The sequence below is a fragment of the Muscardinus avellanarius genome, assembly GCF_963383645.1.
Source record: "Muscardinus avellanarius genome assembly, chromosome: 20".
NCBI classification, from domain to species: Eukaryota; Metazoa; Chordata; class Mammalia; order Rodentia; family Gliridae; genus Muscardinus; species Muscardinus avellanarius.
Window position 1 is genome coordinate 4,201,755 of NC_137806.1, and position 144,179 is coordinate 4,345,933.

Below are 144,179 nucleotides of genomic sequence, written 5' to 3' on the forward strand. Positions count from 1 at the left end.
TTGCACCTCTTTCTTTTATTTTCTTTTATTTACTTTTTGTCTTTTTGCGGTACTGGGGTTTGAACCAGGAACATTCCGCCTCCAAGCTACACTCCCAGTCCTTTGTTTTTTTTATTGAGAATCAGGGTCTTGCTAAATTGTAAATTGCTAAGGCTGGCCTCAAACCTGTGATCCTCCTGTGTCAGCCTTCCAAGTTCTGGAATTGCAGGTGCCCCCTGCGCGTGGCTTTTTGCAAGTGCTATTCTTTCACCCCTGGAGGGGGTGCTCTAGAGTCGCTGCCCCTCCCCCGTGTCTGCAGTATTCTTCCTTTACTGTTTCTGGTCTTCATTGGCACTGAAGCTCGGCTCCTCCCCAGACGGTTACTTCTTCCACTTGAGCTTTTTATGGCCCAGCTAGATTGTGAGCAGCTGTGGACAGGAACCTGCATGTCCCACAGATGGAAAGCTGACCTGTTCTGGACCTGCTCCCATTCTGCTCTCCTGGAGTGTCTCCTGGCTTCTATGAGACGCCCAGCCCCTAGAGGGCAGGGCGGCCTCTGTCTCTGAAGACCTCACACTTGAAAACCCAAGCTGAAATGAGCAAGAATGGGGTGCAGTCAGCATGGACGGACTGTGCTGCTGGTTAAGAAGCTGCTAAGTCAAGCCAGGTGTGGTGGCTCAGGCTTGTAATCCAGTACTAGGAGGCTGAGACAGAAAGATCGCAGGTTCACGGCCAGCCTCAGCTATTTAGTGAGGCCCTCCCCTGTTATGGTTTAAATGGTGCTGTGTTAGGCCGGGCCTGGCGGCGCACACTTGTAATCCCCACGCTTGGGAGGCAGAGACAGGAGGATTGCACTGGTTCAAAGTCAGCCTTGCTGGCTTAAAAGACCCTATTTCCAAATAAAAAATATAAAATAGGTGTGGGAGTGTAGCCCAGAGGTAGAAGGGTTTCCAGGAACCCCAGTACCATAAATAAATAAATAAATAAATAAATAAATAAATAAATAAATAAATAAAAATACATGGTGCTGTGGCTTTTTTCCTTATTCAACTAAAGCTTGTTGAATAGAAAAATTAAAACTAATAGGCAGCTCAGTGCAAGTTTAACAAGTCTTTATTACAAAATCAGTAGGAAATAGAGAAGAAAAAAGGAGTGTGCTGGTACGTACCCAAAAATGGAATTCTGACCCTTTTTGGGACCCCAGCCTTTATATAGATTTTATATTGGTATCTTTTTTTTATCACCGTTACCAAGGCAATGGGCTAGTAACTTATTTCTTAGCTAGGTGGCGCCTCTTTGTCTCCGGACAGCACACTTGCCAAGTGCGGGGTCAATAATCTACCTGCCTTTGCTACTATTGGATTGGGCAGTGTTGGTTGCTCATCAACTAGGGTGCTTTGAAGCCACACACAAAGTTTACCTTTCCTATGCCCAGGCCGGGTCACAGAGGAGAGGAGGTAAACAGAGGCACTGATTCCTCTCTATATTTTTAGGACTAAAGGCTTCAATTGTCTCTAAGGCTTTGACTCTAGGTTAATCATTAGAATGAAGGGCTAAGAGAGAGAGGGGAGCTCTGCATTGTAACAGCCGCCGCCCCTCCCTGCCTGAGTGCCTGCACAGCACCCAGGCCCTGACTACTTTTTACATTTTGGAAATTAATGCCAAAGCGATTTTCCAATACCAGCACATCCTCATCTTAGTGAGACCCTGCTTCAAAATAAACAATTAAAAAAATAAGGCTGGGGATATAGCTCAGAGGTAGAATGCCCCTGGGTTCAATCCCCTGTATGTACCAAGAAAAAGAAGAAGAAGAAGAAGAAGAAGAAGAAGAAGAAGAAGAAGAAGAAGAAGAAGAAGAAGAGGAGGAGGAGGAGGAGGAGGAGGAGGAGGAGGAGGAGGAGGAGGAGGAGGAGGGGAGGAGGAGGAGGAGGAGGAGGAGGGGAGGAGGAGGAGGAGGAGGAAGGAGGAAGGAGGAGGGGGGGAAGAGAAGGGGGGAGGGGGGGGAAGAGGAGGAGCAGCAGCAGCTGGTGAGCCCGACGCAGTGGTCATACTTGTAATCCCAGTACTTGGAGGCTGAGACAGGAGGATCTCAGGTTCACGGCCACCCTCAGCAGTTTAGTGAAACACTGTTTAAAAATTAAAAGGGTTGGGGTATTAGGTCGGAGGTAGAAGGTCCCTGGGTTCCATTCCCAGTATCAATTAAAAAATAAATAAATAAAATCCTATGAGAAGCGCACGGAAGCATCAGAAGGGATGTGAGGCCAGGCTCCATCCTTGGAGAGCTTTCACAGTACCATCTTGCTTAATACTCACTAGGAATTACTGTTTCCTTTGTTATAGATGAAGAAACTGAGCGCGGTGAGCTCACGTAACCTGCCTAAGAACCCACATCGTCAAGGGGGGATTCTGAATTAAACCTCAGTCTTTCAGATTAAGAAGCCCAGACTCTTTTCCTGCCCTTTGTATCTAATATCTGCCCCAGCCCAGATAGTGGGGCTAGCAGTGTAGATGAAAAGGAATCAACTGACGAACCTGAAGGTATTGTGTTAGTCAGTTTTTCATTACTATTGCAAATTATCTGAGACAAGAAACTTAAAAAGAGGAAAGGTTCACTTGGGCTCACGGTTTCAGGGGTTTCCGTCTGTGGTCAGTGAGTGGCCCCACTGATTGGGCCTATGGCAAAACAGCCTGTCACAGCAGGGAGCGCATGTTAGAACAAAGCTGTTACCTTGTGATGGCCAGGAAGTTAGAGACAGGAAGTGGAAGGGGCCAGGGCGCCATCAGGCCCTGTAAGGCATGACCACACTACTCACACGTGCTGATTCAAAGGCAATTTGAGAACCAAGCAGCCTCCATACCCCTAAGGAAAGGACTCTGACATCAAACGGCCTGGGGCTGTAGCCAGCCTCTGCCCCAAAGAGCAGCGTCTCCTGCACAAGGCTCTCTAGGACTTCCTCCTGTGTGTGATGGAAATAACGATGGTACCCATGCATGGAGCTATTGCTACACTAATGACAAGTCGCCTCGAGGCCCCGCCCGGCCTCTGGCAAGTGGCAAATGTTCAGCAAGCCTCCGACTGCGAGAGGCAGGACGGCACGCAGGTGCCCGCACAAGGGAAGATTCTGGCTAACTGGGCCAGAGCTGTGGCCTCGGCTTATGGGACCACCGCCAGGCTCTCCAAGAAGCAGGCTCCCATCTAGCCTGTGGGTGTGGCGGCTGGCAGGGAGGAGAACCCAGCCTGCAGAATCCTTAACTTTTAGGGTTGGGAGGAGCTTGGGCCTTTCTTCTGTGCAGCTCTTGTGGACCACTGAGTGTCTGGGGCAGGCTTCCAGCAGACACTCCCCTCTCAGCTGTTCAATGACTTAGGGACCTGTGTGAGAAGGGATTTGAGTGAAGGTTCTGCTAATGAGGAGCCAGGAGCCCAGCATGGTTGCAAGGGCCTGTTATCCCAGTAGTCAGGAGGCTGAGACAAGAGGACTGCAGGCCTTTTTCTTCTTCTTTTTTTGTACTGAGGATTGAACCCAAGGGCATTCTACCTCTGAGCTATACCCCTAGCCAATTTTATCTTTTATTTTGAAACAGCGTTTTGCTAAGTTGCTGAGGCTGCCCATGAACCTGCAGTCCTCCAGTCTTGGCCCCCCAAGTACCAGATTACAGGCATGTGCCACCATGCCTGGCTGAGGGTCGCAGGTTCGAAGCCAGCCCCAACAATTTAGCAAGACTGTCATCAACATAGAGAGACCTTGTCTCAAAATAACAAATAAAAAAGGCTGGGTGTAGTTTGGAAGAACAATGCTCCTGAGTTCAACCCAAGAAGTAGAAGAAAAGGCAAAGGGAGAAGAAAGGGGAAGGAGGAGGAAGATTCAAAGAAAGAGGGAGTTTTAGAAGGACTGAGAATATGACCCTCTCTTTTTTTCTTTCTTTTTTTTTTTTTTCCAGTACTGGGGATGGAACCCAGGGGCATTCTACTTCTGAGCAACACCCCCAGCCCTATTTTTTATTCTTTGTTTTGAAACAGGGTCTCACTGAGTTTCAAAGGGCCTCACTAAGTAGCTGAAGCTGGTCGCAAACCATGATCCTCCTGTCTCAGCCTCCCAAATGCTGGGATTGCAGGCGTGCATCACCATGCCCGGCCTAACCCTTTCCTTTTACACATGTGAAGTTAGAGCTTCTCAGCCCTAAGAGTCAGGGACTTTTAGCAGGTCCATTATCAGGAAAGGGCACCATGAGTTAATCCATGTACGTGTATAAATGTACCAGAACATCACACTATACCCCATACAGATGGCTCATTGTCATCTGTCAATTTTTTAAAAAATGAAATCAGAATCCTCATTTTCAGCAGGAGCCTTTTCACCACACTGATGGCCTCAAATCTAAGGCCTCCTCTAGGGGGCACTATATCCACTGTATTCTAAGAGAATGGCACCCCCCCCCCCCAGTTGGTCTTGGGGCTCCCAGGCTCAGGCAACTAGGTAACTCAAAATCCCTGTTCTACTGAGAAAGATCACAGCAGGGACAAGAAGGCCTTTGATGTGCACTGAGCCTTGCACTGTGTATCAGAAATGGGCACACTCTCTGTCACGGGCTGGAGAGTTAATATTTAGACGTTACAAGTTGTAGTCTCTGTTACCTTCTCAACTATGCCAGCCATGATAGCACAGAAGGAGCCATTGGTAAGAAGTTAATGGGTCAGCATGACTGTGTTTCAATAAAACTTTATTTATGAGCTGGATGTGGTGTTGCATGCCTGTAATTGGTACTTAGAAGGATGAGACAGGAGGCTTGCAAGTTTGAGGACAGCTTCAGCAGTTAACCAAGGCCCTCTGCAACTTAGCAAGACTCTGTTTTAAATATATATTATATATATAAATATATATGTATATATAAACATATATTCACATATATTTATATACATTATAATATATATACATATATATATATATATATATATATATATATATATATATATATAGTAAGCTGGCACATGCTTGTAATTCCAGTACATGGGAGACTGAGACAGGAGGATCACAGTTCCAAAGCTAGCCTCAGCAACTTAGTGAGACCTGTTTAAAACTAAAAAATAAAATAGGACTAGGTGTAGCTCACATGTAGAATAACCCTGGGTTCAATCCCCAATTACACACACACACACACACACACACACACACACACACACACACACTCCACATCCTGTGAACATAAATGGACTGAAACTCAGAGATATTAATTTTATACTTTATTGCCCAAACTCAGAAACTCCTTTGCCTTTCTAGAAAAGCCACAAAGTCCCCTACAGACTCCACGTAGAGACAGTTTGGGGATCATCTGATTGACGCTGCCTGGAAGTCCTGCCTATCTTGCAGATCAGAGTGAAAGGAAACTTTCCAGGTGTGTTCCAGTCCGAAAGTAAATCCCTGGATGTTCCTTCAGCGCCTAGACCGACCCTGGGCCCCAGGACACACGGATGGAAGTCACATGACTGTTTCTTCCAGATATGCAGCCCTCGATTCTATGTGTAAAACTGTCACACACACATACACACTCATAAACACCAAACCAGTAAGGTCACAGATTAGATGTTAAGAATACAACACTAGCCGGGTGTGGTGGCGCATCCCTGCACTTGGGAGCTGAGACAGGAGGACCGCGCAGGTTCGAAGCCAGCCGTGCTGGCTTTAAGAGACCCTGTTTCCAAATAAAAAGCATAAAATAGGTCTGGGAGTGTAGCCCGGAGGTAGAAGGACTTCCAGGAACCCCAGTACCACACACACAAAAAAAGAATACAGCACTAGCCAGACACGGTGGCCCACACCTGTAATCCCAGCACTTGGGAGCTGAGACAGGAGGATGGCAGGTTCAAGGCCAGCCAGCGCCATTTAGCAAGACACTCAGCAACTTAGCAAGACCCTGTTGCAAAATAAAGCATAAAGAAAAATAATGCCGGGGTGTAACTTGGAGGTAGAATGCCCCTGGGTTCCATCCCTAGTACCGCAAAAGTAAAATAAATGGCTGGGAGTGTGGCTTGGAAGTAGACTATCCCTGGGTTCAAGGAAAGGAGGAAGGAAAGGGGGGCTGCCCCAGCACTAGGACAGCAAAATCATTATAATGCCTGCAGGAGTTGGGGTGGAGAGCCATGAATATGGAGGAAGGATCTAGGCATTCCAGCCTGGAGAGATATTCAAGGCAGAAAGGAGAGTGGAGCGGATGGGACGGGTGAGAAAGACAGCCTAAGCGCTTTGCAGAGCTGAGGAGCTGGCCTCCGGCTTTGTGCGAGGGGCACTGCAGGCTTTCTGAGGACACCGGGGATGGAACCCAGGGGCATTCTACCTCTGAGCTATACCCCCCAGCCCAATTTTCTAATCTTTATTTTGAAACAGGATCTTACTGACTTGCAAGGACCTCACTAAGTAGCTGAGGATCTGCGAACCGCGATCCTCCTGTCTCAGCCTCCCGAGATTGCAAGCGTGCGTCACCATGCCTGGCTATAAGGCGAGCTTTTTAATCTGCAATACTGCATAGAAGAGTAGAGAAAAAAGGCAGAAATGGCCCCCTGTTCCGGAGACAGCGCACTCCACAACCAGCTGAGGAAGACCTGACCCCAGCTGCGTCTCAGCAGGAGACCACACACAAATACTCTGATGGAGGACCACAGGGAGGCCTGGAACAACCTCTGCCGCTTTCCTTTCTTTCCTGCTCTATTCTTTGTTAATAATAGGAGCCAGTGGCAATCTACCTCAGAGCTACACCCCCAGCCCTATTTATTTTTTATTTTGAAACACGTTCTTGCTAAGTAGCTGAGAGCCTCACTAAAATTGTCAAGGCTGGTCTCCGACCTGTAATCCTCCTGTCTAGGTACTAAGTACTGGGATTACAGTCTGTGTCACCACACCCCGCTGCTTCCTTTCCGTATTCTCATATTCATTTCTCTCTCTCTCTCTCTCTCTCTCTCTCTCTCTCTCTCTCTCTCCTAATTCTTCCTTCTAATTAAGAGAATTTATTTTGACTTTTTGGGGAGAGTACTAGAGATTGAACCCAGGGCCACTCTACCTCCCACTCACACCCCCAGCCCTATTTTATTTTTTATTTTGAAGCAGGGTCTCACTAAATTGTTGAGACTGGCCTGTGATCCTCCTGTCTCAGCCTCACAAATACTGGGATTACAGGTATGTGCTAACATGCTCAGCAAACGACTTTATTTTTTAGAGTAGTTTTAAGTTCATACAAAACAGAGTGAAATGTGCATTGAGTCCCCACATACCCTCTAGTGCACACACACACACACACACACACACACCCTCCCCACCCTCGTAAACCACATCAGTGTGGGATTGCTATTAAGCAATGAACCTATAAGACACATCGTCGTCACTCAAGTCCACGTTTCACATTACAGTTCACTCCACGTTATACATTCTTTTTTTTTTTTTTTTCCATACTGGGGATTGAACCCAGGGGTATTCTACCTCCAAGCTATACCCCCAGCTCTATGTTTTTATTGTTTATTTTGAAACAGCATCTCACTAAGTTGCAGAGGGCCTCACTAACTTGTTATGCAGTCTATGGGTTTTGATTAGGTTAGTACATGTCCCCCTTTACAGGATAGTTTCACTGCCCTAAAAAAGCTCTCAGGGTCCCACCTATTGATCTGTGCCTCCTTCCAAACTTGTGGAAACCATCAGTCTTTTCAGTGTCTCCATAGTTTAGCCTTTTCCAGAAAGCCAAATAAACTTTTTTTTGTGTGTGTGTGTGGTACTGGGTTGGAACCCAGGGGCTTTCTACGCTCCCAGACCTATTTTATATTTTATTTGGAAACAGGGTCTCACTGAGTTGCTGAGAGCCTCATTCAGTAGCTGAGGCTGGCTTCAGACCTGTGCGATCCTCCTGTCTCAGCCTCCTAAGTGCTGGGATTACAAGTGTGCACCATCACACTCAGCTCCAAAACAACTTTTTAAAAAAATCTAACTTTTCCAAGCTGGATGTGGTGGTGCACACTTGTAATCCTAGCACTTGGGAGGCTGAGACATGAGGATCACAGATTCAAGTCCAGCTTCAGTAATTTAAGGAGGCCCTCCACAACTTAGTGAGACCCTATTTCAAAATAAAAGATAAAATAAGGCTGGGGGTGAGGCCCAGAGGAAGAATGCCCCTGGGTTCAATCCCTAGTATCACACACACAAAAATCTACACATATATATACATATATATGTATATATATAATTATAAATTTATTTATAAATTAGAATTTAATTATAATTTATTTAATAAATTTAATTATATATTTAACTATAAATTATATAATTATAATATAAATTCTATATAGTTATAAGTTATATAACTATATATATTTATTATATAAATGAAACTATAGCCAGGTATGGTGGCACACGCTTGTAATCCCAGTACTTGGGAGGCTGAGACAGGAGGATCGCACAGGTTCGAAGCCAGCCTCAGCTACTTAGTGAGGCTCTCAGCAATTTAGTGAGACCGTTTCCAAATAAAATATAAAATATATATGCCTGGGAGTGTAGCCCAGAGGTAGAAAGCTCCTGGGTTCCATCCCTAGTACCATTAAATAAATAAATAAATAAATAAATAAATAAATAAATAAATAAATCTGTCACTCTTCTTTCTAAATAATACATGTAGAGGTTAAACAAAAGATACTGTTAAAACCTGATCCCTCTTCAGCCACAAACCCAGCCTGGGACTTTTGAAGGGACAGGCAGAAAATGAGGTGCCTGGCAGGATGCTCGGGGTGACCAGTGAACAGCTGCCTCAGCAGGGGACCCTGGGGGCCAGGTCAGGCCTGCAGTGTAGACAGAGGGAGGAGGGATGCTCTCTCCAGGGGGTGCCCAGCAGGGGGGAGATGAGAACCAAACCTAGAGGAATTCCCGCCCCCGCAGGTATTTATTGGTGCCCACGTGACCATGGGGAGACAGAAACACAACAAAGGCTTGAGCAAGGGGGGAGGAACTGCTGGACCCTAGCGGAGCTGAGGAGAGGGGCCAGGGAGGGGAGAAGAAGTCTACGCAGAAAAGACCTGCCAGCAACTCAGCAGCTGCACAGCGACACCAGGGGCTGACAAGACAGAGAGAGGACACAGATATGGAGAAGACATTTATGACAAGCCAAACCCTTCATCCAAAACCCTTGAAGTCTGACGTATTCCTGAATTCAGAGCCCTGTAGGGTTCACATGTAATGACACTGGAGGTTCACGCCAGCGCGAGAGGACCGTCACCAATCAGGATTGCTGCAGCAGCTGGCGGTGGCCCACCCTGTAACCCCAGTAGCTTCCACAATTTAGCAGGACCCTGTCTCAAAATGAAAAAATAAAATAATCCAGGCATGGGGACACATGTCTTACAGACTTCCCAAGATTTGGAGAAAAATAATTGCAGGTTTGAGGACAGCCTCAGCAATATAGCAAGACTCTGAGCAACTTAGTGAGACCCTGCTTCAAAATAAAAAATAAAAATAGGGCTGGGGTGTCGCTCAGAGGTAGAATGCCTCTGGCTCCAATCCCCAATACCACAAAAGTAAAAGTAAAATTAACTTAAATAGTCCTGGGGGTGTAGCACAAAGGTAGAATGCCCCTGGATTCAATACCCAATACAAAAGTAAATCTGATTAACTTTGAACCCTCAGCACAGGGCCTAGTAGCTGGCATACGCCACATGTCCAATAGCCTTGCTGCACCGAGTTCAGCCAATAACTGCGCTGCGCAGGCCTGGCCAGCGTCTCCACGTGGCTCCTTCTGCGGCCCAACCTCCTCCAAGCTCCAGAATGACCTCTCTATTGATATGCAATCGGCGCGTCCCATTTCTCCCCCTAAATCCGAACTCAACGGCCATCTGTTTGTTCTGGTATTCTAGCACTAATTGCCATTCCTGATTTTGTTTGCTATGTTTGACCTGGTATTTTAGAACTAACTCTTAATTGTGTTTGTATTTAATATGGATAGCACCTACGGCAAGAGCATCAGGAGTGCTATATATAAATGTAGATTTTGTTGGACTTCACTCCAGACCTCAGAAACTTGTCCAACCTGGTTCTACTGGGAGGAGGTTTTCCATCGGGGATTAGGAGGGCTTCCATAGCTTCCTAAAGCTGGACTAGTAAGGAGATTGACCCACACACCAAGCTACAAGTCTACGGAACAGGGGCTTCAAAACACCACTGCAAATAGGAGCAGACCCCACACTATTCTGTAACTTTTTTTCTTTTGGGGGGTTCTGGAGGCTGAACCCCAGAGGCATTCTACCTCCGAGACTCAGAGCCCTATTTTTTTTTTCTTGGAAATAAGATCTCAATAATTTCTGAGGCTACCCTTGAACCTGGGATCCTTCTGTCTCAGCCTCCCAAGTACTGGCATTACAGGTGTATGCCACCACACCCAGCTATAATATTTTTTAATTTGGCTTTTATGAACTGAATGAACATTTTGCATCAAAAAGTGCCACCTTAACTAGGTCTCTCTTTCACACACACATATACATATTATACTATATATTATCATGTATATACATATATGTGTGTGTATATGTATATATATATATATATATATATATATATATATATATATATATATATATATGCTGGTTATTGAATCCAGGGGCATTCTACTCCTGAGCTACACCCCCCAGGCCTTTTTGGGGGCTTGTTTGTTTGTTTTTGGCAGTATTGAGGATTGAGCCCAGGGGCATTCTACCTCTGAGCTATACCCTCAGCCCTATTTTTTTATTCTTTTTTTTTGAAACAAGGTCTCACTAAGTAGCTGAAGCTGGCCACAAACCTGTGATCCTCCTGTCTCAGCTTCCCAAGTACTGGGAATATAAGTGTGCACCACCATGCTTGGCCCTTTTTGTTATTTGCTTGTTTGTATTTATCTACTTATTTATTTATGATACTGGAAGTTGAACCCAGAGGCATTCTACCTCTGAGCTCTGCTCCCAGCATATTTTTATGTTGAAACAGGGCCTTGCTAAATCACTGATGTTGGTCTGGAACCTGGGATTCTCCTCTCTCATCCTCCCAAGTATTGGGATTATAGGTGTGTGCCATCACTCCCTGCAACTATGACTATTTAAAGTTTAAATTTTCAAGGACTATCTGTGTGTGTGGGGGGGGGGGTGGTACTGGGGGTTGAACCCAGGGGCATTCTACCTCCAGGCAACAACCCCAGCTCTTGTGGTACTGGCGTTCCTGGAAACCCTTCTACCTCCAGGCTTTACTCCCAGACCTATTTTATATTTTTATTTAGAAACAGGGTCTCTTAAGCCAGCGAGGCTGGCTTCGAACCAGCGTGATCCTCCTGTCTCTGCCCCCAAGCCACCACGCCCGGCCCCAGCCCTATTTTTATTCTTTTATTTGAAACAGGGTCTCACTAAGTTACCGAAGGCCTCACTGAGTAGCAGAAGCTGCCCACAAACCCCGATCTTCCTGTCTCAGCCCCCAAGTACTGGAATTACAAGGGTGCTCCACCACGCCCAGCTTCGAGGACTATCTTAATCTGCCTTTTCAAGAATGATTCAGCGTGAGCCGGGCGTGGTGGTGCACGTTTGTAATCCCCGCGCTTGGGAGGCAGAGACAGGAGGATCGCGCAGGTTCGAAGCCAGCCCCGCGCGCTGGCTTAGGAGACCCTGTTTCCAAATCAAAATGCAAAAATAGGTCTGGGAGTGTAGCCCGGAGGTAGAAGGGCTTCCAGGAACCCCAGTACCACAAAAAAAAAAAAAAAAAGAATGATTCAGCGTGGAAACATTCTGCCATTAACCCGTACATAACTGGTACAACTTTTTCCAAATAAGCTATCCCACTTCCAAGAAGTGTCTAAATCGATTAGTACAATAAGATTTCAGATCCTGTCAGAATCCAAGAAAGCACCGTTAGCACAGAGAGGACCTGGGCGACGCCCCGCGCAGGGCCACCGAGCGACCCAGCCAAACCCCCCGCCGTGCGGCTTTCAGCCCCTCTGGGTCCAGGCCGCAGTTTTGAACTTCTCACCCCGACCCATTCCTTGGGCCACATTCTTTGCAGATCTCTCGCCCTCTGGCTTTTTCCAACATTGCCCACTTCTCCATTTCTTCTTTCCCCTTCTCTGGAGTTGGCCATGGGATCACCTTCCTCGCTTAGACCTTTAGGACCGTGGCCCCCCTCCGCCATCTGTGACTGGATGAACGAATGGGCTTGGTTCTCTACCCCCTCTTAGGCCCTGATTTCACCCGATTGTGTTTCTGGAACAGTCCCATAGGTTATGTATGTGTGCAGTGTGAGGGGCATATTTGGTTCTCATCACTGGGGACAGAAAATACTTGTCATTTCAGGGATTCTCATATCTTTGATGACTTATTTAATAACATTCTTTGTAGCACAGAGCTGGTCATGAGAAATTACTAACAGTCTCCATTGGTGGGCATGGCTAGGCCAGAGAAATACTACCCAATTTTTTATATTTTATTTTTTTGGTCATACTGGGGGTGGAACCCAGAGGCTTTCTACCTCCGGGCTATAATCCCAGACCTATTTTATGTTTTTTATTTGGAAGCAGGGTCTCACTAAGTTGCTGAGAGCCTCACTAAGTAGCTGAGGCTGGCATTGAACCTGCGCAATCCACCTGTCTCAGCCTCCCAAGCACAAGGATGACAAGCGTGCGCCACCACGCCCAGCAATACTACCCATTTTATTATGAAGCCCCCATCAATGGTATAGGTGAAGAGAATTGCCATGTTAAGAAAGATATTATTACATATGTTATCTCGCATGTATTACCATGAGATTGAACAGAACTTTTATTTGTTTACTTATTTTGGTGGTGGTACTAGAGATTGAACCCAGGGGCATTCTACCTCTTAGCTACAATCCCAGTCCTATTTTATTTTTAATTTTGAAACGGGTTCTCACTAAGTTGCAGAGGGCCTCACTAAATTGCTGAGGCTGGCGTCAAACCTGCGATACTCCTGTCTCGGCCTCCCAAGTACTTGGATTCCAAGCATGCCCTACCCCACCCAACTTGAACAGGACTTTTGTTGGGGGTGCTCTGAGAGTAGAAACCAGGGGCTTCCTACCTCTGGGCTATACCTCCAGCCCTATTTTATTTTTTATTTGGAAACAAGGTCTCACTAAATTGCTAAGAGCCTCACTAATTAGCTGAGGCTGACTTTGAACCTGCAATCCTCCTGTCTCAGCCTCCCAGTACTGGCATTACCGGCGTGTGCCACCACACCTGGCTTGAACAGGATTTTTCTAACTCTGGCTTTTAACAAACCAGATGTAGAGATTGTAGAGACTGTGAACTAAAACTCCAGTCTCTGTTCACACTGGGTGTAGGTAGCGTCATGACAAATGTGACCAAGAAAAGTTGGTAGGAGGCAGAGAATGGGGACCAGAAGCCTGTTCAAGGGCCCAAGATCAAAGTAAGAGGGGAACCAAGGCTACGGGGGCTTAACTCCCAAAGCCACAGCCAGCAGGAAGCAGTAACGAAGGAAACCAGGAGGAACCGCGAAGTCAGCAGGACGAGCCAGGAGGCAGAGGCTGGCCCGGGCAGTTTAGGGAGACCCTGTGTCAAAATAAAATATGAATCAGGCTTGGGGGTGCACACCTATAATGCCAGTACTTGGGAGGCTGAGAAAGGAGAATCCCAGGCTTGACCAGCCTCAGCAACTAGGGAGTCCCTCATCACTTAGCAAGACTCAAAACAAAAAAGTGACAAGGGCTGGGGACGTAGCTTGGAGGTAGAACGCCCCTCGGTTCAATCCCCCGTACCACAATAATAAAATAAAATAGAATAGAAAAAGGGAGCACCCCTGGTCCAATCCCCAGTACCACTGACACTCCCTCACACAATGTGAGATCTGCCTGTGAGACCCGCTGGAGGAGGAGTCCAGGAAGGCAGGAAGACACCTCCAACTGTCTCTGCCCCCAGCCCCATAAGTTTGCCTGCTCCGGCCCAGCCGCAAGCCCACCAAAGGCAAAATACACGGCTGCTTTGCTCTCCCTCCCTCCAAACACCCCATAAAATGCCCCAAGTCTGCAAGGAAGTGGCTCCTCACCCTTGCGGGCTTCTCAGTCAGTTGCCTCCTTCCAGGTTTTGTGTTTTTTTGTTTTGGTTTGTGACAGGTTGGGTCCCTCCCCGCGGGGGCGGGACCTTAGAAAAATAGGAGAGTGTGCTGAGTGATATCGAGGCAGGCGATGTCGCAAGAGGGGCGTTCTATGCGTAGCCCCACCCACAAGACATAAACCTTAAAAGGAAGGGCATTTCCCTTCCAGCGGCAGAGGATCTCAGAGGTCTCTAGGAGCGGTCCAGCCCCTATCCTCGAGAGAAGACTACATTAAAATTCTTTTCGGTGCACCCGGTCTCTCTTGACTTTTTACTGCGCCAAAAACCTACCATCTGGTGCAAAAACCCAGGACTACTACTTTATTTTAATTTAATTTTTAATTTTTTTTTTAATTTTCTGCCACTGCTGCTGCGGCTTGCTCTGGACAAGCTTGGTGGAAACCTCTGCCTGGATCCACCAGGGTGCTAGATCCGCTGGGACCGCTCCCACCCCGCCTGGCGCTCCAGGACCACGCTGCCGCTGCCGCACCCTGCCTGCCCAGACCGGAGACCATAGGCCACCCTCCCCAGCCCCGCGCTCCCCATCTTCCCAGCCCCGCGCTCTCCGGGAGAACCCATGGCCATCTTCCCCTGCCCCTGCGCTCTCTTCCAGAGAGCCGAAGGCCATCTTCCCAGCCCCGGGATCTGCCTGAGAGCCAGCTGCCAGGTTCCCCCGACATACCCGACATACACTTAGAGCCGACGGCCATCTCACCACCCAGCCAAGCCCCAGCAGCCATCTTAGACCTCATCCAGCCCTGATTCCACCCAACAGCTCCACAGCGTGCCCTCCCGGCTCAGCACTTAGGTTTCAGTGAGCACTGGCTGATAACACCTTGGACAAGCGGGTTCCAGCTTTTAGCCTCTTCCAGACTTGGGCTCACAGCTGTTAAAAAAAACAAATATTTGGTTCCCAAGTTCTCCAAAGGTACCAGGCTGCCCTATGGTTGTGTAAAGGGAACGGAGACGGCCTTCTCTAACACAACCACACGGTTTCTGGACGTTAGGCAGGATCTTGGGACGCCAAATTCCTGTTTTCATCCTCACCCACTGACCAGTCATGGGGGGAAGCCAGTCATCTAAAATAGACTCCCAATCCTCACTAGGCCGTGTTCTGGTTAATCTCCAGACTCTAGGTTTATCCGGGGAACTGTGCCCCGAGCGGCTCATATTTTTCTGCACAAAAGTCTGGCCCACTTATGAGTTGGGTAATGGTTCTCGGTGGCCTGAGATGGGTATGTTAGATCTTAAAATGTTGACTGATCTCAGTAACTTTTGCAAACAGGCAGGTAAATGGTTGGAGATTCTGTGCAAATAGGCTTTTCTGTGTATGTGTTCCCGGCTTTCCCTTTCCACCCCTCCTGACTCTACTGTTTGAGTCATGCTGACTGGGGATTCCTGTCAGCCGCAGCTGCCATCTTGGTCACCATATGGCAACTCACAGGCATGAAGTGGTGGCCTTTCTGGGTCACAGGCCTGCTATTTTGCTAACTCAAGGTCCCCATTCTGTGATGACATGTGGATGCCAGAGTCTGACCTGGCCAAGTTGCAGGCCCCATTTCTTGACCCTGACCCACAAAACCTCAACTTACCACCGCGGTCATCATCTTATTCCAGGGCAGCCTCCCTTTCTAACCCACTCCTTTCTCCCCTACCTTTCTCCCTTAAGGGACCAACCCTTACCTCCCCCTCCCCTACCCCTACAGGTCACCCTACCCATCCCAAAGACACCCCCCCACCTTCTCTTTCAGCCCCTCTTCGTGAGGTGGCTGGTGCAGAAGGTGTGGTCCAGGTCCATGTTCCTTTTTCCCTTCCGGACCTTGCTGAACTTCAAAAGAGACTGGGTTCTTCTTCTGCCAATCCCTCTGGTTTTATTAAAGAATTCCAACATATTGTACAAGCATATGATTTAACTTGGCGGGATCTTCATGTCATTTTAACCTCCTCTTTAACTGCAGACGAACAAGATCATATTCTTAAGGCTGCCAGGGAACAGGCTGATCAGGCTCACCTAACCAACCCACAGCTCCCTACCGGAACAGCTGCAGTTCCTTCTGAGGATCCCCACTGGGATTATAATGACAGGGGTCAGGGAATAATAAAGAGAAATCACATAATACTATGCCTTCAAGCTGAGCCCAGGGTAACTCCAGGTAGTGGGTAAGCCAATCTCCTTCTTGATTGATACAGCAGCTACCTACTCTGCTCTCCCTTCCTTCTCAGGACCTAGTTTTCCTTCCCAAATTGAGATTCATAGGATTGACGGCATGCTCTCAAACTTCCCCTTCCAATAGATTTGGTTGACCCTATAGTATGGGATACCAGCACCCCAGTTGTGGCAGCCCACCACACCCCATTCCAGATTGTCCTACGTGACCCCACTATTTTCCCTGCCTGGTCCCAGTTTCCCATATCCCTCCTTCACAGACGTGGGCTTAAACCCATTATTTCTCATCTCTGGGCCCAGGAACTGCTTATCCCTACTAATCCCCTTTATAATATCCTCATTCTCTCAGTTAAAAAGCCTAATGGGACCTATAATGATGCAGTGGTCCCAATCCACCCAGGTGTCCCTAATCCCTATACCCTCTTATCTCAGATTCCCCCCAATACCACCCACTTTTCAGTGCTCGACTTAAATGGAGTGTTTTATACAATATCTCTGCATCCTGAGTCGTACCCCCTTTTTGCCTTCACTTGGGAGGACCCCGATACCCAGGTTGCTCACAACTAACCTGGAACGTCCTCCCCCAGGGTTTTCGAGATAGCCCACAGCTCTTTGGACAGGCTCTAGTACAGGACCTCCTCCAGTGCCCCTTGGAGCCCAGTTCTCTGTTACAATATGTGGATGACCTTTTATTTTTTAGTTCCCCCCAGAAGTGTCCAAACGGCACACTGCCCTTCTCCTTAATTTTCTTGGAAGCAGGTTTATAGGGTGGCCCCACATAAAGCCCAGTTATCAGTGCCTGAGGTGTGGTATTTAGGCCTACATCTCATCCCAAACACCCGAGGACTAACTGTTGACTGGGTCAAGGCTTTACAAGACTTGCAGCCGCCCACCTCAGCTGACCACATCCAAGAGCTGCGAGCATCATGGCCTGAACTCCTGCCACTAGCTCTGGCCTGTGTGAGGGCCACCCCTTGAAGCCCCACCTTTATGAGCCCCTTTGAATTGCTATACAGTTGCCCTTTCCTGCTTAATCACGCTCTCCCTTCAGATCCCCTCCTTTGTCTTCCTATCTTCCTTACTTGTCTTTTCTCAGGCACCTTCTTAGGGAACATGCTGACCAGTATCTTCCCCAACCCGGGACTGAAAAAGCAGCTCCACACCCTGAAGTCAAGGCCCTTAAGCCAGGGGATCAAGTCCTCCTCAAGTCACTTCAACCAAAACATCTCCAACCATACCATGGTGGCCTGGGCCCTTCACAGTGATCCTCACCACACCTACCGCAGACAAACTGCTGGGGGACCCCAACTGGCATCATCTTACCTAGCTAAAAAGGGCTCCGTTACCACAGTCCCATGACAAATTCTCTTGCACAGTGTTGGGGCCTACTAAGCTTCGTTTTTCTTGGCATAATTCTCTTTGATGTTTTACTTTAGCAGATCCACTTGTTCACATACTACGGTGCTCTCCCTCTTCAGATGCCATACTGTCATAACTCCTCGTCTGCTAAAGTCTCCTCGAGCACACATCACCAAGCTGTCCAGGGTAACCTCTGACTCACGCCACAGCCATACTCCCACCTGCCCACTTCTGGAGAACCAAACCTCTCCCGGCCGAGGGGCCCCCTTACGACGCCCCTTGACAGCAGGAAGTAGTTTAAGATTCAAATCCCCGCCAATTATCACCAAAAGGCCGGGATGACAGGTTGGGTCCCTCTCCGCAGGGGCGGGACCTTAGAAATGGAGGAGACTGCTGGGCGATATCGGGAGAAGGCAATGTTGCAATAGGGGCGGCGTTCCTATGCATAGCCCCACCCACAAGACATAAACTTTAAAAGGAAGGGCATTTCCTTTCCAGCGACGGAGGAGCTCGGAGGTCTCCAGGAACAGTCCAGCCCCTATCCCCGAGAGAAGACCACATTAAAATTCTTTTTGGTGCACCTGATCTCTCTTGCCTTTTTACTGCACCAAAACCTAACAATATGATGTTAGCTTGGCATGGTCGTTCATACCTATAATCCCAGTCACTTGGGAGGCTGAGGCAGGAGGCTCACAGGTTTGAGTCCAGCCTTCACAATGTAAGAAGATTCTCGGCAACCTAGCAAGATCCTGTTTCAAAACAAGGAATTTTTTTATTTTTTATTTTTGCAGTACTGGGGATGGAACCCAGGGGCATTCTACCTCTGAGCTACACCCCCAGACCTATTTTTTAGTATTTATTTGGAAACAGGGTTTCACTGAGTTAGAGGGCCTCACTAAGTAGCTCAGGCTGTCTGCGAAGCACAATCCTCCTGTCTCACCCTCCCAAGTACTGGGATTACAAGCGTGCTCCACCATGCCCGGTTTTAAAACAAGGAATTTTTTTAAAGGGCTGGGGGTGTAGCTGGAAGGTAGAATGCTCTAGATTCAATCTACAGTCAAAAAAAGAAAGCAAAGGTGCTGCTGCGGACTTCGCCCCGACGACCTCAAAGTGCCCTTCCGTCCTCAAAGGGCAGTTATCACAGCCACAGGCCAGATGCCAGGGCCTCTCTGCGTGACTGGCCTATGTTCATCTCACAGAAAGCGCGACTTTTAAAAGTTAAGTCTGATTTTCCACTTTGCTCTGACCTTTAGGAAACGCAGAACCAAATCTGGGGGACTTTGAGCAACGACTCTGCCCCTTTCAGTCATTCAGTTCGTTGCAAATACACTTTGCTAAGTGTGATCTTAATATGCCGAGTCTAGACCAAGGGTCAGAAAACCGCAGCCCACAGGCAAATCTGGCCAGCTGTTTATTGTTCCATTAAAAATGCTCTGGCCCCCTTAACACAGTAGCAGAGCTGCAGCAGAAACTGGATGGTGTCCGGCCAAAGACCTTCACTGTCTGGCCCTCTACAGAAAAGGCGGCCATCCCTAGCACCACATTTATTTTATTTAAACTTATTCTCTTGCCTGTTACCCTGTTATGTGTGGTGATAAAAAGCCAGAGAACAAGACTGCAAAGACAAGTCTGTTTGTCTTCAAATTTAGAAAATAGCCTGATATTTATTTATTTGTTTATTTATTTATTTATTTTGCGGCACTGGGGATGGAACCCAGGGGCATTCTACCTCTGAACTACACCTCCTGCCCTGTTTATTATTCTTTATTTTGAAACAGGGTCTCACTAAGTTGTGGAGGGCCTAAGTAACTGAGGCTGTCCGAGAACTGTGATCCTCCTGTCTCAGCCTCCCAAATGCTGGGGTTACAAGCGTGCACCACCACACCGGGCTCTGATTTTTTTTTTTTTTTTTGCAGGTCTGGGGATGAACCCAGGGGCATTCAACCTCCAAGTTATGCCCCCTGCCCTCTTTTTTATTCTTTATTTTGAAATAGGGTCTCACTAAGTTGCAAAGGGCCTCACTAAGTAGCCGAGGCTGTCCGCGAACCGTGATCCTTCTATCTCAGCCTCCCGTATGCTGGGATTACAAGCGTGCGCCACCATGCCCGGCTTGATTTTTTTTTTTTTTTAATGGTACTGGGGATTGAACCCAGAGGCATTCTACTCTGAGCTACACCCCCAGCCCTTTTTATTTTTTATTTTGAAACAGGATCTCACTAAACTGTTGAGTGTCTTACTAAATTGCTGGCCTCAAACCTGTGACCCTCCGGTCTGAGGCTCCCACGCATGGGCTTGCAGGCACGCAGCACCACCTGGCAAACAGCCTAATACTTAGGAGAGGCCAGGAGGGCCACCTGACTCAGTGTAGCTCTCAGCAACAAAAACGTACAACAAGCTCTGCAGGACATTGGAACTCCCCTTGGGCTGTTAGCGTAGATACTGTGCCCAACACAGCAGGAGTTTCCTCAGAGTAAAAGGAGCCATCTTCCCTCCACACTGGATTTCAGTCTGGGGCCTTGAGAGCCTCTTTCCAACACCTCAGAAGTGTTATCCTCCTTACAGGCGTGTGTGTGTGTGTGTGTGTGTGTGTGTGTGTGTGTGTGACTAGAGACTGAATCCAGGGGCATTCTACCTCCAGGCTACACCCCCAGTCCTATTTATGTTTTTGTTTTGAAACAGGGTCTCGCTAAATTTCGAGAGCCACACTATGTTGCTCAGCCCAGCCTCGAACCTGCAATCCTCCTGTTTCAGCCTTCCAAGTACTAAGATTACAGGTGTGCACCACCACGCCAGCTTCTTACTGTTGTTACATTTGTTGTTGTTCCTGACGCCTCCAAACAGTCCCTTGTCGGCAAGTCCCACTAGAATCTACGAGAAGTAATACAGGGCAGAGAAGAAAGGGCGCCCTGGCCAGGCCGGCCCGCGAGCTGCAGGCCTCTGCTGTTCCTTCCCATTCAGTGCGGATTCACCCTGGAAACCGGACCGAGATGACGACAGTGATGAGAAATAAAAGCTCCACCTTTTTCATAATTAAACCCACATGTCGGTGACAATCAATGCTGCGCGTCTAATGCCCAGACTTGTTTTCTCTTCCCAAAAAGTGAAAAGCAGGTCCAGCTGTAACTCAGTAATGCGCTTAAATCAAATGCTTTGCTCCTCATGACTTAATGAGGAGCAAAACATTTGCTTTCCAAGGTATTTGGTTCTCTCTCCCTAAAAGCCGTCTCATTTATCTCTCCGAACATCATTGTCTTTCTAGGGAGGCTTTCATCAGAAACTATTAATTTAAGGCTTTGTTTTGGATAAGAGGTCTTTATATATATATATATATATATATATATATATATATATAGTGGTACTGGGGTAGAACTCAGGGGTTTTCTACCTCCGGGCTATACTCCCAGACCTATTTTATATTTTATTTGGAAACAGGGTCTCACTAAGTTGCTGAGAGCCTCAGTAAGTAGCTGAGGCTGGCTTCGAACCTGTGCAATCCTCTTGTCTCAGCCTCCCAAGCGCGGGGATTACAAGCATCCGCCACAACGCTCGGCTTTAAGAGAGTTTATTTTTTATAAAAGCTCCATTTTAATTTTAATTTTAATTAACAAGGCGCTCCGAGGTCTTACCTCAAAAAACCCTGAAATGGCCACTTAGATGGACATTAAGGAGACCCAGAAACCAGCGTATCCTCGGGCGCACACGCTGATCCTATTAGTGTCTCGCGCTGCCTGTCAGGCTGCGTTGAAGAAAAATTTGTATGCTGTGGGTTAAAATAAATATCAGGTCTCTGAAAAACTCATGAAGAAGTAACTTAGGGACTTTTCGTCCTGAACACTATTCAAGCCGTCAGCAACTGCAGTTGTACTTTTATTTATCGTACAATACTTATCATGTGTATAATTAAGAAAAGCATCCCTTTTATCTGTGTTTTAAGGGACTCCTCTGTTTTACTATTTAGCTAAAAAAAAATGTTTTACATTTTCCTTTTATTCTTTCTTTTGTGTTTTTTGTTTGTTTGGTGGTACTGGGGTTCTTGGAAGCCCTTCTACCTCCAGGCTACACTCCTAGACCTATTTTTATAGTTTTTTTTTTTTGTTGTTGTTGTTGTTGTTGTTGTTGTTGTTGTTGTTGTTTTTGTTTTTGAAGCAGGGCCTCTTAAGCCAGCGCAGCTGGCTTCGAACCTGCGCGATCCTCCTGTCTCCGCCTCCCAAGCATGGGGATAACAAGCGTGCGCCACCATGCCCGGCTTTTTTGTTTGTTTGTTTGTTTGAAACAGGGTCTCACCAGGGTGCTGAGAATCTCCCTATGTTTTGCGCTGTCCTCAAACCTAAGATCCTCCTGACTCAGCCTCTCAAGTACTGAGATCACAGGCATGTGCCACCATGCCCAGCTAATGTTTTATACATTTTCTAGTAAATCCTAAGAAAACTCACCAAGGTGCCTACCTTGTGAAAACAGAAGCTCGTTGACATCAAGTGTAAACTCTGGATAAAAAGAGTTGCTTCGTTTTGTTTCTTTGAAACATAAGAGAATTCCTTGCATCCACAGCTGCTCTTCCACCCACACAGGGAAACCTGGAGGAACTTGAGAATCAAAGGCACCCGCATTCCTCTTTGCCACAAAGTACTCACACTTGGCAAACTGCACAGACAGGAGCCGGACAGCAAAGGACAGCCTCTGCAGGAGAAATTCCAAATCTCCGTCCCGGGGGGAGCCTGACTTAGCAGCGCCCGCTTTGACAGAGTCGGCGGAGGAGAGCCCTTCTCTCCAGGAGGACTTTGATGTTCCTTTAAATGGTTTCTGCATCCAGTCCAACCGAATGGATGTGGAATTATATTTATTACAACCACGAGGATGTGCAAATTTATTTATAGTATAAACGGCCGGAGTCCTGGCTGTCAACATCTTATTTTCCTGGAGTGCCTTAGGAGCCGGGAATGTTTTGTTTTTCAAGCTTCCACCTGGAGAGCTAAAGCAACAAACTTGTCCAGGAGAAGACAGTGGGGCAAACGGTGTTGTTTTGCAATGTTTCCACAAGCCTGCCTTTTAATTGCCCGTGCTGGAACTTAACAGGCTAATGAATTCTCATTCTCTCTCTCCTCTCTCCTCTCTCCTCTCTCCTCTCTCCTCTCTCCTCTCTCTCTCTCTCCCTCCCTCCCTCCCTCTCTCTCTCTCCCTCTCTCTCCCCCCCTCTCCTCTCTCCTCTCTCTCTCTCTCCCTCTCTCTCCCACTCTCTCCTCTCTCTCCTCTCTCTCCCTCCCTCTCCCTCTCTCTCTCTCTCTCTCTCTCTCCCTCCCTCCCTCCCTCCTCCCTCCCTCCCTCTCCCCCTCCCTCTCCCCTCCCCCCCCCACAGGGCTCCTGAAGTGCTAGAAACCAGAGTCGGCTTTCTGTGAAGACCTAATAGATGCTGACAAAGCAGTTTGGAATAAGGAATTTATTTTGACTGGCGAGGTAAATCTTCAGAGTTTACATTCAGATGCAAGAGGAAAGAAAGCAAGAGAGGATTAGCCCATCTGGGAGATGACATTTCTTGCGTGTTTGAAGTCACTTGTGAATGGGAGAACTGGGCTGATTGGAAACCCTAAATTGATTTAATCTGTTTGCATGCGTGTGCAGCAGCAGCTGCACTGACCCAGTCTACTTTGAACAGCTTCAGCTTCAAGGGTTGGGGCTTAGAAGGGGCTGGAAGAAGTGGCGGGGCCTTGCGTGGTGGGGAAGGGACTCGGCTCTCAATTGCCGCCCCCCTCATGGAAGCCTGGCATTCTCTGACAGGACAGGGTTCCCTCTCACACCACGGTAGACATTCCCACACTTGAACATTGGGCCTTGATTTAAAGGATAACTTGCCAAGTGGAGTGAACATGTGGGAAGGAAAGGAAATTATGATCCCACGTCTTTTCCCACTAGCACAGCTTCATTAGGAAAGTATCCTGCAGGGTCAAGAGGAAGAGGGGCAGAAGGGTTCCCGCTGGCCATGGTGTCTTAGCGTGGCTGGCACTCAGGTGATCACAGCGGCTCGTCCATAAAATATAAGCACTCCATAGCCTGTAGTTTCCCTATTGGTGTTTAGGGTTGGAGTTTCTTTGGTGCTGTGTATGCATCGATCTGTTCAAACCCTTGAAAATAGCCAGGAAGAGATGGCCTGCGCTCTTCCGTAACTCCACCTGAGATGAAAACCCTGCATTTCAGCTGGGTGTGGTGGTGCCGCCTAGAGTTCAAAGCCAGCCTCTGCATCATAGCAAGACTCAGCAACCTAGCAAGACCATTACAAAGTAAAAAAAAATCAAGCTGGGCATGGTGGTGCACGCCTATAATCCCAGTACTTGGGAGGCTAAAACAGGAAGACCTCAGGTTCGAGACAGCCTCAACAACGTAGAGACTCAACAAGCTACCAGGACTCTGTTTCAAAACAAAATATAAAATCAGGCTGGGGATGTAGCTCGAGGTAGAATGCCCCTGGATTCAAAACCTCAAACTAAGTAAACAGATGAGATAGTGTAACCACTGAGATGTGGTCCTGGGTTCTTGTTCTTAGCTAGTTTAGAAAAAATAACCAGAACTACATTGCTGCGAGCTTAAGCAAATGATTATTACAAAGGTAGAAAGAAGGGACAGAGCAAAGCACTGCGTCAGAGGGACGCAGTGAAGTGCCTTGAAGTAAGACACTGGGGTCTCTGAACACATAACACTTACGAAAATTTATCTCCGTCCTCCCAGCCTACTTAGCCAGTAGTCCTCTTTTACATCAAACGCAGGCCCACCAGCTATCTCTGCTATGTGAGCCTTTTTTTTTCTTTTTCTTTTTCTTTCTTTCTTTTTTCTTTTTTTTTTTTTTTTTTTTTTTTTTTGGTGGTACTGGGGTTCCTGGAAACCCTTCTACCTCTGGGCTATTCTCCCAGACCTATTTTTATACTTTTTTATTTGGAAACAGGGCCTCCTAAGCCAGCGTGCACGGCTGGCTTCGAACCTGCACCATCCTCCTGTCTCCGCCTCCCAAGTGCGGGGATTACAAGCACTGGGGTTTTATTTTCATTTTTAAAGTTTAAAGCATGTATTGTCCACCTGTGTCCTTGGTGAGGTCTCAGCTTTTCCTTATCTCTATCTACTAGAAGTTACTTACTATGTTGAAAACTTGTTTTAAAATAAAGGAAAGAAAGACACAGGAATACAATCTTTAAAGGATGAAGGTTAGCCAGGCATGGTGGCGCACGCTTATAATCCCCGCACTTGGGAGGCTTAGACAGGAAGATCGCACAGGTTCGAAGCCAGCCCCAGCTACTTAGTGAGGCTCTCAGCAACTGTTTCCAAATAAAATATAAAATAGGTCTGGGAGTATAGCCCAGAGGTAGAAAGCCTCTGGGTTCCACCCCCAGTACCACCAAAAAAATAAAATAAATGATGGAGGTTTGGGGAGCTATAATTGTTTTGTTATTAGTAATTAATATACATAATTTAATTTTTTAATTAAATATACATAATTTGTTATTAATATACATAATATAATTTGTTATTAGTAATTTATATAACTTGCTTTTTATCTTTTAACTTTAAACTGTTGTGAGTCTATATAATTCTTTCTAAGTGTAGGTGTCTATGTTTTAACATTCCATGTTCAGCTGGGCTAACAGCCCACTTTTAGCTGACCAGGGTCAACCCTGGCTGCAGCCCTTGGCTCACAGCTTAGAGACAGAGAAAAGGATTTCATTGTTTGCCTAAGTATGAAAACTTGTTCTTATTAGCAATTAATTCTGCCCTTATTAGCAATCAATACAGGCTCCATCCCCATCAGATAGGCTGAGGGTTGTAGCTTGGAGGTAGAATGTCCCCGTAGGCTCAATCCCCAGTATCACACAGAAAGAAAGAAAGAAAGAGAAAGAAAGAAAGAAAGAAAGAAAGAAAGAAAGAAAGAAAGAAAGAAAGAAAGAAAGAAAGAAAAAAAAAAACTATACAGTCCCAAGCAGGACACACAGTATCTTTACAGTACCAATACTGGAGTGCTCACAGGTCAGTTTTCCAAGGCTCATCAGGTTACTCACAGGATAGCAGGTGAGCTGGCTCTGTCTCACCAGTTGCCAATTCAGGGAGGCCTTCTGCAGCCTGACCCGCAGAGGCGCACTAATAGACCACTGCCAAACTCCCCAGTGAAGGGTGAAACTTGCTTCTCAAGGCACCGTGTTCAGGAGATCGGAAAACATAATTCACTCCTGACTTGGTCAGGAAGAAAATCAGGCTAGCTAGAATTCCAGAAAAGGAAGTGCTTGAAATTAAGGAGTCAAGCGGTGCACACCTGTAATCCCAGCACTTGGGAAGCTGAGACAGGAGGATCCCTGGTTTGAGGACAACCTCAGCAACTTAAAAAGACACTCAGCAACTTAACAAGAACCTGTTTGAAACTAATAAATAAAAAAGGGCTGGGGGTGCAACTCAAAGGTAGAATGCTCCTGGGTCCTGTCCCTATTACCAAAAAAAAAAGGAAGAAGAAAATGGCAACATGTGTTCCCAGAGTGTCAAACCCAGCCAGAGCCAGGCGTGGTGGAGCACACTTGTAATCCCAGCATTTGAGAGGCTGAGACAGGAGGATCGCGGTTCGCGTACAGCCTCAGCTACTTAGTGAGGCCCTTTGCAACTCAGTGAGACCCTGTTTCAAAATAAAGAATTGGGCCCATGGGGGTGTAGCTCGGAGGTACAATGCCGCTGGGTTTCATCCCCAGTACTGCAGGAAAAAAAACCAGCCAGGCAGTCTCTGGGTGTAGAATATTAAAAGCTGCTGGGTGTGGTGGCACACACTTGTAGTCCCAGTACTTGGGAGGCTGAGACAGGAGATCTCAGGTTCAAAGCCAGCCTCAGGTACTTAGTGAGGCCCTCCACAGCTTAGTGAGACCCTGTTTCAAAATAAAAAGAATAAAATAGGGTGGGGGTGTGGCAAGAAGGTAGAATGCTCCTGGGCTCAATCCATAGTACACACACACACACACACACACACACACACACACACACACACAGCTAATACAACACTTACAGATTCATTACTACTATGATCTCCCAAACTATAAGGTGGTGGGGGAAAAGAGTGATGTATTCTCTGACAAATAATTAATTTATCAGGACATTCATATAAAAACAAGTTGTTCTGGGTTCCAGTTCCTGTTAGCTGAGGTGCTGTGGAGACCTCTTTCCCCGCAGGAGCAGCTGGTGCAGAGCCCTGGGACTCTGTCCCTTCCTAAGGGCCCCGGGGAAGCCTGTCACCTTCAGTGAGGTTGAAGTCGGGATCTTTATCTCCACAGCAATCAGCTCCTCCAAGCACACCCTTCCACAGCCTGCTCCTAAAATTCCCCTCACCACTGAGGAATATTGTTGAATGCAGACTTAAAAACAAAACGCTACATATATATGTGTGTGTGTGTGTGTGTATATATATATATATATATATTTTTTTTTTTTTTTGCAGTACTGGGGAAGAAACCTAGGGGCATTCTATCTCCGAGCTATACCCCAGCTCTATTTTTTATTCTTTATTTTGAAACAGGGTTCCAATGAGTTGCAAACAGCCTCACTAAGTAGCTGAGGCTGGCCACGAACCGCGATCCTCTGGTCTCAGCCTCCTGGATCCTCTTTTTTTTTTTTTTTTTTTGGTGGTACTGGGGTTCTTGGAAGCCCTTCTACCTCCAGGCTACTTTCCCAACCAGACCTATTTTTTATATTTTTTATTTGGAAATGGTCTCTTTTAAGCCAGCTCAGCTGGCTCGGAACCAGTGCAATCCTCCTGTCTCCGCCTCCCAAGCGTGGGGATTACAAGCGTGCCCAGCACGCCCGGCTGGATCCTCTTTTTTATAACACACTTTTACTGAGGCATTGTAATCACACATCGTAATAAAGTTCCAAGTGATGGGAACAAAAGAGCACTAGGACTTGGTGAGTTTCATCCCCACCTGTCCCACTCCCTCCCCTTCCACATACATGACATTGAGATTGGCTTTGATAGTTTTATAATTCTTTATTTCAAAGATCAAATTTTCCTTTTCAGTGAGGAGAGGATGTAAAAGCAACAGTAATGAAGAGTAGTGCCCGGTATGCCTGGGGTCCCGGGGAGCGCCGCCTCGCCCCAGGGCGAAGCCCCTGCCCTGCCCCCCTCCTTCACCTTTCCCCACCCGATACTTGGGATTAAAAAGCCTTCTAGGGACAGTGAAAGTAGGTTTTCACTACGGATGGCAGCTGTGGCAACTACCCAGTCACAGTGACTGTCCAGTGTCCCCATCGTGCCTGGACAAAGGTCTTCCCAGCAGAGCCATGGTCCTGGCCAGGCAGCTGCAGCGGGCTCAGCTCAGAAGCATCTCTGGCTGGTGACGGTGACACCCGCCATGTGCCTGCTCCCAGGCCTCTCACCCGGGTTTACAAGCCAGCTCTGGTGCATTCAAGGAAAATTGGCTTTAAAGAAACCCACAAGCCAGGTGTGCTGGTGATGCCTAAAATCCCAGTGCTTGGGAGGCTGAGGCAGGAGGATCTGGATTCACAGCTAGCCTCAGCTACTTAGTGAGGCCCTTTGCAACTCAGTTGGACCCTGTTTCAAAAAAATAAATAAATAATAAAATTAAAAGGGCTGGGGGTGTATTATCTCGGAGTATCAGAGGTAAGAATGCCCCTGGGGCTTTCTACTTCTGAGCTATACTCCCAGACCTACTTTATATTTTTTGTTGTTTTGTTTTGTTTTGGTGGTACTGGGGTTCCTGGAAACCCTTCTACTTCCGGGCTACACTCCCAGACCTATGTTTATATATTTTTTATTTGGAAACAGGGTCTCTTAAGCCAGCGCGGAAACCTGCGCGATCCTCCTGTCTCTGCCTCCCAAGCGCGGGGATTACAAGCATGTGCCACCATGCCTGGCCTATATTTTATTTGGAAACAGGGTCTCACTAAGTTGCTGAGAGCCTCACCAGTAGCTGAGGCTGGCTTCCAAGTTGTAGAATCCTCCTGTCTCAGCCTCCCAAGTCCTGGGATTACAAGCGTGGGCCACCACACCCAGCTGAATGCCCCTGGTTTCAATCTCTAGTTTCAAAAAAAGTGAGAAACAGCCCTAGAGCTTGCAGGGCTGTCTGCCAGACTCAGGTGCGTCCCCCCGGGCTCGGGTTGTCTTAACCCACCTGGCAGCAGGCGCAGGGCTCCGCAGAGATGGCTTTTTCCTCTCCAAGGAGCCATCAGTTCCTTGACAAAGAACTAGACCACGTTTCAGCGACCTAAAGGAAGATTCCTGACACAAATAGTTCTAACCCATCCTAAAGCGCTTGGGATTCTGATTTGGAGAACAATTCCAAGTTAAAGGATCAGCCCCTCCCTAAGCTTTCTGCACAGGCTTCTTAAGCCTAGAACATTCTTTTTTTTTTTTCTATTTTTTTTCTATTTTTTAGGTGAAACTATCATATATTTATATATTTATTTTTCAGAAAAAAAATCTATCCTAATATGGAATATGGACTCTAGGTACCCACATCGATCTTGAAAAAGAACAAAGCTAGAAGATATATATTTTCTGATTTCAAACCATATAAAGCTACAATAATTGAAACAGTGTAGTACTATTCTAAAGGCAGATATATAAACCATTGGAGTTAAATAAAAGCCTAGACCTAAATTCTTCCCTATATTGTCGTTATTTTTGACAAGGTTTCCACGAACATTTGGTGGTAGAAATAATAATCTTTTAACTAAATATTGTTGGGAAATAATAATTACATGGATTCTAAACCAGTTATAAGTAATGAGTCTCCTGACGCTGTGTGGACTCCAGGACAGAACAGGAAGGAGCGGCCGTGGGGCGCCTGGCGGGGCTGCAGCTCCAGGTTTCACTCAGGCCGCTTAATCTCTCTAGCCCTCTCTTTCCTCTTCTGGAAAGTGGGAAGGACAGTCGTGGAGACAGGATTACGAAAAGTGCTTAGAGCTCCGCGCTGTCGGCGCTGCACGGTACACGTTGACTCTGAGCTCCTGTTGGTGCAAGGTCCAGCAGCAGCGTCCCAAACGCGGAGCTGCCCCGCGCACACCCCGCTGGGGAATTCACTTCTGAGGTTATGTTTTGTCTTTTTTGTGGTAAGAAAGCTAGCTACTTGCAAACAACTGAAATATATAGCATTGGCCAACATGATATGAGAAACAGTTTTTCCAGAAGACATATCCTGCAAGCATTGGTGTGTGTGTGTGTGTGTGTGTGTGTGTGGTAATGGGGATTGAATCAAGTGGCATTTTACCTCCAAGTCACACCCCCAGCCTTTTTTATTTTTTATTTTGAACAAGATCTTGCTAAGTTGCAGAGGGTCTCACTAAGTTGCTGAGGCTAATCTCGAACCTGTGATCCTCCCATCTCAGCCTCCCAAGTACTGGGATTACAGGTGTGCACCACCATGCCTGGCTCGCATTGGATTTTTTTTTTTCTTAAACACTCTTTATAAGAGTACCCATGGATACAATAGAAATATATTTAAGAAGAGATGTTTCAGACCTCTGAAAATAACAGGGTCATAGAAATAAGGAATATTCTAACTTGACAATGTCCCTCATTCATGTTAATGTCTATAACCTTTAACAAACATTAGTCAAGGTTTCAGCAATATCAGTTTTGCCATTCAGTGCATCCCAAAAAGGCAAGGCTGGTTTAGTGGGAGAGATTCAGGTAATAGAGTGAATGGATCTGGTTACATAATAAATTCTATGATGGATTTTTGGATTTTAACAGCAGCACTGTACTATGAAGTAAAATGCCCCTGATTAATACTCCCGTATGACTGTAGCGCGTGTGCGTGTGTGTGTGTGTGTGTGTGTAGTTTGCTTTCTTTATGTTAAAGGCATCAAGTTATCTAATTCTTTGAACATCTACCCCTATAAAATGTCCTATAAAGCCGGGTGTGGTGCCGCACACTTGTAATCCCAGTACCTGGGAGGCTGAGACAGGAGGATCACACAGGTTCGAAGCCAGCCTCAGCTACCTAGTGAGGCTCTCAGCAATTTAATGAGACCCTGTTCCCAAAACATACATAAAATAGGTCTGGGAGTGTAGCCCAAGGTAGAAAGCCCCTGGGTTCTATCCCCAGTAACACAAAAAGTATATATATATATATATATATATATATATATATATATATATATATTATATCCTCTAAATATATCCTACAAATATAATATATTTGAGAATAATATATTATATATAATAATATATAATATAATATGAGAAACAGTCTCACTATAAATGTTGAAGAAGGCATAGACAAATATTAGAAAAGCTATCTTAATTCAATCAGTTTAGGAGCATATAATCAAAATTATATAATCCCTATGCTCATCTATTATTTGCAAATGACCGTATCCCAATTGAGCCTGGTTTAAGTTTTTTTTTTTTTTTTTTTTTTTTCCAGTGGCACTGGGGATTGAACCCAGGGCATTCTATCTCGGAGTTCCACCTCCAGGGCTTTCTTTGTTGTTAATCTGAGACAGGGCCTTGCAGGTTTCTGAGCATAGAGGCCTCAAATTTTGGTTTCCTTTCCAAGATCACTTGGTATGTTTCTTGTTCACTTAATTCCCTGAAAATTCAAGTATCATTATTTTATCAGTTTAATAATTTCTTTTCATTTTATGGTTCTGGGGAAGGAACCCAGGGGTGTTCTACCTCTGAGTGACAGCCCTAGCTCTTTTTGATTTTTTATCTTGAAACGGTCTCACTAAATTGCTGAGGGCCTCACTAAGTTGCTAAAGCTGGCCTCAAACCTGAGAACGTCCTGTCTCAGCCTCCCAAGTGCTGAAATTACAGATGTGCACCACCACACCGGGCTCAATTTAAGAATCTCTTACTTGTGTGCTATTTTCATTTAACTCCTTGTGTGACATATATTAATTACGCTGCTGCTGTTGATGTTATTGTAACACTGAAATTAGAGTTTGGGGGAAATTGCAAAGAGGGCAAGCACCAACCAGGTTATTAACAACGGCTTTAATCAAGAACCCGGCACCTTCGGGGAGTCAGCCAGCAGGAGAAGGGACCCGCAAGCCACGTGTCTGGAGAGTCGTGTGTAGTCCTGGTGGGCCGGCTGAGTCCCATGGCAGAGCACAAGTACAGATGTTTTATAGGCATGCTCTCTCACGACAGCTGTAGTCTCGTGACACCTGGAGTCTGTCTCGCGATGTTTGGAGTCTTGAGGCACCTGGAATCTCGTGATATCTCTGCTTCTGCTTCTGGAGTTCTGCCTCCTGTCCCCGCTGCAGGGAAGGGAGGGACCTGACCTATCAGTTTGATTGGGGGCGTAATGTACTGTGATAGCCCAAAGCACCACCCTTCTTCCTAGGTACATCCTCTTTCCTTCAGCATCAGGAATACTAGCTCCTTTTTCCTATATTCCATGAGGTCACCAAGCTAATAGATTATTCGGAGCCAGGCGTGGTGGCACACGCCCGTAATCCCAGCACTTGGAAGGCTGCGGCAGCCTTTGCAAGCGGGCATGTGGCTCCACCTGAGACCAGCCTTAGCAAGTAGTAGTAATGAGACTCTCAGCTACCTAGTGAGGCCCTATTTCAAAATAAAAATAAAATAGGGCTGGGCGTGTAGCTCCAAGATAGAATGCCCCTGGATCCAATCCCCAGTGCCTCCCACACACAAAACGACACACTCTCCAGTAACCTAAGACCCCCACTAGGCCTGCCACTTAAAAGTCCCACCACCTCCCCGAGGGCTTGGGACCAGGCCTTTAAAAAAAATAGAACCTGGGTACACAAGCCTTTCATCTTCTTCTCAACTAACCTTACACACAAGACAGTTCTCCAGTGGGGCCACCTGGGTTTTAACCTCTGAACTACTGAGTTCCACCCTCTCAGTCTGTCCTTCCTCAAAGGAGGGGAAACAGATTCTTGCTGGTTACAGCCATGGGAGAAGCGGGAAGGGGTCACCCAGAGACCAGTGGCCAGTGGAGTGGTCCAGGGTAGACTGCTTTCTTCCATAGTTGCAATAGAATGCTCTCCAGTCTTGCACTGGCACAGAACAGTGGCTGCCATTTCCACCCAGGAATGATTCTTGGGTAACTGTACGCTCACTTTCTTTTTTTCTTTTTTGTCTTTTGTGTAGAGGGGACTGAACCAAGGGCATTCTACCCCTGAGCTGCATCCCCAGCCCAATTTTTATTTTTCTTGGGAACAGGGTTTCACTAGGTTGATGAGAGTCTTTCTACTTGCTGAGGCTGTCCTCGAACCTGCAACCCTCCCCCCTATCTTAGCCTCCCAAGTACTGAGATTGCAGGTGAGAGCCCCAAGCCTGGCTTAGGTTTACTTTCCTAAGGGAGAACTGAGGTGCTTTCCAGAAGCATACTGCATCGTCTCATCTCCACCACTCACAGGACAGGGGCTTGCAGAAGGCTATTTCATGAGCCCGGCTCTCATCAGATGCAGGGTGATGTTGTATCTGGGTTACTTTATCAGGTGAAGCCACACGCCTCTTGGCTGCAGTCACTACCCCAGTCATCTACAGACCCCTTGATGTCTTCATTATATCTGATGCCCTGGATTCAAGTTCAATGGCTGGCACCCAAGGCAGGGCCACTGTGTTCTAAAGTACCCAGAGCTTTAGATTTGAACAAGACAAATCCCAGAAAAGCTAAGTGTCCAGGGTAAAGTGTCAATGGACGACTTCCCAGCATCACAGAGACAAAGAAACGCCATCGGCCTCCCTGACTCCAGCCCACCTCCACCTCTTAGTCACAAAACCCTCGTTCCTTATCGCTTTAATTAAGTCTCCGACATCACCCCTGACCAACACTTGGTGTTCATGCAGTCTTGTCGAAAACACCTGAAGCCTACAAAGAGCACAGTGCGCCCAAGGACTTGCTCGCCACGGCCCCTGCCGCTCCCCTCCGTGTTAACATGGGTCATTTAAATGTCACTCTGGCCGGGCATGGTGGCGCACACCTATCATCCCAGTACTCGGGAGACTGAGACAAGAGGATTGCAGGTTCAAGCCTCAGCAATTTAGTGAAGCCCTGTTTCGAAATAAAAAGGGCTGCTGCTGCTGCTGTGTATTTCAGAGGTAGAATGGCCCTGGGTTCAATCCCCACGACCCCCCAAAAAAAGAAAGAAAGAAAAGAAAGAAAGAAAGAAAGAAAGAAAGAAAGAAAGAAAGAAAGAAGAAGGAAGAAAGGAAGGAAGGAAGAGGGAGGGAGGGAGGGAGGAAGAAGGAAAGAAAGAAGGAAGGAAGGAAGGAAGGGGGAGGGAGGGTGGGAGGGAGGAAGAAGGAAAGAGAAGGAAGGAAGGAAGGAAGGAAGGAAGGAAGGAAGGAAGGAAGGAAGGAAGGAGGGAGGGAGGGAGGAAGGAGGAAGGAAGGAAGGAAGGAAGGAAGGAAGGAAGGAAGGAAGGAAGGAAGGAAGGAAGGGAAATATATGGACCGCTGGATGATGTAAGACACCAGTCAGGCGCCGTCACAGTAACTGGCTACAGAAACCTTCCACCCCCAGAGCTGCCTCCCTTTGGACTCTTTTATCCGTTTCTGTGCAAAGGCTGAGCTGTCTTAAAGATACGCCAGTGGTGAGCGGAGCTGGCCTCACTTGGTTTCACCAAAACAAAACCTTCTGATTTCACAAACCAACTTCAAGCCTTTTGCAGATCTTCTCCGCTTTGCGACCCTCCCCCACGAATGGTGGTTCCACCCTTTCCCTCTGGGCTGATGCGATCTGGGTCTCAGCTCTTATGCTGGCAGATGTTCTAATAAGATTTTGCTCCCCAATTCTTGCCCAGCCCGGTTCCTCTCAGCATTTAACCTAACGTCTAGATTGTGTTTCCTAAGACTTAGAAACTGACGGCCCTAAATTAAAATCTTGGCTCCACCACTAACTAGCTGGGTGACTTTTGGAAAATAAGTCTTAATTTTCTTCTCTGCTAAATGAGAATAATAATACCTACCTCAGCTGGTAGTACTATCAGTACTTCGTTGAGACAGGAGGATCTCATGTTTAAGGGCAGCCTTAGCAACTTGGTAAAGCCCTAAATAATTTAGCAAGACCTTGTTTCAAAATAAACAATAGGGCTGGGAGTATAGCTCAGAGGTGGAATGCCCCTGGCTTCAACCCCCAGTACCACAAAATAAATAAATACCTACCTCGTCGATTTTTTATAAAGTTTAAATGAGGTGATCATTTGTTCCTGACTTCCATCAACAATTTAACAAAAGCTGGCTCCCTAGTGGTACCCTATCTTATTCCTTTCAAGGTTGGCTAATCAACATAAAGAAACAGTGATCAACAAATCTATTTTCTTGCCAGGCATGGTGGCACAGACACCTGTAACCCCAGTACTTGGGAGACTGAGACGGGAAGAGGATCACAGGTTTGAGGTCAGCCGGGGCAATTTAGCAGGATTCCTTTTGTTTGTTTTGTGTGTGTGTGTGTGTTTTACTGGGGATTGAACCCAGGGGCATTCTACCTCTGAGTTACACTCCCAGCCCTATTTTTTATTCTTTATTTAGAAACGAATCTCACTAAGTTGCTGAGAACCTCACTAAGTAGCTGAGGCTGGCTGCGAACCTGTGTGATCCTCCTGTCTCAGCCTCTCAAGTACTGGGATTACAAGTGTGTGCCATCAAGCCTGGCTAGCAAGACTATTTTAAAACTAAATATAAAAAGGGCTGGTGGTATAGCTCACAGGAAGTATGACCCTGGGTTCAACCCCCAGCACGAAATACATACATACATACATACATACATACGTACATACATACATACATACATACATACATTTTATTTTCTAAATAATCTGGTTAAGAATTATTCGGTACAAAGAATATTGTATCTGTTTTGTTGTTGTTGCATTTATTCATTTATTGGTACCCAGAGGCAGTCTATCACTGAGCCACAACACTAGCCCTTTTTATTTTATTTTATTTATCTATTTATTTATTTTTAGTACTAGAGATTGAACTCAGGAGCATTCTACCTCTGAGCTATATCTCAGCCCTTTTGTATTTTTGAAACAAGGTCTCCATAAATTGCTGAAGTCTTGCTAAATTAATAAGAATGGCCTCAGACCTGTGATTCAGCTTCCCAGATACTGGGATTACAGTCTCATTCAACCTTTTTATTTTTACTTTGAGACAGAGTCTCCCTAAATTGCCCAAGCTGGCCTCTAACTTGTAACCCCACTGCTTCAGCCTCCTCAGTAGCTGGAATTACAGGCAAGTGCCATCATGCCTGGCTAAGAATATATCTTAACTGAAATTAATCTGCAAATGAAGACAGGTGTGATACATGCCTGGCATCCCAGTACTTGTGAGGCTGTGATAGAAGGATCCCAGGTTCGAGGACAGTCTTGGCAATGTAGTGAGACTCTCTTGTTTTGAAACAAGGGTTTTGCAAAAGAAAGAAAGAAATAAAGGGCTGGAGGTAGAATACCCCTAGGTTCCATCCCCAGTAAAAAAAAAAAAAAAAAAAAAAAAAGCTTGAACATAAGGACCTAAAGATTGCACCAGACATTTGAGATAGAGCAAGGAGATGCCTCTGCTGGTCCTTGTTTGTAAGGTAAGTAAACGGTGCACTCAAGTGGAGCATTCCTGAGAAAAGAAGCAGTGACTGAGAGCTTAGCACAGTTTCCGTGACCTGGGAAGCGAGGGTCAGCAGGCTCCCGCGAGGAGCCTGGGGCAGCAGGCCAGGCGAAGCCTGACCTCGCCGGGGTCAGGCAGCCCATCAGGCCTCTGCAGAAATTCCAGAGCACCTGATAGAGTCTCGGCATTTTGCAGGGATGGACGCCAGTCGCAGGCTCCATCCACCCCCTCCCCATTGCTGGGGGTGGAGCCCATGCGTGCTAGACAAAGGCCCTGCTGCTGAGCTAAACCCAGCCCTTTGGCTCTTTTATTTTGATACGGGGTCTCACCAAGTTGCCCAGGCTGGTCTCCACCTCCATCTTCCTGCCTCAGCCTTCTGAGTCGCTGGGACTCCCAGGGGTGCACCACCATACCTGGCCCAGTAAAACTCTTTCTCCCCCTCTGCTAGTTGTTCTCAGCTTCACTTTCAGGCCAACCGGATCTCAAAGTTCTACCGACCCAGGACTAGTAAAATTCTCGCTGTCATAAGGCTCAGATCTGAACCCTGTCGGTTCCTCTAACGACTTGCAGGCTTCACACTGCCCACCCTGCCTCCCCCTGGGGCCGCGAGTCCCCGTCCCAGGGGACCCCAAGGTCTCCCAGCCCCGCTGTCTGATCCCTTCAGCCTCAACCATACAACCCACCAAACGAAGGAAAGTATATACACCATCGCTGAATCTAACATAACCATCGGCTTTCTGAACTCAATATTTTCTTCCCTTTTTTTTGGAGGACGAGTACTAGAGGTTGAACCCAGGGTCATTCTACCTCTGATCTACACCCTAGCCCTTTTTATTTATGTTATTTATTTATTTATTTATTTATTTATTCATTCATCATTTACTGTACAGGGGGTTGGTTGAACCCAGGGGCATTATACCTCTGAGCTACAACCCCAATCCAATTTTTTTTATTCTTTATTTTGAAGCAGGTCTCACTAAGTTGCAGAAGTTCTCACTAAGTTACAGAGGGCCTCAGGTTGCTGAGGCTGGCCTTGAACCTGCAATCCTCCTGTCTCAGCCTCCCAAGTACGGAGATTACGAGTGTACACCACCACACCTGGCTTTAATTTTTATTTTTATTTTTATTTATTTTTCATTTTCTTCTTTTGTTTCTTGTGGTACTGGGGATGGAACTCTGGGGCATTCTACCTCGGAGCTACAACCCCAGCCCTATTTTTTATTTATTTTTTTTTTGAAACAAGGTTTCACTGAGTTGCAAAGGGCCTAAATAGCAGAGGCTGGCTTCAAACTGTGATCCTCCTGTCTCAGCCTCCCAAATGCTGGCTAAGAGCCTCAAAAAGATCAGGACAGTTTCAGTTCTGGGAGTTTGCAGCAGAGCCAGGGCCTTGGTCTGAGCTGCCACAGGCAGGGCCTGGCCCTGGGGCATCAAGGTCCAGGAGCCCCTGACCAGGAAAACAAGGGAAGGTGTCTGGCTGGCAGTGCTGGCCCATCTAAAGAAGTTTCTGCTGTTTTCCTTTAAATATCTTCCAAAGGGGGAATATCTTGGGAAAATGTGAGGCCTCAAAGAACAGAGCCATGAATGGAGCTGGGAAATAGGACCTGTGAGGGGTGGGAAAAGAAGCTGGGATTCCTGGACTGAGGAAGAGAAAGCCCAGGGCCACACAGGAGGAGCATGCTAGTTTAAAGCGACCTTCCTCCTCAGAGCGCAGACGCAAAATGAAAGGCAATGCGCTTCATTCTCCCTGAGAGCAAGTCGGGCCAGCAGTAGTCACTGCCAGCAAGGCCATCAGACTCTGGCCACGTTAGCGAGGGAGACAGGGCTCCTCGGGACTGCTTCACAAAGCCACAAGGCCAGCAGGTGCCACCCACCCGCTGGAGACCAGAGAGGTCCCAGCGCCTCCCCAGTGCCAGCGCCGGGCATCTGCGGCTTCACAAAGAGCCAGGACCTCTGTCCACTGTGCATCCAGCCACACAATATAGTTCTGTGGACTGTGGCATTCACAGAATTGAGTCAGGGAAGAGGGGGAAAAGAAAAAGAAGAGGCTGGTTCTCGTGGGCAAGACGGCCGAGACCCCCAAGAACTAAGCGCAGGTGCTACTGACTGTCTTGGTGACGCAGGTCCTAAGTGAGAGCCTCCCTGGCGTGAAGCAGAGCTCCCATGTGAAGGCCCCGCTGGCCTTTCCTCTCCGGCCCTGCTGGGGTTTCCGGGTCTCCCTGTACATTCCCTTTCCTCCTTCAGGATAAGCCTGTTTCCGCTTCCTATACAACAAGTACGCAGGGGAAGGCAGGATATGAGCAAAACTTGGGAATTTCTGATCAGCAAAAAAACCTGCAGCCTGACATGTCTTCACAAGATGCCATCACTGTCACAGGCGCCCCCAGCATTCACGCCCCTTGCCTGAGCTCCCGGCTGGGAAGCCCAGTGCGTCTGCTTCTGCAGCGGAGCAGCCGCCTTGACACCTGCCCAGGTCCTGGGACCCGGGACCCCGCTTCTCCTGCCTGACCTCCCTGCCCCATGCTGCCCCGCAGCCTCTGAACAGGCCGCTGGTCTTGCCCGCCCTGCTGCCGCCCCCGTCCTGACCTCTCTACTCTCCATGACCCGGGCCACCTGCGCCTGGACATGCCCGTGCCCCGCCACCCTGCCACCTGACACCAGGCTCCTCCTGTTCCCTCCGTGGTCCTCCCCCGCCCCCAGTGGTTCCAACCCTGTAACATGCACCCACGTTGAAAGGGCATACTCAGAAGATTTTATGCGTAAAAGACTCAGTGTGTTCTTTATTGTTACCGCCATGCAATGAATTGCCCTTTTAGTCGACGATTGCTCCTGAAACAAGGCCCTCTTCATCCTTTCCTGTCTCCGAGATGAAGGCTCTGAGGACACGGGTCGTTGCTGGTCATGGGCCTCATCTCTAGGGCAGAGCCTCAGCCTCTGCTCCGCCTCAGGCTACACTCCCAGACCCATTTTATATTTTATTTGGAAACAGGGTCTCACTAAGTTGCTGAGAGCCTCACTAAGTAGCTGAGGATGGCTTCGAACCCGCGCGATCCTCCTGTCCCAGCCTCCCAAGCGCGGGGATTACAAGCGTGTGCCACACACTCGGCGTTCGTTTGCTTGGTTTTTGTTTTGTCTTGTTTTTTCTGCAGTGCTAGGGATGGAACCCAGGACTTCACCCATGCTCAGCAAGCACTGACCACTGGCACCCAACACCGGCACACGCTTGTGATCCCAGTACTCAGGGCACTGAGACTGAGGATGGCAGGTTTGAGAACCTTGGCTACTTAGTGAGACCCTGTCTCAAAAAAGATTTTTAAAAAGGGCTGAGGGGTATACCTCGAAAGTAAATATATATACATATGTATGCACACACATATATGCCTCTTTACGGGTATGGTGGCACAGGCCTATAATCCTAGTACTTGGAAAGCTGAGACAGGAGGATCACAGGTTCAAAGCCAGCCTCAGCAATTTAGTGAGACTCTGTTTCAAAATAAAAAAGTAAGAGACTTCCGGGAAGATGGCGACCGAGAAAAGCGGGGCTTAAGAGCCCCGCTAACAACCAATCTCCATTACCACAAAATCAGCACCTTTCATAGCCAGAAAACACCATCACCAGAGAAACAAAAAAATCACCAGGCTCCAGAGAGAAAGCAGACTGAGAACAGAGCTCAGAGGCACAGAGGAGATACACCGGCCTTACGCCCGAGGACGCGGCAGCAGCGCCATACGGCCGGTGGCAGCGGCGAGTTCACCGGACAGCTACAGCAAGCCAAGGTGAGCCGCTGCAGAACAGCCAGGCGGGATTTTGCAGCGCAGGGAACATCTAAAGCTCCCAGTGGCTGAGCTCAGGACACGCTGCAGGGACTCAGAGTGGAACTCAAAACCAAAAAGAAATAAGCCAGCCTCACGGCCGAGGGCGTAGCAGCAGCACCATATTGCCACCGGCGGCAGCAGCAGCGAATTCACTGAGTCCAGTACAGCTACATCTGCGAACTCAAGAACAGTGAGTCAAATTGCGGGCCACAGAGGAGAAATCCCAGTACTGTACTCCCTGGGACTTGACCCAGTGGGGGAGTGGCGGTGGAAGAGATATCACACCAGAGGAGAACGTGCAACCTGGCACCCCCCACAGTCTAAAGCAGCCTCTATCGACTCCCTGGGTCGGAGACTATGTGATACAACCCAGTAAAGGAGTAGTGGGGTCTGAGATACAACAGACTCGAGATCCAGAACACCTTAAGTGAAGTCATAGTGACCCAAGGGAAGAATCCAGAGAAGGCACAAACTTCCAAAATCATGGGAAAGAGGAATAACACTGGAGCAATGAATGCCCACAACCCCACAACATCAGAACCCGATAAAACAGAAAATCAGAGATTTCTAGAAGATCAAATCAGGAAAATAACTGTAGAAATAATAGCGGTGCTTCAAAAAGAACTCAGAGAGCCAAAAAGAGATAAAGGATGCAATTAATGAAGTAAAGCCCTCAATTCAAAGCACAAACAACCGATTAGACCACATGGAGAACAGAATCTCGCTCTTAGAAGATGAGCAATCCAAAAATGAACGCATAGTATCTAATCTAGAAAAAAATATCCGACAGCAGGAATCTGACATTGAAGAAATATGGGCCCATTTTAAGAGAGCTAACCTAAGAATAATTGGAATAGAGGAGGGAAAAGAAAGTGAAACCAAAGGGATCAACAATCTCTTCAAGGAAGTAATAGCAGAAAATTTTCCAAACATAGAGCAAGAGGTTGATACACAGGTCCAGGAAACTTATAGAACTCCCTTTAGACAGGATGGGAGAAGAGGATCCCCACGCCACATAATTGTCAAAATGACCAATGTGGAAGCCAAGCAGAGAATCTTAAAGGCAACAAAAGCAAAGGGCCAAGTGACATTCAGAGGCAAACCAATTAGAATCACTCCAGACTTCCCAAACCAAGTCATGAGAGCCAGAAAGGCTTGGAGTAACATATTCCAAACTCTGAAAGAAAACAACTTCCAGCCAAAAATTTCCTACCCAGCAAAACTTTCTATGAAATTAGATGGAGAAATAAGAAGCTTCCATGACAAACAGAAACTGAAGGAATTTATGTCTTCAAAACCAGTGCTAGAGAAAATACTCAAAGAGATTACCTACAAAGAAGAAATAGGTAACACACACCAGAACCAAAGAAACAAGATTTTTCATCCAACAGACAACTAAGATTGGTTATCTGTGGAGATTCATTATTTATGTTAGTCTTTTACCTATCTCTAAATGGTATTGTTTGCCTTTATTGTTGTTAATTTTTAGGATTTCTAGTTGGAATATTAATATACCTTCAGATATAGCATTTGGAAATATTTTATCCCATTCTATTAGTAACTTTTAACTCTGTTTCATTGTCTTTGGATATACAATATTTTTTTATTTTTTAGGGAGTTTGTATACTCTTCTGTTGCCTGTGCCATTGAAATCATATCCAAGAAATCACTGCCAATTTCAATGTTGTGAGGTTTTATGACCCAGATTTTCTTCTAAAAGTTTATAGTCTTAAGATTTATATTTAGGTCTTTTATCTATTTTGAGTTAATACTTGTATATGGGATTAGGTAAGGGTCCAATTTTATTCTTTTCCATGTAATTATTATTTTTCAACAATATTTAGTTAAAAGATTATTATTTCCACCACCAAATGTTCGTGGAAACCTTGTCAAAAATAACTTGATAATATAGGGAAGAATTTAGCTCTAGGCTTGTATTTAACTCCAATGGTTTATATATCTGCCTTTAGAACAGTACTACGCTGTTTCAATTATTGTAGCTTTATATGGTTTGAAATCAGAAAATATATATCTTCTAGCTTTGTTCTTTTTCAAGATCGTTTTGGGTATCTAGAATCCATATTCCATATTAGGATAGATTTTTTTCTGAAAAATAAATATATAAATATATGATAGTTTCACCTAAAAAAATAAAAAAAAATATTCTCTGGTAAGAAAGAAAGCAAAAAGAAATATTGAAATATTATCTTTAAGTCATCAAAAGTTTGGTATCAGACAAATGAAACTGTTATGTGAGATTATCATTTTTAATTTTGGATAAATTGCTATAATACTAGATGTCAACCACTAAGCCAAGCATGGGAGGGAGGGATGGGGAGTGAATGGGGTGGGGATCGGGTAGGGGTTAACTGGGCGATGTGTGAATGTATGTCTACAAAAGTTTGTATCCCACTATGATGTATGAATACAGTGCACCAATAAAAAATAAAATAAATAAAATTAAAAAATAAAAAAGTAAGCCGGGCGTGGTGGCGCACGCTTGTAATCCCCTCACTTGGAAGGCGGAGACAGGAGGATCGCGCAGGTTCGAAGCCAGCCTCGCTGGCTTAAGAGATCCTGTTTCCAAATTTTAAAAATATATAAAATAGGTCTGGGAGTATAGCCCGGAGGTAGAAGGGCTTCCAGGAACCCCAATATCACCAAAAAATTAAAAAATAAATGAAAAAGTAAAAAGGCCTGGGGATGATCTCAAAGGTAGAATCTCCAGTACCATAAAATAAAATAAATAAAAAGTAAAGAGGGTTGGGATTGCAGATTAGAGGTTCAATACCTAGTACCTGATCCTGATCATAATTAAATAATAATAATTAAAAGTAAAAGCACAATGCTTGGGCTCCATCTTGCAATATTTCAGTTCAATTGGTTAGAAGTCGGGCTCTTGTACATCCATGTTTTATTTTTATTTTTATTTTTACTAGTTTCAGAGCACTTAATTCCTGAGGCCAGCCATGAACCTCTGACCTTTCTTTCTCAGCCTCCCAAGTACTGGGATTACAAGCGTGGTCCACCACTCCCAACTTGCATCAGCATTTTAAAAATTCTTTCTACATAGCTGGACATGGTGGCGCACACCTGTAATCCCAGTACTTGGGAAGCTGAGACAGGAGGATCACAAGTTCTCGGCTCTCCTCAGCAACTTAGTGAGACTGTGTTCGAAAGTTAAAAAATAGGGCTGGGATATAGCTCAGAAGTAAAAAGCCCCTGGGTTAAATCCCCAGCACAAAAGAGAAAGAAAGAAAGGAAGGAAGGAAGGAAGGAAGGAAGAAAGAAAGAAAGAAAGAAAGAAAGAAAGAAAGAAAGAAAGAAAGAAAGAAAGAAAAGCTTGACCAGCAGCCATTTGAAATCACAACCATATCTGGATCAGTGGCTTAAGGTATCAGCTTGAACATCCTTGTAGTCATGACTCAATAATATTTCCACACCTAAGCCAGATATGGTGGCGCACATTTATAATCCCAGTACTTGAGAAGCTAACAGAAGGATGACAGGTTGGAGGCCAGCCTCAGCAAGTTAGGGAAACTCTAAGCAATTGAAACAACCCTGTTTCCAAACAAAATTAAAAGGGCTAGGGGTGTGGCTCAGAGGAGTGAGGCTGGGAGGGGAGCGGGAAGGCGAGCGGCAGCGGGCACCAGGAATCAGGGCCTGGCCAGCCCGCGGAGAATCGTTCCGATGAGGATCAGAGCTGTGCTAGTCCTTGGGGCCCCCAAACCCAATTCTGGCCAAGCAGAAAAAACAGTTAGAAAACCTCGGGAAGGTTTAAAAGCCCACGCCCAGGCTTCCAGGTCACGGTTTCTGGGACCCCACTTGTCCTCTGCCTCTCCCTGACTGAAATGAACGTCCATGTTTCTGTACCCCTCGTTAGTCCCTGGACTCACTCATCAAAATTCACTGGAGAAGAACCCTAAAAGAGTAGACATCCCTGTTTCAGTAGGCTGCCCCCGGGTTCAATCCCCAGTAACTAACACACACGCGCGCGCGTACACACACACCACACACACACACACACACACACCTAGCGTGAAAGCCAGCATTGTAGAATACTGAAGGAGGATCACAACAAACGCTAGGAAGTCGGGCATGTGCTGCACACTTGTCATCCCAGCATTCTGGAGGCTGAGTCTGGAGGATCGTGGTTCGTGGACAGCCTCAGCTACTTAGCGAGGCCCTTCACAACTCAGTGAGACCCTGTTTCAAACATGAGACTAAAAAAATGGGGCTGAGAGGGTAGCTCGGAAGTAGAATGCCCTTGGGTTCCATCCCCAGTACCAAAACAATTCCAGAAATGAAGTAGATTTTGTTTCGTACATGCGTGCGTGCGTGTGTGCGTGTGTGTGTGTGTGTGTGTGTGTGTGACTGGAGAATGAACCCAGGAAGATCTACCTCTGAGCTACACCCCTGTTTATTTTTGTTTTGTTTGTTTGTCTGTTTTGAAATGGTCTTGCTAAATTACTCTGTGCCAGCCTCAAACCTGTGATCCTCCTGATTCAGCCTCCCAAGTACTGGGATTACAGACATGTGCTACCACACCCTACTTTCTTTTTTATTTTGAAACAAGGTCTCCCTGCACCTTCACACTGCTCCGGCTTCCCCTGCACCTGTCGCCTCCTGTCTCGGCTCCCTGAGTACTGGGCTCTCAGCAGTGCAGCCCAGCCTCACCTGGTTCCTCGCGGTCACACAGAACTGCTCCAATCACAGGGTAGCTTAATGGTAGCAGTGCCCAGAAGTTGAACATACAAATGAAATGTATGGAATTCTGCCTTGCTTGTCCAAAAGAATTCTCCTAAAAACACATATATTTTTCCATCTGTGTCAGCCCATGTGGGGATCCATTAAGGTTTTCCCCTAAAAGAATATTTCTGACTCAGCTGACTGTCCTTCACCCAGAGTCAACAGGGTTTGGGGTCATAGAAAGAAAAGTTCAAAGTAAAAGTTCTGGGAGAAGATCAGGTGGTGATGGCAGGAGGGTACTGATTAACCCACCTGTAATGTATGTGCTTTGGATTGGTCTGTATTGTATTCTGCTGGTGACAGCACGAGGATAGTGACCTGTAACTGTATAAACACCACTAGAGAAATAAACCCATAGTCGGCCCAATGGAGAATACTGACCCAGGAGCAGTCGTCAACCAGTAGAGATATTGACCCAAGAGCAGGGGTCGGCCAGTAGAGATAGTAGGCTGGCAGCCCACCCCCCCCCACCATGTTAGAATTTAAAAATTCTTGGAATCAAATTCTTAAAGAGTTGATTCTTCATCCTCTCTTCAGAACCCGTACTTTCGCCGGCTGGCTCCGGCAAGCCCGTGAGGAGAACACCCCTGGTCAAGGACTAGACATAAGATCCTGGTTTTCTGAGGGATGTAATTTACTACCTTTTGAGACAGAAAAAAAACTTTATATTATTCTTTTTAAAATACACATTTAGATGCAAATCTGACCTGCCTAGTTACAGATACACCCAGAAGCAAACATTTTTTATTCTAATAAATGTATTCATTTATTCTCCTAGTCACAGGGACAGAAAGGTGTGTGTTTAATAACTGAGAAGGGTATAAGTGAGGAGAAAATCAACTTTGAATAGAACTTTCCCAAAGGCAAATCTGGCGTAGCCTTATCACTTACCCAAGCTTCTGGTGAAAAGTATTTTTCCCCAAAATGGCATTTTCTGCAGGTTACAAAATGGGGTGGGGATCCGCCTAAAAAATAGAACTAGTATAAATTCAAATATCCAGGTCAAAGAGGACCATTAAGATCTGATTATAAGAAAACCCTGAAAGCCCTAGGAAATCTACTCTTTGACACTTTTTGCAAAGATTCTAGAAGTTTGGGGCTTAGTTGAAATAGAAAAGTCAGCCGGGCGTGGTGGCGCATGCTTGTAATCCCCGCGCTTGGGAGGCGGAGACAGGAGGATCGCGCAGGTTCTAAGCCAGCCGTGCTGGCATAAGAGACGCTGTTTTAAAAAATATAAAAATAGGTCTGGGAGTGTAGCCCGGAGGAAGAAGGGCTTCCAGGAACCCCAGTACCACCAAAAAGAAAAAAAAGAAAAAAAAAAGAAATAGAAAAGTCAAAGTTTACTTTTTGCTCTTCCTCGATTCTCTGAATTTCTAGACACAAAACATCTGCCAGTGCCTAGAACTTTAGGAGTTAACAGCGTGTGCGTCATCATCCTAATAAGTACAAACTGCGAAGAAGCCTCAGCTACTTATCGAGGCCTCTGCAACTCAGTGAGACCGTGTTTCAAAATAACGAATGAAAAATTGGGCCGGGGGTGTAGCTCAGAGGTAGAATGCCTCTGGACTGAATCCCTGTACAAGAAAAAAAACGAAAGAAAGGAAGGAAGAAAGGAAGAGAGAGGAGGAGGAGGAGGAGGAGGAGGAAGAGGAAGAGGAGCAGGAGGAGGAGGAGCAGGAGGAGGAGGAGGAGGAGGAGGAGGAGGAGGAAAAAGGAAGAAAGGAAGGAACTGAGTTTGGTGGTACAGGTTTGTAATCCCTGTACTTGGGAGGCTGAGACAGGAATTCCAGGTTCATGGCCAGCCTCAGCAACTTAATGAGACCCTCTGCAATTTAGTGAAACCCTGTTTCAAAATAAAATAAGGCTGTGGGTGTATTCTAGAAGTAAAAATATCCCTGGGTTCAACCCCCAGTACCACAAAAATAAACGAATAAAATAAAATAAAAAAGGGTTGGGGTGTACTCAGAGGTAAAATGTCCCTGCATTCAATCCCAATACAAAAAAGATAAAAGTAAACAAAACTAAAAAACTGTCTCCACGTTGTAGTAAAAAACTGAATTGCCATGACTAAGCTAAAAATGTACATAAACAGTGTGTGCAAAATCAAGAAATAACTATAGCAACGCTTCTCTAATATTTAAAAGCATCGATTCTATTAATCGACCATCAAAAATTTTCAGAAGAAATTCTGTCTACCATGGGATTCTTTTAACAGTGATGAATCAACTTGATAAAAATCTCACAGCCTGCTAGGAGACAGGAACAAAAATTCCTTGTGTCACTTTTAAAAATGTAAACCTCCTGTTATCTCAGCCAACATCCTTTGCCCAGAAAATCTAGAGGTTTGGGACTCAGCAGGACCCCGAGGAGGGGGATCAGGGGGAGGGATTAACAACAGAAAATGTGGGATCGGGCAAGGGGATGTTGAGGGAAGACATGGGCGTCTAAATTCCTCCCCCATGACAGGAGGGAGCGAGCATCCCCAACGCGCTTCAGAGCTTTAACAACGTGGACTAGTTTCCTCTGAACCTGCATCTAAAAACTCACTCAGGAAGGAATTGATTCTGCAAATTCTGTGCAAACCGTGATATAAAAACTGTCATTATGCTGATGTACTCAAAACCAGCAGTATTTGTTTAAGCTTTTGTGTCTAGGGTTGGGGATAGGAATTGAGCCCAGGGGTATCTCTAATACCGCAGTAAAATAAAATTAGTTAATTAAATAATAAAAGCCAGGTGTGGTGGTGCACCCTTGTAATCCCAGCATTTGGGAGGCTGAGGCAGGAGGATTGCAGTTGGAGGAAAGCCTCGGCTACTTAGTGAGGCCCTTTGTAACTCAGTGAGAACCTGCTTCAAATTAAAGAATAAAAAATAGGGCTGGGGGTGTAGCTTGGAGACAGAATGTCCTTGGGGTTCATCCCCAGTACCACAAAAAATAATAATAATAAAATAAAATAGGGCTGGGGATATGGCTCAGTGGTAGAATGCCCCTGGATTGCAGAGACCGGAGGATCGCGGTTTGTGGACAGCCTCAGCTACTTAGTGAGGCCCTTTGCAACTCAGTGAGACCCTGTTTCAAAATAAAAAGAATAAAAAATAGGGCCCCACCTTCAGACAGTGCCACGCGCCTTACTGCTACCCCGTCTCTCTCGATGATTACCTTCCTAGGCAGGGCGGCGCTTCAGAGCTTCTGGGAACTTTGGCGGGAATAATAATGACACACCCAGCTGCGTCAGCAAATCCACACAGCCTCTACTTCTGCACATAAGTAGGAAAGCCCGCACGGTCCTGCCTGCTAGCGCGCACCTGAGAGGATGCCGTAAAGCCACCAAGGACCCGTGCATGCAGGTGGCACGCCCAGCCTCTTTTCTTTCTTTCTTTCTTTCTTCCTTCCTTTCTTTCTTTCTTTCTTTCTTTCTTTCTTTTTTTCTTCAGTACTAGGGATAGAGCTCAGAGGCTTTCTAATTACTACACCCCCAGCCTTATTTTTTATTCTTTAGAGTTCACTAAGTTGCAGAGGGCCTCATATAGTAGCTGAGGCTGGCCTTGAGCCTGCGATCCTCCTGTCTCAGCCTCCCCAGTACTGGGATCACAAGCGTGCGCCACCACACCTGGCTGGCCCTGGTCTCTTGTTCCCAGGAGGCATCCTACGATTGGATCACATTTCATCAGTGTGAAAGCTTACATTTTATAACATCTAAGAAACTGAGATGTACCTCACCAGTACCGTTAGAGCACTTTTCATCATACTTGGAATATAAAATAACGATGTGTCTTCCAACCTGTGGTGTCGTAGATTTGATAAAATTTGAAGAATCAGATGCAAAAGAAAATTAGTTTCATCTATTATACAAATGGCAACTATAGTTAATAATGATGTATTTTGTTTTGAAAACGAGAGAATAGATTTTAATGTTCTCTCCACAAATAAAAAATAGGTAGTTGAGGTAATACATATGCTAATTAGCTCAGCTGAGACATTCCACAATGTATACATATTTCAGAATATTATGTGGCTCACAGTAACTATATTTAATTTCATTTGTCAAACACTGTGTGTGTGTGTGCACGTGCGCGTGGCCTCGAATGTTTATGTGGTATTGGGGTTGAACCCTGAGAGTTTATACCACTGAACTATACTCTCAGCTCTTTCTCATTTATTTTTGTAATTATTTTTTTTTTTTTTGTAGTACTGGGGATAGAACCGAGGGGCATTCTACCTCCAAGTGATGCCCCAGCCCTATTTTTTATTCTTTATTTTGAAACAGGTCTCATTGAGTTGCAAAGGGCCTCACTAAGTAGCTGAGGCTGTCTGTGAATCGTGATGCTCCTGTCTCAGCCTTCCATATGCTGGGATTACAAGCGTGCGCCACCATGCCCAACTCTAGTTTTGTTAATTTTGAAATTAACAAAGATTGCCAGGTGTGGTCGTGCACACTTGTAACCCCAGTACTTGGGAGGCTGAGAGAGGAAGATGCAAGTTTGTGGCCAGCCTCAGATACTTAGAGAGGTCCTGTGCAGCTCAGTGAGACTCTGTTTCAAAAATACAGAAGAAAAAATAGTGCTGGGGGTGTAGCTTGGAGGTAGAATGCCCCTGGGCTCCATTTCTAGTATGGCAGGGAAAAAAAAAAAAATTTTAAGAGGGTTTGAGGAGTGTAGCTTGGAGGTAGAATGCCCGTGGTTTCAATCCCCAGCACCACAAAAAAAAAGAATAATAATTGAAACAGAGTCATACTATGTTGTTATGTCTGGCCTTGAACCTATGATCCTTCTGCCTTCTCTTCCCAAGTACTGGGAAACACTTTTCATTTGCTTATTTATTTATTTTGTGGTACTAGAGATTGAATCCAGAGGCACTCTACCCCTTAGCTATATCCCCAACCCTTTTCATTTTTTGTTTTAAAATAGGGTCTTAGCCGGGCGTGGCGGCGCACGCTTGTCATCCCAGCATTCGGAAGGCTGAGTCCAGAGGATCACGGTTCGCAGACAGCCTCAGCTACTTAGTGAGGCCCTCTGAAACTCAGTGAGACCTGGTTTCAAAATAAAGAATAAAAAAAACAGAGCAGGGGGTGTAGCTCGGAGGTCGAATGCCCCTGGGTTGTTCCATCCCCAGTACCACACACACACAAAAAAAAGATGTTAAAATAGGGTCTTGCTAGATTACTGGAGTCTCACTAAATTGCTGAGGCTAATCTTAAACCTGTGATCCTTCTGTCTCAGCCTCCTCGGTACTGGGATTACAGACATGCTCCCGCATACCTAGCTCAAATACACCTTTAAAAGTGTATTTTAAAAATTAGTTAATTTGCCGGGTATGGTAGCTTACACTTGTAATCCCAGTACTTGAAAGGCTTGTGAGGTCACCGCCAGCCCTTCTAATCTTTTATTTTGAAACAAGATCTCCATAAATTGCTGGCCTTCTCACTAAGTACCTAAGGCTGGACTTGGACCTGCAATCCTCCTGCCTCAGCCTCCCAAATACTGTAAACATGCGTCACCATACCTGGCACCTAAAAATATTAAGTAGATGATAATGAATACTTCGAGTTTCATTTAAAAATTATGTAAATGGGATGCCCTATCTGGGGACCTGAGGTTCATTTTGACTCATTAATTAATTGAATAATTAATATTCACTGGACACCTACCATGGACCAGGCCTTGAGCTCAGAACCGGGAAAACGACAGAATATTAGACCAAGTTCCCCGAGGGGCTTTCAGTGTGGCTCAGCTTTCAGTGAATGAGAAAGAGAGAGAAAGAAGGCAAAGACGGAATAAATCAGTCTGAGAAATCCACGTTACAGAACAACACATAAATACGATCAGGAAAATACTCCATAGTACCTCTCTAAGCATGTGGTGCACTCTGAGCAAAACAAGTGTTTTTTTGGTTTTTTTTTTGGGGGGGGGGTGGTACTGGGGTTCCTGGAAGCCCTTCTACCTCCGGGCTACACTCCCAGACCTATTTTATATTTTTGAAACAGGGTCTCTTACGCCAGCGCGGCTGGCTTCGAACCTGCGCGATCCTCCTGTCTCCGCCTCCCGAGCGCGGGGATTACAAGCGTGCCCACCACGCCCGGCTAAAACAAGTGTTTTATGAGATAAGAACGCTTCCTAAACAGGACCATCAAGGCAGGAGAAAGTCGGCTTGTCATCTGATGGTGATGCAAGCAGCCCCAGGGTGGCACAGCCAGGGGAGAGCCCCAAGCCCCAGGGACAGGAGAGAGCATGAGGGTGCCGGCTTTCTTTCTATCGCTCAGGTCTTGCAAGAGATCTCAAAATGATGCACGAAACAAACTAGAAAAGGGTCAGGCGTGGCGGCCCACACTTGTAAGCCCAGCGTTTGTGAGGCTGAGACAGGAGGATCATGGGTCACCGACAGCCTCAGCTACTCAGTGAGACCCTGTTTCAAAATAAAGAATAAAAATGCCGGGCGTGGTGGCGCACGCTTGTAATCCCCGCGCTTGGGAGGCAGAGACAGGAGGATCGCGCAGGTTCGAAGCCAGCCGCGCTGGCGTAAGAGACCCTGTTTCCAAATAAAATAATATAAAATAGGTCTGGGAGTGTAGCCCGGAAATAGAAGGGTTTCCAGGAACTCCAGTACCACCAAAAAAGAAAGAAAGAAAGAAAGAAAGAAAGAAAGAAAGAAAGAAAGAAAGAAAGAAAGAAAGAAAGAAAGAAAGAAAGAAAAAGAAAGGAAGGAAGGAAAGAATAAAAAATAGGGCTGAGCCGGGCGTGGTGGCGCACGCTTGTAATCCCCGCGCTTGGGAGGCGGAGACAGGAGGATCGCGCATGTTCAACGCCAGCCTCGCTGGCTTAGGAGACCCTATTTCCAAATAAAAATAATATAAAATAGGTCTGGGAGTGTAGCCCGGAGGTAGAAGGGTTCCACTCCCAGTAACACCAAAAAAAACCAACTTAGAAAAGACAAGGAGGGACAGAGACAGGCTGCGCAGTGGACACTCTGGTGTGCTATTATACAGTAAAGTAACTACACAGAAAAAGAATGTGCTGCACATTTTTAAAGCAAGAGAAAGCATTTTTAAGTTTTTATCATTTAAAAAATGATGTTTCAAGACGGGCATGGTGGTGCATACTTGCAATCCCAATACTTGGGAGGCTAAGACAGGAGGATCACAAGTGCGTGGCCAGAAATAGAGGGAAGTCCTCAGCAACTTAGTGAGATTTGTTTCAAAATAAAAGATAAAATAGGGCTAGGGGTGTAGCTCAGAGGCAGAATGCTTCTGGGTTCAATCCCCAGCCCCGTACAACACACACACACACACACACACACACACACACACACACCAATACATGGTACCCCTATCAACATATACAATTTTTATACATCAGTTAATTTTTTCTCTTTTTTTTTATACTGGGGATTTTAACCTAGAGGCATTGTACCTCTGAGCTATACCCCCAGACTGACTTTATTTCTTATTTGGAAACAGGATCTCACTAAATTAATGAGTCTCATTACTTGCTAGGCCTGTCCTCGAACCTGCAATCCTCCTCCCTTGGCCTCCCAAGTACTAGGATTCCAAGCGTGTACCACCATGCCTGGCTGATTTTTTTTTTTTTTTAATAAAACCTTTACTGGGTTTATTCATTTCGAGTCACCCCCCCATGCCATTTTGGCATGGGGCTGTATTTCTATTTTCTGTATTTCTATTTTCTGTATTTCTATCTTTCTAATAAACTTCTTTAAATCTTCAAGAAAAAAATAAATAAATAAAACCTTTACTGGCTGTGGTGGCACATGCCTGTAATCCCCATGTTTGGGAGGCTGACCTAGGAGGATTGCCATTCTAAGGCCATCCACAACAATTTAGTAAGGTCCTCAGCAACTTAGCAAGACCCTATTAAAAGGCTGAAAATAGAGTTAGGGAGTGTAGGAGGGAGGTAAAAACACCAACCGGGTTATCAGAGACCGCTGCTTTATTCGGACCCAATCTGGCACCCTCCGGGCAGTCAGCTGGCCCTGGGGGAAGGGACCGAGGGGCCAGGCATCTGGAGAGTTGCGCAGAGTCCTGGTCAGCAGGCTGAGTCACGTGGAGGAATGGAAGCACCCATGTTTTATGGGCATGCCGATTCTCTCGCGACATCTGTAGTCTCGTGATGTCTGGAGTCTCACAATCCCTCCGCTTTCAGGGTTCTGGGGTTCCGCCTCCTGTCCCCACTGCGAGATCATGTGGGGGAGGGGAGGGACCCAACTTATCATCTATTTCAAAAATAAGAAATAAAAAAGGGCTGGGGATGTGGCTTGGAGGTAGACTGCCCCTGGGTTCAATCCCCAGTACAAAAATATTTGTTTGTATCTCTGTAATTATAAAAATACATAATAAAACCACAAATTTCCATATTAATCAATCTGCATAGAATAATTTCTCTATATTTAAAGTCTATCCTTGCCGGGCGTGATGGCGCACGCTTGTAATCCCCACGCTTGGGAGGCGGAAACAGGAGGATCGCGCTGGTTCGAAGCCAGCCGCGCTGGCTTTAAGAGACCCTGTTTCCAAGTAAAAATATAACATAGGTCTGGGAGTGTAGCCCAGAGATAGAAGGGCTTCCAGGAACCCCATTACCACTGAGGAGATAGAAAGGAAATAGGCAGATAGGGAAAAGGCCTCGGTAGAAAACAAGTTAATTTCCTGAGTTTCCTGAGGGGCGACAAATACCTGAAATTCCAAAGGCTCAGAGATAAGAAGGCCAGAGCTTCACAAAGCCATCTGTTTACTAATCAACAAACCCACGCAGCAAGTCTGGCATTCCTGAAAGGAGCCCCTTCAAAGGACTTGCAAATACCCTATGCAAATTCTGAGAGCTGCTTCCCAGAATTCTCCTTGGAATCCCAAAATCACCCTAACCAAAAGAGGACTTGCAAGCAGTCATGCCTTTGCCTTAGTCGGACAGCAAATGGGGACTTTCCCGCTCGGGACCCCCTCCCCTTTTGGGGAGCTGTTCTCTCTCTCTTGCAGTTCGTGTTGGCCCTGAGAGAAGGCAGAGTGCAACTGAGGGCACGTGGCTCAGGCAACTCAAGCAGTGACCTGAAGGCCTCTGCTGGACATCAAGGCTGACCAGGCCCCTAGGGGTGACCTGTACTTCTTTTCTGGCAGATCGCGTAGACTCTGGGAGAAATTAGTTTGCAACTGACGGCACTTGGCTCGGGCGACACTCGGGTAGTGACCCTGAAGGCAGCTACTGGACCCCGGAGTTCCGACCACCCCTATGGGGTGTTCGGCCACTTTTCTCTATTCCCTTCTGGCAGATCGCGTGGACTCTGGAAGAAAGCAGCCTGCACCTGAAGGCAATTCGGCTTGGGCTACTCTCAAGTATTGTCCTGAAGGCAGCTGCTGGACCCAGAGTTCCAGCCCCTTTGGGGTGTTCAGCCACCCTTGCCCCATTCCCTGCTGCTTCCAATAAACCTTTTACTCCCCTTCCTGAGGTCTGTGGGTGTCATTCTTCGCTCACCGTAGACAAGAACCCGGTAAGGAAACGTCGAGTTCCTTCTTAGAGAACTCTGTTTCATCTCAAGGAAACGCCGGGTTTCCTCTCAAGAAACCCCCGTTTTGGCCAGGCGTGGTGGCCCACGCTTGTAATCCCCGCGCTTGGGAGGCAGAGACAGGAGGATCGCGCAGGTTCGAAGCCAGCCGTGCTGGCTTAAGAGACCCTGTTTCAAAAATATAAAATAGGTCTGGGAGTGTAGCCCGGAGGTAGAAGGGCTTCCAGGAACCCCAGTACCACCAAAAAAAAATAAATTAATTAAAATTAAAATTAAAATTAAAAAAAGAAAAAAAAAACGGAGGTAAAGTCTACCCTAATCTTAATTCTACTATAAATTCACAGAGTCTGTGACAGACATAATTGTGTATATATCGGAGCAAATGATAAAAATCTAGGGGCCAAACTCAAATTGTCCAAAGGAGCTGACTCTGTATCAAATTATCCAGTCACAAGGGCAAGACCACGAAAGAAAAGAAAAGTCCTCCTGGATTGCTCAGCGACACGCTCCCATTGATTTTATTTTTTGTGTGGTGTTGAGGATTGAACCCAGGGTCATTCTGCCTCTGATCCACACCCTCAGCCCTATTTTATTTTTTATTTAGAAGCAGAGTCTTGCTAAGTTGCTGAGAATCGTGCTAAATTATTGAGGCTGGCTTCAAACCTTCAATCCTCCTATTTCAGCCTCCCAAGTACTGGGATTACAGGCATGCACCACCACCCCCAGCTTCCATTAATATTTTAATGTAAAACTAAATTTCCATTGATCTTTTCACATGAAATGACCTTCATTTAATTTATCTATTAAACTTTTCAACTTATTAAATTAATATATTGATTAGGTTAAATTTTAGTGCCTATTAACTAAGCTTCAATCATTAATTTATTAAACTAAATTGACATTTTCGTGTGAAATTGCCTTATTCTCGATTTTCTTTTCTGTTTGTGGACACAATCAGTGGAAATTTCTTTCACCATCAAATAGCAAAGTGACGAGCATTCTTGCTAAAGCAATCTAATATCACACATCCTGACAGATCTCTTTGGCGGTCCCCACTTCTTTCAAAGCTTGGCTCCTGTGATGGAATGGGGGGGGGGCAGACCAGCAGGGGCCTCACTTGCAGCAGGGCCTGAATAGCTTCCTGGGAGATTCTGCCACCCAGGGGAGCTCTCAAAGGTCAGGCATACGCTTGGCCAGTAACAATGCCTCCCTGGTCCCAGGGGCAGGTGAATCTCAGTGCAGCCGGGCCTGTGAATGAGATCTGTCCGGCAGCCCAGCCCCCGTGGGCTCGGGTCAAAATCCTCCCGAGGGCTACGAAAAACAACCACAGCAGCTTTTGCTAAAATCTGCAGACCAGCCTCAGTATGGCTAGAGTGGACGGCCAGACGTTCGGTCCCTCGGTGAGATGTAATGCGAAGTCTGTACCACTTGCAAAGTGTTCTCGTCCACAACCGCAGTAACAATAGTAACGGAGCCAGAGCTGAACCAGGCCTTCAGATCCCATTATCTGCGATTTACAAGTCACAGATAACGCAGGGGCACTTTGAATGACACTGTGGTGACATAAATCAGCTAAATCTGGAATGTGGGAAACTCTGGGGGACAAATGACCGGCGCCCTTAGCAAATGCATCATGCTTTGGGTTGTTTTGTTTGGCTTTTATTTCGTTTTTATTATTATTTTTGTGGTATTAAGGATTGAACCCAGGGGCATTCTACCTCCAAGCTATACCCGCATCCCGAGTTTTTATTCTTTATTTTGAAACAGGGTCTTACTAAGTTGCAGAGGGCCTCACTAAGTAGCTGAGGCTGGCCACAGACCTGTGATCCTCCTGTCTCAGCCTGCCAAGTACTAAGATTACAAGCGTGCATCACCAAGCCTGGCTTTGTTTTGTTTTTATAAGACTGGGATTGAACCCAGGAACATTCTGCCAATAAGCCGTACCCTTAGTCCTATTTTAGTTTACGTATGTATGTACATTTGTGCATATGTATGTATGCACTTACGGTGCTGGAGATTGAACCCAGAGGCATTCTACCTCTGAGCTGCACACCCTAGCCCTTTTTTTTTTTTTGAAACAGGCTCTAAATTGTGGAAACCATCACTAAGTAGCCGAGGCTGGCCATGAACCTGGGATCCTCCTGATTCAGCCTCCCAAGTACTGGGATTTCAAGCATGCACCACCACAGCTGGCAAATATACAATTTTTACAAGTGGTAGTGGTGGGCACGGTTTCTCACACCTGCGATTCAAGCACTTGGGAGGCTGAGACAGGGGACTCTGGGGTTCAAGGACAGATTCAGCAAATAGTGAGATCATCAACCTAGTGAAATCTTGTTTCAAAATAAAAATAAAATAGGGCTGAGGGTGTGACTCAGAAGTAGAATGCTCCCAGGGTTCAATCACTAGGACAATAAAAAAATAAATAAAACATAGTTGAGAGAGTGAGGATTATTGTATGGAGGAGACAGCAGAAACAATTAAATGCATGCATGAACATCTTTATTCCTGGTTCAAACAATTCCCTATACAAAGACATTTTTGAGAGAAATGGAGAAATTTGAACATGGACTGAGAATTAGAAATTATTACTTTGGAAGGGGGAGTTAATCATAATGTTTCGTGCTTATCTTGGAGAAAGAAGTCTTTACCTCTTAAAGACAATCATGAAGTTTGTAAGTGTGAGCAGAGATGTGGCTCAGTGGTAGAACATTTGCTTAGTGTGTGTAAGGTACTGGGTTTAATCCTCAGTACCAAAAAGAAAAAATTCTTTGTTACGCATGGTGGCACAATCCCAGTACTTGAAAGACCAAAGCAGAAGAATCATAGGTTCCAGGCCAGCATCAGCAATTTAGTGAAACCCTCAACAACCTAGAGACTGTTTCAAAATAAAAACAAAATATACCTGCTGGACGTGGTGGCGCACGCTTGTAATCCCAGCATTTGGGAGGCTGAGACAGGAGGATCACGGTTGGCAGACAGCCTCAGCTACTTTGTGAGCCTTTTGCAACTCAGTGAGACCCTGTTTCAAAAATAAAGAATAAGAAATAAGGCTCAGTGTGTAATTCGGAAGTAGAATGCCTCTGGATTCCATCTCTAATACCACATAAACAAACAAAAAGAAACGTATAGCTGTGGTTATAGTTCAGAGGTGTCACACCTCTGAGTTCAATCATCAGTACCTAAATGAATGAATGAATGACTATTGAAGAGTTCAAGAACTTGGGACTGAAATGATGATGTTTTGGGTTTGCTTTAAGATATTCCAGTGGGAAGATGGGAAGAAAGAAGATGAACAAGGGTAAGGCATATCAATAAAACAAGAATGACAAAATATGGATCACTTTCACAGCTGGTCAGTGACTTTAGACACTGTCCCCACTCTTTGAATATGTTTAAAATTTTAATAACAGAGCCAGATGTGGTGGTGCGTGTCTGTCATCCCAGTACTTGGGAGGCTGAAATGGGAGGACCGTGTATTCTAGTACAGGTTAACAGGTAGCAAGACTCTTCGAAACCTAGTGAGACCCTGTTTCAAAGCAAAAATAAATACAAGAGGACTTCCGGGAAGATGGCAACCAAGAAAAGCGGGGCTTAAGAGCCCCACTAACAACCAATCTCCATTACCACAAAATCAGCACCTTTCATAGCCAGAAAACACCATCACCAGAGAAACAAAAAAAATCACCAGGCTCCAGAGAGAAAGCGGACTGAGAACAGAGCTCAGAGCCACAGAGGAGATACACCGGCCTCACGCCCAAGGACGCGGCAGCAGCGCCACACTGCCGGCGGCAGCGGTGAATTCACCGGACGGCTACAGCAAGCTGAGGTGAGCCGCTGCAGAACAGCCAGGCGGGATTTTGCAGCGCAGGGAACATCTAAAGCTCCCAGTGGCTGAGCTTAGCACACGCTGCAGGGACTCAGAGTGGAACTCAAAACCAAGAAGAAATAAGCCAGCCTCACGGCCGAGGGCATAACAGCGGCGCCATATTGCCACCGGCAGTAGCAGCAGCAAATTCACCGAGTCCAGTACAGCTACATCTGCGAACTCAAGAACAGTGAGTCAAATTGCGGCCCCAGAGGAGAAATCAAAGTACTGTACTCCCTGGGACTTGACCCAGTGGGGGAGTGGCGGAGGAAGAGATATCACACCAGAGGAGAACGTGCAACCTGGCACCCCCCACAGTCTAAAGCAGCCTCTATCGACTCCCTGGGTCGGAGACTCTGTGATACAACCCAGTAAAGGAGTAGTGGGGTCTTAGATACCACAGACTCGAGATCCAGAGCACCTTAAGTGAAGTCATAGTGACCCAAGGGAAAGAACCCAGAGAAGGCACAAACTTCCGAAATCATGGGAAAGAGGAATAACACTGGAGCAATGAATGCCCACAACCCCACAACATCAGAACCCGATAAAACAGAAAATCAGAGATTTCTAGAAGATCAAATCAGGAAAATAACTGTAGAAATAATAGAGGTGCTTCGAAAAGAACTCAGAGAGCCAAAAAGAGATAAAGGATGCAATTAATGAAGTAAAGGCCTCAATTCAAAGCACAAACAACCGATTAGACCACATGGAGAACAGAATCTTGCTCTTAGAAGATGAGCAATCCAAAAATGAACGCATAGTTTCTAATCTAGAAAAAAATATCCGACAGCAGGAATCTGACATTGAAGAAATATGGGCCCATTTTAAGAGAGCTAACCTAAGAATAATTGGAATAGAGGAGGGAAAAGAAAGTGATACCAAAGGGATGAACAATCCTCTTCAAGGAAGTAATAGCAGAAAATTTTCCAAACATAGAGCAAGAGGTTGATACACAGATCCAGGAAACTTATAGAACTCCCTTTAGACAGGACCGGAGAAGAGGATCCCCACGCCACATAATTGTCAAAATGACCAATGTGGAAGCCAAGCAGAGAATCTTAAAGGCAACAAAAACAAAGGGCCAAGTGACATTCAGAGGCAAACCAATTAGAATCACTCCAGACTTCCCAAACCAAGTCATGAGAGCCAGAAGGGCTTGGAGTAACATATTCCAAACTCTGAAAGAAAACAACTTCCAGCCAAAAATTTCCTATCCAGCAAAACTTTCTATCAAATTAGATGGAGAAATAAGAAGCTTCCATGACAAACAGAAACTGAAGGAATTTATGTCTTCAAAACCAGCGCTAGAGAAAATACTCAAAGAGATTAACTACAAAGAAGAAATAGGTAACACACACCAGAACTAGAGAAACAAGATTTTCCATCCAACAGACAACTAAGATTGGTTATCTGTGGAGATTCATTATTTATGTTAGTCTTTTACCTATCTCCAAATTGTATTGTTTGCCTTTATTGTTGTTAATTTTTAGGATTTCTAGTTGGAGTATTAATATGCCTTCAGATATAGCATTTGGAAATATTTTATCCCATTCTATTAGTAACTGTTAACTCTGTTTACATTGTCTTTGGATATACAATATTTTTTTATTTTTTAGGGAGTTTGTATACTCTTCTGTTGCCTGTGCCATTGAAATCATATCGAAGAAATCACTGCCAATTTCAATGTTGTGAGGTTTTATGACCCAGATTTTCTTCTAAAAGTTTATAGTCTTAAGATTTATATTTAGGTCTTTTATCTATTTTGAGTTAATACTTGTATATGGGATTAGGTAAAGGTCCAATTTTATTCTTTTCCATGTAATTATTATTTTTCAACAATATTTAGTTAAAAGATTATTATTTCCACCACCAAATGTTCGTGGAAACCTTGTCAAAAATAACTTGATAATATAGGGAAGAATTTAGCTCTAGGCTTGTATTTAACTCCAATGGTTTATATATCTGCCTTTAGAACAGTACTACGCTGTTTCAATTATTGTAGCTTTATATGGTTTGAAATCAGAAAATATATATATTCTAGCTTTGTTCTTTTTCAAGATCGTTTTGGGTATCTAGAATCCATATTCCATATTAGGATAGATTTTTTTCTGAAAAATAAATATATAAATATATGATAGTTTCACCTAAAAAAAATAAAAAAAAATATTCTCTGGTAAGAAAGAAAGCAAAAAGAAATATTGAAATGTTATCTTTAAGTCATCAAAAGCTTGGTATCAGACAAATGAAACTGTTATGTGAGATTATCATTTTTAATTTTGGATAAATTGCTATAATACTAGATGTCAACCACTAAGCCAAGCATGGGAAGGAGGGATGGGAAGAGAATGGGGTGGGGATCGGGTGGGGGCTGACTGGGTGATGTGTGCAAGTATGTCTACAAAAGTTTGTATCCCACTATGATGTATGAATACAGTGCACCAATAAAAAATAAATAAATAAATAAATAAATAAATAAATAAATACAAATAAATAAAGGGCCAGGCGTCAAGTATTATGGGGGTAGGAAGCACAGCTCAACTGGCCAGAACTGGCTTTATCTGGGGTAAACCTGGGAGGAAGGGCTGACCCAGAGAGTCAGGAGCCCAGTTCCTTACAGAGCAGGGGGCAAGGAAGAGGGTACTAGAGTAGTCTTGTCTGCTGCCGGTTGGTGGGCTAGTGACCAGGTCACCTCAGGGCAGGGGAATGGTCAGTTCTCTCTGGCCAGACCCGACAGATCCCACATTCCAGAGAGTTTATGATATTTACATATTGGGGAAAAGGCATTCGAGGTACTTCTTGTATAACAATGGGGCAGAGGTTGGTTTAAGGCTAGAAGCTGTGTTGCAGGCATTGCAAGGGTATTAGAAGACCTACATGTTTGGGAAGAGGATGTATTGGCCTTTGATCTGCAAAAGAAGAAGCTCCTTAGCAGATCGTTAGTGGCTTTTTTACTTTGTAACATAATGAGGGTGATTATGCATGGCCCACAGTGAAGAGGACAGTGAGTAAGGAGTTAGAGCCGAGCTATCCAGGAAGAACCATAGAGAACTGAGTTTAACAGGGTTTTTGTCTGTAGGATTTGAGGCATGACTCAGATCTTTCAGGAGCTTACAGAAATAGGGATTTCCACTTTTCCGTAGTATCTGACGGTTCTGGACTTGTAAAAATCTCATCTTATAAGGACTTAACTGGAGAAAGGTTTGGGGCATCGGTGCTGTATCTTATTTTTTTGTGTGAATTTAAAGGACTGTATACATAGCTTTAGTAGAGCCCCTTTTTGTCATTCCTGAAATAGCACATTTGCCTCTGTACCATTTTTTCTGGGAACTCAAGGCCAAGCAGGGAGCCCGATGCTGGGCAAACAAGTGTTTTCAACAATTTTTGCTGTTAAGATCAATCAAGGCTTCTCAGTGTTATTCTTGGGCGTTGGTAAGGCTTTTACCTCTGCCAGTTGTGCCATTTGCCAGGATAGGTCATGGTCTCTCTAACTATTTGGCTATACTTAAAACATATTTTCATCTGTGATGACCCCTTTTTGCAGAGTATGTGCTGGTGGTCCCCAGTCTCTGGGCCTCAGGTCAGATGAGTCACTGGAGTTGCAGGACCTTTAGCCAGGGCCTTTCCTGGATCCTATTAAAATAGGGAGGGCTCTTTTGGGATTCTTGTTCAGTGGATTTCAACAAATGAAGTCCAAAGACTAGCAAAGGATATAGAAATATAAAAATTTATTTTAAGCCAGGGAAAGATAGAAGAAAAGGCAGTTCCCACACACACACAAAGGGAGGGTCCTGGAAAGGGAGTGACCTTGAAGCTCTTGGGAAGTAGGCTTTTAAACCTTCCTGAGGGTTTCTATCTGCCCTTTTAGGATTGGTCAGAATTGGGTTTGGGGAACCAATAACGTTTGCACAATTTTGATTCTTAATTTGAATGATTATCTGTGGCCTGGCCACGGTTCTGATTCCATGGTGCCTACCAGTCTCACCTTCGTTCTTACCTCTCCAAACTCACAGAAGGCAGAAGGCACGTGGTGGCCTTCTCCCTTCCTGCTCCTCTGTCCTGCATCACTATTCACCTTGGAGAACTAGGGCCAAGTACTGGCCGCTTCTCCAGAGTTCTTTTATCTACTGATCATTCTCTAGGTCTCAGTTGTAGAACACCCAGAAGGTCAATTTCACTAATCCTTTCAAGCTGTCTCACAGGGCAACAGTTATTATCTCAAAACATTGTCTGGGTGTTGCACGTTTGTCGAATGCTAACAAACAATAATTACATAGGGAAAACTGGGCGAGGTGGCTCACACTTGTCATCCCAGCATTCGGGAGGCTGTAGCTCGGAGGGGATGTCAAATGCCTCTGAGTTCCATCCCCAAACCCGCAAAAAAAAAAAAAAAAAAAAAAAAAAAAAAAAAAAAAAATTACCTAGGGAAAATAACACAGAATTACCAAGAATAAAACAAATATTATTTTTTTTTCCTAGGGAAAACATGAAACAGAATGAGAGGAATAAAACAAATCTCATTTGTATCTTTGCATAAAGAAGAGAGCCATACGCACATACGCAAGTGCCAGCATCTGTCCAGGTAAAGGCAAATAATTGTTGTGAGGGTCAGTGTAAATGAAAAGTTGGGCAGATGAAGGCAGCCCGGGGAGGCAGTCCTAAGGCAGCAGCGGTGGGAGACGGTGTGAGGGCGTCTGGCAACAGCAGATAGGGAGGGAGGCAGAGGTAGGGGACGAGACAGGGAGGGAGTTTGAGGAAGAATGGGCGCATGGCATTCCCAGAGCTGGAGCTGTGAGCCCGGAATTGAGGCCTGCCAAGGCGGGCTGCACCTCTGGCTTTTTGTCAGGGTCGGGAGTGAGGGAAAGGCGTAGGGCCCAGGGGTGGGCGGGGCCGGCCTGGATCCAGCGGGGAGGAGGGCCGGCAAGAAGCACAGGTGTGGTCGGCACAGGAGGACCGGGCTCGCTCAGATGGATATCAGCACGCGGGGTCTCACCCAGGTGATGGAGATGGCTGGGGAGGATTTTGTGTGCCCTGGAAGTTTTGCATCCAGGAGAAGGACTTGGCAGGAAAATCAGTTCTCACAGAGTGAGAACAAGAGCAGGAAAAAGAGAAAGCTTGAAAATAAAGGCCTCCTGTCACTGGGCCATTCTGGGCCGTGTATTTAAGTCTTGTCTTTGAAGTCTGGAAACCCTTAGGTAGGTAAGTCAAAGTGCCCCGGGACAGGCGCGGCTTTTACACAGCGGTGGAGTCCAAAGGAGCCGCCTGATGAGCGGGTGGGAAAGACCAGAAACAAAGCTGAGTGCCCCAACTTTCTTTCAGCCGAAGGGAGGTCCCAGAGCCAAGAGCAGTGCAGGACCCAGAAGCTTCTTGGGTACCTACGAGAGGTGAACAGAGGCAAGTCTTCCAAACACAGGCTTTTAGATCCAGAGCCACCAAAAATGGCCTTCTGGTCTAGAGCCACATGGAAGAAGGAAAGTTGACCATGCCGGAGGAATCACAATATCTGACTTTAAACTATACTACAAAGCCATAGTAATAAAACCAGCATGGTAGTGGCACAAAAACAGATAAATCGAGCAATGGAGCAGAATAGAAAACTCAGAAACAAATCCACACATTTACAGCCGATTGATTTTGTACAAAGGGGTCAAAAACGTACACTGGAGTCGGACATGGTGGCGCACGCTTGTAATCCCAGCATTTGGGAGGCTGAGACAGGAGGATCATAGTTCAAGGACAGCCTCAGCTACTTAGTGAGGCCCTTTGCAACTCAGTGAGATCTTGTTTCAAAATAAAGAATAAAAAATAGGGCTCAGGTGTAGCTTGGAGGTAGAACGTGCGTGGGTTCCATCCCCAGTACCACACACACACACACACACACACACACACACACAAATACACTGGGCAAAAAGCCTGTTCAACAAATGATGTTGGCAAAATTGATTAACCACATGCAGAAAAATGTAAATAAATCCCACTTTCTCACCCTGCACAAGAGTCAATTCAAGATGAATCAGACTTGGAAATTAGACCAGAGACCTTGAGGCTCCTTGAAGAGGGCATAGGTCCAACACTGCAACACACAGGACTGCATGAAAGTGAAGACAGCAAAAGAAACTATCAAGAACCCGACCGAGAACCAATAGAATGGGAGGAGATTTTTGCCCACTACTCCCCCAATAGAGGACTAGTATCTAGAATATACAGAGAACTCAAGAAATTCAGCACTAAGAAAACAAATAACCCAATCAAAAAACAAATAACCCAATCAAAAAACGGGCAAGTAAATTAAATAGACACTTCACGAAGGAAGGAATTCAAATGGCCAATAAATGCATGAAAATAATGCTTAACATTACTGGCAATCAGAGATATGCAAATCACAACTACCCTGAGATTCCACCTGACTCCAAATAGAATGGCAACCATTCAAAACACAAACAACAACAGATGCTGGCGAGGTTGTGGAGAAGTGGGAACTCTAAGACATTGTTGATGGGATTGCAAATTAGTGCAACCACTTTGGAAAACAGTATGGAGAATCCTCAGAAGAATGGGAACAAATCTACCATTTGATCCAGCAATACTACTTCTGGGTATCTACCCAAAAGAAAGGAAATCAAACTACCAAACTAATGCATGTGTATCTATGTTCATAGCTGCATAATTGACAATTGCCAGACTACCAGCCAAGATGTCCATCAACAGATGAATGAATTACAAACTTGTGAGATATGTACACAATGGAATTTTACTCAGCCATAAAGAAAAACACAATTACATCATTTACAGAGAAATGGATGGAAATGGAGGACATTATGCCAAGTGAGATTAGCCAGTCACAAAAAATAAGAAATCAGATGCTTTCCCTAATATGTGAAAGCTAGGGAGAAATGGGTCCTAGGAGGAACTCTAGATGAAGAAGGAGATCCTATAGATGAGCAAATTAGCTGACCTAACTGAGAGGATAAGAGGGGGAGAGGGGAGCTCTCTAATGCACATGATGTACTTTAGCAAACACATCAAAGTCAATCACTAAGCCCAGCATGGGAAGGAGGGAGGGAGAGGGAAGGGGGTGGGAACTGGGGAAGGGCTAAATGAGCGATGTGTGCATGTATGTCTCCACCATCTTGTATCCCTTAAGATGTATAACTACAATGCACCAATAAAAAACTAAAAAAAAAAAAAAAGAAGGAAAGTTGGAGCAGGAGGAGAAATGGAGCTGGTCCACTGAAGGGTGGCCAGCCAGAAACAAGAGACCTGACCACCAACTTCCTCCTGGGTTTCTGCATCATAATGTCAGGACTTTGAGGATAAAGGAAACAGGCAGGACAGACCAGAACAGGCTTGATTTGGGGTAAAGCCTGGGAGGGGAGCTGACTGGGAAAGAGAATCCACAAGGCTCTGGAGCCTCCTTCCTTACAGATGGGGGAGCTTTTGATGGAGTAAGAAGTGGGGGTACCAGAGTAGCATGTGTGCTGCTGGTTGCCGGGCTAGTGGCCAGGTCTTCTCTGGGCAGGGTAATGGTCAGGGCACCATTCTTTTTCTTTCATGCCATTTTGGGTCCCTTTGTTCTCTGTCCTCTCTGGCCAGATCTCAAAGTCAGACATCACAGTTTCCACACTGGGAGTATAGCTCAGAAGTAGAATGCCCCTGGATCCAATCCCCAGTAGCACAAAACAAAAGAAAAAAGAAATTTCAATAGCAGAATTTGGAGAAAATACACAAAGTACTAGTTCGCCTTTCCCCCCTGCCCCATCTTCCTTCACCATGGATTCTCCACCCTAAACAGACTGTGTTCCACAGCTCTAGGCCCAAAGCCCTGCTCTCCTGGAGTGACCCCCAGAAGCACTTTCCTGAGCTGCTCTTCAGGGCCTCCTTTGGATTCCTACTTCTTCCTGGAAGTCTTTCACCATCGTCTTCAAATGGCCTCAACAATTGGGTTGTTTTTTGTTTGTTTGTTTTTAACTCTCAGGGCACTTTCACTTGGCATGTGGCATCATTTCTTTTCTTTTCTTGGTTAACTTTTTTAATGTTTTGCATCTCTGAGCGTCAAGTTCTCATTGGGCAGAGTACTTTTTTTGTTATTTTTCAGGACAGCATGACCCCAGTATTTAGACTCTATCCTAAATAATCTTGACTAATTAGTAAATGGAGAAATCTCTCTAAAAATCCTGACCTCAAACGGCACACACCTATAATTCCAGGATTTGGGAGGCTGAGACAGGCGTATTGCAGATTCCAGGCTAGCCTCAGCAATTTAGTGAGACACTGTTTCAAAATAAAATATAAAATAGGAACCCCTTGTGGTGGTGCATGCTTGTAATCCCAGCATTTGGGAGGCTGAGACAGGAGGATCGTGGTTTATGGACAGCCTCAGCTACTTAGTGAGTCCCTCTGCAACTCAGTGAGACCCTGTTTCAAAATAAAGAATAAAAAATAGGGCTGGGTGTGTAGCTCAGAGATAGAATGTCCCTGGGTCCCACCCCTCTCCACAAAAAAAAATAAATAAATTTTATATTAGGACTAGGGCTGTAGCTCAGAGGTAGAATGCTCCTGGGTTCAATCCTGAGTGAAAAAAAAAAAAAGGAATGGTGAGCCAAGATTAGAAACCCACTGTCATAAACTGGCCCTGGCGATGCAGGCCCGCAATCTGAGTACTTGGGAGGCCAGGACAGGAGAATGACAGCCTCAGCAATTTAGGCTATCGGTAACTTACTGAAATTCTATTTCATTCTTTATTTTGAAACAGGGTCTCACTAAGTTGCGGAGGGCCTCACTAAGTAGCTGAGGCTGTCTGCGAACCGCGAGCCTCCTGTCTCAACCTCCCGAATGCTGGGATTACAAGCGTGTGCCATCATGGCCAGCTGAGATTCTATTTCAAAATAAAAACTGAAATGAGGGTGAAGCTTGGAGGTAGAATGCCCTTGGGCTCAATACACACACACACACACACACACACACACACACACACACACACACTCACAAAAAGAAAAAGAAGAGAACTTCCTAGTGCAGGCGTGGAGCCCACAGTCCTTAGCCACGTGCGCAGGAGACAAGAAAAGCAAACACCAACCAACAAAAACAGTGACGCCTGCTGGCCCCTCAAGTCCACGCGTCCTGCTTCACCTGCCAAATTGTATTCAGCTACTGACAAAATAATAAAGCAACATGGGCTTCTGCTGGCATTTTTCAATTGAAAAAAAGGAAAATCTTCCATGCTTACTATAATAAAATTAGACAACTTAGAAAAACAAATCTATTCCTCCAATACCTCCGTGAATTTTAAATACACATAAAAGTTAATTCCAGAATAATGACATTTTATAACTATAAAAATTTTATGACAGCCAGGCATGGAGGCGCCTGTTTGTAATCCCAATACTTGGAAGGCTGAGACAGGTGGATTAGGGTTCGCAGCCAGCCTCAGCTACTTGTGAAGCCCTCTACAACTCAGCGAGACCCTGTTTCAAAATGAAGAATAAAAAATAGGGCTGGGTTGGGCGTGGTGGCGCACGCTTGTAATCCCAGTGCTTGGGAGGCTGAGACAGGAGGATCGCCCAGGTTCGAAGCCAGCCTCAGCTACTGAGTGAGGCTCTCAGCAACTTAAGTGAGACCCTGTTTCCAAATAAAATATAAAATAGGTCTGGGAGTATAGCCCGGAGGTAGAAAGCCTCTGGGTTCCACCCCCAGTACCACACACACAAAACAAACAAACAAATAATAGGACTGGTTGGGCATGGTGGTACATGCTCATAATCCCAGCGCTCGGGAGGCTGAGACAGGAGGATAGGGTTTGTGCCAGCCTCAGCTTCTTAGTGAGGCCTTCTGCAATTTAGTTATACCTTTTTTCCAAAATAAAACATAAAAAATAGGGCAGGGGGTGCAGCTAAGAGATAGAATGCCCCTGGGTTCAATCTCTAGTACAGCAAAAAAAAAAGTAGATGAAAGTACAAAGATTTAAATATACACAAATGGAGAATATATACATTTTAAAAACTACAATGCAGCCGGGCGTGGTTGTGCACGCTTGTAATCCCCGCGCTTGGGAGGCAGAGACAGGAGGATCGCGCAGGTTCGAAGCCAGCCACGTGCGCTGGCTTAGGAGACCCTGTTTCCAAATAAAAATGTAAAAATAGGTCTGGGAGTGTAGCCCGGAGGTAGAAGGGCTTCCAGGAACCTCAGTACCACCAAAAAAAAAAAAAAAAAAAAAAAGTAAGAATATTTTGTTGATTAAACCCTACAAATATATATAGTAGCAAGGAATGTATTCATATTATTTGTAAAATATAGTGGAAATATGGAGAATACTCGTAAATTAGTCACATAAGATATTACATATAATGCCACCAGCACTACCACACCAAGATAAATATTTTCATTTTTCTTTTCTTGTGGTACCTGAGATTCAACCCAAGGGCGTCCTACCTCCAAGTTACACCCCCAGCCCTTTTTTATTTTATTTATGTATTTATTTATTTTTGAAACAGGGTCTCTCTTGGTTGCTAAGGCTGTCCTGGAATATTCGAGCCTACTGTTCCATCCCCCCAAGTGCTGGGATTACAGACGTGTCCCACCAGCCGGTATTCTAGGGGTAATTTTTTTTTTTTTTTTTTTTTTTTTTTTTTTTTTTTTGCGGGTCTGGGGATGGAACCCAGGGGCATTTGACTTCCGAGTTACACACCCTGCCCTATTCTTTATTTTGAAGCAGCGTCTCACTAAGCTGCGGAGGACCTTACTAAATAGCTGAAGGTGTCGGAGAACCGCGATCCTCCGATCTCAGCCTCCCGAATGCTGGGATTACAAGCGTGCCACCACGCCCAGCTGGGGTAAATTTAAAGAGTGAATATAACTGACATTACAAGTCACATATGAAATTTCTTTTTTAACTATGAATGAAACTGGACCTTCAGTACATTTTTATAACATCTAGAAACAAATATGATCATATGTTTTCAGTAATATTTCATTAAAAATAGCAATTATGCACTAGCGGTATAAACCTCAAACCAAAATTAAATAGATATCAGAAGTTACCCTGCCAGATGGGGGCGGGGCGTCCCTGGTTAAATAAAACCATCCTCAGACGGATCTGTGCAGACGCTCCAGCCAGCTCTCAGACGCATGCGCGGTAAGCACGGTTCTATGCTGCTCAGGTCTTGTGACTGTTTCCTACACAACTTAGTGGGAACAAATTTAAAAGCTCTGGTGGTTTTTTAATTTGCCCACGAATTTTTACAACTCCCCTTTAAAAGGCGGAGCCTCCCTCCCCTCCCCTGGGGGTGACCCGGGTTTGGGATTTGCTGCTAATGAACTGTGAGCCGAGGCGATGGCGTGGAGTCACGAAGGAGCTGGCTGCCAAGGCTCGGGATTGCTCGCTCTGGGGGCAGCGAGCTGCAGAGTCGGCTGGAAGCCGAGGCTTTCTCCAACATCAGCGAGATGCAGAGGTCTCCTGCCAGTAACCACACGAGTGAGCCATCTTGATGCCTACGGCCCCTGCAGACACCCTGCCTGAGGCCACCGGAGACCCCGAGCAGGGCCCACCCAGCTAGGCCACTCCTACTGCCTGGCCCACAGCCTCTGTGAGGTTTTGGGGGGGAGGGTGGGTACTGGTTACTGGGAATGGAACCCAGAGGTATTCTACTTCCAAGCTATACCCATGGACCTTTTTATATTTCATTTTGAAAAAGGGTCTTGCCAATTTGCTGAGGCTGGCCTTGAACCTGTGATCTTCCTGTCTCGGTCTCTCAAGTACTGGGATTACAGACATCAGCCACCATCCCCGACTCAGACCCTGCCTTTAAACATGAAGTTAAACTTTATTAAGTATTTAAGAAATATATACTATAGAGCCGGGTGTGGTGGTGCACGCTTGTAATCCCAGCACTTGGGAGGCTGAGACAGGAAGATCGCACAGCAATTTAGTGAGACCCTGTTTCCACATAAAATATAAAATAGGTCTGAGAGTATAGCCCGGAGGTAGAAAAGCCCCTGGGTTCCACCCCAGTACCACAAAGAAGTTAATTAATTAATTAAATTACAAAATAAAAAGAAATATATGCTATAAATTAATATTTTATAGATTGACCACAATTAAGTAAATACAACTTTAAATATAAAAAGTATATATGCCTATCTTTGACCTAAAAGTTTTACATCTGGGACTCTAGCCTAATGAAATGTAAGATTCATAAATTGCTTATGCACAAAACTGTTCATTATAACATTTTTATAACAATAAAAAAGGATTCTGTCTCCATATCCCACACCGATAGACTATTTCATAGGATGATTCAATGTCTACAAAGATGTAATGATACAGGACAATGAGCCTTGCTAGCATTTCCCTAGTGCTACTGGAAGCCAAAAACAACGTTGGAACAGTGCACACCTTCACACTCTCCATCTTGACAAGACCCTATGAGAAAGGCCTGTGGCCGCCCTTTTAGAAATCAGAAAGCGAAGCCCGGCGTCGTGGCGCACGCTTGTAATCCCCACGCTTGGGAGGCGGAGACAGGAGGATGGAGCTGGTTCGAAGCCCGCTGCGCTGGCTTAAGAGACCCTGTTTCCAAAAATAAAAAAGTATAAAATAGGTCTGGGAGTGTAGCCCGGATATAGAAGGGCTTCCAGGAACCCCAGTACCACCAAAAAAAAAAAAAAAAAGGAGAACGCAGCAGCTACTGACTTGTCCAAGTCGCACAAACGTGAACGGGGGCTGCGTCTGGACACAGGTGACCCAGTACCTGTACCTCCCGCCTGGGACAAGAAGAACGTAGAATGCAAAGGTAAGAGGGGCCTTTCAAGTGTCTGCATTTGTGTGTGTGCTACGGGGGACTGAACTCAGCCGGCCTTCTACTTGTGAGCTCTACTCTCAGCCCTTTTTTATATTGTATTTTGGGACACCCCCCCCCCCGAGCCCTATTTCGTTGTTTTATTTTGAAAGTGCCACCCATGTTTTATTTTTTATTCTGAGACAAGATCTTGCTAAGTTGCTAAAACTGGCCTCAAATTGCAATCCTCCTATCTCAGCCTCCCAAGTACTGAGATTGCAGGAGTGTGCCACCAAGCCTGACTTCATCACTCTATATTTTTTGACAGAGAAACAGATACAGCAGAAGATTAACAATGCAAGCACAGTGGTTCACACCCATAATCCCAGTGCTTGGGAGCTGAGACAGGAGGATGGTGGGTTCCAAGACAGTGTCTGCAACTTAGTGAAGCCCTCAGCAACCTAGGAAGACCCCATACCCTGTTTCAAAACAAAACAAAAACAGCTGGGTTTTGTTTTGTTTGGTGGAACTGGGGTTCCTGGAAGCCCTTCTACCTCCGGGCTACACTCCCAGACCTATTTTTATATTTTTATTTGGAAACAGGGTCTCTTAAGCCAGCACGGCTGGCTTCGAACCTGCGCGATCCTCCTGTCTCCGCCTCCCAAGTGCGGGGATTACAAGCCTGCGCCACCACGCCCGGCTTGGGGATTTAGAAGTAGAATGCCACTGGAATCAATCCCCAGTACCACAAGAGGAGGAGGAGGAGGAGGAGGAGGAGGAGGAGGAGGAGGAGGAGGAGGGGGAGGAGGAGGAGGAGGAGGAGGAGGAGGAGGAGGAGGAGGGGATGGAGGAGGAGGAGGAGGAGGAGGAGGAGGGGATGGAGGAGGAGGAGGAGGGGGAGAGGATGGAGGAGGAGGAGGAGGAGGAGGAGGAGGAGGGGGAGGAGGGGGAGGAGGAGGAGGAGGAGGAGGAGGAGGAGGGGATGGAGGAGGAGGAGGAGGAGGAGGAGGAGGAGGAGGGGGAGGAGGAGGAGGAGGAGGAGGAGGAGGGGGAGGAGGGGATGGAGGAAGAGGAACAATGGTTTTTCTCTAGGTAGAGAGGTTTTCCCTTTCTGTTTTGGTTCTTTCCTGTCTGTTTTTCAGTGTGTGATATACAGATATCTGTCATGAACATTCATTTTAAGCTCATCTCTAGTACGGTCAACCCTCCATACACATGGGAGATTGATTCCGATATCCTCTGTGGGTAAAAGCCAAGGATGCTCAAATTCCTTACATAAAACGGTATGCTGTGGCACGCTATGCCACACTCTGCACATCCTCACACGGGTTTAATTTCTTTTCTTTGTCCCTTCCTTCCTTTCTTTCTATGGTGCCAGGAATGAAACCAACTCAGGGCCACACAACACATTATTCAAGCACAATACCCCTGAACTATATATACAGTCAAGTCCCATATACTTTAAATTACCTCCATTTTATTTATTTATTTATTTATTTATTTACTTATTTATTTATTTATGTGGTGCTAGGAATTGAACCCAGGGCTATTCTACCTCTGAACTTTACCCCCAGACCAATTTATAAATATTTTTAATTTATTTTTTTTATTTTTTTGCGGGTCTGGGGATGGAACCCAGGGGCATTTTACCTCCGAGCTACAGCCCCTGCCCTATTTTTTAATTTTTATTTTGAAACCGGGTCTCACTGAGTTGCAGAGGGCCTCATTAAGTAGCTGAGGCTGTCCGCAAACCACTATCCTCTGGTCTCAGCCTCCCGAATGCTGGGATTACAAGCGTGCGCCACCACGCCCGGCTAAATTTTTTTAAATTTAGAAACAGGGTCTCTTTGAGTTTCTGAGAGTCTCACTAAGTTGTTGAGACTGGCTTAGAACTCTTGTTTCAGCCTCACAACTACTGAGCTTACAGGCATGTCCCACCACACCTGATTTCTACACTATTTATAATATATACTGTATTGTTTAAGGAATAATGACAATAAAAAAGCATGTACATACTGAGTACAGATGCAGTTTGCATTTGTCAGTGTTTTCAGCCTTGGCTCAGTGGTCCCTGAGTGGCTGCATCTTCAGATGTGGAGGGCTGGCAGCATCTACTTACCCAAGAGGTGCGGGGTCTCCCAACTTATGGAGATCGCCCGCCCTGCCAGCCCCACAGGCCCACACTGAGGACTGCTGTGAGGATCTGTGTTTCCCAGGCAAAAGTTACGCAGAGATAGTGTTACACCTTAGCCTGCCACTCTGAGGCCCCGTGGGGTTGGCCCACACAGAGCCCTCTCCACTGTTCTGTCCCCATTCACCCCCAACCCATTTCCTTGCCCAAGTGTGGATCCCTTTAGGGAAAGACCACATAACTGCCTGGGCATGGTGACCCATGCCTGTAATCCCAGGACTTGGGAGGCTGAGACAGAATCGCAGATTGAAGGTTAGCCTCAGCAACTTAATGAGGCTGCTAGCAATTTAGCAAGATCCTGTTTCAAATTTTTTTTAAAAAAGGACTGGGGGACTTCTGGGAAGATGGCGACCGAGAAAAGCGGGGCTTAAGAGCCCTGCTAACAACCAATCTCCATTACCACAAAACCAGCGCCTTTCATAGCCAGAAAACACCATCACCAGAAAAACAAAAAAACCACCAGGCTCCAGAGAGAAAGCGGACTGAGAACAGAGCTCAGGGCCACAGAGGAGACACACGCGCCCGAGGACGCGGCAGCAGCGCCATACTGCCGGCGGCAGCGGCGAACTCAACGGACGGCTACAGCAAGCCAGGTGAGCCGCTGCGGAACAGCCAGGCGGGATCTTTCGGCGCAGACAGCATTTAAAGCTCCCAGTGGCTGAGCTCAGCACACGCTGCAGGGATTCAGAGTGGAAATCAAAACCAGAGAAGAAAGAATACGCCAGCCTCATGGCCGAGGGCGTGGCTGCGGCGCCATATTGCCACCGGCGGCGGCAGCAGCAGTGAATTCGCCGAATCCAGTACAGCTACATCTGCATACTCAAGAACAGTGAGTCAAATTGCGGGCCACAGAGGAGAAATCCCAGTACTGTACCTCACTGTACCCAGTGAGGGAGTGTTGGTGGCAGAGATATCACACCATAGGAGAACGTGCAACCTGGCACCCCCCATAGTTTAAAGCAGCCTCTATCGACTCCCTGGGTCGGAGACTCTGTGATAAAACCCAGTAAAGGAGTAGTGGGGTCTGAGATACTACTGACTCAAGATCCAGAACACCTTAAGTGAAGTCATAGTGACCCAAGGGAAGAACCCAGAGAAGGCACAAGCATCCGAACTCATGGGAAAGAGGAATAATACTGGAGCAATGAATACCGCCCACAACCCCACAACATCAGAACCCGATAAAACAGAAAATCAGAGATTTCTAGAAGATCAAAACAGGAAAATAACTGTAGAAATAATAGAGGTGCTTCGAAAAGAACTCAGAGAGCCAAAAAGAGATAAAGGATGCAATTAATGAAGTAAAGGCCTCAATTCAAAGCACAAACAACCGATTAGACCACATGGAGAACAGAATCTCGCAATCCAAATTGAACGCATAGTTTCTAATCTAGAAAAAAATATCCGACAGCAGGAATCTGACATTGAAGAAATATGGGCCCATCTTAAGAGAGCTAACCTAAGAATAATTGGAATAGAGGAGGGAAAAGAAAGTGAAACCAAAGGGATCAACAATCTCTTCAAGGAAGTAATAGCAGAAAATTTTCCAAACATAGAGCAAGAGGTTGATACACAGGTCCAGGAAACTTATAGAACTCCCTTTAGACAGGACCGGAGAAGAGGATCCCCACGCCACATAATTGTCAAAATGACCAATGTGGAAGCCAAGCAGAGAATCTTAAAGGCAACAAAAACAAAGGGCCAAGTGACATTCAGAGGCAAACCAATTAGAATCACTCCAGACTTCCCAAACCAAGTCATGAGAGCCAGAAGGGCTTGGAGTAACATATTCCAAACTCTGAAAGAAAACAACTTCCAGCCAAAAATTTCCTATCCAGCAAAACTTTCTATCAAATTAGATGGAGAAATAAGAAGCTTCCATGACAAACAGAAACTGAAGGAATTTATGTCTTCAAAACCAGCGCTAGAGAAAATACTCAAAGAGATTAACTACAAAGAAGAAATAGGTAACACTCACCAGAACCAGAGAAACAAGATTTTCCATCCAACAGACAACTAAGATTGGTTATCTGTGGAGATTCATTATTTATGTTAGTCTTTTACCTATCTCTAAATTGTATTGTTTGCCTTTATTGTTGTTAATTTTTAGGATTTCTAGTTGGAATATTAATATGCCTTCAGATATAGCATTTGGAAATATTTTATCCCATTCTATTAGTAACTTTTAACTCTGTTTACATTGTCTTTGGATATACAATATTTTTTTTTATTTTTTAGGGAGTTTGTATATTCTTCTGTTGCCAGTGCCATTGAAATCATATCCAAGAAATCACTGCCAATTTCAATGTTGTGAGGTTTTATGACCCGGATTTTCTCCTAAAAGTTTATAGTCTTAAGATTTATATTTAGGTCTTTTATCTATTTTGAGTTAATACTTGTATGTGGGATTAGGTAAGGGTCCAATTTTATTCTTTTCCATGTAATTATTATTTTTCAACAATATTTAGTTAAAAGAATATTATTTCCACCACCAAATGTTCGTGGAAACCTTGTCAAAAATAACTTGACAATATAGGGAAGAATTTAGCTCTAGGCTTGTATTTAACTCCAATGGTTTATATATCTGCCTTTAGAACAGTACTACACTGTTTCAATTATTGTAGCTTTATATGGTTTGAAATCAGAAAATATATATCTGCTAGCTTTGTTCTTCTTCAAGATCGTTTTGGGTATCTAGAATTCATATTCCATATTAGGATAGATTTTTTTCTGAAAAATAAATATATAAATATATGATAGTTTCACCAAAAAAACAGAAAAAAATATGCTCTGGTAAGAAAGAAAGCAAAAAGAAATATTGAAATGTTATCTTTAAATCATCAAAAGCTTGGCATCAGACAAATGAAACTGTTATGTGAGATTATCATTTTTAATTTTGGATATTGCTATAATACTAGATGTCAACCACTAAGCCAAGCATGGGAGGGAGGGATGGGGAGAGAATGGGGTGGGGATCGGGTGGGGGCTGACTGGGCGATGTGTGCATGTATGTCTACAAAAGTTTGTATCCCACTGTGATGTATGAATACAGTGCACCAAAAAAATAAAATTAAAAAAAAAAAAGAATTGTAATATTAACTAAAAAAAAAAAAAAAGGACTGGGGGTGTAGCTCAGAGGTAGAGAGCCCCTGGGTTCAATCCCCAGCACCAAAAGGCCCACCTTTCTCTCCCTCTTAGACCTCCACCAGTACTTCACATATAAGATAATTCTACATAATTTAATATATATAAATGTACTAAATAAACATTTGGAAAGCCTGATGCTGTGATCAGAGAGAATTTGCCAGAGCACAAGTGTAGCTAGACATTTCTTTGGCCAAACAGATTGGATGCAGCCCCACAGTGTCCGAGGTGGGCGTGGCTCAGGTTCCCTTGGGGAGAGTTGGTGCCAGGGATGGCAGGAGCCTCCGGCTGCTGGGAATGTTGATCGCTGAAGGTCACAGCTGAGTCCTTCCCCCACTCAATGGAACTGCTTCACCAAAAGTTGTGCTGTCTCCCCAGGACCACCACGTCCAGTGGCCAGGCAGTGACCAGGTCCTGGCTTCAATTGAGGACAAAACTACTAGGCTTAATGGGACTCACCTGCAATCCCAGTACTTGGGAGGCTGAGACAGGAGGATCACAGGTTCAAGGATAGCTTCAAGAAATTATGAGACCCTCAGCCATCTAGTGAGACCCTGCTTCAAAACAAAAATTAAAGGGATGGGGATATAGCTTGGAGGTAGAATGAACCAGGGTCCGATCCCCAGCACTGCAAAAACAAAACAGAAGAAAGAAAGAAAGAAAAAAAGAAAGAAAGAAAGAAAGAAAGAGCTATAATTAATTATCAATTATAATTTAGGGCAAATCTGACACACTTGACCAGTTCAAGCGTCATGGAATTGGCATCCACCAACTTCTCTACTGCTCAGTTTAAGAACTGTTAATGCCCAGAACATCTCCCAAAGATCTGCGGGCAAGTCTCCATCTCAGAATTGTTTCCCAGGGAACTTGACCAAGGACAGCCCCTGAGAGCAGCAGGGCCCACTGAGGTCTGAAGATAAAACCATGAAGGGTAAACTGAGGCCAGGGGCGCAGCCAGGCAGGGAGACCCCCAGAGGCTTTCCAACTCCTAGGAAAGCAAGAACAAGTCAGGAAGGTGAGGGACAGACGTGTTGGGTACAGATGCAGAGAGTAAGCAAGCCCTGGTAGATGCAGGTAGACGGAGTCTGTTGGATAAGATGGAGGGTATGTGCAGCCCAGTTTAAAATGATCCTAGTAGAGACTTCCGGGAAGATGGCGACCGAGAAAAGCGGGGCTTAAGAGTCCCGCTAACAACCAATCTCCATTACCACAAAAAGAGCGCCTTTCATAGCCAGAAAACACCATCACCAGAAAAACAAAAAAAACCACCAGGCTCCAGAGAGAAAGCGGACTGAGAACAGAGCTCAGGGCCACAGAGGAGACACACGCGCCCGAGGACGCGGCAGCAGCGCCATACTGCCGGCAGCAGCGGCGAACTCAACAGACGGCTACAGCAAGCCAGGTGAGCCGCTGCGGAACAGCCAGGCGGGATCTTTCGGCGCAGACAGCATTTAAAGCTCCCAGTGGCTGAGCTCAGCACACGCTGCAGGGATTCAGAGTGGAAAACGAAACCAGAGAAGAAAAAATACGCCAGCCTCATGGCCAAGGGCGTGGCAGAGGCGCCATATTGCCACCGGCGGCGGCAGCAGCAGTGAATTCACCGAGTCCAGTACAGCTACATCTGCGTACTCAAGAACAGTGAGTCAAATTGCGGGCCACAGAGGAGAAATCGCAGTATTGTGCCTCCTGGGACTTGACCCAGTGAGGGAGTGGTGGTGGCAGAGATATCACACCATAGGAGAACGTGCAACCTGGCACCCCCCATAGTTTAAAGCAGCCTCTATCGACTCCCTGGGTCGGAGACTCTTTGATACAACACAGTAAAGAAGTAGTGGGGTCTGAGATAATACAGACTCGAGATCCAGAGCACCTTAAGTGAAGCCATAGTGACCCAAGGGAAGAACCCAGAGAAGGCACAAATCTCCGAAATCATGGGAAAGAGGAATAACACTGGAGTAATGAATGTGCACAACCCCACAACATCAGAACCTGATAAAACAGAAAATCAGAGATTTCTAGAAGATCAAATCAGGAAAATAACTGTAGAAATAATAGAGGTGCTTCGAAAAGAACTCAGAGAGAGCCAAAAAGAGATAAAGGATGCAATTAATGAAGTAAAGTCCTCAATTCAAAGCACAAACAACCGATTAGACCACATGGAGAACAGAATCTCGCTCTTAGAAGATGAGCAATCCAAAAATGAATGCATAGTTTCTAATCTAGAAAAAAATTTCCAACAGCAGGAATCTGACATTGAAGAAATATGGGCCCATCTTAAGAGAGCTAACCTAAGAATAATTGGAATAGAGGAGGGAAAAGAAAGTGATACCAAAGGGATCAACAATCTCTTCAAGGAAGTAATAGCAGAAAATTTTCCAAATATAGAGCAAGAGGTTGATACACAGATCCAGGAAACTTATAGAACTCCCTTTAGACAGGATCGGAGAAGAGGATCCCCACGCCATATAATTGTCAAAATGACCAATGTGGGAGCCAAGCAGAGAATCTTAAAGGCAACAAAAACAAAGGGCCAACTGACATTCAGAGGCAAACCAATTAGAATCACTCCAGACTTCCCAAACCAAGTCATGAGAGCCAGAAGGGCTTGGAGTAACATATTCCAAACTCTGAAAGAAAACAACTTCCAGCCAAAAATTTCCTATCCAGCAAAACTTTCTATCAAATTAGATGGAGAAATAAGAAGCTTCCATGACAAACAGAAACTGAAGGAATTTATGTCTACAAAACCAGCGCTAGAGAAAATACTCAAAGAGATTAACTACAAAGAAGAAATAGGTAACACTCACCAGAACCAGAGAAACAAGAGTTTCCATCCAACAGACAACTAAGATTGGTTATCTGTGGAGATTCATTATTTATGTTAGTCTTTTACCTATCTCTAAGTTGTATTGTTTGCCTTTATTGTTGTTAATTTTTAGGATTTCTAGTTGGAATATTAATATACCTTCAGATACAGCAATTGGAAATATTTTATCCCATTCTATTAGTAACTTTTAACTCTGTTTACATTGTCTTTGGATATACAATATTTTTTTTTATTTATTTTTTAGGGAGTTTGTATATTCTTCTGTTGCCTGTGCCATTGAAATCATATCCAAGAAATCACTGCCAATTTCAATGTTGTGAGGTTTTATGACCCGGATTTTCTCCTAAAAGTTTATAGTCTTAAGATTTATATTTAGGTCTTTTATCTATTTTGAGTTAATACTTGTATGTGGGATTAGGTAAAGGTCCAATTTTATTCTTTTCCATGTAATTATTATTTTTCAACAATATTTAGTTAAAAGATTATTATTTCCACCACCAAATGTTCGTGGAAACCTTGTCAAAAATAACTTGATAATATAGGGAAGAATTTAGCTCTAGGCTTGTATTTAACTCTAATGGTCTATATATCTGCCTTTAGAACAGTACTACACTGTTTCAATTATTGTAGCTTTATATGGTTTGAAATCAGAAAATATATATCTGCTAGCTTTGTTCTTTTTCAAGATCGTTTTGGGTATCTAGAATTCATACTCCATATTAGGATAGATTTTTTTCTGAAAAATAAATATATAAATATATGATAGTTTCACCTAAAAAAGAAACAGAAAAAAATATGCTCTAGTAAGAAAGAAAGCAAAAAGAAATATTGAAATGCTATCTTTAAATCATCAAACGCTTGGTATCAGACAAATGAAACTGTTATGTGAGATTATCATTTTTAATTTTGGATAAATTGCTATAATACTAGATGTCAACCACTAAGCCAAGCATGGGAAGGAGGGATGGGGAGAGAATGGGGTGGGGATCGGGTGGGGGCTGACTGGGCGATATGTGCATGTATGTCTACAAAAGTTTGTATCCCACTATGATGTATGAATACAGTGCACCAATAAAATAAAATTAAAAAATAAATAAATAAATAAATAAAATAAATAAATAAAATGATCCTAGTAAGTAGGTTGCTTAACCAAGATCCCAGGACAAAAGCAAACTTCATAGGGCTGGCTAGAAATCAGCAATAGTAGCTGGGTATGGTGGCACGTGCTTGTAATCCTAGTACTTGGGAAGCAGAGACAGGAGGATCACGGGTCCATGGCCAACCTCAGCAACTTAGTGAGATCCTGTTTCAAAATAAAAAATAAAATAGGGCTGGGCGTGGTGGTGCATACTTGTAATCTCAGCATTTAGGAGGCTGAGACAGGAGGATCACAGGTTTGTGGCCAGGCTCAGCTACTTAGTAAGACCCTGTTTCAAAATAAAAAATAGAAAATAGGGCTGGGGGTGTAGCTCAGAGGTAGAATGCCCCTGAGTTTCATTCCCAGTAAAATAAATAATAAATAAATAAATAAAATAGGGCTGAAATTGTAGCTCAGAGATAGACTGTCCCTGGATTCAATCCCCAGTATCACAAGAAAGAAAGAGAGGGGCAGAGAGGGAGGGAGAGAGGAAAGGAGGAAGAAAGGAAGGAAGGAAAGAAGGAAAGAAGGAGCAAAAATGATACCAAAAATAGGGCTAGAAGTGTAGCTTAGAGTCAAAATCCCCTTGGATTCAATCCCCAGTAGCACAAAAAGAAAGGTGAGAGGGAGGGGAGGAGGAAAGGAAAGGAAGGAAGGAGAGGAAGGAAGGAAGGAAGGAAGGGAGGAGGGAAGAAAGGAGCAATAATAGTTCCAGTGGTAGAGATCACAAGCATGAGGTCAGAAGCTGCAAGGTGAATTTTGCCCCTGATTGAGGGAAGAAGAGAAACATTAGGGTTACTTCTCAGGACACCCCATAAAAACTCCAGTTGCTTTTGAGCATTCAATAGGATAGAATGTCTTTTTCCCATAAAATCCAAGTGCCAAGTGTTAGCCAGAATCTCTGATAACCCCTGAAATCACTGTTGAAGCCTGGGGATAGCACATCACACTGCAGCTTTACACTCCACTCCACCAGCCTGGGCATGATGCTTCTCCATGTCCACCTCCACAGCTGTGACCTAAAACCATGTCCCCTAGCTCCGGACACCTCTAACGTTTTCCAGCAGCACTATCTCAAGCACATGAGTATTTATATCTTCAGTACCTTCTTGGGTATCCCCATATGCTTAAAAAAATAAAACCCAAAAAAGAGAAAAGAAAAAAAAATACCAGAACCAGAGGAGGAGTGAATTCTACCAGATGAGCAACTAAGTGAAGGAGAAATTAAACTACATCAAACAAAAAAAAGAACTCAAAGTTACAAGAAATAAAAATCATGTCTCAATAACACTGAATGTCCAAGGTCTAAACTCCTCAATTAAAAGGCATACACTGGCAATCTGAACTAAAGAACATAACCTAAGTATATGCTGCTTGCAAGAAACTCATCTTACATGCAAATATATCCATAGGCCAAAGGCAAAAGGATGAGAAAAGATATAAAAATGCAAACAGAGACTGAAAGCAAGCAGGGGAACAATGCTCATATCTGACAAAACAGACTCTAAGTTAAAAATTATAAGAAGGGACAAAGCAGATCACTTCATACTAATACAAGGAACAATCCAACAAGAAGATATAATAATAGTAAATATTTATGCCCCAAATGTGAGTGCACCCACTTTTATTTTAAAAAAAAAAAAATCTTTGGGACATTAGATCTCAAATAGACCCAAATACAATACCATTGGGAGACTTCAAAATACCACTCACACCACTAGATTGATCTCCAGGTAAAAGATGAGTAAAGAAACTTTAGGCCTAAAGAACACTATATACCAGTGGACCTAATCAACATATACAGAATATTCCAGCCAATAACAGCTGAGTGTATTCTTCTCAGCTGTTCATGGAACCTTCTCCAAAACAGACCACATCCTGGGCCACAAATAAGTACCAGCAAATTCAAAAAGTATAATTCCTTGCATCTTCTCAGATCACAATGAAATGAAAGTAGAAATTAACAACAGAAAGACAAAATAAATTCATGAAAACTGAATGGTACACTTCTGAATGAGGACTGGATCAGAGAAGAAATAAAGGGATAAATTAAAAAATTCCTAGAATTAAACCAAAATAGAGACATAACATACTGAAAACTATGGGACTCTTTGAAGGTGGTGTTAAGAGGAAATTTTATAATACTGAGTGCCCACATAAGAAAAACAGAAAGTTACCAAATAAACAACTTAATGACACAACCTCAAAGACCTGGACAGTCTACTCCCAAGGACAGTAGAAAGCAGGAGATAGTTAAAATCAGAAGAGAAATCAATGAAATAGAGAACAAACACAGAAATACAAAAGATCAACAAAACAAAAACTGATTCTTTGAAAAGATTAATAAGATTGACAAACCCTTAGCCAACTTAACCAAAAGAAAGAAAGAATCCACCCAAATTATTAAAATCAGAAATGAAAAAGGAGACATTACCACAAAGAGTGGGGAAATTCAGAGGATCATCAGAAATTATTTTGAAAATTTATATCATAATAAACCAGAAAGCATATTTAAAAATTGACAGATGTGTAGACACATAAAACCGATCTAAAATGAACCAAGAAAACCTAAACTGACCAATAGCAAGCAAAGAGATACAAATAGCAATCAAAAGTCTTCCATCAAAGAAAAGCCCAGGTCCAGGAAGATTCCCTGCTGAATTCTACACAAAACTGTAGATTATGATTATTCTGTGAAATCAAAATAGATGGAATCTTTCCAAACTTGTTCTATGAGGCCAGTGTCACTTTAAAACCTAAACCAAATAAAGGTCCCTCAAGAAAAGAAAACTTACAGACCAATATCACTGATAAAGATAAATACAAAAATTCTAAACAAAGCACTAGCGATATGCATTTTAAATAATATCAAGAAAATCAAACACCATGACCAAGTTAGTTTCAAATCAGCAGATGTTATTCAGTTTCAATAGATGCTGAAAAGAATTTGACAAAATTCAACACCCATTCATGTTAGTATAAAACACTGCATTAAATCAAAATAAAAGCAATTTACCTCAACATTATTAAGGCAATATACAATAAGCCCAAAGCGAACATCATACCGAATGGGAAAAAACTGTGGAAATTCCATTTAAAATCAGGAATCAGGAACAAGACAGGGACGCCCACTATCACCACTCCTTTTCTTTTCTTTTCTTTTCTTTTTTTTTTTTTTCTTTTGGTGGTACTGAGGTTCCTGGAAACCCTTCTACCTCCAGGCTACACTCCCAGACCTATTTTTATACTTTTTTTTATTTTGGAAACAGGGTCCCTTAAGCCAGCACAGCTGGCTTAGAGCCTGCGCGATCCACCTGTCTCCACCTCCCAAGCACGGGGATCACAAGCCTGCTCACCACTCCTTTTCAGTATTGTCCTCAAGACTCTTGCCAGAACAATAAGACAAGAGAAGGATATCCAAGGAGTTCAGATAGAAAAAGAAGAACTGAAATTATCTCTATTTGCAGATGGCATGATCCTATTTTTAGAAGACCCAAGAATTCAACCAAACAACTTCTAGAGCTGATTAACAAATTCAGCAAAAGTAATAGGATACGAAAATCAACCTAAAAAAATCAGTATCTTTCCTATATACCAACCATGAATCCACTGAGAAAGAAATCCAGAAAACAATTCCACTCACAATAACCTCAAAACCAATAAAATGCCTAGGAATAAACTAATCAAAGAGGTAAAAGACCTCAACAATTATAAAACACTAGCGCAATTAATTAATTATAAATTATAAAACACTTTATAGCCAGGCGTGATGGCACATGCTTGTAATCCCCGCGCATGGGAGGTGGAGACAGGAGGATCACGCAGGTTCGAAGCCAGGAGCCTGTTTCCAAATATAAATATAAAATGGGTCTGCGAGTGTAGCCTGGAGTTAGAAGGGTTCCATCCATAAAACACTAGAGAAAGAAGTTGAAGAAGATCTTAGAAGATAGAATGATCTCCCTTGCTTTTAGATAGGCAGAATAAATATCAAAATGGCCATTCTACTAAAAGTGGTCTACAGAGTCAGTGCACTCCCTATCAAAATACCAATGTCTTTCTTCACAGACCTAAAAAAAAATCCATCATAAATTTCATCTGTAGAAACAAAAGACCCAGAATAGCCAAGGCATTCTCATCAATTAGAACCATACAGGAGGCACCACGATTCCTGACTTCAAATTATACTACAGAGCTGTAGTAAAAAAAAAAAAAAAAAAAAACAGTATGGTATTGGCACAAAAACAGTCACATAGACCACGGAACAAAATGGATACAAGAACAAATCCACACACTCATAGCCAATTGATTTTCGACAAAGGTGCCAAATACATACGCTGGAGAAAAGACAACCTTTTTAACAAGTAGAGTTAGGAAAACTCGCTATCTATTTCTAGAAAAATGGAATTAACCCTACACAAGAGTCAACTTGAGATGGATCAAAGACCTGGAAATTAGACCAGAGACTTTGAAGTTACTAGAGGACTGCATAGGTCCAACACTCCAACATACAGGCAAAGGTAGAAACTTCCTCACTGAGGCTCCCGAAGCTCAGGGAATTAAAACACGAATTAATAAATGGAGTGGCATTAAACTAAAAAGCTTCTGCTCATCAAAGGACACCATCAAGAATCTAAAGAGAAAGCCTACAGAATGGGAGATCTTTGCCAGTTATTCCTCTGATAGAGGACTAATATCTAGAATATACAAAGGACTTAAAAGACCAATTCCTGAGCTCAAACCTGTCTCTCTCTCTCTCTCTCTCTCTCTCTCTCTCTCTCTCTCTCTCTCTCTCTCTCTCTCTCACACACACACACACACACACACACACACACACACACAACCTTCCTGTTAAGAATCCTGTCTTCCCCAATAGAAATATGTTCCAGGAAGACTGTCACTCTCTTTACTACTTATTATTAAAGCCCCACACAATGTCTAGCTCATAGTAGGCTCACTAAATATTATGGGTGAATGAATGAACTAATTTTTTTCTTTTTTGCAGTACTGGGGATTGAACCCAGGGGCATTCTACCTCTGAGCTACACTCCCAGCCCTATTTTTTATTCTTTTTTATTTTGAAACAGGGTCTCACTAAGTTACTGAGAGCCTCACTAAGTAGCTGAGGCTGGTCTTGAACCTGCGATCCTCCTGTCTAAGCCTCCCAAGTACTGGGATCACAAACGTGCGCCACCACGCCCAGCTAACACTGAATTATTTAAATAGTCATTTCTCAACAAATGTGCACCCGATGGCTGAGTGGCTTCAGTCTTGAATGTGTCTTTAAGCAGTTCCATAGGAAGGCATAAAGGTTTCTTGGGTGCACTCTCTGGACCAGTCCTTATTTAGTGATGGCATTCCTCAGGCACAAGTGCTCCTGCACCTACAGGAGCGGCAGTGCTTCTCCTTGCAACGTGTTCCCCAGATTTTTAGCACTTCCCTCTGAGATGCTTTGAAGTAGGGAAACACTGAATAACTGTGGTTTGAACCTGACCAAAATTCATAGGAAACAGTCACAGACAATTCCCTTTAAATGTGACCTTGGATGCTAGGAATATATTAAGCACATCAGAACAAGAAGTTTACCAACATGAGGTTCAACTTTCTGCTCCAAAGCAAATACTGCCACAGTCACTGACTCTAAGATGCTGCTGATATTAAATATTTCGTTACAGGCCGCTATAAAAAGAAAAGTATGGTACTGGTTAAACTCTCAGACAATGTTTTATTAATACCTAGAATCTGTATGTGCGGGGTGGGTTTTGGAGATTGAACCCAGGGGTGTTCTACCTCCACACCCCCAACCCTTGTTATTTTTTATTTTATTTATTTATTTATTTATTTATTTATTTTTGTGGTACTGAGGGTGGAACCCAGAGGTTTTCTACCTCCAGGCTATGCTCCTAGCCCTATTTTATATTTTATTTGGAAACAGGGTCTCACTAAGTTGCTGAGAGCCTCACTCAAGTAACTGAGGCTGGCTTCGAACCTGCGTGATCTTCCTGTCTCAGCCTCACAAGCACGGGGATTACAAGCGTGCACCACCACGCCCGGCTATTCTTTTATTTTGAAACAGGGCCTCGCTAAGCTGCCGTGGGTCTCCCGAAATTGCTAAGGCTGGTCTTGATCCTGTGATCCTCCTGTATCAGCCGCCAAAGTACTGGGATTACAGGCATGTACCACCACGCTGGCTTAGAATGTTTTATACTTATGAAAAAAGTATTTTAGACTTTTTCAGCCATAAATTTTTATTTTATATCATACTGCTCCTTTTTCATGCATTTTTGCAAATACAGTAATTTTTGTTTCTCCCAAATTATACTACCATGCCCTGCTTACAAATTACTTTGCTTTTTGTTTTTGTTTTTGTTTGTATTTGTGTTGTTGTTGTTGTTGTTTTGCAGTACTGGGGATGGAACCCAGGGGCATTCTACCTCTGAGAGACACCCCCAGCCCTATTTTTTTTTTGGGGGGGGGGGTGGTACTGGGGATGGAACCCAGAGGCTTTCTACCTCCAGGCTATTCTCTCAGACCTATTTATGTTTTTTTGTTTGGAAACAGGGTCTTACTAAGTTGCTGAGAGCCTCACTAAGTAGCTGAGGCTGGCTTTGAACCTGTGCTATCCTCCTGTCTCAGCCTCCCAAAGGCAGGGATTACAAGCATGCGCCACCACACCCAGCTACAAATTACTTAAAAAAAAAAAAAAAATCCTCAAGAGCCAGGCGTGGTGGTGCATGCTTGTAATCCCAGTAACTTGGGAGGCTGAGACAGGAGGATCACAGATTCACAAACAGCCTCAGCTATTTAGTGAGGCCCTCCACAACTTAGTGGGACCCTGTTTTCCAAATAAAAATAGGTGTCACTCAGAGGTAGAAGGCCCCTGGGTTCAATCTCCAGTACCAAAAAAAAAAGGACTCAAATATATCTAGTATTCAAATATATCTAAGGACTCCAACATTGCTCGCTAATGATTGCTGAAGGTAAGACTGAGTAATGAAGAATGGTCCAAAGAATCCATCACTGGAGAGACTGTGTGTGTGTGTGTGTGTGTGTGTGTGTGTGTGTGTGTGTGTGTGTGAGAGAGAGAGAGAGAGAGAGAGAGAGAGAGAGAGAGAGAGAGAGACAGAGAGAGAGAGAGAGAGAGAGAGAGAGAGAGAGACAGAGACAGAGAGAGAGAGAGAGAGGCCCCTGGTAAGAGAAGCTGCCATTCCAGCAGGAACTGTGGCCCAGAGAGTCCAGCGGGCTAGGGCATTCTGCAAAGGTCACCAGACAACGCAGGGCCCCGGGCGGACAAAAGAGGGGAGCGCCGGCCCGGCGGGAGCCTCCCCCAGGCACACGTGGCTAAAGGTTTCGGCAGGTCCCCAGCAGCGAGGCATAAGAAATTAATAGCAGAACCACACTGCAGGACATTTGGAGCGCTGAGCAGAAAAGGCGCTCGCCTTCGGGGGCGCGGATCTAGGTCTCCTTCCACGCGTGGGCTCCGCGTTCCTAATGAGAGCTCTTATCTCTCCAAAGTTCCAGGCTAATGAAGCCCTGCGTGTACTGTTACCGCTATATTCAGAGGAAAAAGCCCTGGCCAGACAATACGAGTCCGGATTCCGGCGGCCCGCGGGGTGGGGGCAGGTAAGCAGGACCCCTCGCCCTGCGGAACGCTCCCTTAACAAGCAGAGTCGCCGGGCACGACCGTGACAATTACTCAGAAATACTTTTCAACTCGTGTTCTAGAAGAAAAGGAAGGTGGATGAAATGAAAGGTTTTCAGTGCTGCCAACTGCTAAGGAGGAATCTGTCATTTTCTAGATCAGAAAGAAAAAGGAAAAGAAAGGGCTCGTTCCTTCCACAATTATTTCAGCCCTTTGTGCTCCCAGGGCTCAGGCTTAACGACCCCGCGCACACACACCCTGGCCTTCAGAGAAGGCACAAATTTCTCTGACTTTACTCTCCCCCGCAGCCCCCTATTCTCATGCAAATCCCCCCTGGAAATTCTCTTCTTTCTCATTCTATTCCCATTTTGAAACATAAAAAGAACAAAACCCCCAGAAGTCCTGGGGTCGCACTGGGATCTGATCAACACGGTCCCACTAATTCCGCTGCCTGAAATGGCCGGGCCTGCTGCCCTCTCCGCCGCCCACAGCCACGCACATCCATAAAAAGTGAGATGAAATGTGGGGCGGCCTGGACTCCAGGATTGCCTTTCTTGCTCTACTAATGATTTCTTTCCAAGGAGCTTTACCCCAGCAAAGGGAGAGATGCTTCCCTAGCCGTCATGAAGGACACTTTCTAAGAAGTGAAATCTGAGCTCTCCAACACAGAAGAAGTGATGGGGTGAGTTTGCTTAGTGCTGGCCAAATAGAGCAAAAAAAATCATTTGTTCATTAAGCGAATGTTTCTTAATTGCCTACTGTATACCCTTTTGAAGATGCTCACATTTTGACAGTCCTAATGCTTAAGAAACAGGATCCAGTACACAAAACAAACTTTCCTCCCCCCTGGTACTAGGGATTGAACCCAGGGGCATTCTATACCTCTGAGCTACAGCTACAGCCCTATTTTATTTTATTTTTTATTTTGAAACAGTGTCTCACTAAATTGTGGAGGGCTTCGCGATCTCATAATAAATTGCGGAGGCCGGCCTGCAATCTGTGATCCTCCGGTCTCCGCCTCCCAAATACTAGAATTACAGGCATGCACTGCCGTGCCCAGCCACAAAAGCGATTGAAAATGTGTGCAGTTCAGAAAGGGAACAAATTAAAACTCTCTAGTCGTTGCTTTCTAACGCTTTTTGCTTGGTTACATAGAGGGTCACATATACCAGATTAATGCACACTCCTTCAGTAGTCCTCAAAGTCAGGAAACAGAAAACATTTGCTCTGGAGGCTACAAAGAGCAGCAGCAGCCACAGCTTCGGCCGTGAATAGAGAAGTGCATGGGGTGCTGGGGACTGAACCCAGGGGCCAGCCCTGTTGATTTTTTATTTTGAGAACAGGGTCTTGCTAAGTTGCTGATAGGTCAGGTCCCTTCCTTCCCCCACAGGACCCCGCAGTGAGGACAGGAGGCGGAACTCCAGAAGCCGGAAGCGGAGATCTCACGAGAATCCAGGTGCCTCGAGACTCCAAACATCGTGAGACAGACTCCAGGCATCATCAGACTCAGATGTCGGGAAAGAATTGGCATTCCCACACTGCTAGCCCCACCCCAACCGCCCACCGCGCCTAAAACATCGGTACTTCTGCTCTGCCATGTGACTCTGCGGGCCAACCGGGACTGCTGGCCAACTCTGCTGACCGCATGGCTCATTGGTCCCTTCCCCCACTACCGGCAGACTCCCCCAAAGGGGCCGGTTTATTAGGCTGATTAAAGCCGCTTTTAATAACCTGGTTGGAGCCGGGGCGTGGTGGCGCACATTTGTAATCCCCGTGCTTGGGAGGCTGAGACAGGAGGATCACACAGGTCTGAAGCCAGCCTCAGCTACTGAGTGAGGCTCTCAGCAACTTAGTGAGACGCTGTTTCCAAATTATAAAATAGGGCTGAGGGTATAGCCTGGAGGTCGAAAGCCCCTGGGTTCCACCTCCAATACCACACACACGAAAAAAGAATTTAGAGTTTATTTGGCCCAGCATGAGAGTGCACACCCATAATCCAAGTAGAGACAGGAGTATCACAGGTTCAAGGCCAGCCTCAGCAATTTAGCAAGACCCTGTTTAAAAAAAAATAAAAAGGAGCAGAAACGGCCAGGCGTGGTGGTGCACACTTGTAATCCCAGCATTTGGAAGGCTGAGGCAGGAGGATCGCAGTTCGTGGACAGCCTCAGCTACTTAGATCCTTTGCAGCTCAGTGAGACCCTATTTCAAAACACAGAATAAAAAAATAGGGCTGAGGTATAGCTTGGAGATTAAATTCCCAGTATATATAAAGAAAAATAGGGGCAGGGTATGGTGACACATGCCTTTAATCTTAGTATGTCAGAGGCTGAGACAGGAGGATTGCAGGTTCGAGGCCAGGCTCAGCAACTTATTAAGACTCTCAGCAGCTTATCAAGACACTGTTTCCAAATAAAAAATAAAATAGGGCTGGGGATATAGCTCAGAGGTAAAATGTCCCTGAGTTCGATCCCCAGTACCACGAAATAAAGAGGGAGAGACAGAGACAGACAAGCAGGCAGGTTGGCTGGAGGTGTAGGTTGCAGGTAGAATGCTCCCAAGTTCAATCCGCAGTGCCAAATAAAAAGGAGTTTAAAACCCCAACATGCGTCTTCTCTGTCAAAGGCCCACATCCTCCCTTGAGTACGGATTCCTTGCTTTCCTAAATAAACCTCTGTACCTCCACTGACACACACTGAAATTCTCTTCTGCCGTCTATTACCAAGACCCCACTGGCCCTGAGCTGAGTCCCCTCCCACCCCTGGCCCCGGCCGGCGAGCTCCTGGGCCCCTCCACAGGTGCCTCTTCTTTCTCATTGGCAACTTTGTGAGATACATCACAAGGAGCTGGTATCCAACACTTTTTCCAAATAGCTTCATTTTTATTTATTTTAATTATGTTTGTTTGTTTATTTATTTATTTATTGAGGTACTGGGGACTGAAACCAGGCGCATTCTACCTCTGAGATACACCCCACCCTACTGGGGGTTTTTTGTTTGTTTTTTAAACAGAGTCTTGCGAAGTTTCTGAGGGTCTCACTAAGTTGCTAAGGCTGGCCTCAACTCTACAATTTCCCTATCTCAGCCTCCCGAGTACTGGGACCACAGGCATGTGCCTCATTCAATAATTTTTTTAAAAAAGCCAGGCGTGGTGGGCACGTTTGTAACCCCAGCATTTGGGAGGCTGAGACAGGAGGATGGCAGTTCACAGCCAGCATCAGCTCTTTACAATTCAGTGAGACCCTGTTTCAAAATAAAGAATAAAAAATAGGGGTGAGGGTGTCGCTTGGAGGTAGAATGCCCCTGGGTTCCATCCCCAGTACCGAAAAGAGAGAGTGAGCTTACATTACTAAATTTACTAACTTTCATCTTACTAATCTGCGTTTCCCAGAGCTTTCTTTAGTGTTGGAGAAAGGCAGGGGATCACAGTTCTGGAAGCACAGCAGCCACCAGCGTCTGTTGTGGCAGCGTGTGCCGAGGGAGCACTCGTCCTCACGGGACTCGTCACGGAATCCCCACGGTTCTGAGGAGTCCTGAGGAGCTCTGGGTTCAGGGAAGGGAATTCACCTCAGCACCTCGGGGTCCTGGGCTTTCATGGTGAGAAGAACTTCAGCGCCGCCAGTCAGGGGCAAAGACGGGAGTTTATTTAGGAAAGTAGAGAGAGGGAGAGAGGCCCGTGGGGTCTTCACAGTCCTTTTATAGGAGACCCTTGGAGGGGCGTGTGGCAGGGCTGGAGGTCCAGCCCCTTTTTTGAACCCTCAGTTCCAGCCATTTCATTGGTGGGTGCTGGTAGTGCCTGGGCTTGGCCAACATCAGACATTTTGTAGAAAACCCTCTGTTTACCAGGTATCTCAAGGCTCTCAGCTGGGAAGAAGGGCCATCATGATTAAAAGTATAGCCTAATGAGGACTTTCCCTAAGAAAGAGCAGATAAGTATAACGTTGAGATTGAGTTGGGGGTCGCAAAGGAGGCAAGAACAGCCAAGTTATTAAAGGCCTCTTTAGTCAAACTGGCACCCCTGGGCAAGGTCTGCCGACCATGGGGGAAGGGACCAATGACGGAGCAGCAGAGTCACGCAGTCAGCAGAGTCACGCTGCAGGGAGGAAGTGAGGGTATTTATGTAGCCGGGGTCTTGGGGTGGAGCTAGCGGCGTGGGAATGCCGGTCCTCTCGCAACACCTGGAGTCTCACGGCATCTGGAGCCTGCCCCGCGATGTTTGGAGTCTTCTCACCATGTCTCCACTCTGGCTTCCGGGGTTTCGCCTCCTGTCCCCACTGTGGGGTCCAATGGGGGAAGGGAGGGATCCAACTTATCAATAAGGATTGTGAAGTTTCTAGATTTTAAAACTGTAGCGTCCCCTTCCTTTCCAGTTGGTTTCCTTCCCACCTATTTTTTTTTTTCTTCTACCTCAGGATCACTGTCTAAAAACTTATATGTGCCTGGCTTTTACCTCCATTTTTAAAAACTTTTTATTTTGGTAAAAGTGAAGAATGAACCCAGGGGCACTCTACCTCCGAGCTACACCTTCAGCCCAGTTTTATTTTTTGTTTTGAAACAGAGTCTTGCTAGGGAGCTGAGAGTCCCACCACTTGGTGAGGCTGCCCTTGAACCTGCGATACCCTTGCCTCAGCCTCCCAAGTACTGGGATTACAGGAGTGTGCCACCATGCCCTGCTCTCAAAATATTTTTGTTCCCAAGCATAGTAGATATGAAGAAAGTTCTGTACATTACTATAAAGAAAATGCATCACACAATTTAAAAATATTGTTACTAGCTGGGAATGGTGATGCACACCTGTTATCCCAGTACTTGGGAGGCTGAGACAGGAGGCTTACAGATTCAAGGCCAGTTTTAGCACCTTAGTGAGCTCTCTACAACTTAGTGAAATCTTGTTTCAAAATAAAATAGGGCTAGGAGTGTAGCTCAGAGGTAGAATGCCCTTCAGTTCAATCCCAGTACCACCACAACAAAATTAATTACCTAATTAATTAATTAAAATAAGAAAACAAAAAGCCAGGCGTGGTGGCACATGCTTGTAATCCTAGCATTTGGGAGCCTGAGACAGGAGGATCGCGCAGGTTCGAAGCCAGCCTCAGCTACTTAGTGAGGCTCTCAGCAACTTAGTGAGACTCTGTTTCCAAATAAAGTACAAAATAGGTCGGGGACTACAGCCCATAGGTAGAAAAAGCCCAGGGTTCCACTCCTAGTCCAAAGAAGAAGAAGGAGAAGAAGGAGGAGAAGGAGAAGGAGAAGGAGAAGGAGAAGGATAATGGTGCTGGCAATCATCTCAAGTGACCTTTTGCAAATAATTTGCCTGACATCCTTTCGAAATATTTGTGGGTCTTTTGGGGATGGTAGATATGTATCTTTTTTTATTTCAACTACCTGGATTCATACAACCTAAAAAACGAAACAGATGAAAAGACCCCAATGAGACAGGTACAGTGACATACGCCTCTAATTTCTGTACTTGGGAGACTTGAGACAGGAAGGTCGCGTTCGAAGGCAGCCTCAGCAATTTATGGGGGCTCTCAGAAATTTAGCAAGATCCTGTTTCCAAATAAAAAATAAAGCAGGTGTAACTCAGAAGTAGAATGTCCCTGGGTTCAATCTCCAGTCCCACCAAAAAAAAAAAACCCTAGTCAATGATCTGGCACCAGCACCTGCTGCACGGTTGTGGGTTGTGACACGTGGAGATAACACATGAAATAACCAGACAGGCATCGCATGTGTCTGGCCAGGAGACCCTCCCTAAGATCACACTGGGGTGCTAGTAGGAAAAGTGGTCAGCCTACCCTCACTCAGAAGTCGAGAGATAGGAACGACGGTAATGAGAATGTGCCTTTTTTCTCTTTCTTTTCTCTTTCTTTCTTCCTTTCTTTCTTTCTTTTTTGGTAGCAGGAGACTATTCCCAGCTAAGTTAGAGGGTAGCCCTAACTACTGTCATAAATCACTCTGACTTTTTGTTAAGTTGGGTCCTGCACTCATGTGACTTTGTGTCACATGACCTCTGCAGGGCAAGGGAGGGGCTGAAACCCCCGCGAGAATTGGACATTCCCGCGAGTAAACCCCCATCTCGCGAGATGCATGCCTTTAAAAGGAGAGCCCGCGTCCTCTAGCTTCGGACAGGCGCGCGGGCCCCACGGTGCCTCGCCCTGATCCCCGGGAGAGCCGTGCCATTAAAACTTTACATGCCACGTGTACCGGACCTCTCTCGTGTTTTTCACACCCCGTCGTACGCACATTATTTTTATTTTACTCGCATTTAATTTTTTATTTTACTTATCATTTGGTGCCGAAACCCGGGAGAACTCTTGGGTCCCTCCCCATTTTTTCTTTTTTTTTTCGTTTTTTTTCTTTTTTTCTCTTTTTCTTTTTACTCTCTTTTTGAGCCCCGGACTCTCCGACCCGCCAGCAGCTCGACTGTGAGGTCCCACACCAGCGCTCCGCTTGCAGGCGTTGCTCCCACCACTGCCGCCGCTGCCGCCCCGTGCCTGCGTGGACTACCTCCTGCACGGGCCAGGACCTCTGCCTGCCGCTTGGACCTCCTAAAGCACAGTTCCAGCTTGGTTCTCCGGTCACCGCCGGGACCTCTGGCCGGTTTGCCCCACCCGCCCCGAGCCAGGCTCACTGGCGGTGCTCCTCGGGGCCCAGCCTCAGCATCTGGCGCGTGCCTGGAAGCCATTTTGTCTCCACGCCGCGGGCCCGGCAAGCCATGCCGCCTGCGCACCCCCACTGATCCCACCTGCACCCCCTTCTGGGGGACTGAACTCCCGACTCCTCCCGGCCTGGGGCCCCTGACGACGCCCCTTGACAGCAGGAAGAAGCTAGAGGGTCCAATCGTCATCCATTATCCCTACCATCAAAAGGCCGGAATGTTAAGTTGGGTCCTGCACTCATGTGACTTTGTGTCACATGACCTCTGCAGGGCAAGGGAGGGGCTGAAACCCCCGCGAGAATTGGACATTCCCGCGAGTAAACCCCCATCTCGCGAGATGCATGCCTTTAAAAGGAGAGCCCGCGTCCTCTAGCTTCGGACAGGCGCGCGGGCCCCACGGTGCCTCGCCCTGATCCCCGGGAGAGCCGTGCCATTAAAACTTTACATGCCACGTGTACCGGACCTCTCTCGTGTTTTTCACACCCCGTCGTACGCACATTATTTTTATTTTACTCGCATTTAATTTTTTATTTTACTTATCACTTTTCTCAGGTTGTTTAAGGCAGGATGCACAGTTCAGCCAGTCAGAGCAGGGGCTGGCTCTCCCTTCCACACCTCATAAAAAGCGAGCCCCAGGTGCCATGTCAGGAAGAACTTAGCGCATGCGGCGTCCGGACCGCGGGGGAGAGCGCATGGGCAGCGCTAACTGCAGGCTTTCAAAATGCAAATCCAGCTTAGCTTTGGATTCCACCGGTTTAAAATAGGTCCTCTCGGCCGGCCGCTAGCCACTCAGCTTGGAAGGAAACCCTTAATTTATTTCTAAGAAGTGCCAGAATTCATTAGAATCACAGTCTCCTTATCCAGCCTCGTGCTTTTAAAAATGGCCTCTGGATACTGGCCTAAAATAACTTTTTTAGAGTCTGTTCTCCAATAAAGAGTCCTTTGCTGAAACGTGGATCAGATGTCCATTTATTACATTTATCTCTCAATCAATTAAAAAACCTATCATAAAAGCACATTTCTTAGAAAAGGAAAGACACGGGTTATTCTCCTTGCTGTGCTCACAGCCTAATTTTTCCAGGATGAAGGGGAACTACACATGTGCACTGAGTGGGGGAAATGTGCCGGCATCCCCGGGTAGCTGTATGAAATACCGTCCCCGTATCAGAATCAAACAGAACTGGTGGGCAGGGAGCGAGGTAGCAACTTCCCTTCGCAGACAGAGGCTCCGAATGGGTAGGAGCAGGTGTTGCCAGGGCCAGGAGAGGACCAGAAAGTCATGTTTCTATTCCGTTTTCTCAACTGAACATTTTCTGGGTAAAAGAAAACTCTGTTGCGCTGTCTTGGACCCGGGATGACCACAGCAGTGCTCGTGGGGAGGGTTTCTGCCTCAGGCTTCCTTTCTTGAAGAAATATTTATTTAAGAGATCAAAGCCTCGGGGCCTACCATCAACCTTGCATTCTTCCCAGCACGTGGCTATTTTGAACCAAGCCAGCTCCCGAGATACAGGCACTGAGAGGCATGATGTCAGAGTCAAGCATGCGCTGCCCACCCCACACTCATGCTCCTGCGGAACAGAAGCAGGTCTTGGTCGTGCGCTCAGCCGGGCTTCCGAAGGTTGTATCGGCAGAGATGGGAGAGCCGGAAAGCCTGTGTTGCCGAGAGGGAAAAAGATCGTTACAGCCCAAGGGTTTAGTTTCCTTAATCAGAATTTTCTGTCTCTCAGAGCAATGAACCAGCTGCTGAACAAAGAGAAACAAGCCCAAAACAAAAACAGTGACTTGACTTTTCTTTTGAAGGTGCCGGGGATGGAACCCAGGGACATTCTACCTCCAGGCTACACCACCAGACCCCTTTTATTTTTCATTTGGAATTGTTACATTGCTGCGTGTCTTGCTAAATTGCCGAGGCTGCTTTTGAATCTGTGATCCTCCCGTCTCTGAGCACTGGGTTCACAGGTGCCCGCCAAAACAGCCACCCTCAAAGCTCCATGCGTGTGTGCGTTACTAGGGGTTGAACCCAGGGACGTTCTATCTCCAAGCTACACCCAGCCCTTTTATTTTTTTATTTGTATATATATATTTGCAGTACTGGGGGTGGAACTCAGGGGCATTCTACCTCCAAGCTACACCCCCAGCCCTATTTGTTATTCTTTATTTTGAAACAGGGTCTCACTAAGTTGCAGAGGGCCTAAGAAGCTGAGGCTGGCCACGAACCTGTGATCCTCCTGTATCAGCTTCCCAAGTACTGGTATTACAAGTGTGTGCCATCACACCTGTCTTTTTTTTTTTAAACAGAGTCTCCCTCGGTTACTGAGAGTCTCTGTTGCTGAGGCTGTCCTCAAACCTTCAATCCTCCTGTCTCAGCCTCCCAAATACTGGGCCTATAGGTGTGCGACACCACATAGGCCTCACTCATAAAGCTCCCACCATTTCCCAGCGGTGCCACAGGCTGGTAACCAGGCCTTCAGCATATGAGCCCGTGAGGAACACTTAAGGTGCAAACCAGCCAGGCGCACACCTGTAACCCCTGCTTGGGAAGCTGAGATCACAAGCTCAAAGACAGCTTCAGCATGTTGCGAGACTCTGGATAAGCTAGCAAGACCATTTCAAAACAAAACAAAACAAAAAGATAAATTTAAAAAAAGAAGCTGGAGCCGGGCGTGGTGGCGCACACTTATAATCCCCACGCTTGGGAGGCGGAGACAGGAGGATCGCGCACGTTCAAAGCCAGAGCGCCGGCTTAAGAGACCCTGTTTCCAAATAAAAATATAAAAAATGAGTCTGGGAGTGTAGCCTGGAGGTAGAAGGGTTTCCAGGAACCCCAGTACCACCAAAAAAAAAAAAAAGAAGAAGCAGCTGGGGATGGTGGCACAGAGCATCACATGTTCAAGGCCAGCCTCAGAAACTTAGCAAGACCCTGTTTCAGAATAAAACAGAACTGAGGGTGTAGCTTGGAGGTAGAATGCTCCTGGGTTCAATTCCCAGTACCAAAAAAAAAAAAAAAAAATCCAAACCCTAATACCCTGTATTTTAGAACTGAGTTTTGGAAAGGAAAGTTACCCTGATAAATAAAAAGGACTGAAAGATTGTTTATGTGGGCTGGGGGTGGGGGGCGTGATACCTAGGTCCCCAGGGCTCTCAGTCCCATGCAGGAAGGAACAGGTCCACCTAATTTGCTGTGGGATGCCTGCTATTGGAGACAAAAATTTTTGATATGGTTCCAGTAGAAAATGTGAGCCCAGGGAGAAGAAAAAGAGAAACAGACTGGGTTCAAAATCTGTTCCCCAGCCGGGCGTGGTGGCGCACGCTTGTAATCCCCGCGCTTGGGAGGCAAAGACAGGAGGATCGCACAGGTTCGAAGCCCGTCGCGCGCGCTGGCTTAGGAGACCCTGTTTCCAAATTTAAAAAAATGTAAAAATAGGTCTGGGAGTGTAGCCCGAAGGTAGAAGGGCTTCCAGGAACCCCAGTACCACCAAAAAAAAAAAAAAAAAAAAAAATCTGTTCCCCAGTCAAAGGGCCAACCAGCCTCTGGTTGGGTGAGGAGGGCGCTCTGGTGTTTTGTTTTGTTTTTGAAGTTCTGGGGATGAAACCCAGGGACAGTCTACACCCCCAGCCCTATTTTTTTAATTATTTATATGGAAATAGGGTCTTACTGAGTTGCAAAGGACCTCACTAAGTAGCTGAGGCTGTCCTCGAACCATAATCCTTCGATCTCAGCCTCCCAAACACTGGGATTACAAGTATGTGCCTGGTTTGGCTCTGGTGATTTTATGATAATTCCTGCAGGAGTTTTTCCTGTGGAGCACTCTTGTGTCTCTTAGCGCTGCCCTACACCTGGTATTTAAGGTTAATGTGATTACGAATAGGACGGTAAGGGCATGATGGTGCACACTTGTAATCCCAGCATTTTGGAGGCTGAGACAAGAGGATCGCGGTTCACGGACAGCCTCAGCTACTTAGTGAGGCCCTTTGCAACTCAGTGAGACCCTGTTTCAAAATAAAGAATAAGCCGGGCGTGGTGGCGCACGCTTGTAATCCCTGTGCTTGGGAGGCGGAAACAGGAGGATCGCGCAGGTTCAAAGCCAGCCTCACTGGCTTAAGAGCCCCTGTTTCCAAATAAAAATATAAGATAGGTCTGGGAGTATAGCCCGGAGGTAGAAGGGTTCCACAAAAAAAAAAAAAAAAAAAATGTGTTCAGTAAATGAATGAACAGATTTTTTTAAAAAGAACCTCAGAGTAGGCTGGGGTCATCCAAAAGCTACTGGAAGGAGGTAGGATTTGACCTCGGGATGATGTAGCCAAGAAGAACAAGGACCCACCAGGAGGAGCCGTGCTGGACAGCGGGGAAGGAGGCCCCCGCGGGGAGACCGCACTGCGGAGCTTCCCACGATTTGGCCACGTTGTGCAGACCACGGAGACCCAGGGCAAGCCGGAGGCCTTCCGCCGCAGGAGACACGCCAGGTCACCGTGCACCAGGGAGCTGGAGCCCCCTCCACGCCTTCCCCTCTGCTTGGTGAAAACTCAGAGTGAACGATAGATTCATGCCAAAACCTGTTAGAAAGTTCCACCCACCATTTCTGGCAATGGAGCCAGGTTGAGAAAACTCTAACCAGAGCCAGACTGAGAAACCAAGACGTGTGAGACCTCCCTCCCAGGCTACTTCCTGCCCCAGAGACCGAGGGTGTCTGGCTACCAAAATCCTAAGTAACGAGCTGAAAAGCAGCCAGAGCGAGGTCCCCGCACGCAGCCCATCTCTTTGACAAAAAATTCCGTGCAAGAGATGAGGTTTGGGAGCAGCGTGTCAGAAGAATAACACTGCAGTAAAATTCTATAGGTCGACTTGGTGTGGTGGAAAGTGGCTGTGATCCCAGTTACTGAGGAGGCTGAGGCAGGAGGATCGCTGGAGCCCAGGAAATTGAGGCCAGCCTGGGCAGCATAGGAGACGCCTTCTCTCAAAGGAAAAAAAAAAAAATATATATATATATATATATACATATATATATATATATATACACACACACACACACACACACACACACACACACACACACACACACACATATGATATATATCCTAAGCCAGACATAATGATGCATGCCTATAATCCCAGTACTTGGGAGGCGGAGACAGGCGGATCGCAGATTCAAGGCCAGCCTTAGCAACTTAACAAGGAAATCAACAATTTAGCAAGACCCTGTTCCAAAAAAAAAAAAAAAGCCAGGCATGGTGGCTCACGCTTGTAATCCCCGCACTTGGGAGGCAAGACAGGAGGATCGTGCAGGTTTGAAGCCAGCGTTGCTGGCTTAAGAGACCCTTTTTCCAAATAAAAAAGTATAAAAATAGGTCTAGGAGCGTAGCCTGGAGGTAGAAGGGTTTCCAGAAACCCCAGTACCACCAAAAATAAAAATAAAAATAAATAAAAAATAAAAACATAAAATATAAAATAAAATCGGTCTGGGGGTGTAGCTCAGAGGTAGAATGCACCTGGGTTCAATCTCCACTACCAGAAAAAAATAAAAATAAAAATTAAAAAAAACAGGTGTAGGAGCTTACCCAACCCACCAGACCATGAAATGAAGCAACCCCCTCACCTGCAACCCAGGAAACACTTGGGTCTGGTCACCTGGTCACCGGGCAGGAGCCCTCCGGGGAAACCACCATGGTTCGCACCCTCGGATTCTGTGAACTTTCTCCTGCAGGTGATCACAGCCCAAGGACTGCTTCAAGGGGCTCCTGACGCTACTCTCAGGACCCTGCCTGGAATAAACTCCGCGCTCGACAGCTCGGACAGCCGCAGCCGCCCAACAAGCTCTGCGGGTGCTAGGAGTCCTCCGGCTTTGCCGCATGCCCCCCACCTGGGCGGTCAGTTCAGCCAAAACCCTGTGGCACCCAACCCTCCTTCCTCTCTCCAGGTCACTGCGTGAAGTGTGATGTGCGACTTGGGCGTTAGACATACTAGAAATTAAGGTTGGAAATAGCCCACTGTGATGGCGCACACTTGTAATCCCAGTACTTGGGAGGCTGGGACAGGACGATCACTGTTTGGGGGCCAGCCTCAGTAACGTTGCAAGGCCCAGGGCAACTTGGTGAGAACTTGTTTCAAAATAAAAAATAATCAGGGCGTGGTGGCGCACGCTTGTAATCCCAGCGCTCGGGAGGCTGAGACAGGAGGATCGCACAGGTTCGAAGCCAGCCTCAGCTATTTAGTGAGGCTCTCAGCAACTTAGTGAGGCCCTGTTTCCAAATTTAAAAAAATATATAAAATAGATCTGGAAGTATAGCCTGGAGGTAGAAAAGCCCCTGGGTTCCACCAGAAGTACCACCAATAAGTAAGTAAGTAAGTAAATAAATAAATAATAAAATAAAGCTGGGGGTGTAGCTCAGAGGTAGAATGCCCCTAGGTTCAATCTCTGGCATGACCAAAAAATTTAAAAATTAAGGTTGGCACAAAAAATTGCAGCGATCAGCTCTGTCACTACAAAGCGACTCACAGGTACAATAGCAGCTGCCATACAAGAAATTCTGACACTGTGGAGAGACAAACTGCTTTGGTCTATGCTAATGGCACAGTTCGCTTATGACAAAAACACAGACACAAAGAAAAATTAGAACAAACAAGCCCTGTTGAACTGTCCCCAGATTATTAGCATTAGGTCACGCCACCTTTGACCAATCACACTTCCCCGTGACTGTCCACGCTTCATCAAACCTAAACATAAAAATAGAGTGTTCCACCAGGCAGGGTGACACACGTCTGTAATCCCAGCACTTGGGAGGCTGAGACAGGAGGATCACAGGTTTGAGACCATCCTTAGCGATTTAGCAAAAACCTGCTTCCAATTAAAAAATAAAAAGGGCATGGTGGAGGCTGGTAGTAGAGCTTGGAGGTAGAATTGCTCCTGAGTTCAATCCCCAGTGCCAAAAATAAAGTGCTGGGCATGATGGTGCACCCTGCAATCCCAATACTTGGGAGACAGAGACAAAAGGATTTCAGGTTCAAGGCCAGACTCACTCAGCACTTTACTGAGGCCTTCAGCAACTTGGCATGACCCTGTTTCAAAGAACAAAAGAGGGGTTGGGGTGTAGCTCAGAGGTAGAGTGTCCCTGGGTTCAACCCCCAGTGCCACACATGAAGGGAAACAGGTTGTTGAAGTGAAGACAAATATATCCATTAGACTAGTTAATACTCTTTACTTGAAAAAAGAAATGGGAACAAAAGACAAGAAGGGATTTATTGCAAGAATTTGGCATGATTTACAGACCACAGGGATAGAAAAGAGAGGTCCCAGGAAAAACCTGAGCTGGAAGGTCCCACTTCCTCGCGCACAATGGATATGACTAATATCTTTCATTTGTATGGCGGTGATAGGAGAAACAGTAGCATCTCATTTTAATACAGTTTTATTATGAAGGAAATTGAGTGTGTTTTCATGTTTATCAATATTTCCACTCAGCCTGAACAGAGCTGGGAGGAATGAGATGAAAGAATGGGGGAAATGAGAACAATGGATGTTTTCTGCTGTGCTGCTCTACCTTTGAAAAAATGAAGAGTGGTTTATATTGAACACATATTTCAAATGAATTCTGAAGTTCATCAGGTTTCTATTAAAGAAGAGCAATATGTATAGAAACCAAGACTATTTCAGATGATGAAATTGCAAGGGAACAAATAAGCACTTGCTGGCTGGATATGATGAGGCACTGTCATTTAGCCCTAAAGCAAACCCCAGGGGAAGCAGGAAAAGACAGAAAGGAAAAGAAAAGGTGGGGAACCTAAGAGAAATCGCATGTCTTTATGTGTGGGATTGGACTTTGTGCGGGGAAAGAACATGGGTAGTGACTTAGCTCTAATCATGCGGGGTTGTTGGTTCTGTGTGTATATGTGGGTTTGCTTTTGTTTTCAGTACGGAGGACTGAACCCACATGCTCGGAAAGTACTCAACCGCTGAATTACGCCCCCAGCTTGCTTTCTTTCCTTTTGTGCTACTGAGGATTAAACCCAGGGGCATTCTACCTTTGAGCTAAACCACCACCCAACCTATTTTTTTATTTTTATTTTTTTTTGGTGGTACTGGGGTTCCTGGAAACCCTTCTCCAGGCTACACTCCCAGACCTATTTTATATATTTTTTAATTTGGAAACAAGGTCTCTTAAGCCAGCACGGCTGGCTTCGAACCTGCACGATCCTCCTGTCTCCACCTCCCAAGCGCGGGGATTACGAGTGTGCACCACCACACCCGGCTTATTTTTTATTTAGAAACAGGCTCTCAACAAGTTGCTGAGGCTGGCTTCAAACCTACTATCCTTCTATCTCAGCCTCCCAAGGACTGGGATTACAGGCTTGTGTCACCATGCCTGGCTGGGCATAGTAGCACACACCCACCATCCTAAGATTTGGGAGACTCAGCAACCTAGTGAACTCCTGTTTCAAAAGAAAAAGTATGAAAAGGGCTGGGGATATAATTCAGAGGTAAAATGCTTCTGGGTTCAATCTCTATAAAGAAAAGAAAAAAGGGAGTGGGGAGGAAGGGAAGGAAAGAAAAACTGTCTCACTAGTTTGCTGGGTCTCGCTAAGTTGCTAAAACTGGTCTGGAACCTGTGATCCTCCTGTCTCAGCCTCTCAAGTACAGTACAACGATTACAGGTAGGCACCAACATGCCCAATTTGTTGTTGTTGTTGTTGTTGTTGTTTTTGTTGTTGTTGTTGTTGTTTTAGACAGAAGTCTTGCTGTGTTGCCCAGGCTGGCCTTGAACCTTTGGGCTCAAGCAACCCTCCTGCCTCATCCTCCCAAGAAGTTGAGGTTACAGGCACGTGCCTCCAGATCCAGCTAACAAACCCCTCTTGCAGTAACTAGTCCAGTCCTATGAGATATAACACAGTCCCATGATATGGGCGTTATCCCTCCTGAGTGTAGCGCCCCATAATCTAGTTATCTCCCCTTAGACCTTACTTCTTAACGGTTGCACTATCTTTCAATACCGTGACACTGAAGGTCAAGTTTCCGGCACGTAAACCTTTGGGGGGAACCACAGCGGAGCTGGTCTACTGGGCGCCCAGCACCTGGGAGGGAAAGCTTAATGCCGACTGAACAAAAGAGTCTTGATGGTAGTCAGTCAAAGATCATCAGTGTTTCCAAATACTCTGATAAATGGTCCATTATCCTCAGAAAGCAATGTTCTCAGCCAGGCTCTTTGGCACCGGACTAAAATTCTAGCTACTTTCAGGGTTGACACAGGAGGTTGGCAAGTTGAAGATCAGCCTCCAAAATGTAGTGAGACCCTGTCTCAAAGTAAAATAAATAAAAAGGAGCCGGGCATGGTGGCACGCGCTTGTAATCCCCGCGCTTGGGAGGCTGAGACAGGAGGATCGCACAGGTTCAAAGCCAGCCTCAGCTACTTAATGAGGCTCTCAGCAACTTAGTGAGACCCTGTTTCCAAATAAAATATAAAACAGGTCTGGGAGCATAGCCCGGAGGTAGAAAGCCTCTGTGTTCCACCCCAAGTACCACCAATAAATAAATAAATAAATAAATAAATAAATGCCAGGCACTGTGACACATGCCTGTAATCCCAGTACCTGGTAGACTGAGACAGTAGGATCGCAGCTTCAAGGCCAGCCTGAGCAATGTAACAAGACACTCAACAATTTATTTACTTATTTTTGCTGTACTGGGGATGAAACCCAGGGGCAGTATACCTCGCAGCAACACCCCCAGCTCCATTTTTTATTCTGTATTTTGAAACAGGGTCTCGCTGAGTTGCAGAGGGCCTCACTAAGTACCTAGGGCTGTCCTTGAACTGCCACCCTCTTGCCTCAGCCTCCCAAATGCTGGGATTACAAACATGCACCACCACGTCCAGCTGTGACACTCAACAATTTAGCCGTAATCTGTTTCAAAATAAAAAGGACCGAGGGATATAGCTAGGAGGTGAAATGCTCCTGAGTTTACTCACCAGTAGCACACACACACACACACACACACACACACACACACACACACACAGCCAGTCACGGTGACTCATGCCTATAATCCCAGTACCTCGGTGGCTGAGACAGGAGGATGGCTGGTTTGAGGACAGCCTGAACAACTTAGCAAGTCTCTTATTTCAAAATAAAAAATAAAATAGCCAGGCATAGTGGTGCATACTTGTAATCCCAGCATTTGGGAGGCTGAGACAGGAGGATCACGGTTCACAGCAGCCTCAGCTTCTTAGTGAGGCCCTTTGCAACTCAGTGAGACCCTGGTTCAAAATAAGGAATAAAATATTGGGCTGGGGGTGTAGCTGAAAGGTAGAATGCCCCTGGGTTACATCCCTAGTACTGACAAAACAATTAAAAAATAAAATAGGATGGGATGTGGCTCAGAGACAGAATACCCCTGGGTTCAATCCTAGTACGAAAACAACAACAAAAAGCTACCTTCCTGACCCAAAATCGCAGAAACAATATCATGAGGCCAAGTATCGAAAAGCAAAAGTTGACAGCAAATATGCCTAGAACCGCAAGGAGCACTATTCAATTTTCTCTCCAAGTGAGAAAACTTCAGTCATCTGTGGGACCTTTAAAGGAAAAAATGTCCATTAAGGAGAAGATATGCATAAGGAAACCATTTTTCACATCTAAAGATCTTCCTGTTTTTACAACTTGAAACAGTTGGAAATTCAACTGTGCAGAAAGATCTGAATTTCTACTCACTCCAGAGTAACCCAGCTAGCACTGGCCCTGCTTCCTGAGGGCTGCCCGGCAGCCCAGGAGCTTCCAGGATTCCAAGAAGTCCCTGGAGGTGTTCTTGGGTGTAGGCACCAGGCTCTCATCCCCTACACAAGGTCACCTGCCGCCTCCACCTTCAGCACCTCGCACCGACCACACCTAGTGATGTGACCACGTGTTTACATCTGTTTCTCTTATTTTTTATACTTTTGCTGGAGCACGCCAGCCTCACATCATGACGTAGGTCACAGTGATGGTGACAGGCATGCACACAGCCGGGCTTTCCCCGGCTCCCTCCCCTCCTCCCTTCCCCAAACAGGCTACGGAGAGGGATCGGTATTCTCGCAAATGGACTTAATGTCGATGGATGTGATCCCGTCATTGCTCCTCCCCCCTTCCCTTCCCCTGAGCCACCTCCCGGCTCCACTGGGGTTTCTCCTCCATCGTCTGAGGCCCCTCTGCTGTCCCGACCACTCCCAGGCTTCTGCATATGAGAGAAAACATAGGACCCTTTACTTTCTGTGACTGGCTGATCTCATGAGCAAAAAAGGTTCTCAAGGTCCTTCCATTTTCAGGCAAATGATGTAATTTTGTTTCTTCTTTATAAGGCTCAGAAAACAATGTGCAGAGGTGTGGCACTGTGGCACTTTGACCTTCTTAGCTGGAGAGACAGTCTCAGAACTAGAACTAGGATCTCCCAATATCCTCCCTCTCCCTTCTCCCTTCTCTCTTCTCTCTTCCCTCTTCTCCCTTCTCCCTTCTCCCTTCTCTCTTCTCTCTTCTCTCTTCTCTCTCTCTCTCCCCTCTCTTTCTCATACGGGGGATTAAACGCATTCTACTTCCAAGTTATATCCCCAGCCCTATTTTATTTTGAAACAGGGCCTTACTAAATTGCTGAGATTGGCCTCAAACCTGAGATCCTCCTGTCTCAGTCTCGCAAGCACTGGGATTACAGGTGTGCACCACCGCACCCAAGTCCCAATCTCTTGACTTTGTCAAGATTAACAGTTTTTCCCCCTGTGAGTCTGTGGTCCATTTATTTCAACTGACTTGAACCTTCAGAGGGGGAGGGGGAAAGTTCTTCACCCTCTTGCTAGCCTTTGATTTTCTTTTTTGAAGTGCCAAGAGAGGCTTTCTCTGAAGTCCTATTATCTGACTAAGGGAAGTTTCCTTTGCAGAAGAAACACAGTTGCTTAAAAATCTCATTAATCAAGAAAGATTAATCACTGGAAAAAAGACTAAAAATCAACACCAACACAGAACCTGGAGGAATTTTGTTCCAGACCATTGTCTGTCCTCTACGCCATCCATCAACCCTAAAGTCATTTATTGTCTTTCTAAAACTGCCAAAAGCCCCATGACTTCCCCTCTCTCCTATGAAGAGGATATTTAAGCTTCAACCATCTGGCTGTTTCTTTTTTTTTTTTTTTTTTTTTTGCGGTACTGAGGATAGAACCCAGGGGCATTCTACCTCCAAGCTACACCCCCAGCCCTATTTTTAATTCTTTATTTTTTCTCACTAAGTACTGAGGCTGGCTGTGAACCCCGATCCTCCTGTCTCAACCTCCCAAATGCTGGAATTACAAGCATGCACCATCACGCCCAGCTGTCTCATATCTTTGAGTTTCATATTTTTGTGTCTCCTGTGACCAGGTACATGTTACATAAACTTGTACAACTTTGTCCCTATTAATATTGTCTGTTTATTTCAGCCAACTTGACCCTTCAGAGGGTGAGGGGGGAAATTATCTCCTGCATTCCTCAAAGGAAGGGATAGTGTCCTAGATAAGGCACCTAACACAGTACCTGAAACAGTCTTCATTCAAAAACTGGAGCCGCTTGTAATCCCAGCATTCAGAGGCTGAGACAAGAGGATCACAGGTTCGTGGCCATCCTCAGCTACTTAGTGAGGTTCTTTGCAACTCAGTGAAAACCTGTTTCAAAATAAAGAATAAAGCCAGGCATGGTGGTGCACGCTTGTAATCCCAGCACTTGGGAGGCTGAGACAGGAGGGTCGCACAGGTTGGAAGCCAGCCTCAGTTATTTAGTGAGACTCTTAGCAACTTAGTGAGACCCTGTTTCCAAAAAAATATATAAAATAGGTCTGGGAGTATAGCCCAGAGGTAGAAAGCCTCTGGGTTTCACCCCCAGTACCACCAAAAAAAATTTTTTTAAATAGCCGGGCGTGGTGGTGCACGCTTGTAATCCCCGTGCTTGGGAGGCAAAGACAGGAAGATCGCACAGGTTGAAAGCCAGCCGCACTGGCTTAAGAGACCCTGTTTCCAAATAAAAATATAAAAATAGGTCTGGGAGTGTAACCCGGAGATAGAAGGGAGCCCCCAGTACCACCAAAAAAAAAAAATTAAAAAAAAAGAATAAAAAATTGGGCTGGGGGTGTAAATGGGAGGTAGAATGCCCCTGGGTTCTGTCCCCAGTACTGAGAAAAAAAACTGGGGCCGTGATGCACACCTGTAATCCTAGTATTGGGGAGCCTTCAACAGAAGGATTGCACATTCAAGGCCAGCCTTGGCAATTTAGGAAAGCCCTATTTCAAAAAATTAAAATTAAAATAGGGTTGGGGGTGTAGCTCAAAAGTAGAACACCCTTGCGTTCATTCTCTTCTAACACACACACACTCACCCACTGTTTTAGTGGAATGATGGTGATGGATAGAACAAACGTGTGTATGAGCTGGGCATGGTGGTGCACGCCTGTGCTTCCAGCACTTGGGAGGCTGAGATAGAAGGATCAAAGGTTTGAGAACAGTGTCAGAATCATAGTGAGACTTTCAGCAACCTAGAGGTACCCTGTTTCCAAAAAAAAAAATAAAAAAGGGCTAGAGATAAACTGGGCATAGTGGCACACACCTATAATCCCAGTACTGGGCGGTGGAGAGAGGACTGCAGGTTCAAGACCAGCCTCAGCTACATAGCAAGACTTTCGGGACCTAGCGAGACCCTATTCAAAAACAAAAAATAAAAAGGACTAGGGGTATAGCTTGTGGGTAGAATGCCCCTGGATTCAATCCCCATTTTTAAAATAATTTTTAAAAATGAATGCATGGATGAATATGTTGAAAGAAACTTTTTCTTCTACCTTAAAAGCTCTGTATTTGGGGACCTGCAAATTAAACTAACAAAAGATTAGCAAGAAGGGAAATAAAAACAGATTTAATTACACACATATTATGCATGGTAGTTCAAAAAGATATGCGACTCAAGGAGATAGATTTGGGGTCTTCTATATGATTAGAGGATAAGCAATGATTGAGGGGTACATCTAGAATAACAGGTGAGTTTGGGGAAAATAATCAATGACCCTTTGAGAGAATAGATAGAAGATATGCTAATTGTCTTAGTCCATTCAAGCTGCTATAACAAAAGTACCATAAACAGCAGACATTTCTTTCTCATGGCTCTGGAGCTGGGAAGTCCGAGATCAGAGAGTGGCAGATTCGAGTCTTGAGGGGCCCACTGCTGGGTGCGTGGATGGTCTCCTCATATGGTGGGAGAGGCAAGGGGACCTCTTTTATAAGGACACTAATCCTATTTTGAGGGCCCTGCTGTCTTGATGTAGGCACCTTTGAGGCTCCATCTCTAGACACCCTCACATTCAGGACCAGATTTCAACACAGGAACTTGGGGTGACACAGACACAGACATCCAGAATAAAGCAACAGCTGATGACAATGTCTGTTCCGGTGACTTCTCCAGGTGCTGGCCTGTGCTGATTTCTCTCTTCAGTAATAAACAATCAGTCTTTCCCCACCATGAAACTTCTGGGTAGGGGAGTTAAGGCAGTGGATGTCTTTGAGGAGGCTTTGCTTTTAGGAAGATAAGGAAGTTTAAAAAAAAAAAAAAAGCCTGGCTGGGCGTGGTGGCGCACGCTTGTAATACCCATACTTGGGAGGCAGAGACGGGAGGATAGCACAGGTTCGAAGCCAGCCTCGCTGGTTTAAGAGACCCTGTTTCTAAAATAAAAATATAAAAATAGGTCTGAGAGTGTAGCCCAAGGTAAAAGGGCTTCCAGGAACCCCAGTACAAAAAAAAAAAAAAAAAAAAAAAAAAGCCTGTTTTTGAGCTAGATGCAGTGGTGCAGACCTGTAATCTCAGTATGTTCAAGGCTGAGTATGTTCAAGAAGGACTGCAGGTTCCAGGCCAGCTTCAGCAGTTTAGCAAGATTCCAAGCAATTTAGTAAGACCTTGTTTTAAGATTAAAAAATAAATAAAAATAAAAGGGCTTGGGATATAGCTCGGGTAAAGAAGGAAGGGAAGAAGGGAGGGAGGGAGGAAGGACCTCTCTGCAGCATGGATTCCCAAATATCTTTCCAAATAATTCTTGGGCCACTGTGACCATATTCTGCATGCCTTTAAATAAATAGTTGAGTGGCCATAAGGATAGGCAAATGAAAGCACAGAGAACCCTCAGCCCACCCCCACATTGGGGGTGCATGGTGCTGCTAAAGCACCGGCCCTCGGGTCTCCCCCACCACCACCGCACACTGTGCAGAACTGTTATCTCTTTCTGCAGGAATCCAGAAGCATGAGCCCCCCCCAAGGGCAAGAAGAGAGGATGCAGACGGTGGAGAAGTAGCCGAACCAAGAGCCTGGAGCTATGGCGTAGTGGTGCACGCCTGTAACCCCAGTACTTGTGCTAATTGTCTTAGTCCATTCAAGCTGCTATCACAAAAATATCATGAACAACAGAAATTTCTTTCTCATAGCTCTCAAGCTAGAAGTCCAGGATCAGACAGTAACAGACTCGAGTCTTGAGAGCACCCACTGCTGGGTCTGTAGATGGTCTTCTCAAATGGTGGAAGAGGCTGAGACAGAAAGATCACCGGTTTACAGCCAGCCTCAGGAACTTAGTGAGGCCCTCAGAATTTAGTAAAACCCTGTTTCAAAATAAAAATAATTACTTTGGGCTGGAGACATAACATGCCCCTGAGTTCCATCCCCAGCACCACAATAAATAAATATAAATAACAAATAAATAAATAAATGAAATAGACTTAGTAGGGCATGGTGACCCATGTCTATAATCCCAGTACTTAAGAGGCTAAGACAGGAGGATCGCAGATTCAAAGCCAGCCTCGCCAACTTAGTGAGGACCTCAGCAACCTAGCAAGAACCTATTTCAATACAAAAAATAAAATTGGGGTCTAGCTCGGAAGTAAAATGTTCCTGAGTTCAATCCCCAATACCAAAAAAAAAAAAAAAAAAAAGAACAAAACTAGACTTTTGTGAGCAGCATGTGAAATCCAGCCTGCTGTTTCCCAGTGACACTCTGATTATTTACAGGCACAAGTGTGATTAAAGGTTTGAGCTAAGTCCTCGTGTAATCAGCTCTCTGTGCAAGTGTGTCCATGTCAATGTTTGTAGAAGCATGTGTACAAGACATGAGTGAGTAAAGGATCCCAAATGGGAGCCCAGTCTCAAAAATGTTGGCTCAGGAGTGAGACAGATTGAAACAATCTATAAAAAGAATAAGAAACAGAAAGGAAATGAAGTTAGAAGAGGTTAGAAGAGGATAAAGGCCAACATCTCACAGAACAGGCACAAGTGCAATAAATTGAAAATAGATACTTACCACTGGTGTATCCACTGGCCATGCTGCCCCAACATTCAAAAAAATTAACCAGGCCCGTAATATGGCTTAAAACTGTGTTGAAGCCGGGCATGGTGGCACACACCCGACATCCCAGTACACGGAAGACAGAGACAGGAGGATCGCACAGGTTCGAAGACAGTCTCAGCAATGTAGTGAGACTCTCACCAACCAAGCAAGATCCAGTTTCAAAACAATAAATAAAAACAGCCTGGGTGTGTAGCTTGGAGGTAGAATGGCCCTGGGTTCATTAGTACCCCCCCAACCCACGCACACAAAGTGTTTACAAGCCTTGAATGGGTTTAAAAATTCGCCATTCATAGATGCAAGATGTTTTGGTCAGGCTGAAGAAAAACTTACTGAATATAGTTCTTAGTTTCTAGACATCATGTGTAGTATATTTAACCTGAACTCTTATAAAACAGTGCCAGGCCAGGGGTGGTGGCTCACGCTTATAATCCCAGCACTTGGAAGGCTGAGACAGGAGGATCACGGTCCACAGACAGCCTCAGCTACTTTTAGTGAAGCCCTTTGCAACTTAGTAAGACCCTGTTTCAAAATAAGGAATAAGCTGGGCATAGTGGCGCATGCTTGTAATCCCAACATTTGGGAGCCTGAGACAGGAGGATCATGAATCGCAGATAGCCTCAGCTACGACTTAGTGAGGCTAAGTAGTAACTCAATGAGACCCTGTTTCAAAATAAAAAAATAGGGCCGGGGGTGTAGCTCAGAGGTAGAATGCCCCTGGATTCCATCTCCAGTACCACACACACACACACACACACACACACACACACACACACACACGAATAAAAAATGGGCTGAAAGTGTAGCTTGGAGATAGAATGCCCCTAGGTTCCATCTCCAGTACCGCAAAAAAAAAAAAAAAAAAAACAGTGCCTCACATGCAAATTCTCAGAGAAATGAATGAAATGATAATTTCTTGTTGATAGGAAGTTAATTTTACTTCTGGAGGAAAATTACAGGAAATCTTTCATTCTGACTGACTTTGCCAATGTAAAAATGAAGAAATATGGTGTGAAGTTTTAAATCTCATAGACAGGTTTAGAAGGAAATGTTACAAGAAAGTGGAAGAGATATGCAGATCTTAGCTGATTTCCCCCTGGAACCTGTTTACTCGAAAGGCTCAGAATTTGCCAATCTCCTACATTTGTAGACTAGTTCTCCCTTCTTCAAAGGGCTTTTATATTTCTGATCCTTGCTGACCCTCATAACAACTCTGCATCATGTCTGAGCATTAAGGACAAGAAAAGGTTTACCCCGAAGTCACGTGGTCTACTCAAGTGCCAGCAACAGTCACACACTAGGTAATTCCTGTTTTTCCTCTACTCCCTACAGCCTCCAGAGACCTAGGGAGATGCCCATCATATAGTTTTATTCTTCCTTTTTTATTTATTTTTGTAGTATTGGGTATTGACTCAGGCATTCTACCTCCAAACTGTACCACCAGTTCTATTTTTCTTCGTTTTTTATTTTGAAACAGGGTCATTCTAAGTTGCTGAGACTGGCTTCAAATCTGTGATCCTCCCGTTTATGCCTCCAACGTACTGGGATTACAGGCGTATACTACCATGCAGGGCTCTATTTTGCTTTTTTGTTTTGTTTTGTCTGTGTGTGTGGTACTAGGGTTTGAACCCAAGGGCATTCTACCTTTGAGCTACACCCTCAACTCTATTTTATATTTTTTGTTTTGAAACAGGGCTCAACAAATTATTGAGAGTCTAACTCCAGTGCTGAGGCTGTCCTTGAACCTGCAATCCTCCTGTCTCAGCCTTCCAAGTACTGGAATTACAGGTGAGAACCATCATACCAGGCCCGTGCCGCCATGTTGGTTGTGTGTGTTCATAGCCATCAGTTGTTTCCAAGCCAGGATAAATATTTGAATGTGATCTATGATTATATGTGTAGAGGAAGAAACCTCTGATGGGTATTTGGACCATTAAGTTCTAGTCCATTCTCCGGTACCACAAAAAATAAAAATTAAAATAAGAATAATGTAGCCACTGCTTTAGCATTGGAGGTTTACTACAAAGAAGGTATCTTCCTAATCAGCTCCTGAACATGCCATAAGGAGCAGCTCCTTAAATTCTCACAGATATATATATTTTTTTTCTTTTGGTGGTACTGGGGTTCCTGGAAGCCCTTCTACCTCCGGGATACACTCCCAGACCTATTTTTACATTTTTATTTGGAAACAGGGTCTCCTAAGCCAGCGCGCACAGCTGGCTTCGAACCTGCGCGATCCTCCTGTCTCTGCCTCCCAAGCGCGGGGATTACAAGCAAGCGCCACCACGCCCGGCCTCACAGATATTCTAGGCATTAAATACTCTTGGCTTGTGTTGTTTTGTTTTTACTAGGGATTGAACCCAAGGGTATTCTACCTCCACGCTACACCCCAGCCTTTTTTTCCCTTGCTTTTAATATTGAAACAGGATCTCACTAAGTTGCTAAGGACCTTGTTAAGCTGCCAAGGCTGGCCCAACCTGGGAACCTCCTGTCTCAGCCTCCCAAGTACTGGGATTACAGCCATGTGCTACCACACCTGCCACTTACCTTCTGATTTGCTAAAAGAAAACCTAATCCCAGAGAAACAAAACAAATTTTCCAGGCTATGCAGCTAATAGCATGAGAAGCCCAAACTTGAACCCAGTGGTCAAACTCCAGACCTTGCTTCCGGTCACTCTTAAAGGTCATCCCTCGCTGGCTGACTGACTTGGGCAATCATAATTTCTTTGAGTCAGTTTTCTTGATTACTTAGTAAGGAGTTCTTACTAAGCCATTTCTTTTTTTTTTTCTTTTCTTTTTCTTTGGGTTTTTTTTTTTTGTGGGGGGGGGGTCTGGGGATAGATCCAGGGGTATTCGACCTCTGAGCTACACCCCTGCCCTATTTTTTATTCTTTATTTTGAAACAGGGTCTCACTAAATTGCAGAGGGCCTCACTAAGTAGCTGGGGCTATCCATGAATCACGATCCTCCTGTCTCAGCCTCCCGAATGCTGGGATTACAAGTGTGTACCACCATGCCCAGCTCCTTACTATGCCCTTTCTATTATGAGATGATAGCTAAAAATCATTGTTATAGAGTATTTATCTCTTACTCCATTCTTGCTCTTTTCCTAGAGGATGATTTCAAACAGAGAATACAAAGAAGTAAGCACAAAGCCCAGTATAGTGGCACATGTTTGTAAGCTTAGTAGTTGGGGGTTAAGACAGGAGAATCATATGTTCAAGACCAGCCTTGGCAACTTACCAAGACCCTCCACAACTTAGTGAGATCCTATTTAAAAATTAAAAAATAAAATAGAGCTAGGCATGGTGGTGCACACTTGTAATCCCAGTACCTGGGAGGCTGAGACAGGAGGATTTCAGGTTTGCAGCCAGCATCAGCTACTTAGTGAGGCCCTCTGCAACTTAGTGAGACCTTGTTTCCAAATAAAATAGAAAATAGGTCAGGGAGTATAGCCCAGAGGTAGAAAGCCCCTGGGTTCTACCCCCAGTACCACAAAAAATAAATAAATAAATAAATAACAAGATAGATAAACCACTAGCCAACTTAACCAAACAAAAGAGAGAATCATCCAAATTATGTGAGACCCTGTTTCAAAATAAAGAATAAAAAAATAGGGCAGGGGATGTAGCTCGGAGGTCAAATGCCTCTGGGTTCCATCCCCAGACCCTCAAAGAAAAATTATGATAATAAGAGATGAAAAACGAATTATTACCACAGACAGTGTAGAAATCCAGAGGATTATCAGAAGCTACTTTGAAAAAGTAGACTCTAACAAAATGGAAAATCTGGAAGAAACTGACAAATTTCTAGATAAATACAACCCTTCCTAAACTAAGTAAAGAGGTTGTAGAAAAATTAAACCAACTGATAGCAATCAAAGATATTGAAGCAGCAATAAAGAGCCTACCACCAAACAAAAGCCCAGGACCAGATGGTTCCCAAGTTAATTTTATAAAACCTTTATAGAAGAGCTAATCCCAATACTCCTCAATTTATTTTGTGAGATAGAAAGAAATGGGACTCTTCCAAATACAGTCTATGAAGCCAACATCACATTAATACCAAAACCATATAAAGACAGCTCAAGGAAAGAAAACTACAAGCCTATGTTGTTGATTAACTTAGACACAAAACTACTAAACAAAATATTAGCAACACACATTGAAAACCACATCAAGAAAAGCATACACCATGACCTTGCATACTAGGTATGCAAGGCTGGTTCAATATATAAAAACAAGTCCATCACATAAGCAGAACCAAAGACAAAAATCAATAGATGCCGAAAAGGCCTTAGACAAAATTCAACATCCATTTATACTAAAAGCACTGCAGAGAATTGGGATAGAACATATCTCAAAATCATAAAGGTTATATACAGTAGGCCCACAGCCAACATCATCTTAAATAGGGAAAAACTGCTAGAATTTCCTCTAAAAACAGAAACAAGACAAGGATGTCCATTATTACCACTTCTTTTCAATATAGTACTTGAGACTCTAGCCAGAGTAATAAGGCAAGAAAAGAAAAATTAGAAAGTACAAATAGGAGAAGAAATCAAATTTTCACTATTCGTAGATGACATGATACTAAAAAGACCCAACAAACTCAATCAAAAAGTTTATAGAGCTGATCAATAAATCCAGCAAAGTGTCTGGATACAAAATCAGTCTTAAAAAATTAGAAGCTTTCCTGTATACCAACCACAAATCTACTGAAAAAGAAATCCAGCTTTTCCAACTTGGGCCAGGCAAAATGGCTCCCGCAAAAAAAGGGTGGCGAAAAGAAGAAGGGCCGTTCAGCCATCAACGAGGTGGAGACACGGGAGTGCACCATCAATATTCACAAGCGCATCCACGGAGTGGGTTTCAAGAAGCGTGCCCCTCGGGCACTCAAGGAGATCTGGAAATTTGCCATGAAGGAGATGGGGACTCCAGATGTGCGCATTGATACCAGGCTCAACAAAGCCGTCTGGGCCAAAGGAATAAGGAACATTCCATATTGGATTCGTGTGCGATTGTCCAGAAAGCGGAATGAGGATGAAGACTCACCCAACAAACTTTGCACCTTGGTCACCTACGTTCCCGTTACCACCTTAAAAATCTGCAGACAGTCAACGTGGATGAGAACTAACCACTGAAAGCCAAATAAAAGTTATAAAAGCTAAAAAAAAAAAAAAAGAAATCCAGAAAATACTTCCCCTCAGAATGTCCCACAAAAAAATAAAACACTTAGGAATAAACTTAACCAAGGGGGTAAAAGACTTCTACAAAGAAAATTATAAAACATTGAAAAAGTAAATCAAAGAAGACCTTAGGAAATAGAAAGATCTTCCATGTTCATGGATAGGCAGAATAAATATCACCAAGATGGCTACTCTTTCAAAAGTGATCTACTGATTCAATGCAATACCCATTAAATTACCAAGGTCATTCCTCACAGACATTGAAAAAATCAGTCCTTAAATTCATTTGGAACAATAAAAAACCCAGAATAGCCAACGTAGTTCTCAGCAACAAGAACCATGCAGGAGGCATCACAATATTTGACTTTAAACTATACTGCAAAGCCATAATACCAAAAACAGCATGGTACTGGCACAAAAACAGACACATAGACAAATGGGCAAGAATAGAAGACTCAGAAACAAATTTGCACACTTACGGACAATTGATTTTTTACAAAGGGGCCAAAAAAATACACTAAAAAAAGATAGCCTCTTCAACAAATGGTGTCAGCAAAATTGGTCAACCATATGCAGAAAAGGGGAAATAAACTCCACTTTCTTACCCTGCACAAGAGTCAATTCAAGATGGATCAAAACCTTGGAAATCAGCCAGGCATGGTGATGCACGCTTGTAATCAAATAGGAGAAGAAATCAAATTTTCACTATTTGTAGATGACATGATGCTATACTTAAAAGACCCAACAAACTCAACCAAAAGTTTATAGAGCTGACCAACAAATTCAGCAACAAATTTGCTGGTCGTGAGGCTGTGATGAAGGGGTTATGTTTCAAAGAAAGGGCCTGGAATGTGTCGTTTCCGGAATGGAAGAAATGGTGGCAAGTCTTCCTCAGGGCCAGCATTCTCCACCTGAAAAGCTTCCCCTTGTGCTCTGCTTCTCCAGGGCCACTGTCTCCCCTCGCACCCCAGCTTGGTGCTGTGCCGCTCTCACCACGTTGGAGACTTTCCCAGGGATGCCTAGGTGGGCCCCGGGCACCGCAGGGAGCTCGGCCCCCTGACAGCCCTGCAGGTCTCTACTGCAGCCGGCCAGTAGTCCCGCATCACCAGTCCTGAGAACTGCTTAACTTCTGCTCAAATCAGTCCCAACCTTGCCCTGAGCTGCTCGTTTCTGTCTCGCTACCTGACACTTCCATTCCCACATAGAATACAGAAATTGAAGAGGAGATATGGCCAAACTCCACACTCTCGTCTGTGAATCAGCATGTAGAAGGTGCTCTGAACCCAAGAATGACCCCGAGGTGCTGCTGATGCTTACCAGCTGCCGGCCAACTTCACTTAAAACTTGGGTGGAGCATGTTATTTTATTTTACTCCACACTTAAGATATGCTCTGAGTATGTTACTATTGTTACTACCCAGGGATATTCTACTACTCTACTGTGAAGCTACACGCTCAGTTTTGTTTTGTTTTGTTTTTTTAATTAGGATTTCTTTGATTTGTTTGTTTGTTTTGTGGTCCTGGAGATTAGACCCAGGGCATTCTACCTCAGAGCTACACCCTTGGCCTTATTTTATTTGATTTTATTTGCAGTACTGGGGATGGAACCCAGGGGCATTCGACCTCCGAGCAATACCCCCAGCCCTATTATTAATTTTGTATTTTGAAACTGGGTCTCACTGAGTTGTGAAAGGCCTAAGTAAGTAGCTGAGGCTGTCTGCGAACCAGGATCCTCCATTCTCAGCCTCCCAAATGCTGGGATTACAAGTGTGCACCACCACGCCTGGAGATATATATATATATATTTCCCCCTAGTGGTACTGGAGTTCCTGGAAGTCTTTCTACCTCCGGGCTATACTTCCAGACCAATTTTTTTTTTTTTTTTTTTTGAAACAGGGTCTCTTAAGCCAGCGCAGCTGGCTTCGAACCTGCGTGATCCTCCTGTCTCCGCCTCCCAAGCGCGGGGATTACAAGCGTGCGCCACCATGCCCGGCTATTATTTTGAAACAGGGTCTGGCTAGGTTGCAGAGAGCCTCAGTACTTGCTTAGGTTGTCCTTGAACCTGCAATCCTCCTGTCTCGGTTTCCCAAGTACTGGGATTACAGGCATGAGCCACCTCACTTGGCCCTCATCTCCTGTTCTGAAATAACATAACACTGTGATCCTAAGAGTATTGCTAAATTACTGAAGCTGGCCTTGAACCTTCAATTCTCCTGTCTCATCCTCCCAAGTACTGGGATTATAGGCATGAGCCACCATACATGGCTAATAGATAAATTTGTGTGTCATAGGGTAGTGGAATAAAACCGATGGGGCATTATGCCTCTGAGCTATATCCCCACCCCAATTTTATTTATTTATTTATTTATTTATTTATTTATTTATTTATTGGTGGTACTGGGGGTGGAACCCAGAGGCTTTCTACCTCCAGGCTATACTCCCAGACCTATTTTATATTTTATTTGAAAACAAGGTCTCCCTAAATTGCTGAGAGCCTCACTCAGTAGCTGAGGTTGGCTTCGAACCTGTGTGATCCTCCTGTCTCAGCCTCCCAAGCGCAGGGATTACAAGCATGCACCACCACGCCCGACTTATATTTATTTATTTTATTTTGGTGGTACTGGGGTTCCTGGACACCCTTCTACCTCTGGGCTACACTCCCAGACCTATTTTCATACTTTTTTTATTTGGAAACAGGGTCTCTTAAGCCAGCATGGCTGGCTTCCAACCTGCACGATCCTCCTGTCTCTGCCTCCCAAGCACAGGGATTACAAGCCTGCGCCACCACGCCCGCCTTATTCTTTATTTTAAAACAGGGTCTCACTAAGTTGTGGAGGGTCTAAGTAGCTAAGGCTGGCCACAAACCTGCAATCCTCCTGTCTCAGCCTCCCAAGTGTTAGGAATTATAGGGATAAAAGAGACACCACTCAACAGCAAGGAACAGGTTTTATTCAGGGATAAAACCTGGGAGGGAGAACCAGAAGCCCACTTCATTCCAGGCTTGGGCTTCTTTTTGGGGGGAGCAGAAGCAGTCGTGTATTCCTTGATTGGCAGGCGTGACACTGGGCGAGAGTTGGAAATGTGAATGGACTTGGGGCGTCTGTCCCTGCTTTCTCGCCTTTCCTTCGGGTTTCTTTATTCTCCATCTCCACCAGCCAGACCTCACGACCAGACTTCACAGTGACCACATTCCAGATGATTTTTTAAATTTATATTGAGAAACAGGCTGCCATTTTCGCTCAAGCTACTTTCTGCTTGGCAATGGGATGAAAGTAAGGTCCCTAGCTGGTTGGGCCAGGGGTCCTAAACCTTGATTCTTTATACTATGTAAATACAGACAGGACTTGGCAGAGAAAGCAATTTTTTACAGAGGGCAGAGTAGAGAAAGTTTGAATATAAATTGTTGTTGTTGTTGTTGTTGTTGTTATTGTTGTGGTGGTGGCACGGGGGATTAAACCTAGATGCATTCTACCTCTGAGCTACACCCTCAGCCCTAGATTATTTTTCTTTGGAAACAGGGTCTCACTTAGTTGATGAGAGTCTCACTACGTGCTGAGATTGTCTTCACACCTACAATCCTCCTTTCTCAGCCTCCCAAGTACTAGGATTACAAGTGTGTGCCACCACCCCCGACTAGAAAGTTTGAATATAAAGGACTTCTGGCTGTTCTTGGCAATGTAGTTATCTAACTATTATAGGATTTGGGGGTCAAATGTGCTATTTTCAGGCAGGTCTCGAGCTTTTTGGTTTAAGCTCCCCCATCAGTCCCAAAGTAGAAAGATGTTTTAAAGATATGCCAGAGGGGACTCGGGAATTTTTGAAATTCGGGAACTCTTGGGCCAGTAAAACACGATGCCAAAAAACAGACCAAAGTTCACCAAGCATCCTCAGTGAAGGCTGTGAGAGTCCAGAATCATCCACCTGCAGATGGGCTGGGCCAGAAACACCAAGGAAGGCTCCATGTTTCTATTTTGGCAAGAGCAAGTGTATCAGCCACTGCCTCCCAGCTGTGGGTCACCAGCATGCGAGGCAGGGGCTCCGGGCCTTTCTGGGTAGTTGGAAAGTGAAACAGAGACAGGACTTTAACTCATCAAATCAGTATCCAGTGTTGAATGCAGGAATCCAGGTCAGCAAAGGGCCTTCCAGCATGGAACAGTGCAAAGAATGGGCGGGAGAGGAGGATGGAGCTGGTCCCTGGAGGGTGGCCGGCCAAAGATCTCCCTGGATCTGGGAATTAACCCAGGGCAAGCTGTGCCCACAGCACGGCGAGTGCAGCTGCCTGGCCCTCCCCAGGCCAAAGAGAGACTTGACCTTAGAGTCCCTCCTGGGTTTCAGCACGTTAGGAATTATAGGGACAATAGGGGACACAGCTCAACAGGGACAGACAGACAGACACCTATAATCCCAGTACTGGGGGCTGAGAGAGGAGAGTGGCAGGTTCAAGGACAGCCTCAGAAACTTATTGAGACCCTGTCTCCAAAGAAAATATAATCTTGTAATCCCAGCATTTGGAAAGCTGGGACAGGAGGATCACAGTTCATGGCCAGCCTCAGCTACTTAGTGAGGCCCTTTACAACTCAGTGAGACCCTGTTTCAAAGTAAAGGATAAAAAAGGGGGGGGGGGTGTAGTTCGGAGGTAGAATGCCCCTGGGTTCCATCCCAGTACTGCAAAAAATAAAAATAGAAAGAAAGGAAGGAAGGAAGGAAGGAAGGGAGAAAGAAAGAAAGAAAGCAAGCAAGCAAGAAAGCAAGAAAGCAAGAAAGCAAGAAAGCAAGAAAGCAAGAAAGAAAGCAAGAAAGCAAGAAAGCAAGAAAGCAAGAAAGCAAGAAAGCAAGAAAGCAAGAAAGAAAGAAAGAAAGAAAGAAAGAAAGAAAGAAAGAAAGAAAGAAAGCTCCGCCAGCCCCACTCTCCGCTCCTCTCCGCTCCCCGACCCGCAGCCATGGCCGACGTCAAGACCAGCATCTTCGCCAAGAACGTGCAGAAGCGACTCAACCCGCCCTGGAGAAGGTCCTCCAGAGCTGGGGAAAGCTGGTGAGACAAAAGATGAGCAGTTTGAAGAGGACTTCAAAAGATGAGTACGTCCAGGACTTCAAAAGATGAGTACGTCCAGGACTTCAAACGGCAAGAGGCGGAGGGCACCAGACTGCAGCGAGAACTCCGGACATACTTAGCAGCAATCGAAGGGTCTCACCAAGTAGCCGAGGCTGACTACAAACCTGTGATCCTCCTGTTTCAGCCTCCCAAGCACTGGAATTACAAGCATGCGCCGCCACGCCCGGCTTAGATATAGTAAAGGTTTAAATATGCACGCATAGAAAAGTTCTCAAGTACTAGAATAACACACAGTACATTTAGGATTTGGTCTTGGGTAAACAAAGACTTTACAGGATACCTCAAAAGGCATAAATCAAAAAGACTGAGGGATTTTTCCTGATAAATATGTAAAACTATAGGCAGGGGGCAATGGAATAAGTCATATGATCAGATTAGAATTTTAGAAAAAAATAGATATTGAGATTGTATGGAATTCAGACTAGAGGAATGAAACTGCAAGGAAATTTTTTAGAAGTCTATATCCATAGTTTAACAATAAAAATAATAACTAATGAAAAAAGAAAGAAAGAGAGGAAGGGAAAAAGGAAGGAAGGAAGGGAGGGAGATGGAAAGAAAGAAAAAAGGAAAAGGTCTGGAGTTGTAGCTTGGAGGTAAAATGCCCCTGGGCTCAAAAATCAACAAATAATTTAATTAATTAATTAATTAATAGGAAGGGAAGGGCTGGAGGTATAGCTCAGTGATAGAGCACCCTTGGGTCCAATCCCCAGTGCCACACACAAAAAAAGAAAATTTCCAAAGTTATATTAAATTTACTGAATTTTTGCAGGAGGCTTTAGTCCAGAAAGAACAAGAAACAGAGCTAGAGCAGGATAAAGCAGGCCTCTTTATTCACCGGTGAGGCCAGGGAGCAAAGCTTCGCAGCTGAGCCCCGAATGGCATCACCGTACAGATCATATCACCGCAGTGGGAAGGTTTTGAGGGGATCGGTAACAGGCAGGGGCACCAGTACGGAAGCTCGGTTAGGTTTTTGGTTTGAGTTTTTGTTTTTGGTGTGGGGGTTGGCACTGGATGAAGCCCAGGGGCATTCTACCTCAGAGTTGCACAGTGTCCTCACTAAGTATGATGCTGGCCGCAAACCTGCGATCCTCCTGCCTCAGCCTCCCAAGTACTGGGATGACAAGCCTGCGCCACCGTGCCCGGCTGGCTCAGTCAGGTTTTATTTCTGCTCTTTGGACTAGATTTCCTATGGGGGTCTGGAGGGTGCCATCTCGGACTCCACATGGCTGGACTGGGCAGCGCCATCCTGGTCTCCTGCCTCAGGATGATCTTTTTAAAATGTTTATCATGAATCATCTGTAAAATGAAAACTTATCTGGAGCTGGGTGCAGGGGTGTGGGCCTGTAGTTCCAGCTGTTGAGAAGGCTGTGACAGGAGGACGCTTCAGCCCCAGAGGCCAAGGCCCAACCCTGTCCCAAAAAAGTAATAATTTAAAATGATATATATTACCTCCAGGTGTCATGGCACATGCCTGAATCCAGTCCTTGGGAGGCTAAGACAGGAGGATCGAAGACTCAAAGACAGCCCCAAAGACAGCCCCAGCAATGTGGTGAGACTGTCAGAAACCTAGCAAGACCCTATTTAAAAAAAAAAAAAAAAAAAAAAAGCCGGGCACACTGGTGGCACACGCTTGTCATCCCAGCATTTGAGAGTCTGAGACAGGAGGATCACAGTTCAAGGATAGCTTCAGCTACTACTTAATGAGGCCCTTTGCAACTCAGTGACCCTGTTTCCAAATAAAGAATAAAAAATAGGGCCAGGCGTGTGGCTCAGAGATACAATGCCCCTGGGTTCCATCCCCAGTACTGCAAAAAAATAAAATAAATAGAAATAGAATAGGGCTGGGGATGTAGCTAATGAGTAGAATGCCCCTGGGTTCCATCTTCAGTACCAATAAATAAATAAACAAACAAAAATAAAAGTACATATACATATATATTCATCTTAATTGTTTTGATAAAACTCAGATTTTCATTATGAAGTGCTTAATTAGAAGTGCTCTTATAAACTGGACGTGGTGGTGCACACTTGTAACCCCAGTACTTGGGAAGCTGAGACAAGAGGATCATGCGAGTTCAAAGCCAGCCTCAGCTACTTCATGAGACTCTCAGCAACTTAGTGAGACCCTGTTTCCAAATAAAATATAAATTAGGTCTGAAATTAGGTCTGGGAGTAGAGCCTGGAGGTAGAAGGCCCCTGGGTTCCATCCCCAGTATCAAAAAAAAAGTACTCTTAAAATTTAACAAGTCAAATCCCAGTACTTAAGAGGCTGAGACAGGAAGATCACAGGTTCAAAGCCAGTCTCAGCAATTTTAGCGAGGCTCTCAGCAACCTAATGAGACCCTGTTTCCAAATAAGAAATAAAATCGGGTTGGGGGTGTAGCTTGGAGGTAGAATGCCTCTGGGTTCAATCCTTAGTAGCCCACCCTCCAAAAAATATTTAGCAGGTCATTTAAAAAGCTTTGTGTTTTTGTTCCATGATCCTAATACATGCTCCAAAGAGGTGGTATAATCTGATATGACTATAACCCCTCTTTCTTCTTAAATTAATTTCTCATTTGCCTCATTCTATGGGGAGGAGGCTTCTGATCTTTCTGATGATCTCTATTAGCAAATGAATAGTTACTGACTTCAGTGACATATTTGGAGATGATAGTTCATCAACAGACGAAAGAAACACTGCAACTGAACACACTCCAGCAAATAGTCAGGGCAGGGTTAATGGCTGCATGTAATGAAAACCATCTGCTTGCCAAAGCAGCTTGCTTGCTGTCGCCATTGCTTTTGGGGTTCCAATAAATCGTGAATGCCTCAAAGCATACATGAGTCAGACAGAGTGTGCGTGATTCCTTGGGCGTAACAAATAGCCACGTGGACTAGAGCTGGAGGAAGGGAGACACAGCAACTGACAGGCTATGTCCACCGATGGCTACCAACAGGTCCGTGTTTGTCTGGCCCCTGGCTTACATGCACTGAGCGTGTTTTCTTGGTGCACAAAGCCGTCTCAGAATAGTGGAACCCATGCAGCGTAATTTGCTGATCTTACAGACCATATCTTACCCTCTCCCCCCAAAGCATGACCAGTCAGTGACCATAAAAAGTTATGTAGTTACCTCAAATGAAATGGGCGCTTTCTCCTGTGGCGACTTTTAACCTAATCATTAGAGTTAAATCCATGTTGGAGGGAGGAGGGAAAAAACATGCATTCCAGCCCAGCGTGGTGGGCGCGCTTGTAATCCCAGCACTCGGAGGCTGAGACAGGAGGATCGCGGTTCACGGCCAGCTTCAGCTACTGAGTGAGGCCCTTTGCAACTCAGTGAGACCCTGTTTCAAAATAAAGAATCGAAAATAGGGCTGGGGGTGTAGCTCGAAGGTAGAATGCCCCTGGGTCACATCCACTGTGCCAAAAAAAAAAAAAAGTAGTCTACTATCATAAAACATTAGCAATAGCTATCTCTGGAGGTGAGACTGAGTAGTTTTTTATTTTCTGTTTTAAGTGGTTTATTACTTGTGTGTGTGTGTCTGTGTTACTGGGGATTGAACGGGAATTCTACCTCTAAGCTACACCTCCAGCCCTTTTTTACTTTTGTTTTGGAATAGGTCCTCTCTGGGTTGCTGACAGTCTCACTAAATTGCTGAGTCTGTCCTTGAACCTGCAACCCTCCTGTCTCAGCCTCCCTAATATAGAGATTACAGGTGTGCCCTGAGACAGCTCAGGTGCGTATGTTTTAACTTCCTAGTCCTTTGCGTCATCACAAATCACCCCCAAACTTAGTGTGTCCACACAACCCCCTGTTAATTTGCTCACAATTCTGCAATTTGGGCTGGATCTGCTCGGGGAGGGGGGGTTCTCCCACCCTCCTCTGGGGTAATTCTTCTAGCTGCAGTTGGTTGGTGGTGTCGCTGGGGGCAGCTGGCACTGGCTGCCCCCGCAGGTCTGAGAAACCGGAATGACAGGGATTCTGTGCTTCCCTGTCCTCTCTCCACCCGGTCTCTCCTCAAGAAGGCTCGCCCAGCTCCTCCACCAGGCAGCAGTATTTCTAGAGACCCACAAAACTAATAGGGCTCATCAAGCCGAGGTCCCTCGGTGCGGCTCCCTCTGCGCCCTGAGGGTCCGAGCCCGTCACAAGCAGCCCCCAGACGGGGCAGTGGCTCCAGCCTTGATGGAGGGCAGGGTGCCATTGCAAGGGTGTGGGCAGAGACAGGACTCCTACCAGCTGTGGGAACATGATGTTGGTGTACGGCAGGGTAAATGGTACAAAGACAGGAAGAAGTAAAACATAACTTTTGCTTTGTGTGTGTGTGTGTGTGTGTGTGGTACTGGGGGTGGAACCCAGAGGCTTTCTACCTCCGGGCTATACTCCCAGACCTATTTTATACTTTTTTATTTGGAAACAGGGTCTCAGTTGCTGAGAGCCTCATTAAGTAGCTGAGGCTGGCTTTGAACTTGTGCAATCGTCCTGTCTCAGCCTCCCAACCGCAGGGATTACAAGCGTGCACCATCACGCCCGGCTTGCTTTTATTTTTTCCTGCATGGTACTGGGGATTGAACCCAGGGGCATTCTGTTCTACCTCTGAGCTACACCCCCAGCCCTTTTTAGTTTTTGTTTTGAAACAGGGTCTTGCTAGATCGTTGAGAGTCTTGCTAAACTGCTGAAGCTGACTTCTAACCTGAGATCCTCCTGTCTCAGCCTCCCAAGAACTGGGATTACAGGCAGGTGCCACCATACCAGGCTAAAATATAAGTTTAAGAGTCAGGTATGGTGGCGCCTGCTTGTAATCCCAGCATTTGGGAGGCTGAGACAGGAGGATCGCGGTTCAAGGACAGCCTCAGCCACTTAGTGAGGCCCTCTGCAACTCAGTGAGACCCTGTTTCAAAATAAAGAATCAAAAATAGGGCTGAGGGTGTAGCTCAGAGGTAGAATGCCCCTGGGTCCCATCCCCAGTACCGCAAAAAAATAAAATAATAAAATAAAATAGGATTGGGGCATAGCTCAGAGGTAGAATGCCCCTGAGTTCAATTTCCCAGTACCAAAAATAAAAGCAATAATGAACATAGAAAGTCTGACAGAAAGGAAGAGTCAGAAAAGCAACATTCAATAATTCAACAAGCCAAGGGAAGTGACATGTGCCTAAAACCCCAGCTACTCAGGAGACTGAGATAGGAGGATCACTTGAGCCCAGGAATCCAAGGCCAGCCTGGGCAACATAGAAAGACCCTGTCTCAAAAACCAAAAAAAAACAAACAAAAATCTGCGAATATGGTCGTGCATGACTGCAGTCCTTGAAAGGCTGACAGGAGGGTCGCACGTTTGAGGCCAGCCTCAGCAACTTATTGAGACCTTAAAATAAAGTAAAACAATAAAAATAAGTCCAGGATCTCAATATTGCATACTATAAACTATGCTCGCACATTTCTAGGACAAAAACTTAATACAAAATAAAACAATAAAAAGGAAAGCGCTTGTGGCTCAGAAGCAGAACACCCCCAGGTTCAATCTCCTCTACCCCTACCCCCAAAAATCAACTAAATTTAGTCTAGGGTCATATGCTATAGTAATAGAATATCCTGGACCACACCACAACTATAGTTATGATGATAACCAAGACACCTTGACAGTGTGTGTGTGTGTGTGTGTGTGGTGTATGATATTGGGAATTGGGAATTGAACCCAAGGGCATTCTACCTCTGAGCAACATCCCTAGCCTTATTTTATTTTATTTTATTTTATTTTATTTTATTTTTGTGATACTGGGGGGTGGAACCCAAAGGCTTTCTACCTCCGGGCTATACTCCCATACCTTTTTTTTTATATTTTATTTGAAACAGGGTCTGACTAAGTTGCTGAGAGCCTCACTCAGTAGCTGAGGCTGGCTTCAAACCCGTGCGATCCTCCTGTCTCAGTCTCCCAAGCGCGGGGATTACAAGCGTGCGCCACCACGCCCAGCTCTTATTTTATTTTTAATTTTGAAACAGGGACTAAGTTGCTGCAGTTAGGTTCAACCCTTCAATCCTCCCATCTCAGCCTCCCAAGTGCCATTATAACTATTATAATGGCACTGGGAGCAAGGTTATAGTCCTGTGCTCCCAGGCCCCCTGTCATTCTTAATTGTTTTCAACATATTCAGGGAAAGAACAAAGGAGCCCATTTAGAATAAAACCTCACAATAAACTGGGCATGGTCATGCACACTTGTGATCCCAGTACTTAGGAGGCTGAGACAGGAGGATCGAAGGTTCTCAGCCAGCCTCAGCAACTTGTGAGGCCTCCCGCAACTTAGTGAGACCCTGTTTCAAAAAAAAAGAATAAAAAATCGGGCTGGGAGGCCAGGTGTGGGGGCATACATTTGTAATCTCAACATTTGTGAGGCTGAGACAGGAGACTCATGGGTCATGGACAGCCTCAGCTATTTAGTGAGGCCCTTTGCAACTCAGTGAGACCCTGTTTCACAATAAAGAATAAAAAATAGGTCTGGGGCCGGGCGTGGTGGCACATGCTTTTAATCCCAGTACTTGGGAGGCTGTGACAGGAGGATCGCGCAGGCTTGAAGCCAGCCTCAAATACTTAGGGAGGCTCTCAGCAACTTAGTGAGACCCTGTTTCCAAATAAAGTATAAAATATGTCTAGGAGTATAGTCTGGAGGTAAAAAGCCCCTGGGTTCCATCCCTAGTACCACAAAAAAAAAGAAAAATATAGGGCTGGGGTGTATCTCAGAGGTCGAATGCCCCTGGATTCCATCCCATTCCACAAATGGGGGGGGGGTACTACAATGGAGCTTTTTAATAGGGCCAGCCCTCCAGTTGACTTAGCACACCACATTTTTCATGTTTTTATTTACTTTTGATACTGGAGATTGAACCCAGGTGTGCTTTATCACTGAGCGACAACCCAGGCAGGGTGTGTGTGTGTGTATGTTTTATTTTTTAATTTGTTTTGGTTTTGGGAATTTGACCCAGGGGTGTTCTACCTCCAAGCTGTACCCACAGCACTTTTTAAAAAAAAAAAAAAAAACAGGGTCTTACTATGCTGGTGGTCTTGCTACGTTGCTGAGGCTGGCCTTAAACTTGAATATCTTCCAGTCTCAGTCTCCTAGATACTGGGATTATATCCAGCCCTTTTGATTTTTTATTTTGAAACAGGGTCTCACTGAATTGTCCAGGCTGGACTCAATTTTGCAATCCTCCTGCCTCAGCCTCCCGAGTCACTGGGATTACAGACACGCATCAGTCCCAGCTCCAGATTCTCTTTCTATTAAATGGAAATGGTGAGAGAGGGTGAGCGTTTATCATTTTGATCTGGGTAGCGAACATCCCTTCAGGGATTCACATCTTCCTAAATTATGTGTCAGCCCAGTAACAAATGACTTTTATTATACTTTCTGTCTTTGCAAAAAGAATTCACTTGCCAGGCATGGTGACACATGCCAGTCATCCTAGCATTTGGGAGACTGAGACAGGAGGATCCCAGGCTTGGAGCCAGCTTCGGCAACTTAGTGAGGCTTTCAGCAATTTAGCAAGACCCTGCTTCAAAATGAAAAGTAAAAAAGGCTGGGGGTATAGCTCTAGAGGTAGAATGCCCCTGAGTTCACTTCCCAGTAACACATACATACACACACAAAGGAAAGTAAAAAAAAAAAAAAAAATGAGGCTGAGACAGGAGGATCGCAGGTTCGAAGCCAGCCTCCGCAACTTAGTGAAGCCATTCACAACTTAGTGAGACCCTGTTTCACAATAGGACTGGGGTGTATCTCAGAGGTAGAACTCTCCTGGGTTCAGTCCTCACTACCACAAAAAGACAAAAAAGAAGAGGAAAAAGTCTACTGTGTCGTGGTAAGTAGAGCCACACACCCAGTTCCCACAAAGCGCTCTCCTGTCCCGCAGCTGGGACCTGAGGAGGCTCTGGGGAGATCTTCCCAGGCAGGCTGTGGGAACCTGCCTCTTGATGCGGAACCGCATCTTCCTTCCTGAGCAGCGAGCTGCGCCTCTCGTCCTTCACTTTCATCGGACATTTCAGCAGCCCCCTCGGAGCTGTGTAACTCCAGCCCCTGTTGTGAGAGCGATCATCTCACTCATCCGCTTGGGAGATTAGGGGATAATGTGGGTGATGGTCACGGTTTAGCTGAAGCCTATATAAATTTCAATTACTACCTGCCGCTCTGTCCGGAGCTGGGCTCCACGGCCTCCTTTCGCTAGACACTGTAGAAGCGAAACCTATAATCTTCCTCTATCTAACTCGTTTTTGTTTTCATTTTCGCTCTTCTCTTTCTACAACTGTGATGTTTGCAATTCAGATGCTGGCTAGTGAACCCTGTGACCCTGTGTCCAGGGGATGGGGGTGTAGCTCGGACGTAGGATGCCCCTGGGCTCAATTCCCAGTACTGCCAAAAAGAATAAAGAAGTAGAAACCGGGTGCAGGGGTAAGCCAGTAACACACACAGTAACTCCGGTACTTGGGAGGCTGCGAGGACGATTTGAGGTTTGACATTTGGCGGGAGCAAGCACAGAGCACAGACCTGAGGCTTTTGTAAGCCATGGACACCTAGGTTGGGTATATGTAAAAATCACTGATGCATTCACTTCTTTTCTTCTTTCTTTCTTATTTATTTATTTATTTTTATACTGGGGATTGAACCCAGGGGCATTCCACCTATGAGTTATACTCCCAGCCCTTTATTTAGTTGTATTTATTTGTTTATTTATTTAGTATGGTACCAGGAATTGAACCCAGGGGCAGTCTACCTCTGAGCTACACCCACAGCCCTATTTTATTTTTTGTTTGGAAACAGGGTCACTAAGTTGTGGGGGGCCTTATTAAGTTGCTGAGGTTGGCTGCAAGCCTCCTGTCTCCACCTCCTAAATTGAGACAGAGGGTCTCAGTAAGTAGCTGAAGCTGCTCTCAGACTGCATCCTCTCCTCTCAGCCTCTCAAGTACTGGGGTATCAGCATTCACCAGCACGCCCAGCTACTCCTGGCCCTTTTTATACCTTGAAAAAGTGTCTTGCTGAGATGCCGAGGGTCTCCTTATGTTGCTGAGGATGACGTCAAACCTCAAATCCTCCTCTCTCCCCCTCCCAAGTACTGGAGTTACACGTGTGTACCACTACATCCGGTTTCTACTTCTTTACTTTTTTTTTTTTTTTTTGGCAGTGCTGGGAATTGAGCCCAGGGGCATTCTACCTCCGAGCTATACTACCAGTCCTATTTTTTATTTTTTATTTTGAAACAGGGTCTCACTAAGCTGCGGTTCGCGGACAGCCTCAGCTACTTAGTGACGCCCTTTACAACTCAGTGAGATCCTGTTTCAAAATAAAGAATAAAAAAATAGGGCTGGGACACCGGGCGTGGTGGCGCACGCTTGTAATCCCTGCGCTTGGGAGGCAGAGACAGGAGGATCGCGCTGGTTCGGAGCCAGCCTCGCTGGTTTAAGAGACCCTCTTTCCAAATTTTAAAAAAAATATAAAATAGGTCTGGGAGTGTAGCCCGGAGGTAGAAGGGCTTCCAGGAACCCCAGTACCACCCAAAAAAAAAAATATATATATATATATATATATATATATATATATATATATATATATATATATATATATATATATATATATATATATATATATATATATATGGCTGGGGATGACACTGGGAGATAGAATCCCCCTGGGTTCCATCCCCAGTACCGCAAAATAAATAAATAAATAAATAGCAATTGAACTAAATAAACACTTTACAAAAGAAGAGATACAAATGGCCAGTAAATATATTTAAAAATTCAACATCCTTTGCAATCAGGGAGATGCAAATCAAAACTATACTGAGATTGCATCTAACCCCAATCAGAATGGCAATCACAAAGAAGACAAAAAAAACAGCCAGGTGAGCCGGGCGTGGTGGTGCACGCTTGTAATCCCAGCATTCAGGAGGCTGAGACTGGAGGATCGCGGTTCGCGGCCAGCCTCAGCTACTTAGTGAGGCTCGGCAACTTCGTGACACCCTGTTTCAAAATAAATAATAAAAAAAAATAGGGCAGGGGGTGTAGCTCGGTGGTCGAATACCCCTGGGTTCCATCCCCAGATCCTCAAAAAAAAAAAAGCCAGGCATGATGGCACATGCTTGTAATCCCAGCACTTGGGAGGAGGCAGGAGGATCTGGGCTAAAGGACAGCCTCAGCTAGTGAGGCCCTTTGCAACTCAGTGAGACCCTGTTTCAAAATAAAGAATAAAAAATAGGGCTGCGGGTATCGCTCAGAGGTAGAATGCCCCTGGGTTCCATCTCCAGTACCGAAAAAAAAAAAGAAAAAAAGAAAGAATACCATCTCTTGAGCCAGGAGTGGTAGTGCACTCTTGTAATCCCAGCACTCGGGAGGCTGAGACCAGGGATCACGGTTCACGGCAGCCTTCGTGAGAACCACTAAGACCCCAAAAAATAAAATAAATGAAAAAGACAAAAACAATAAATGTTGGTGAGGATATGGGGAAATTGGAGCTCTTCCACACTGTTGGTGGAATTAAAAATTATTTCAGCCTCTATGGGGATCAGTGTAGAGACTCTTCAGAAAATTTGGATTCAACCCACTACATGACACAGCTGTAACAACTCCCGAATGTCTTTCCAAAGGGACTGAAATAAAAAAAAAAAAACACAGTGACACGTGCATATCCACGTTTGTAACACGGGCATGTCCACGTTTGTAACACGGGCATATCCACGTTTGTAGCAGCACAATCCACAGCAGCCAAATTATAGAACCAGCCTACATGTTCACCAACAATTGAATGGGTTACAAAATTGTGGGATATACATACGAGAGATTCTACTCGGCAATAAAGAAGAGCCAATTTATGTCATTCGCAGGAAAATGGATGACCTGGATTGGCCAGTGCAGTTAAGTGCATCAGCCAGTCACAGGAAATGAAGGGTCCAATGTTTTCTCTCATATGCAGAAGCCTGGGAGTGGTCGGGACAGCAGAGGGGCCTCAGACGATGGAGGAGAAAACCCAGTGGAGCCGGGAGGTGGCTCAGGGGAAGGGAGGAGGAGCAATCGACTATATATATATATTTTGTTGTTGTTGTTGTTGTTGTTGTTGTTGTTGTTGTTGTTGCGGTACTGAGGATGGGACCCAGGACCATTCTACCTCTGAGCCACACCCCCAGCCCTATTTTTTATTCTTTATTTGGAAACAGGGCCTCACTGAGTCGCAGAGGGCCTCACTAAGTAGCTGAGGCTGTCTGCAAACCGCGATCCTCCTGTCTCAGCCTCTTGAATGCTGGGATGACAAGCGTGCGCCACCTCGCCTGGCTCCCTTGACAATATTTCCATGTGAGAATATCCATGTCAGCCTCAACGCCCTGTATGGAGAAGGGGCGAGTGGGGAGGGGCTCAGGGGAAAGCCCACCAAGTGCTGTGTGCAGGTAGGTCACTATCACTATGATTTACATTATTATGTGAGACTATAATGTACCAATAAAAGTATATTTTTAAAAAAATAAAACCGGTGGGGCCATGCTGGGGCCACTGCAATAAAGAGAATACACCTTTTGAAAGGGTCAAGAAGACCAGGAGGCAGATTACTCATTGTGATGCTTCAGGCATCTTCTCTCCAACCTCCAGCCATGGGCAAGAAAGGAAAGCGATCTTTTCCGTCAAAGCTACCAGATCACATCGAAACTGGCAGCTTCCACTCTGAAACTGTAGCTTAGGTCTCCAGTTTTGTACAGGTGTCTCCATGTTCCACTCCTGGACGTACCGGTTTTATGTTTCTTCTTTTGCAAAAATCTGTCCAGGGAAAACCAGCCAATGGGATTATACTGTGAAATCCTACTCCAGCCAATGAGGGTCGGCGTAGTGGCCTTTGTGTTCGGGGATAAAAGGCTGAGCGGCTCCCGCCCACGTGCTTACACCCTTGTGCGCAGAAGTAAATTGCCTTGTCGAGTTATAAATAATAGGAATTAGGCCAGGCGTGGTGGCGCACACCTGTAATCCCAGCACTTGGGAGGCTGAGACAGGAGGATCGCAGGTCTGCGCTTAACTTCAGCTACTTAGTGAGGCCCTCCGCAACCTAGTGAGACCCTGTTTCAAAATAAAGAATAAAAAAATAAGTCTGGTGGTATAGCTCAGAGGTAGAATGCTTCTGGGGTCGATCCTCAGCACCACAGAAAGAAAAGAAAAAGAAAAAGAAAATAGAAAAAATGGGGATGGATATATAGCTTAATGGCAGAACACCACAAGGTTCGATCCCCAGTACCACAAAAAATAAAATAAAATAAGTTGGGCATGTGGTGCCCGCTTATAATCCTAGTACTTGGGAGGCTGAGACAGGAGATGGAAGGTTCAAGGACAGGCCCAACAATTTAGTGAGGCTCTCAACAAAATTCTGTTTCCAAATAAGAAATAAAATTGGTTTGGGGGGGGAGGGACAGCTTGGAGGTAGAATGCCTCTGGGTTCAATTCCCAGGACCATGAAAAAAAGAAATGTCCTCAACTGGGGCGCTCTCAATGAGGAGACAAATTTGACTTTGCATGAAGGATTGAACCTGGAGACAGCCCTGAGCTGCACTCCCAGCTCTTTTTATTTTTGGAACAGGGTCTCAATAAATTGCTGAGGCTGGTTTTGAACCTGCTGTCTCCGCCTAAGTACAGGCATTACAGGCATCGTCCGCCAAGCCTGGCAAGGAGCCTAATTTGAATGAAAAAAATCCTATCTGTTGACTGGTTAAATATGAGAGTTAGAGAAAAATATTTAAGTATGTAAGTTTATTGTAGACAAAGAACTCCCCCCAACACACACACACACACACACACACACACACACACACACACACACCCCTCTGGAGAAAAGCCCAGGATAGGAATTAACATAACATATTGCCAAGAGTAGAGAAGACCAAGATAGCCACGTATATGGTTTCCCTCCCTAAATTCTGACAAGATAGCTGGGCCTGACGGTGCACACCTATAAATCCCAGGACTGGGAAAGCTAGACTGGAGGATCACAAGTTCGAGGCCAGCCTCAGCAACCTAGTGAAACCCTCAGCCACGCAGTGGGACTGTTTCTAAATAAACAGTAAGCCGGGCGTGGAGGCGCACGCTTGTAATCCCCGTGCTTGGGAGGCGGAGACAGGAAGATCGCGTAGGTTTGAAGCCAGCCGCGCTGGCTTAAGAGACCCTGTTTGCAAAAATAAAAAAAGTATAACATAGGTCTGGGAGTGTAGCCCGGAGATAGAAGGGCTTCCAGGAACCTCAGTACCATCAAAAAAAAACAAAAAAAACAATAAACCAGGTATGGTGGTATACACTTGTAACTCCAGTACGTGGGAGGTTTAAACAGAAGAATCATAGGTTCAAGGACATCTTTGACAAATAGTGATGCTTCCATCAACCTAGCAAGACCCTGTTTTAAAATAAAAATAAAATAGGACTGGGGTTGTAGCTCAGAAGCAGAATGCCCCTGAGTTCAATCCCCAGTGCCATAAATAAATAAATAAATAAATAAATAAATAAATAAATAGTGCTGGGCATGTAGCTCTGAGGTAGAATGCCTCTGGACTCAAATCTGTACACTAAAATAAAGAAATAAATGCATAAATAAATTCTAACAAGACTTCTTTGAGCTCTAGCTGAGTTCTCAGCTGATCTTCAAGCCTGCTGTGATTTTCCCCTCTGATTCCCTGTTATCCTCACAGTCTCTAACACATGGCTTAGCCCTTAATCATAGAGTCTTTTATCCCTCTCCAATTATTGGTCTTGGCTCCCCAAACAGGCTGTAAATTTCCTGAGTATAGAAATAGTCCCCTCCACGCTCTCCTCCAATACTTCCTTTCTGGGACAATCGTACCTACTTTTGGGGGCAATAGTACCAGTGTGGCACAGGATAATATTAAGTATCTGGTTGTCGATCTCAGTTTTGCAATTCAGTAATCTTAGCCAGCAGACCGCTACAGTGACTGATGCAGATTTGGGGTCCCCGAAGACAAATCTTTTGGAATACTTAAACCTACAAATATGTCAAAGATAGCCACTTCAATTTAGACAGTCTCTAAATAATCTAGTATCGGAGAGATTTTTCCCTTCCATCAGCTAGAAACCTAAGCTCCCTGAAGCCCCTCTTCTCCTATTTTCCACCAAATGACAGCCGCAATGGCTTCTACATTGAAGCCAGTGCACAAATCACACAGCTCTTTGTGTTTGGCCCGCTCATTACACAGTAAAACCCGAGTTCAGAGATTAAATTCTATTTCACAGCAAACAAAAGTTGGTTTGACAATACGCACCCCACAATCTAAGAAAATGCTTAACAAATGGCGAATTTTGTTTTCTTTTAACATTTGGCTGTAAAAGCAACAAAAATAATCGTTCTATTTTTCTTTTCTAAAAAGTGATCCAGCAAAGCAGTTTTTCTTAATTGATGTGAACCAATGTGGAACTCCTAAGTATGAGGCTGATTGTGTGTGTGTGTGTGTGTGTGTGTGTGTGTGTGTGTGTGTGTGTGTTGCTAGGGATTGAACCCAGGTACTCATATATACCTCCAAGTCATACTCCCAGCCCTATTTCTTTTTTCTTTTTTCTTTCTTTTTTTTTTTTTTTTTTTTGCAGTACTGGAGATAGAACCCCTAGGGGCATCTACCTCTGAGCTACACTCCCAGTCCTATTATTTTTTATTCTTTTTATTTTTGAAACAGGGTCTCACTGAGTTCCAAAAAGCATCACTAAGTAGCTGAGGCTGTCCATGAGCCGCAATCCTCCTGTCTCAGCTTCCCAAGTACTGAGACTACAACCATGCACCACCACACCAGGCTTCATTTTTTATTTTTGAAACAGGGTCTCACTAAGCGGCAGCAGAGGGCCTCCATAAATTGCTGAGGCTGGTCATGAATCTGCAACCCGCCAGTCTCAGCCTCCCAAACACTGAGATTACAAGCATGGCCACCATGCCCGGATGGTAATTTCATATATGTACACAAGGTCAGTGGAAGTGTTTTCTTCGTTGATTCTCCTTCCCACACACCCCTAGGCCTCCTCTATGTCCCACTGGGCTTGCCCCTCTTGGTCAGGCTTGGTGGTGCACACTTGTAATCCCAGTACTTGGGAGGCTGAGACAGGAGGATTTCATGTTTGAGGCCAGTCTCAGCAAGTAGTGAGACTAGTTAACCTAGTGAGACTCTGTTTCAAAATTTAAAAGCAAATAGGGCTAGGGGTGTAGCTCAGAGGTAGAATGCCTCTGGGTTCCACCCCCCAGGACCGAAAAGAAAAAAAATTTTATATACACAGAAGCCTTCAGAATGAAGACCCAAAGGACTCAGCGGAAAGCTGTCATTTTTATTCTTAGGGCTTTTTTTTTTTTTTTTTTTTCCCCATGGTGCTGGGACTTGAACCCAGGGACATTCTACCTCTAAGCTACACCCTCAGCCCTATTTTATTTATTCTTTTATCTTGAACCTGGGTTTCAATAAATTGCTGAGACTGGAGGCTAATCTGCAATCCTCCTGTCTATGTGTGTGTTTTACTACGGTTTGAACCCAGGGGCATTCTGCCTCCAAGCTATACCCCCAGCCCTATTTTTACATTTACTTTGAAACAGGGTCTCACTAGTTTGATGAGAGTCTCATAACTTACTGAGGCTGGCCTCAAACCTGTGATTCCACATCTCACTTCCCAGATTCTGAGATTACAGGCATACATCACCACACCCAGCTTACACTCAAGTTTAATGAAAGATGGACAGTCACATAGGAATGACCACGGCAGGCATGGTGGCACACACCTGTAATCCGAACTACTCGGGAGGCTGAGGCAGGAAGATCGCAAGTTTGAGACCAGCTTGGGGAACTTTATCAGACTCTGTCTCAAAATATAAAATCAAAGCCGGGCGTGGTGGCGCACGCTTGCAATCCCAGCATTCGGGAGGCTGAGACTGGAGGATCACAGTTCACGGACAGCCTCAGCTACTTAGGCCCTCCGCAACTTAGTGAGACTCTGTTTCAAAATAAAAAAATATATAAAAATAGGGCAGGGGGTGTAGCTCGGAGGTTGAATGCCCCTGGGTTTCTTCCCCAGACCCACACACACACCATATATATATATATATATATATATATATATATATATATATATATATACACATACATACATACATACACACACACATACATATATAATAAAAATGGCTGAAGATACAGCCTAGTGGTAAAGCGCCCCAGGGTTGAATCACCAGTAAAAACAGCTGGGCAGGGTGGGGGAGGAGGGCGCTCAGTGGGAACAGACGGAGAGGCCTGTTTGTGTTCTTTTCTCTCCGTGGGCATTCTTTCTTTTGGGGTATGGCACTAGAGCCCTCTACGATCAGATCAGAAAAGGTTGGCCAGAGAATTTCTTTCTGGCCAGCTCTTTTACAGCAGGCAAGGGATGGTTGGAGCAACATTTCCGGGTTTAGCTGGGCATGGTGGCTCATGCCTGGAATCTCAGTACTTGGGAGACTGAGACCGGAGGCTCGCAGGTTCGAAGCCAGCCTCAGCAGCTGAGTGAGGCCCTCTGCAACCTAGTATGACCCTGTTTCAAAATAAAAAATAAAAATAGGGCTGGGGATGTAGCTCAGAGTTAGTACACCCCTGGGTACCATAAAATAGGGTTGGGAATGTAGCTCAGAGTCAGAACACCCCTGGGTACCATAAAATAGGGCTATGGGTATAGCTAAGAGGTAGAATACCCCTAGCACACATGCACACACGCACACACAAACATTTCTAGGTTTTATGGCTGGCTTTGGGAGGGAGGGGTTCTAGTTTCTATGACCTGCCTTGGGGGGAAAGGGAGCAGGAGAAAGAAGGGCCAAAGAGCCTTCTTCGGAACCCCTTTCCTTCGGTTTGAATTATTCAACAGGCCAAGCCACAATACTTCGGGGATATCAGGTTCTGAGCCCTAACAATAAATCTGCTTTGAAGTCAGTTTGGCTGACTAAGCTGGTGTAAGAAATCCCCCCACTTTGACCTCGTAGCAATGTTGCACAAAGCATTATTTTTTTAAATGTTAAGATGGAAACAAGCTTGAAACCAAGAAGAGAGACTCCTAGGACTGTGGCAGGCTTTCCCCCCCCTTTGTGGTACTGGGGATTGAACCCAGAGGCATCTACCTTCAAGTTACAGCCCTAGCCCTCTTTAGGTGGTGGTGGTGGTGGTGGTGGTGGTGGTGGTGGTGGTGGTGGTGGTGGTTTTGCGGTACTGGGGATTGGACCCAGGAGCATTATACCTGCGAGCTACACTCCCAGCCCTATTTTTTATTCTTTGTTTTTTTGTGTGTGTTTTGTTTTTTGGTACTGGGGGTTGAATTCAGAGGCATTCTACCTCAGATAAACAACCCCAATCCTATTTTTTTTTTTTTGAAACAGTGTCTCACTAGGTTGAGGAGAATCTCCTGGATTGCATGCATTGCTGAGGCTGTCTTTGAATCTAGGATCCTCCTGTCCAAGCCTCCCACCCAAGTAGTAGGATTATAAGCCTATGCCACCACACCTGGTTTATTCTTTTTTTCTCTTTCTCTTTCTTTCTTTCTCTTCTTTCTTTCTTTCTTTTTGTGATACTCGAGGTGGAACCCAGGGGCTTTTCTACCTCTGGGCTACACTCCCAGACCTATTTTATACTTTATTTGGAAACAGGGTCTCGCCAAGTTGCTGAGAGCCTCACTTAGTAGCTGAGGCTGGCTTCGAACCTGTGCGATCCTCCTGGCTCAGCTCTCAAGTGCTGGAATTACAAGTGTGCCACCACGCCCGGCTTTTATTCTTTATTTTTGAAACAGAGTCTCACAAAGTTGCAGAGGTTCTCAGCCAAGTAGCTGAGTCTGGCCTGGAGCCTGTAATCCTCCTGGCTCAGCCTCCCACGTACTGGGATACAAGCATGCGCCACCACGCCCGGCTTTGGCACAGGGTATTGAACACAGAGGCATTCTACCTCTGAGCTACACCCCGAGTCCTATTTGACTTGGCTTGGTTTGGTTTTGAAGCAGGATCTCACTAAGTTACTGAGGACCTGGCTAAATTGCTGAGGCTAACCTAGAACCTGCAATCCTCCTGGCTCAGCCTCCCACGTCCTAGCATTGCAGGTCTGTGCCCACTCTGCCTGGATTGTCATTTTATCAAAATAAAAATCAACTGGCTAGCCAGGCGTGGTGGCGCACGCTTGTAATCCCAGCACTTGGGAGGCTGAGACAGGAGGATCACACAGGTGCGAAGCCAGCCTCAGCTACTGAGTGAGGCGCTCAGCAACTTAGTGAGACCCTGTTCTCAAATAAAGTATAAAATAGGTCTGGGAGTATAACCTGGAGGTAGAAAAAAAAGCCCCTGGGTTCAATCCCTAGTACCACACACACACACAAAAAAAAAAAATCAGTTGGGCTGGGGGTGTAGCTCAGAGATAGAGCACCCTTGAATTTAGTCCGTAATATCAAGTAATAATAATCAAGCCGGGCGCGGTGGCGCACGCTTGTAATCCCCGCATTCGGGAGGCTGAGGCAGAAGGATCGCGGTTCGTGAACAGCCTCAGCTACTTAGTGAGGCCCTTTGCAATTCAGTGAGGCCCTGTTTCCAAATAAAGAATACAAAATAGGGCTGGGTGGTTGGGAGTATAGCTTAGAGGTAGAATGCCCCTGGGTTCCATTCAGTACCGCAAAAAAAAATAAAAAATAATAATAATTAATATATATATATATATATATACATATATACACATACACAGTGATAAATCAGGCGTCATGGCACACGCTTGTAACCCCAATACTTGGGAAGCTGAGAAAGGAGTATCCTAGTTCGCGACCAGTCGCGACCAGTCTTAGTGAGACCCTGTTTCAAAATAAAGAACAAAAAATCAAGATGGGGGTGTAGCTCAGAGGTAGAATGCCCCAGGGTTCGATTCCCAGCACCAAAAATTAATAATAATAATAATATTAATAATGTGTATTGTGTGAATTTCACAGAAGCCCCATATAAACAGAAATATTGCGAATCAGCCTTAATTACGTCCTTAAGTTCCCCTACAGTAAGGAGAGCCCTGAGCCCTCCTGGAGACCCATCAGTATTTAGGACCCAGATGGCTCAAGTCAATCGTTCAGGGCCAGAGATGGCGTGACAGCACTGCTAGGGTAAGGAGCGGACAGTGCCCTGTGGCCTGAAGTGACAATACAACGCCCTGCCCCACACTCGTCACTAGAGCGATCCCTGAGATATGATTTGGCTCTGGAAAGAAGGGTTCATTTGTTCCCAAGGTTTTTTACTCTAAAAGCCCAGCTAGGAGCCACGTGCTTCCATCTCCAACCTGTTCTCCTGACTACTTAAAGACTGAATTTTGAGCCAGGCGTGGTGGCGCACACTTGTAATCCCCGCACTTGGGAGGCTGAGACAGGAGGATCGCGCAGGTTCGAAGCCAGCCTCAGCTACTTAGTGAGGCTCTCAGCAACTTAGTGAGACCCTGTTTCCAAATAAAATAGAAAATGGGTCTGGGAGTATAGCCCGGAGGTAGAAAGCCCCTGGGTTCCACCCCCAGTACCACCAAAAAATAAGAAAAAGACTGAATTTTGAAGCTGGGCATGGTGGCACAATCCCAGTACTTGAGAGGTTGAGACAGAAGAATTGCAGGTTCAAAGACAGCCTCGACAACATATTGAGACTCTCAGCAACCTAAAAAATAAAAAATAAACTAAAAAATAAAATAGGCCAGGGGGTGTGGCTCAGATATAGAACAGTTCTGGGTTCAATCCCCTGTACTCCCCACACACACATACAAATATATTTTGTAAACTCCAATTTTTTTTGATAGTAGGAATTGAAGCCAGGAGCATTATACCTCTGGGCTACACTCCCAGGCCTATTCTATTTTTTGTTTTGAAACGGGTCTCACTAAATTCTTGAGGTTGTCCTCAAACCTGCAATCTTCCTGTGTCAGCCTCTCAAGCACGCGTCACCCTGCCCAGCTGTAATCCCAATTTTTTTGTGTGTGGTGCTGGGGGATTGAACCCAGGGGCATTCTACCTCTGAGCTACACCTCCAGCACACACACACACACACACACACACACACACACACACACACACACTTTTTTTTTTTTACTTTTTAATTTGAAGCAGGGTCTTACTAAGTTGCAGAGGGCCTAAGTAGCTGAGGCTGGCCACGAACCTGAGCTCTTCCTGTCTCAGCCTCCCCAGTACTGGGATTACAAAGCATGTACCACCACACCCGGCGGGTAAACCCAGATTTTAAACTGAAAGACTGTTTTTTGCTCATGAGGCAATGGAAACGCTTCTACGATTAATGCCTTAGCTAAAAGCATAGAATGTAGAATGGAGATTATTTATGGCTTTTCTCTTGAGGAGCTGATAGAGTCAAATGTTAGCCTAAAAGGTTGGAAATCCTACAGTGGGTTTTTTTTTTTTTTAATCAACTGATAAAAGTAGCTTCTGCAAAGCAGTATAAATACTGTCTGCAGTAAACCATGAGCACTAATAACTTTGCTGTAAGTGCTCAGTCCAAGGAAGATGAACATCGTAAATGTTATTTAAAAATGGACAGCGGTTCATCTTGAAAGCCACAGTGAAACAGCAGTCCACCTGCCAAGCATTACTTTCGGGGCCATGTTTTGCGGGAGACAGTGGTTGGGAATTTACCAGGACCCTGTCGTAAAGTCAACGCACACAATAGCTCAAATGTAATGTGGTGGAGTTTTCAATTGCTAATTATATTTTCCCCAAGGCTGATAAATTTCTCCCTCTCCCCTTCCCAAAATTATTCGTTCTTCCTAGGTTAATTCTATTTGAAAGACCTGCTTCGTTAATGATCCAAGATAGGCAAGTGAACATGAAACTTGATTTCACTATGTGGACATTGTTAAAATTTAATTGAGCTAGCAGTGCATGGTGGCGCACGCTTGTCATCCCAGCATCCGGGAGGCTGAGACTGGAGGATGGCAGTTTGCGGACAGCCTCAGCTACTTAGTGAGGCCCTCTGCAACTCAGTGAGGCCCTGATAAAGAATAAAAAATAGGGCAGGGGGTGTAGCTTGGAGATGGAATGCCCCTGGGTTCCATCTCCAGACCAACAAAACATAAAAAAATAAAATAAAATTTAACTGCGCTAGCCAGGCGTGGTGGCGCATGCTTGTAAACCTAGCATTCCGGAGGCTGAAACAGAAGGTTGTGGTTTGCGGCCTCAGCTACTTAGTGAGGACCTCCGCAAGTCAGTGAGACCCTGCTTCAAAATAAAGAATAAAAAAATAAATAGGGCTGGGGGTGTAGCTCAGAGGCAGAATGACCCTGGGTTCCATCCCCAGTACTGAAGAAAATAAAGAAAGAAAGAGAGAGAGAGAGAGAGAGAGAGAGAGAGAGAGAGAGAGAGAGAGAAAGAAAGGAGAGAAAGAAAGAAGAAAGAGGAAGGAAGGAAGGAAGGAAGGAAGGAAGGAAGGAAGGAAGGAAGAAGGAAATAGAACTGGAGTGTGTAGCTCAGAGATAGAATGCCCCTGGGTTCCATCACCAGTATGGTAAGAAAAAGAAAGAAAGAAGGAAGGAAAGGAAGGAAGGAAGGAAGGAAGGAAGGAAGGAAGGAAGGAAGGGTGGGCCAGGGGTGGTGGTGCACACTTGTAATCCTAGCGCTTGGGAGGCTGAGACAGGAGGATCGCACAGGTTCAAAGCCAACCTCAGTTATTTAGTGAGGTTCTCAGCAACTTAGTGAGACCCTGTTTTCAAATAAAATATAAAATAGTTCTGGGAGTATAGCTCAGAGGTAGGTAGAAAAGCCCCTGGGTTCCACCCCCAGTACAAAAAAAAATTTTAACGGAGCAGAGAACGGTTTTAGGGTTTTTGTTTTCAAGTAGGGTATTTTCAGAGGAAAGTTTTTGCTGCTGTTTCTGCCTCCCCCCCCCTCTCTCTTTCTCTCTCTCTCTCTCGATATATATCTTTCCCTTTCTCTATCTCTCATTTTGGGGGAAGAGATATTGGGGATTGAACCCAGGGGCATTCTACTTCTGAGCTACCCTCCCACCCTTTTTATTATTTTATTTTGAAACAGGGTCTTGCTAAGTTGCAGCAGGCCTCACAAGATAGCTGAGGCTGGACACAGACCTGTGATCCTCCTGTCTCTACCTCCCAAGTACTGGGATTACAGGCCTGCACCACCATGCCCAGCTTGTTCTCTTTTTTAAAAACAGGAATGTAGAACCAAGCATTGTGGCGCACACTTGTAATCCTAGTACTTGGGAAGCTGAGACAAGAAGAGCGCAGTTCCAGGACAGCCTCAGCTACTTAGTGAGACTCTCTGAAACTTAGTGAGACCCTGATTCAAAATAAAGAATATAAAATAGGGCTGGGGGTGTAGCTCAGAGGTAGAAATCCCCTAGGTTCAATCCCCAGCACCACACACACACACAAAAAAAAATTCAGAAATGTAAGCAGCATGGTGGCACACACTTGTCGTCCCAGTATTTGTGAGGCTAAGATAGGAAGATCACAGGTTTGAGAACAGCCTCAGCAAGGGGAAATGGTGAGACTCTGTTCCAAAATAAAAATAAAGGTCGGGTATGGTGGTGCACGCTTATACTCCCAGCATTCGGGAGACAGAGACTGAAGGATCGTAGTACGCGGACAGCCTCAGCTACTTAGCAAGGCCCTTCGCAAATCAGTGAGACCCTGTTTCAAAAAATAAAAGACAGCCGGGCGTGGTGGCGCACACTTGTAATACCAGCATTCGGGAGGCTAAGACAGAAGGATCGCGGTTCAAGTACAGCCTCAGCTACTTAGTGAGGCCCTTTGCAACTTAGTGAGACCCTATTTCAAAATAAAGAATAAAAAATAGGGCAGGGAGTGTAGCTCGGAGTTCGAATGCCCCTGGGTTCCATCCCCTGACCCGAACATACATACATACATACATACATACATACATACATAATAGGGCTGGGAGTGTAGGTCGGAGATAGAATGCCCCTGGGTTCCATTCCCAGTACCACAAAAAAATAAAAATAAAATAGGGCTAGAGGTATAGCTCAGAGGTAGAATGTTCCTGAGTTCAGTAACACACACACACACACACACACACACACACACACACACACACCAACTCAGAAGGCTGAT

General features: G+C 45.3%; 1 pseudogene across 1 annotated transcript; it reads left to right on the forward strand.

Moving 5' to 3' along the window:
- The first annotated feature begins 9,658 nt into the window (after nt 1-9,658).
- LOC308277727 (large ribosomal subunit protein eL31-like) lies at nt 9,659-115,930 on the forward strand (annotated as a pseudogene). The gene is made up of 3 exons: nt 9,659-9,847; nt 15,783-15,857; nt 115,572-115,930. The product of its transcript is annotated as a large ribosomal subunit protein eL31-like (transcript).
- The last annotated feature ends 28,249 nt before the right edge of the window (nt 115,931-144,179 follow it).